The sequence below is a fragment of the Calliphora vicina genome, chromosome 2 (genome assembly GCF_958450345.1).
Source record: "Calliphora vicina chromosome 2, idCalVici1.1, whole genome shotgun sequence".
Classification (NCBI taxonomy): Eukaryota; Metazoa; Arthropoda; class Insecta; order Diptera; family Calliphoridae; genus Calliphora; species Calliphora vicina.
In genome coordinates, this window is record NC_088781.1 from 16,539,004 (window position 1) to 16,663,122 (window position 124,119).

The 124,119-nt window shown below is 30.3% G+C and overlaps 1 protein-coding gene across 1 annotated transcript; it reads right to left on the bottom strand.

The window, feature by feature from the left end:
* Positions 1-57,585: 57,585 nt before the first annotated feature.
* On the bottom strand, positions 57,586-106,902 carry LOC135951967 (227 kDa spindle- and centromere-associated protein). The gene is made up of 5 exons (XM_065501728.1): positions 105,403-106,902; positions 89,279-89,496; positions 75,168-75,312; positions 68,626-69,495; positions 57,586-60,339 (listed from the first exon to the last, which is right to left on the bottom strand). Exons 1-5 carry the CDS (start codon positions 106,384-106,386, stop codon positions 57,883-57,885), a joined length of 4,674 nt encoding a protein of 1,557 aa, XP_065357800.1. The 5' UTR covers positions 106,387-106,902; the 3' UTR covers positions 57,586-57,882.
* Positions 106,903-124,119: the final 17,217 nt, after the last annotated feature.

Below are 124,119 nucleotides of genomic sequence, written 5' to 3' on the forward strand. Positions count from 1 at the left end.
CAAAACAGACTGAATAAATGTCAGACAGATGTGGCTACAAAAATATGGTTGCTATCAACTGTGAAATTCGGAAATTGGAAGACTCTTTTAATTTTATTTGAATTTTTTTCCTTTTTTGTCAAAAAGCGAAGTAATCAAAAAATCTATAAGTATTTCCGAAGTCTATGGACTCCAATAAAACATAATTAATATATGGACAATTCCATATCATCGTACGTGACATTTGTACGCCTATAGAGTGGAATCGATTTTGCAAAAATAAGAGTATTTGAAAAATTATTTGGTCTTTATGTTCCATTTTAAAATAATAAAAAGTTCTTACGAAACATTGTTGTTCAAAATATCGATCTACATAAGGGTATATCGTACGTGACATAAAACGGAAGTCATTTTGATGAATTTATAGAAATATGTATGCGAAAATGTTCGAATCGTGAGAGGCGTTATGTTTTCTTTTAATTTCTTACACTAAACGAAATATTTTTCCTTTATAATTCATCATATTTAAATAAAAACAATCTTTGGATGATTTTATAATAAATAAAATTTAATATCGTACGTGACATACCGTACGTGACATATTTCTCTTATAATAAAACAATATATATCCTGTAAATATTAGGGTATTCATTCGACTAATGATCGTTCGATTAATCGAATAATTTCTTACGAATAATTATTCGAACAATTTAAAAATGACCACTTTCGAATAATTCGAACCATTTTATGTAGAATAATCGAATAAATGTTCATATATATTTAAATTTATTAAATTGCTTAAAATTGTTCACAATTTAAATAAGTAATAATGACTCACAAAAATTGTATTGTTTCTGAAATTCGACAAATAACTAAACACAAAGGGACTTTCGATCACTGTAGATGAGTCCTTCGATAGCTTCTTCTATAAATATATAAATATTACTGCAAGAAGTTACAATTCTAAAAACAAATCTTTCAAAATTTTTAACTTAGGACTTGAACCAATGAAAATAAAAGGTACGGAATAAAGTATTTGTTATATGAATAGAAAATATACATTCGGTTTCAATAAACAATTTTATAATAGCAAATGAACAATCAGAGCCAAATTAATTTCACACTACATACATACATATATGCTAATTGGGAGCTTAGATTTAACCGCAATTTTAGCCTAAAATACGTCAATTAAATTAAAAAATTAAATATAGTCAATTTAATTATTTTTGCCAATAAAATGTTGTAATAAGCTCTAAATACTTACATATCGCACACCCAGTTCAAAAGTGACACAATTCAAAATTTTAATTTTTCAGACATTAGTGTTTTTTTAGCAACTGTTAACAGCAACAGAATGCACTGATATTTTTTTTGTATTGATAAACAAGTGTATTGTGCACAGTTTAAGCTCAAAATTCATTTTTCGGATTTATATTACCCGAAAAATTAATTTTGAGTTGTGTCACTTTTGAACTGGGTATGCGATATTGTAATATTTTAGTGTTTTCTCCTATTCAAATCATCTTAAAAAAAAGTTTCAAGGGTTTCAAGTCGTGGTAGTCATTCTCGTGGAATTTCCCATATGATAAACTCTCCATTATTTTGGTCTAGCATAGTATTAACTTAAAAATGTGGGATTTTTAGCTTTTATTTTGAAACATTTGTACAATATAAATTTAATCAAAGTATTGGCCATTGGTCAGTGGTTTAGAAACGTTTTTTTTTTGCGAAATAATTCGTTATCTCGGGAACTATTGGAGATATTGTTACTAAATTTCACATGGTTGGAGCTGATGTGTTTTCGAATCAAGCTTTGCATTAAATATATGAAAGAAATACAAATTTTTAAAAGGGATAAAGGTTTGTGGAACTTCTGAGAAGTAAATAAAATCTTTTTATATAAATATTTGATGTTTGTGAAATCTTAGGACTTTAATATTGATATTTTAGTAAAATTAAGTAATTTTATGAATTTTTGGCACGTCATTTACCTTAAAAACTAAAAAAATTATAATATGGTGATTTTCCATGAAGAAAAATATAAAATTTGAATTAATTTAAAATGTTAATGGTTCAAGATATCATAAAAAAATTTGGAACTAATATAGACTTAAATGTCCTAAAATCAATGGCATTATAACTTTTTACATTTTTTATTTTCAAATACCGAAATTCCTAAAACGAGGAAAATGTGTTCCAAAAACTAAGTTTTTTTTAGAAAAGTGTCTACTCTGACGTTATTTATAGTGTAATAATAAAAAGTATGTAATAAAACAACTTTGTTAGTACTTAAAAAAACATACAAGTGTGGAGGTTTTTGAGGATCGCTGCTTTTCTTTTTTAGAATTTTTTACTAAAACTGAAAATTTTTCTTTAATATTGATCAAGTTTGAAAGGTCTGCGGGGTGTTATGTCCGCTTAAGTAAGCCAAATTTTACTTTACACACTTTTGCATTGAGTTCTCTTTCTTTACACACTTTTGCATTAAGATCATATAAAAAATTGTTTTAGTCCCGAAGAAAATTTTTTCTGCAAAAGAAAAAATATATGAGCTTTTTCGGGAAAAAAACTTACTACGGCCATTTTTAAATGTTCCAAATTTGGATGCGTGTAACTTTTTATAAGGGCGAGATAACTGTTAGCAAGTCTTTTCTATTTTATTTAGAATATTATCACCAATAATATTTTAAAAATAAATTTGAGCCGCCATATCTAAAAAATTAAATCAATCAATAAACCTAAATACCTCTTCAACTTGTCTTTCGTGTCGATTCGGCTGGTTGACCGGTCTTCAGATACGATCTCTCACGATTCGGGTTATCGTAATAGATCCATTTTTCATCGCATGTAATGAAAAAATCATCTTTCAAGATCTCCCGTCTTCAATTCGTATTCCTGTCTTTGGATGAATCCTGCTGCTCGCAAACGTTTTGAAATGGATGCTTGAGTAGCTCCCAATCATGTTGCAAGCTTTTTATGAACTTTTTAACTTACATACAAATTTTTTGTTATCGATAATTTTGGACAATTTTTTGCTATCAATAATTTTCTATTAACATTTTGTGAAAATTATTGTTATCGATAAATTTCGAAGAATTGCTATAGAACATATTTTGTTATCGATAACTATTGAAAGTTTTCTATACACAATTTATTGTTTTCGATAGATTTTGAAATTTTTTTATAACAAGTAAGAAAGTATGGTCGGTCAAGCCCGACCATATAATACCCTACACTAAGTAAAAGAGCAAAAACATTTTTCTTTTAAAATTTCAATAATATATATTTTTGAGTGATTTTCGGAAGTGGGCCTAATATGGGAGCTATGACCAATTATGGACCGATCACCATGAAATAAGGTCGTGTGATTTATATCTATATTAAAAGTAACTATCTTGAATTTTGTGCGTATACCAACATTTTTAAGCGATTTATCCACGTTAAAGTGATTTTCGGAAGCGGATCTATATGGGAGCTATGACTAATTATGGACCGATTGTAACAAAATTTGGTGACATGAATTTTGTATATATAAATCTTATTTGGAGCGAAATTTGTGGAGATACATATATAAATTAAACATTTATGACCGATAAAGTCCAATTTCGGAAGGACTTTGTATGGGGGCTAGGTGAAATAATGGACCGATTTCAGCCAGTTTCAATAGGCTTGGTCCTCGGGCCGAAAAAATAATATGTACCAAATTTGATCGAAATATCTTCAAAATTGCGGCCTGTACTCTGCGCACAAGGTTTACATGGACAGCCAGCCAGCCGACCAGACGGACGGACATCGTTTAATCGACTCAGAAAGTGATTCTAAGTCGATTGGTATACTTTAAGGTGGGTGTTAGACTAATATTTTTGGGCGTTACAAACATCTGCACAAACGCATAATACCCTCCCCACTATGGTGGTGTAGGGTATAAAAATGTGTGTTTCTTAATGATAACTTTAGACATCTCTCCATAATTATACCCTACACCACCATAGTGGGGAGGGTATTATGCGTTTGTGCAGATGTTTGTAACGCCCAAAAATATTAGTCTAATACCCACCTTAAAGTATACCGATCGACTTAGAATCACTTTCTGAGTCGATTAAACGATGTCCGTCCGTCCGTCTGGTCGGCTGGCTGGCTGGCTGGCTGTCCATGTAAACCTTGTGCGCAGAGTACAGGTCGCAATTTTGAAGATATTTCGATCAAATTTGGTGCAAGGCCTATTGACCAAGCCTATTGAAACTGGCTGAAATCGGTCCATTATTTCACCTAGCCCCCATACAAATATCCTTCCGAAATTGGACTTTAACGGTTATAAATGTTTAATTTATAAATGTATCTCATGTATGTCACCAAATTTTGTTACGATCGGTCCATAATTAGTCATAGCTCCCATATAGACCCGCTTCCGAAAATCACTTTAACGTGCATAAATCGCTTAAAAATGTTGGTATACTCACAAAATTCAACATAGTGACATAATCATACGACCTAATTTCATGGTGATCGGTCCATAATTGGTCATAGCCCCCATATAAGGCCCACTTCCGAAAATCACTCAAAAATATAAATTATTGAAATTTTAAAAGAAAAATGTTTTTGCTCTTTTGCTTAGTGTAGGGTATTATATGGTCGGGCTTGACCGACCATACTTTCTTACTTGTTTTTTATAGAAAATGTATTGTTATCAACAGGGAAACCGGAAATATGCTCTAAAAAAAGCGTTTTAGGCGCTTTAAATATGCAGTAAAAACTTTAAAATATGCTCTTAAAATTTAAAAAATATGCTCTTAAAAAAACAAACTTTTACATAATTTTTAACCAAAAAAATTTACTTAAATTTTCAAATAAAAATCGTTGTCTATTGGATCTGAAAACATTTTTAAATATAGAAAATGTTCTTTCGACATCAACTGATGTTACAGGAGCAAATTTAAAAGACAACATTTCTTTAACACTTAGAACGGTTAAGTTTGAATTAGAACTAAAATTTGATATTTAGATGGAGCTATTATTATAATAGTGCTTATTTTATATTAAAACAAGTAAGAGAGCTATATTCGGCTGTGCCGAATCTTATATACCCTTCACCTAATTATACTTCAAAATAAAAAATTTAAATATTTTTAGGTGAACAAAAATTTTTTTTCAGTTTTTTCATTTTTTGGATAAAAAAATTTTTCGAATTGTTATTTTAAATTTTAAAAAAAATTTCTGTTTTTAAAATTTTTTTTTTTGGTGAAAAGCCATCTATTTTTCAATTTTTAATTTTAAACAAAGGAAGTAAAAACCGGTAACACAACAGCGAAAAATAAGTAAGACAAAATTTGTTTTTGATAAACTCAAAATATGCTATTAAACAGTAAAATATGCTCTAAAAACGCAAAATATGACATAAATATGCTCTTAAAACAAATATATGCAAAAATATGTATTTAAGGGTAAAATATGCAAAAATATGCACTAACAAATCGATGCCAAAATTCTTAAATAGTTCTGAAACGTGTAAATAACTTATCCATGTGCTCATTCGACTCACCAGAAAAAACATGCATTTGCATATTTTGGTTTCCCTGGTTATCAACAACTTTCGTTAACAATTTTTATCGTTATCGATAAATATTGAACATTCAAAATTTATTGTTATCGATAAATTTCGAATATTGTCTATAGAAGGTATTTAGCTATCGATAGCAGACAAAAATTTTCAATAGACAATATTGTGTTATCGATAACTTTCTAAAATTTGTTCTGGATCATTCAATATCGATAACTTTTGAAAATTTTCTATTGAAATTTTTTTGTTGTCGATAACTTTTGAAATTTTTTTGTTGTCGATAACTTTCAATAATTTTCTATAGAAAATTTTGTGTTATTCATTTTGATTATCGATAAGTTTCCAAATTTTCCATAGAAATGCAGTTATCTATAATTTTCGAAAATTTTATATAGAAAAGTTCTTGTTATCGATAACTTCAAAGAATATTTATAGATTTCTTTAGTTATCATTACTTAAGAACTTTCTTTCATTACATGCTTTCTACTATATGTTGGTTGAATTCTTTGTTTCGGATGACATTTTTCAGCACTTCCGATTAGTAAATTCTAAGTATTTTCCGCTTATTTGGAATTTCTTTTTTTGTGCTGTAACCTCATTAAAAATTAAAAGTTAAAACATTTTAATTTAACCAAATGTTTTGTTTTTTTATTTTTACCTTATTTTCCATGAAAAGCTCAAATAAATCATCTCTTTAACATTTAGATCTTATTATTTTATCTTTAGCAGACTTTATTATTTTAATGTAGGAATTTTTTTATGCTAAATAAAACAAGAAAATATTATTATTTTTCTAACATTATACACATTCACTCTAACATATAATTTTACGCGAAACAACATTCATGTGGTTTTTAATTTACATATTTTTAACATAAAATTTGGCAAAAAAAAAACAAACAAAAACTGACTACAACATGGAATATAGCGAAATATTACTCATACGCCACGTTTCAAAAGTAAGTAAACTGCTTAAATGCAGGAATATAAATAAAATTTACAAACAAAAATAATAATTTCTTGAAATACATATTTAACAACTAAGGCTCTATAAACATGTCGCACTGGTTCCTCTAAAGAGCGTCAACTCAAAATTTGTCAATTTTCACTTTTTGCAAGAAATCGATGTGCAGTGGTCATATCTACCCACTGTGAAAATCTGCTATCAATTTCTCTACTCTTTCGCCAAAAAATACAGTTGTATCCGTACAGTTGTTTCATTGTAATGTATTGAAAATAAAATAGTTTTTTGCTTCTGCTGAAAATTTTAAAATTTTGAGTTGACGCTCTTTAGAAGAACCAGTGCGATGTATTCACTTAAAGTACAAGAGTATTTACAATTTTTTTTTATTTTTAGTTTGAACATTTCCAAAATTACATTGTTGTGGTTACCTGTTGTGAATTCAAGTAGTGTATTAAATGAAAGCAAAAGGATTCCCTAGAAGTAACAGAGAAACAAAGGCAAATGAAGTGACTTTATTTCGGTTAAATGCTAAAATAAAGTAGCGATATAAAAGCGCACAAAACCTATTTACACGGTAAAATGGTAAAATGGCAGAATGTTTGCCTTAAGAATCACAATGAATGACACAATGAAATGTTCGTGTAAATCTTTTAAAGAAAGAAGTATGGATAACTGTCACAAATATAACACCCACTCTCAGTCTGGCTTACACTTGCTTGCTTGCTACAAAATGTCTTCATCTTATTATGGGTACTTGCCACAATTTTGTGAGTCTTTTTATCAAGTCTTATTGTCATTTCTGGGTATGATAAAGTACAAACATTTGTACACTAACACTCACTCTTAATACACACAGAAAGACATACTTAAGAGCAATATCAACCTCTGAACATCACTGTCAGTCATGCTGTGTTGATTATTTATTGGCTGCATGATATAAAAAACATATAACAGAAAAAGAACAAATGTATGAAACGAAAGGATGATGTAGCTAGTTAGTTGAAATGGTATTTAAAGCACCCTATAGTGGGTAGAAGACATACAGGAATAAATTAAATGAATTATTAGCAACTCACAATTATATTGAGAGAATTGATCTCTTGATTTATAGAAAATCTTACGAAGGAAACCAACGTTTTCGACAAGGCATCAGATGTTACCCGTTCAAATGTGCTTTGAAATTAGTTTGAAAATTTCTTTCTTCTAATTTATAAATGTAATCAAACTCAACAATAAACCCAAACTACCTAACTCTTCTATAATAACGACAAACCACAACGCCAAAAAGCAGATAAACGTTTACCACTAGCTAAAAGTAGCTACATTTACACATTTTCATTTTAACTTACGCACTCTCTCTCTCTCTTTTACTTCCTCATGCCAACACACGTTCATATACCTATACACAGAAACACAAACGCTCATTGATTAAGTGAAGAATTTTATTATAATATTATGCAAAATATGGTTAAATATACCCAGCCTTGAACATACGTTTAACGTTTAATATACCTTGTCATCCTTGCAAAAATAAGTTTCTTCTTTTTAGCTTCTCTGCATTTTAATAATATAAACGGAAATCATTTATTTCAATTTAATGCCATTATTTAAGTATGTGTGTCTTTTATAAGAGTATGTGTGATGGAGTGAGAGAAAGAGAGTGATATTAAATCAACATGTATGTATTTCATTTCTTTCTTGTTGTTGTCATGGTCTGTTCATGTGTGTAAGTGAGTAAGTGTTCTATAGCTATAGTGTGTCATGAAAATGTTTTGACAATTAAAAATTAACTTACTGATCATTTCCGGTACAACATTTGTAATAGAAGAAACCTTCAAAATATTAACTTTTGAAAAACTGGTGCATCAGCGAGCCACATTTTTGAAAGGACCGTAGCGGTTATAAGTGATATCAAACAAGTAAGAGAGCTATATTCGGCTGTGCCGAATCTTATATACCCTTCACCAAATTATATTACTTCAAAATAAAAATTTTAAATATTTTTAGGTAAACAAAATTTATTTTTTTGTAGTTTTTTCATTTTAATTTTTTTTTTATTGTTTTTTAAAATTTTTTTTTTATTAAATTTTTTAAATTTTTATTTTTTTTTTTAAATTTAAAAAAAAAAATTTTGTTTTAAAAATTTCTCGAAAGCATGTCTGACAGAATTATTGAAGATTTGGAGCCCGAGGATATCAGGGGTCTTCAGAAAATTGATTTCAACAGACAGGCGGACATGGCTTAATCGACTCCGCTATCTATAAGGATCCAGAATATATGTATATACTTTATAGGGTCGGAAATGAAAAATGTAGAAATTACAAATGTACAAACGTACACGCAGAGAAAAAATATAGTTGGGCATGGTTACTGTAACCATTTCAATATTGTTACAAGTTTTTTAACTATATTATGGTCACAGTAACCATTTACATGATTGTGGTAACCATAATATGGTTAATTTAGGATTCACATGATTGTAGCAACCATATATATGGTTACAGTAAACAAATATATGTTTGTGACAACCATTCATATGATGAAGGACTTATCATATTATGTTGCTCTCGGCTTAAGGCTTATCATAATCTGAGAACAACATATTATGATAAAATTATTCATCATAAATATGGTTGCCACAAACATATATTTGTTTACTGTAACCATATATATGGTTGATACAATCATCTGAATCATAAATTAACCGTATTATGGTTACCACAATCATGTAAATGGTTACTGTGACTATAATACAGTTAAAAATCTTGTAACACTATTTAAATGGTTACAGTAACCATGCCCAATTATATTTTTTCTCTGAGTGTAGAAATCACCCGTCTCACGAAGGTGAAGGGTATAAAAAAGTTATTTTATAAGAGTTATTTTGAAACTTTAAAAATAAAAATCCATCTAAAACACTTATTTTACAACGTAAAAACAAAAGTTCGGATGAAATTGTTAAAAAAAAGAGTTTTAATTTGGCGTCACAAAAAAAACTTATTTGAAGAGTTTTATTTTTCCCGTCAGAAAATGAAACTCATTTGAGGAGTTTTATTTTTCTCATCAGAAAATAAAACTCATTTTATCTAAATTGACACCTAAAGCTTACCGCTGGTCAGATCATTACAATTTGTAAAGCACCTTGTATTGCAATTGAATAAATCGTCATTGAAATAAAAACAAGTGGGAATTTAATTTGTGATTTTTTATTTTCAATTATTAAATTGTTGTTGTTTTTTTTCTTAAACAAATAAATTACTACTTACTCATATTGAAAAAAGAAGAAAATAAACGAAATGAGTTTTATTTTCAGACGGGAAAAATAAAACTCCTCAAATGAGTTTTATTTTATGATGGGAAAAATAAAACTCCTCAAATGAGTTTTATGCTATGACGGCTAATTAACAATCTCTTTTTTAACAGTTTCATCCGAACTTTTATTTTTACGTTGAAAAATAACTGTTAACTGTGGAGTTGAGATCGCTTTTTTCAATACGAATCTATTGCTATATGACAGTATAGGTCTCCGTTGACTCTAACATGTAGATTTTTTGAGTTTAAATTTTCTGGATAACCGTTATTAACGGTCTCTGCATTTTTGTTATATAAAAAAAATATATTTTTATAACTATTGGGTGTATGACTTATAAATCTACAATAGATGTTATATCTTTTGAACATGGTATATGTTTTAATAACTTATATGTGATTTTTAAGGGTACATATCAGTCATTTATTCTCACTTAGTTATTGATCATTAAAGTGTAAACAACAAATTATTTTTAGCTTCAAAAAAGTGGAATTTTGTGCCACCAAAGCGTCTTATGCGGGAAGTTTTACTTTAATTCTTTAATATGGAAAAGAGTGCCGCTGAAGCAATACCGATTGCTAACCAAAGCTGGTGCTAACCAAAGCTTCAAGGTGCAATAGATGGTTTGTTCGGTTCAGAAGTGGTGATGTTGACTCGGAAGACAAAGATAGCCCAGGCCACCCAAAAAGGTTTGAAGACCAAAAATTGGAGGCATTACTCCATAAAGACTGTTGTAAACCTCAAAAAGAGCTTGCAAAATTATTGGGAGCTACTCAAGCAGCAATTCAAAAACATTTCCGAGCAGCAGGATTCATCCAAAGGTAGAAAAATTAGGTACCATACGAATTGAAGCCGATATACCTGAAAAGGGGATTTTGCATGCCAGAAATGATGCTTAAACGCTATAAAAGAACATAATTTTTGCACCGAATCATTACGTGCGATGACAAATGAATCAATTTCAATCAAATAAGTGTAGGAGATCGTATGTGAAGCCCGGCCAATCAGCCGAATCTAAACCAAAGCCAAATATCCATGGCCTAAGGTCCTATCTATTACGAGCTGCAGAAATCTGACCAGACCATCGCAGGGAATCTGTACAGAATGCAACTGATTCATATGAAGTAATATTCCATCATGACAACGCCCGGTCACATGTTGTTATACCTGTTAAAAAGTATGTAGTTTCAACAGAATATCCGATATTGGATTGAATCGTTCTTGGCCTTAAAAGATGAGCAGTTCTTTTGGCCCGGAATCTATTTTTTACTAGAAAGACGAGAACTGTAATATCGTCGCAATGTGGGTTGTGTTTCACTGTTCTACCTATACTACAATAGTATGTGCTCTTCTCAAATTAGGGAACTTGTTCCCGAAACCCGTAGTTTTTTACGCAACACACGTCTTTAAAAAGTGCGCCTCCTGACCAAAATGCGCATCAGACAATTCTTAGTTGTTCGTGCATTTGTTTCTCATGTATCGCATGAGGATTATCTTAGTCCCAAATTCGACAATTTTGTTTATTCAGATACAGAAGATGACTTTTTTCCGAAAAACTGGCATTGACTTCACTTTGTTCCATTACCTATTGAAGATATTGACGGAGCTTTCCTGGTCTGCTGGTTTGAGCTGCATAGTGCTTTGTGAAATATGAAGTTGTTTAGAACGATCCAATTTTCTCAAGAGACCGACCGTTACATTGACGCACAGGAGTCTTACTGTCCATAACCGACCAAGTTTCTTCAAATATGTTGACCACTCTTCGAATGTTTGTCATATTAAGTGCACTTTCTCGACTGAAAATTATTCGAAGTTTGCTAGAGGTCTCAGCATAACTTTCTTTCGTATAAATGGAGTACATATGTGACAGCTGCCAAATTTCAGAGTAGCCACTTCCACAAAAAAATAGACTAAATTTAAAAACTCTGAACTTTTACTGAGACACCCTTTATAAAGCTTTGTTAAAAAAAATATTTTTTTGAAAACTTTTTGTTTTCTGGTAACTGGTTTTGTTATAAAATCAACGTTTCCTTCTTAAAATAAGAGCTCTTATGAGAATTTAATGTGTTATGTATAAAAAGCTTTCTTCGTGATCCCCTATATCTCTACCATTTTGGATCTAATTTTTAAGACCTATAATCTATAATGTATAATTAATTAAGAAATCAGCACATATTTACATCGTTCTCATGAAACTAATGACTCAGATTCAATATATTTTTCAGATGATTGTGTTTATTTGTCTACAAACTTTCTTAAAACACTGTATGTATCATACAAGAGCATGTATAATTGGGAATGTGAGAAATCCTTCCTTTTAAAATCTTGCCAGTGATTTACCTGTTTTTTTATTTTTATTGCCATCATTGTATAAAAATTTCACGTTAATTTGGTAAATCAAATGCTTAAAATTAAATTTATATTATATAAAAAAAATTCATGATTTCAGCGTTTTTCTTTATTAAATGACTTCGTTTACAGGTATTTTATGGCAATATGTTGTTAAAGACGGCAATAATTTGAACATAAAGCCACAAAGACAAGATTTTCAGGTTAAATAGCAATATGTATGAATATCTAACAAAATTAAGTCAGAACATTGGTATAATGCAAAATACTTTTAAACACTTTTTAGTACCTAGAACCTTTTTTTGAATTATAGCTTACTTTTTTCTCTGTTTTTTTGTTTCCTTAATTATGTTAATTTCTTATTAGTTATGTATTTTTAAGCTAATTTTATCAGGTTTTTCCTTTCTTACCATACAGATTGTTGGTTACTAAATTTTTATTTTTGCCTAAAGTTAATTTTTCTTTTGCATAAAATATATATATTTTTATTATTATTAATAAATGCAAATATATATTAATGAAATATTTTTTCTTTTAAATTTGTGTAATTTGCCAAAGAACATAATAACATTATAAATTGCCACCTTAAGGCAAACCACGTTTCGTATTGAATCTTTAAGATACTCAACCATATATTGAAATTTTTTTATTAATAATAACAGCAAAAATTGTGAGTGAAATAAATATGAGATGAAGTGGCTGGAAGCGTGAAAACATAATTGGTTTGAAAACTGATATCGTATTACGATTATTATCTAAAAAATTTTAAATTTTAAAAAACCAAATAAGAAATAGCCTATTGTTTTCAATAATGTATTAAAAATTACAACATGTTTTTTTTTTGAAGATGTCTCACATTTTGGTTCTAAACTTTTTGTTTACTAAACCGATTATATTGAGTTTTAATACTAGTATGCTTATGATAATTATATTCAATCTAGTAGAATCTCACTTATTTCGGAATTGTATTCAAGTCATGAAAATGTTTTACACAGCCATTTGATTCATGAAAATAAACGGTGGCAATCTTTATATATAAAATACAAAAAATGTTTCTACCTATCCACATATGTATGTCCGTTATAGGCTGATGAGCTCCAAATCAGTGCTATTAGAAAGGCAATTTTATGAAGATGGTTTTAGGCACCTAAAACATTAAATTAGGACAATTCGGTTCACTCGCGAATTTTTCCATAAAAACGTTGCCCAATTTTGAACTGTTGAAAATGTCTTGAAATTTTGTATGTAAGGATTTTTGTAAAGGGGGTAAAAACGGCTAAAATCGGTACCTCAACATCTCCGGGACTAATAAAGCTAGCATCAAAAATCATCCTTAATCTGAATATATGCAAACAAATAAATGGAGAGGTGTATGGTACTTTTTGAGTTCCGTTCCTTTAAAGGGATAAAACGTGAGAAAACAAAGATTTGGTACTTTTTTGTATCCCATATCCCAGAAACTAAATTTAAATAGAATTGTAGTCCTTCTAAAAATCAAATAGATTTTTGATTTGTTTGAAATTTGATCGCTCTTTAATGTCCATGGCATATAAATAAATTTAAACAAAAAATAGTTAATTGGACCACGCCCACTAAATGGGAAGGTATCCAAACTGAACTCTTTTTTTATATGTTAAAGAAAATTATATATATTTGTTTTATTTGATTATTTTTGTTAACATTCAGATTTATTGATTTTTTTAAAGAACCCACTCTATTAGTACATCATATTTGCGCCCGTTAGTTGTCCAATCCGAAAGCATTTCGGTACGGGTAATCAAAAATTATGCTAAAATAAAATGACAATTGTGAGTGTTTGCTGAAAAATGCTGGCGAGATATGAATATACACTCAAAATACACACTTTGGCGAACACTTCCACATTTAAACTTCCATGCAAGTTCGTGCCCAAACACAACTTTTGGTCCACGGAACTTATAGGTTATGGCGAGACTATAAAACTACACAATCACAATATCAAGAATTACGACAAGGACTCAACAAAAATAACATTCAAAAATATGCCATAAAACTACTTAACTTGGGCTACATTTGCCATTTCTGAAATACTTTATAACTTTATTTTTTAAGGTTTGCTCGTTATACAATTTTAATACTGTTTTATAACTTATTTAAGAATACGTGTTTAAAGTTTCAACTTTGAAAGCCTAGCAGACCAGCAGTGTTGTCAACTGTTTTTTTTAAATATATTTTCTTGATTGCTTGGAGTATTGTCTTGTCTGCTAGTATTTTACATTTTTATAGTATAACAATTTATATGAAAAAACATAGATTTTTTTTTTTTTTTTTTGATATTGCCTCATATTTTGGATCTTAACATTATTTCTAGTAAACTGATTTTGATAATTTTTAATATCAATGTACTTAGTACACTTATACTCAATCCGGAAAAATATCACTGATTTTGGCATAGTATTCTGGACATGAATATGTTTTACTCACACATTTGAGCCACTAAAAAGAAACGGTGCACACTGGAAACATTTTATTTTGAAATAATTTGATAGCTTTTGCACTATTGGAGATATCTTTATACAGTTTTCAAGACGATTTGTATTTACAAGGCATAATAGCTGACCACAAAATTGGTCACCTCGGGCCTACAAAATTTTATAAAAATTAACAAAATTGTATTTATTATCCGAATGTTAAGTAATTATACCCTACACCACCATAGTGGGGAGGGTATAATGCGTTTGTGCAGTTGTTTGTAACGCCCAAAAATATTAGTCTAACACCCAGCTTAGTATATCGACTTAGAATCGCTTTCTGAGTCGATTAAACGATGTCCGTCCGTCCGTCCGTCTGGCTGGCTTGCTAGCTGTCATTGTAAGCCTTGTGCGCAGAGTACAGGTCACACTTCTGACGATATTTCGATAGAATTTGATACATATTATATTTTCAGCCCAAGGACCAGGCCTATTGAAACTGGCTGAAATCGGTCCATTATTTCACGTAGCCCCCATACAAATGTCCTTCCGAAATTGGACTTTATCGGTCATTAATGTTTAATTTATATAGGTATCTCCACAAATTTCGCACCAAATAAATTTTATATATACAAAATTCATGTCACCAAATTTTGTTACGATCGGTCCATAATTAGTCATAGCTCCCATATAGACCCTCTTCCGAAAATCACTTTAACGTGCATAAATCGCTTAAAAATGTTGGTATACACACAAAATTCAACATAGTTAATTTCATGGTGATCGGTCCATAATTGGTCATTGCTCCCATATAAGGACCACTTCCGAAAATCTCTCAAAAATATAAATTATTGAAAATTTAAAAGAAAAATGTTGTTGCTCTTTTACTTAGTGTAGGGTATTATATGGTCGGGCTTGACCGACCATACATTCTTACTTGTTTTATATTCAAATAGTACTTGAAAATATCTACCAAAAACTAGTTAATATGTATAGGTTATTTCTTTTTGTTCAAAAGATATTTAGGTGAAAAATTGTCATTTTTGAATTTTTATTTTTTTTTAAATATCAGTTATATTTCCATGACATAAAAATGTGGTATTTTTTCAAATGTTTAGCATTTATTTTGACCCAATTGTACAATATAAATTTATTCAAAGTATTGGCCAATGTTTGCCAAGCCAAAAGAACTGCTCATCTTTTGAGGCCATGAATGAATCAAGCCAAAGTGAAGCGTATCCCAGAGAGAGTGTTCTGCATCTATCGAAATAGTAGTCGAACGGGCCACGGTCTGGTCCATAAAGCGAGTGAGGCAAAACTTCCCAACCACTTCAATCCAAATACGGTTCTGGTTATGGTAGTGCATCCATTTTTCATAGCAAATAATGATTCGGTGCTAAAATGATTTTCTTTTATAGCATTCAAGCTGCATTTCTTTCTTTTCTTTCAAGGTCTCTTACCTTCAATTTGTATGGTACCCAATTTGCTTGCTTTTTATGAATCCTGCTGCTTGCAAATATTTTGAAATTGCTCCTTGAGTAGCTCCCAATGATTTTGAAAGCTCTTGTTTAGTTTGACAACAATGTTCATGGTATAATGCTTCCAATTCCTGGTCTTAAAACTTTTTTGGCTGGGCTATCTTTGTTGTGCTTCGGCGGCACTTTTTTTAAAATTAAAGAAGCAAAGCAAAACTACCCGCATTGACGCTTTGTTGGCACAAAATTCGACATTTTCGAAGCATAACAAACTTTTTTGTTTACACTATAATATTCTATAACTAAGTGAGATTAAATGACAGATGTGTACCCTTCAAAATGACATATAGGTTATTAAAAACAAAAACCGCATACAAAAGAAACGCCATCTATTGTAAATCCCGTAATACCCTCAATAAAATAGTATATGATGGTTATTTATGGTTTTGAGTTATATAGATCGGATCAATATGGATTAACATTTATTTTCCAAACAAGTTTAATAAATCCTATAAACTCTATTAAATTTTTCATCAATTTAATGTATGTATGTTGTACTTAAAACTAGTTTTTCAATACTTTCTATGAACAAAAATAAACTCAATAAGTAAAAGAGCAAAAATCTAATATTACAATTTTATCTTGAATACATTTTGTTTAAAAAAAATTCTGTCATCTATAAGCAGTTTGAGATTATGCGAATTTTTATTTTACTCTCAGTCTTATTTAATAATAAAAATGATTCGCCTCAAGACATAATTATTATTAAGTAGAATTGATAAAACAAAAATTTACATTTCAATTGTTTTTCATTATACCTTCACATAAAGATTTCTTAAAATTTATTTTTATATGCTTTCTTACAAAAAAAAAAGAAAAATTCAAATCAACTGTTTTGTATAACATTTCTTTATCAATAAATTGCATAAAATTTTTTTTATGCATTTCAGTTTTTTTTTACATTTTTTTTTGTAATACAACATTGAAATTCAATGCAGTATAAAATGAAACGTTTTATGAAGCATCTACACGTTGAGAAAAAAACATGGTGGTGGTAAACATACAATAATCTAAGAACAACATATTATGATAAGATTTATGAAACATATTATGATCAGTATTAGTGGTATATTACGATCAAATATAGTTGTAATATTCGGTCATAATATGTTATGAAGTAATCATTTTATGATTCAAAGCGATCATAATATGATGCAATGAAATTATATTATGATCTCACGTTATCAAAATAATGATCCAATAAAATCATATTATGATCCAAATAAATATATATATTGTTACAAAGAACACAATATAGTTGTTGTAACCATGCTGAACCTTAATTTTTCTCTGGGTGTACAGCAAAAAAAAAGTAAAAAGAAAGAGAAAAAAGTACAGGCAGCAGCAGCAGTAGTAGAAGTAGCAAGCTGTATTATGTATATTGCCAGCTTATTAAACACTTCAATGGATTTCAATGCTTAAAACTTTATTAGATTTCCTTTTTGGCTTTGCGGGTTTCCAGTTTCACTCTTCCTCCTGCCACCTCATTCTCATCGGCTAAATACAGTCTATAGAATAATATATATGTACTTCTATACATATATTTTTATTATTATAATTCCTTCTATACGAAAATTGTTGTAGTTGAAATGCATTTATGTTCAAGAAACGATAAAATGTCACAAAGTCAATAATGATGAATTGATCAATTGATGAATGTATAATAAATTTCTATGTGTATGGACTAAATTTAAATAATAAATGAATATTATATGAAAGAATAAAAGTAAGCCATTTTTTCCCCCAGTATGATAAATATTTTCTCTTAATACTCGTCATAATGAAATTGTTGAAATGAAACTCAATTGAATTTTATAAAAAGAAAATTATTAGTTTTTTGGTGCAAAAAATTCAATATTTTCTGGGAGATTGATAGTTTTTTTAGAGCTTTTTAAATTATTCGTTATAAGATTATTAGCATACTTATGGGATTTTAGGGCTGCAAAAATATTTATTAATGCAAAAATATGATTATGAAAGCTATGATAAAGGTAATAATGAAATGGTTTTTAATGAATTTAATACAGGCACATTTTCTAATATATTTTCGTATAAAAAAAACTGTTTTTTGCCATACTGAGGTGAGTTCATGGATATGGATTGAAAAAATCACAACAGTAGAGTTCAGTAAAAATTTAATGCAATTCTTTATTTAGTTTAAAAGCAACTGTTTTTATTAGAGAAACATTTTACCACAAAAAAAGTTTTCTATGTTTTTTCAAAGACCTTTTCACAAAAAAGAAAAATGAAATTTTATAAAATTTTGTTTAAGCTTTTTATACATTCATTTTTCTACCAGAAGATGTTTTTACTAAGTATTTTTTCCAAAAAAAATGTTCTTTCACAAACCAAATTTGTAATTTCCACTTTTTCATTTGAGACATCGTAAAATATTGGGTTCAGAGACAAAAAAAAAAAGACACGTGTATCGGCGTTTTGAAAGTTTACATCTGAATTTCATTTGAGGGCGGGTTAAAGTTTCCCAACTCTGGCACATTCTTCTTGTTAATCTTCATAAGAAACCATGTGATCCTTACATTTTAGGTATAAAATGTGTTCAGCAAAGTTATGTAAAATGTTACGGAGAATATTTTTGTAGAATATGTCATAGCTAATATGTTGTAGTTAGCCGACGAGAGCTAAAGAATTTATCTCCTCCGATTGCATCCATAAGCTGTATTTACGAATAATAAGTCATTAGCCGAACCAGAGTCGAAGCATTTATCTCGTCGGATGACACTCATTAGCTAGTCATAGCCAATAAGTTGTAGTTAGCCGACGAGAGCTGTAGAATTTAGCTCCTCGAATTGCATCCATAGACAGTATTTACAAATAATAAGTCGTTAGCCGACCGGGAGCCGAGACGTTTATCTCGTCGAATTCTCTATTAGAAGCTTCGCCCATTAACCAATATATTCCAAAGATCCAAGACAGCTCTGTGGTAAAGAGGCAGACCTTTGAAGAAACTGGACATACTAAACATACCCCGGCTGGAAACAAAAACTGCATCACATGCTTTACAATACACGGCGTATCTTTTGAACGAAGCTTTTGTTTTTTATAACTTCTATGTCATTTTGAAGGGTACATATCTATATTTTATCCTCACTCTGTTATTGAACATGTAAAGAACAAAGTTTTTTTTTGTTACATCGAAAATGTTGAATTTTGTGCCAAAGCGTCATATGCGGCAAGTTTAGCTTTTCTTCTATAATTTGAAGCCGCTGAAGCACACCAATTGCTCACCGAATGTGTTTCATCGGTTGCGAAAGATGGTTTGTTCGGTTTAGAAGTGGTAATTTTGACACGAAAGAAAAAGGTCACCCGGGCCTGACAAAAAAGTTTGAAGACCAAGAATTGGAGGCATTACTCCATGATGATTGTTGTCAAACTCAACAAGAGTTTGCAAAACCATTGGGAGCTACTCAAGCAGCAATTTCAAAACGTTTGCAAGCAGCGGGATTTATCCAAAAGCAGGCAAATTGCATACCATACGAATTAAAGCTGAGAGAACTTGCAAGACGATTTTGTAATAAAATAAAATAATTTTTGCACCGAATCATTAGTAGCGATGAAAAATGGATCCATTACGATAACCCGAAGCGTAAGAGATCGTATGTGTAGCCCGACTAACCAGCCGAATTGACACGAAAGCCAAATATCCATGGCGCTATTATGAGCTGCAGATTCATTTAAGCGAGCATTGGCCGAAAAACGCCTAGAATATGCAGCCAGACATGAAACCGTAATATTCCATCATGCTCGACTACATTGTGCAATACCTGTTAAAATATATTTAGAATGAAGTGGTTGGGAAGTTTTGCCTCACCCGCCTTGTTCTCCAGGCCTTGCCACGTCCAACTACTATTTGTTCCAATCTACATTGCTCTCTCTGGCATGCGCTTCACTTTGGAACAGGGTATCCGCTACTGGCTTGATTCGTTCTTGACCTCAGACGATGAGCAGTTATTTGACGAGGAATCCATTTGTTAACAGAAAGATGTCAAAAAGTCATAACTAACAACGGCCAATACTTTGAATAAATTTATATTGTACAAATGTTTCAAAATCAAGTCTAAAATATTTAAACAATTATAATTGTAATGGGTCTTTCATTAAATAACACAAACTTTGTGTGATATAACATCGATATTTTTTATTCGTTTAAAATTCCAATCCATGTCATTATATGTGAAATATAACATCGTACAAATGTCTGCCTCGGCCATGATGGAGAGAGCGCATCCGAAATGTCTAAATTTCCATGACTCTGGCCCACAAATCAGGCTGAATTTGACCAATGTCATGTTGGCGTTGAGGGCATCTGTGGTTCGCTGCTTATTCGCATGGACTTTTAACTTAAGAAAACCCCACAAGAAAACGTCTAATGTGGTCAAATCGCACGATCTCGGTAACGAGTTCACAACACCTCCACGTGAGATGACCATGCCCTCAAATAGCTCGTGCAGCATGTTCAATGTGGCATGAGCTGTGTGACATGTAGCACCTGCCTATTTAAATCATATGTCGGAGATTAATATCATTCATTTCAGGCCAAAACAAGATGGGAATCATCGATTTGTCGTTAACGGTAATGGCCTGACCAATGTCTTTCTCAAAAAAATATAGACCGATTACGCCGCCAACCCAAAATCCACATCAAACAGTGCATTTTATAGCATCCACTGCACGCTCTGTATCTCATGTGGATTATGATGTACCCATATATTCAGAAATGCGCTGCGAATTTGATAGCTATATCGTGTATTTGAAAGCTATGTATATCCATCCATGGTGCTTTGATGAAACAAACTTAATTAATGAGAGCCTAATCGAATGATGTATCCTCAAGAATATGGCCGCTATCAACTGTTAAAGTTCAGACATCCCTATTGGAATACCCTATACAAGTTAGAATTTGTACAAAGTGTTGCTAACCAGAAGTGGACGACTTTGACATCCTGTATCTCAAATTGTTTTCCTCTACGATTCGTTCATACATAACGATTGTCCCCACTGTGCGACGACAAACTTATCAGAAAATCAAACCGATAATGTGACAATTTCTGGAAAAATATTTTTTGTGATATATGAAATAGATGAAATTTACAATAGACCTTGACAATGAAGATTGTTGATGACGCACTTGGCAGGGTAGAAAATGCATTCCAATTTGCCAAGAGTTAAAAATAACTTCCAAATAACATTAATAACTTTCTTCTACTTTTGAACACATACAAATAAAATACGCTAAGAATTAATTCAATCACAATCCTGGACACAATCCTGGACAAATTATATTTCTCACACTATTCTATTTCGCCAACTATATTAACTTATTTTTGTATTCTTCTTTTAAATTTAATATTTCATTTTTTATACTTTTTTTCATTTTCTGCTTTTCTCAATTGAGTTGAGTTCCTTAACACACAACAAATTTATTACAAATTGCAACAAGACGATGACAAGTTCTAAGACGTCCCAAGAAAAACACCAACGACAACATATTTAACGTTGAGAACTGTCACTTACATTATAATGAAGACACACTCATACCCCTCACACATGTGTTGTGCTGATGTTGGCTGGAGTTGTTAAGAATAGTGGTAAGTGTTATACATTCTTTAGAGTCATCTAACAAATTCTCTTTACCGAAAAGAAAAACACTCCCACACATGCTATGACATGCTAAGGAGAAACTGTGTTTTGCAAAAAAAAACAAGTCAAAATCTTTGCTGAAGTTTTTCGTTTCAAAAAAGGTAGTGGAGAGACAATGCAAGCTGAAAACACTTAGAGAAAAATATAGGTTAGAATATAAAAAGATTTCAGCAAAAATTCTTCAATTTCTGTTAATATATTTCTCTTAGAGACAATTTGTTATTTCTCTCATAGTGTTTGTATTTTGCCAACAATAACAAGAAATTCACTTCAAATCCATGTTGAAAATCGTTACAAATTGTTGCAATTTAAGTTATGCCACAAACTGACTGACCAAAAAACATCAGCAATAACAAGCAAACAAAAACAACAAATACAACTACAACTTCAACATCCATGTCAACAATAAACGAATAATGCAACAGTATGAGCACAATTTTCTTCTATTATATTGTTGCAAGCACCACAAAAGAATGTTGATGAAATAATAAAAGAAAAACTTTAAGAACAATAAAAAATATCCAACATAAATATGTTCTAAGAAATGTAAACTTGAACAAAAACAATGTAATAAATTAATAACAAAAAACACACAACTTTCTTAAGATAAAATACCAAAATATTTGATTGGCCACCAAAGCAAAAAAAATATTTATTTATAAAAGAAAAATTGTAGACAAAAATGTGGTTGTAAAAGTGAATTTATCAGTTTTATAACAGAATTTTATGTTTAGGGTTACAAAATTATAGTTTGGTCAGCGATTTTTTAAAAACGTAAATTACTCTCGGAAAAGGGAGTTGGAATATTTGGGATCCAACTGTAGAACATTAGGCAATGATGAACTATGAAAAAACTATGTTTTTGTGAATTTTTTCATATAAAAATCGATATTTGGTGGGAAATATGAGTGATCACAGATTATTGCCCTTTTTTCTCTATGACCTCTTATTAAGGATCTATGAGTGATTTTAGATTTTTCAAATAAAAATCGATATTTGGTGGGAAATGTGAGTGATCACAGATTATTGCCCTTTTTCCTCTAGGACCTCTTATTAACGATCTATGAGTGATTTTAGATTTTTCAAATAAAAATCGATATTTGGTGGGAAATAACAGTGATCACAGATTTTTTCTTCTTTCCTTTAGGAACACTCATTAACGATGTATGAGTGATTTTATCGAAAAAATCGAAATATAAGTGATTTTAGATTTTTCAAATAAAAATCGATATTTGGTGGGAAATAAGAGTGATCACAGATTATTGCCCTTTTTCCTCTAGGACCTCTTATTAACGATCTATGAGTGATTTTAGATTTTTCAAATAAAAATCTATATTTGGTGGGAAATAACAGTGATCACAGATTATTGCCCTTTTTCCTCTAGGACCTCTTATTAGCGATGTATGAGTGATTTTAGATTTTTCATATAAAACTTGATATTTGGTGGGTAATATGAGTGATCACAGATTATTGCCAATTTTCCTCTAGAAAGTCTTATTAACGATCTATGAGTGATTTTAGATTTTTCATATAAAAATCGATATTTGGTGGGAAATATGAGTGATCACAGATTATTGCCCTTTTTCCTCTAGGACCTCTTATTAACGATCTATGAGTGATTTTATATTTTTCATATAAAAATCGATATTTGTTGGGAAATAAGAGTGATCACAGGTTATTGCCTTTTTCCTCTAGGACCTCTTATTAACGATCTATGAGTAATTTTAAATTTTTCATATAAAAATCGATATTTGGTGGGAAATATGAGTGATCACAGATTATTGCCCTTTTTCCTCTAGGACCTCTTATTAACGATCTATGAGTGATTTTAGATTTGTCATATAAAAATCAATATTTGGTGGGAAATAAGAGTGATCACAGATTATTGCACTTTTTCCTCTAGGACCTCTCTTCTTAACGATCTATGAGTGATTTTAGATTTTTCATATAAAAATTGATATTTGGTGGGAAATAAGAGTGATTACAGATTATTGCCCTTTTTCCTCTAGGACCCCTTATTAACGATCTATGAGTGATTTTAAATTTTTCATATAATAATCGATATTTGGTGGCAAATAAGAGTGATCACAAATTATTGCCCTTTTTCGTCTAGGACCTCTTATTAGCGATTTATGAGTGATTTAAAATTTTTCATATAAAAATCAATATTTGGTGGGAAATATGAGTGATCACAGATTTTTGCCTTTTTTCCTCTAGGACCTCTTATTAACGATCTATGAGTAATTTTAAATTTTTCATATAAAAATCGATATTTGGTGGGAAATATGAGTGATCACAGATTATTGCCCCATTTGCTATTGGACCTCTTATTAACGATCTATGAGTGATTTTAGATTTTTCATATAAAAATCGATATTTGGATGGAAATATAAGTGATCACAGATCATTGCCATTTTTCCTCTAGGACCTCTACGATATATGAGTAATTTTATATTTTTCATATAAAAATCGGTATTTGGTGGGAAATAAGAGTGATCTCAGATTATTGCCCTTTATCCTCTAGGACCTCTTATTAACGATCTATGAGAGATTTTAGATTTTTCATATAAAAATCAATATTTTTTGGGAAACATGAGTGATCACAGATTATTGCCCTTTTTCCTCTAGGACCTCTTATTAACGATCTATGAGTGATTTTAGATTTTTCATATAAAAATCGATATTTGGTAGGAAATAAAAGTCAGCACAGATTATTGCCCTTTTTGCTCTAGGACCTTTTAATAACGATCTATGAATGATTTTAGATTTTTCATATAAAAACCAATATTTGGTAGGAAATAAAAGTCAGCACAGATTATTGCCCTTTTTGCTCTAGGACCTTTTAATAACGATCTATGAATGATTTTAGATTTTTCATATAAAAACCAATATTTGGTGGGAAATATGAGTGATCACAGATTATTGCCCTTTTTACGCTAGGACCTCTTATTAACGATCTATGAGTGATTTTAGATTTTTCATATAAACATCGATATTTGGTGGGAAATAAGAGTGATCACAGATTATTGCCCTTTTTCCTCTTGGACCACTTACTAACAATCTATGAGTGATTTTAGATTTTTCATATAAACATCGATATTTGGTGGGAAATATGAGTGATCACAGATTATTGCCCTTTTTCCTCTAGGACCTCTTATTAACGATCTATGAGTGATTTTAGATTTTTCATATAAAAACCAATATTTGGTGGGAAATATGAGTGATCACAGATTATTGCCCTTTTTCCTCTAGGACCTCTTATTAACGATATATGAGTGATTTTAGATTTTTCATATAAAAATCGATATTTGGTGGGAAATATGAGTGATCACAGATTATTGCCCTTTTTCCTCTAGGACCTCTTATTAACGATCTATGAGAGATTTTAGATTTTTCGTATAAAAATCGATATTTGGTGAGAAATATGAGTCAGCACAGATTAATGCCCGTTTTCCGCTAGGACCTCTTATTAACGATCTATGAGAGATTTTAGATTTTTCATATAAAAATCGATATTTGGTGAGAAACAAGAGTGATCACAGATTATTGCCATTTTTCCTCTAGAACCTCTCTTCTTAACGATCTATGAGTAATTTTAAATTTTTCATATAAAAACCGATATTTGGTGGGAAATAAGAGTCAGCATAGAATATTGCCCTTTTTCCTCTAAGACCTCTTATTAACGATCTATGAGTGATTTTAGATTTTTCATATAAAAATCGATATTTGGTGGGAAATATGAGTGATCACAGATTATTGCCCTTTTTGCTCTAGGACTTATTTTTAACGATCTATGAGTAATTTTAAATTTTTCATATAAAAATCGATATTTGGTGGGAAATATGAGTGATCACAGATTATTGCCCTTTTTCGTCTAGGACCTCTTATTAAGGATCTATGAGTGATTTTAGATTTTTCATATGAAAATCGATATTTGGTGGGAAATATGAGTGATCACAGATTATTGCCCTTTTTCCTCTAGGACCTCTTATTAACGCTATTTGGTGGGGAAATATTAATTTTTTTTTGGTTTTATTATTTTTTAAAATTGTTCATTTCTTTTTATCAAAATTCTCTGTTGTAAGACTTTAAAACTCTTCATTAAATTCAAACATTTTTGTTTACCTTTAGTTTCATATTTTATTTAACTACCTTAGTTTCTTATTTTAATATTATTGCTACCATTAAATTGATCTATTTTGCATTTTTGCATGCTGTTAAATATTTATGTTTGTCAAACAAACAGCAGTTGGCAGTTTTTCAATCTCTTGTTACTGGCATACCTTTCTTTCTCTCTCTCTCTCTCTCTCACCACAATTTATAAGATATTATTATTTCTTTTTTAAACGTTGTTTTATTTTTCCTGAAATTTATGCTTGAACGAACATTTTCTAAACCGCATAATTTTCCTATAAAAAGAACTGAACGGACTGTAACATCGTCAGTGGCAGTAGCAAAAAAAAACTCCCCATGAAAATGTTACTTAAAACTAACCATTGGTGGCTAAATGAAGCAGACTGTAGGTTTTTTACAGCAGCAACAAAACAGTAACAAAAATCATTGTTACTGGTATTTTTTTCTCGAAATATTCCATCTTGTTTTAGTGATAGACCTCTAACACAAGGTGCAATAAAATTTTATATACATAGAAGCTTTAGAATGTAGATTTTTTCCCAGGAGAGAAAATGTAACCAACTAGATCTAACTCTAGATCATTGAAAAATAATAGCACAAGTATTCTTGAACATACTTCAATATTCCCCGTCAATAACTTGGCAATGAATTTTTCGAGCTATGTATTTGATATAACATTTTTATATTCAAATATCGATTTTTTTATAAAAAATCAAAAATCACTCATAGATCGTTATTAAGAGGTCCTAGAGGAAAAAGGGCAATAATCTGTGATCACTCATATTTCCCACCAAATATTGATTTTTATATGAAAAATCTAAAATCACTCATATATCGTTAATAAGAGGTCCTAGAGGAAAAAGGGCAATAATCTGTGATCACTCATATTTCCCACCAAATACCGATTTTTATATGAAAAATCTAAAATCACTCATAGATCATTAATAAGACTTTCTAGAGGAAAAAAAATATAAAATCACTCATAGATTTTTATTGAGAGGTCCTAGAGGAAAAAGGACAATATTCTGTGATAATTCATATTTCCCACCAAATATCGATTTTTATATGAAAAATCTAAAATCACTCATATATCGTTAATAAGAGGTCCTAGAGGAAAAAGGGCAATAATCTGTGATCACTCTTACTTCGCATCAAATATCGATTTTTATATGAAAAATCTAAAATCACTCATAGATAGTTAATAAGAGGTCCTAGAGGAAAAAGGGCAATAATCTGTGATCACTCATATTTCCCACCAAATATTGATTTTTATATAAAAATTTTAAAATCACTCATATATCGATAATAAAAGGTCCTGGAGGAAAAAGGGCAATATTCTGTGATCATTCATATTTCCCACCAAATATCGATTTTTATATAAAAATTTTAAAATCACTCATAGATCGTAAATAAGAGGTCCTAGAGGAAAAAGGGCAATAATCTGTGATCACTGGTATTTCCCACCAAATATCGATTTTTATATGAAAAATCTAAAAGTCACTCATAGATCGTTAATAAGAGGTCCAGAGGAAAAAGGACAATAATCTGTAATCACGCATATTTCCCACCAAATATTGATTTTTATATAAAAATTTTAAAATCACTCATATATCGATAATAAAAGGTCCTGGAGGAAAAAGGGCAATATTCTGTGATCATTCATATTTCCCACCAAATATCGATTTTTATATAAAAATTTTAAAATCACTCATAGATCGTAAATAAGAGGTCCTGGAGGAAAAAGGGCAATATTCTGTGATCATCCATATTTCCCACCAAATATTGATTTTTATATGAAAAATCTAAAATCACTCATATATCGTTAATAAGAGGTCCTAGAGGAAAAAGGACAATAATCTGTAATCACTCATAGTTCCCACCAATTATCGATTTTTATATGAAAAATCTAAAATCACTCATAGATAGTTAATAAGTCTTTCTAGAGGAAAAAGGAAAATATTCTGTGTAAGGACAATATTATATGAAAAATCTAAAATCACTCATAGATTGTTATTAGGAGGTCCTAGAGGAAAAAGGGCAATAATCTGTGATCACTCATATTTCCCATCAAATATCGATTTTTATATGAAAAATTTTAAATCACTCATAGATCGTTAATAAGAGGTCCTAGAGGAAAAAGGGCAATAATCTGTGATCACTCATATTTTCCACCAAATATCGATTTTTATTTGAAAAATCTAAAATCACTCATCGAACGTTATTAAGGGGTCCTAAAGGAAAAAGGACAAAAATCTGTGATCACTCATATTTCCCATCAAATATCGATTTTTATATGAAATATCTAAAATCACTCATATATTGTTAATAATAGGTCCTAGAGGAAAAAGGGAATAATCTGTGATCACTCATATTTCCCACCAAATATCGATTTTTATATGAAAAATCTAAAATCACTCATAAATCGTTAATAAGAGGTCCTAGATCGAAAAGGGCAATAATCTGTGACCACACTTATTTCCCACCAAAATATCGATTTTTATATGAAAAATCTAAAGTCGTTAATAAGAGGTTCTAAAGGAAAAAGAACGATAATCTGTGATCACTCTCGTTTCCCACCAAATATCGATTTCTATATGAAAAATTTAAGATCACTCATATATCGATAATAAGAGGTCCTAGAGGGAAAAGGGCAATAATCTGTGATCACTCATATTTCCCACCAAATATCGATTTTTATATGAAAAATCTAATATTACTCATAGATCGTTAATAAGACGTCCTAGATGAAAAAGGGCAAAAATCTGTGATCATTCGTATTTCCCACCAAATATCGATTTTTATATGAATATAATCTAAAGGAAAAAGGGTCTTTAGAAACCAACTAACCAATTTCATTATAATACTCCCGATATAGTTGGTCTCAATACCTCAACTTTACCGCATAATTGTCGATTGCTGCTGCTGCTATTGTTGTGTTGTGATGGTGGTCTATCTCTCTAAATTTCTCGGTACATTTTTTTGTATTTTATGTTACAAAATTGTTAAACGCAATTCAGTTTTTTTACATTATTTTTTTTTTGCTTTTTGTTTACAACTACAGCAACAGCACAAAAAAAAAACTAAAACTAAATATTGTAGCAGTAGTAGTATCTAGTTTTAGTTTTTTGCATAAAAAAGCAATTTATGAATTTTAAATGAGTCACTGCAACATTAAAGGTGCATTTATTCATGCTTTGTTGGCAACATACACATACTAATACATTTTGTGTAGTTGGAACGACTAGTCGTTCAACACAACAATATATTGTTGTACATATGGCAGCAGTTGGTAATAGTTAGTAGCAGCAGCAGCAGTAGTAGTACTGGTAGCAACATTTATACCCCTAGTAGTGATAGCAGTAACAGCAGCAATAACAAAATGTGGTATTTTTATTTTTTGCTTTTTTATTGTACAACAATATTGTTAAAAGCAAAATTAAGTAAATTTTCTACTTTTCTGGTTTCGTATTTTAATTTACACAAAATATGAAGGAATTCTAACATTTTGGTTTTTTTGTGCCGGTGTTTTTTTTAGCACATAATACTTTTAAATGAAAAACTAAAAAGATGCATTATTATAGATAAATTATGATAAAAAGAACCGGATTTTGTGGAAAGTTAGAAAGGTTGTTAGGAAATTTTAAAATGTTTTAAAAGTGACTTTAGGTAAATCGAAATAATATAATTTAGAAATTAAATTAGACAAAAGCAAAGACCAAACTAGGTGAGTAATGTATGGAATTTAATATACAGAGAGCACAGGAATATGAAGCTCTACAAACCCTTTAATTTCTTAATCGCCTCAATAAGACATTTACTAAAACTCATTACAAAATAACTTCCTCCATTTAAAAAGTTAATTTTTATTAACATAGAAAATTAATTCACCATGCTTTTTCCCCAAAATAAAAAGGATCTAACAATTAACCAAAAAACATCGCATTTTAATTGACCGTATGTTAAACCCGAAAAAAACCTGGCCTACAGCTTAACCAGCAACTACTACAACTACTTAACTTGTATTTCAGCTTAAAGACTTCCAGCCATAAAATCATTAAGATTATCACGTGTTTTGGCTTTTATCAAATAAATTAAATGATGACACAATGTTAGAAACCCTAATTAGTTAGACAATTATGCCCTCAAGGTCAACACTAATAAATAATAACCAGACTTAAAAGGATAAATATGAAAAAAAGACAACAAGAAGCGAGAGCAATATATTAATAAAAAAAATATTACTAATAACAAAAATGTAAGGACAAAAAAATGTAACAAAATGTGACAAAAATCCCTAAAAATAAACAAAAATTTTATTTTGAAACAAATAAAGAAAAACTTCTAGTGATATTTGCTAGCAAATGCTAGAGTTTGCAAACGAATAACAAAAACACATAAGATGTCCTGTAAACATTTTTTGGGGGGGTTTTCAAAGTGGAAAAAAATCCTCAACTTAAATAAAGTAACAAAGAAAATAAAAAAATTATAAAAATAAAAGGAGATAGAAATAAAAAAACAAGCTCATAAATAATTCTAAACACAAGCAAAACAACAGCAAATCCGGGAGATCATAATTATAAGTACAGTTCTAGTTGGAAATATAGATTAATTGTTTTTTAGCTTTCCTAGTTTGTCATGAAATTTATAGTTTCTACAATATTAATTTTCAATATATTCTGGATAAGGCAGATCATTTTGCAGTGTCTGTCGGTTAAAATTAAGCTTCAGAAACCTCAATATATCGATCGACTAGACGATAGTGTGCTCGACTATCAATCTGGGGGTTGTGGGTTCGATTCCCGAGAGGTATTTCTGTAGACAAGCAAATCACTTCGCAGTTTGTGTTTTTTAAAAAAAATAAAGGGTCTTACATTAGGCGCTTCCTATCTTTAAATTTAAATTCATTGGAAATGGGTGGCTTCGCTGGGTGGCGTACATCTGCTTTTAATTTTATAAGCAATTAAATCTTATTATTTAAACAAATATTATTCTCTCATAGGAGAATTATAAGTATTTGGCAAATTAGTCAAATCAGTCTTGTTCTAAGAATTTTGGATTGTGCCCTCTGCATGAGATCTATACTGCTATTGTTTGCTGTTCCCCATAATTGAATCCCGTATGCCCAAATTGGTTTTTAAAATGTCTTATACAGGATGACTTTGAAGTTAAGGCTTAATTTCGATTGATGCTGGATTAGCCAGTGTAAATTAGAACATTTTAGTGTAATGTGGAGCCGCTTGACTTCTATGTGCCTACGCCAAGTAATGTAATCTGATTAAACTGTGGGATGTTCACACTGTATAGGGTAACTGGTGGACAACTTTCCATAAGTTTCTAGATGCTATATTTGACTCCACTTACGTAAGAACTAAGAATTGCAGTGTCATCTGCAAAGATGGAAATGGTTAATTCTTCGAATACGGTCAAATCAGAGGTGTATAATAGTTACAACGTTGGTCCTTCAACACTTCCTTGAGAAACTTCTGATTTGATCCCATAATCGCCTGTCATATAATCGCCGCACTTTATCCTAAACAAGCGATCAGATAGCTAAAACAATAGTATTTTGTGTGTTTTAGAAGGCAGTAGGCATTTAATCTTGTGTATTAGATCTTTATGTCAAACTTTGTCAAAAGCCTGGTCAACATCTAGAAATATTGCCGAACAGTACTTTTTTAGTTCAAACGATTTTCGTATGACTCCAGTTAGGCGGATAACTTGCTCAATTGAATCCGAATTGATGATATGGGATAATGTTTTGACTATTTAAGAATTTTAAAATTTTTCTTTGGATTATTTTCTCAAATAGTTTAGACAAACAAGGCAATAAGCTAATCGGTCTGTTGGACAACGCCAATGTAAAATACTTTCCTGGCTTCAGGATCATTATAATTTAGGAGATTTTGCAATCACTTGAAAAACCTTCCAGAGACAAGATCGCATTGAATAATATTGTGAGCACAACAATTGCCAATCACGAAAGGAGGTTTCCAATCATGAAAAGTGTAATTAAATCATAATCTATAAATTTGGGTTACGATTGTCTTAAACATCTTCTAGACTAATATTGATTAGTTCAGAGTCTGTTTATATGCGAACAGGTAACTTCCCTAATACAAAATTATTTGTTGGAGGGTTTGGTTGTAACTCATTACTAAAATTTTCAGCAAAACTAAGGCATCAATCTATTGAAAGGAAGAATATTTCTTATCAAATAACTTCTTCTTTGTATATCAAAAGATCAACTTCAGCCAATGGTCCTCAGATCCAAGTGTTAGAAACTTTTAAAATAATTTTACAGAAAATACAGAATCATCCTCAATAATATGTGCATGCAAGGCATTTAAATTTAACCAGTAGTTTGGAGGACGTATGGGCATATTTACGATCAAGAACGCGACATTCATATGGCTTCAAAGTTAATCATCCTCACTAATATTTGCATACACTGCATTTTAATTGAACCCATTGTTTGGAAGACATATGGAAATATTTACGATCAAGAACTCGACATACGTATGACTTTTAAGGGTAAAGAAAATAAATATTTTAACAATTTTTATTGTTTATATATATTTTGATAGCATATTAGTAGCATTACGTTTAGTACAAAAAGTATTCTTTTTCGTTTCGTTGTTTCCAATATATGTATAAGCAACAAATACTACAAAATATAGAACTCATTTTCGACTGCATCTAGAAAAATGCAAAAATCAGCATATTGGAACACAATTGGTCAATTCACAAGGTCTCTAATCATGTCATATTGTCATAATGTTCTAATATTTCACAATGGTTTAAAATTGTTATTGTTGCTATTCAAGCAAAAAATGTCCTAAACTATTACTACTATGTAAGCTATGTTTATTGTGCTGTCGTAACCAACCAGCAGAGACCTGCGCCGAACCCCTACTAGCCACATACGCCGAGCCGTCGAGTCGCTGATAATATTCGGAAGCCGACACCAAGAATCGCAGTCAAAAAGTTCTAGTCTCGAAAAATTAAGCAAAACCGCCATATCATTTTTCACAAGCCTACGCCGCCGATAAAAGTGTTCGACACAGGTCTCTGATAATCAAATAGAAAATAATTATTATTTTAGTTTTCTCAATTGGCATTGTAACAGAAAATTTTTGTAATTGTTTTATTTTGTATCGGTCTTTTATATCAGCTGATTTAGATTTAAAATAGCAGACTTAGTAATGAGGGGTTGTTCACAACAGTCGTATTTTTTCATGTGATTATTTTAGTACTTCTGAAATTAGGACTCCTTGTGAATTAGCTTAATATTGTAAAGAGATTTTAAACTAATGTTGAATAATGTGTATTTTTGTTTGTTATTGTCAAATTGAAACATTTTATGATTTAGCATGCGACAAATCTTGCCTTCATGTTTGTAATAAGGACTGGTATAAGTAATTGCAACAAAAGTTATTATTATTTATTGGTTCATTTTAAATTGAAGCACTCAATAACTTTAATAGCCCTGACAGACATAGGATGTGTATAATAATATGAACCTATACTATAATTAAACCATCAAACACTATGGTGTAAAGCTGGTTCGTATACTATGAATATGTACGTAGTATACATATACATACTCTTTAAATAATAATCTATCTTTCTATCGGGCAATTTTTTCTCTCCTACACAATATTTTTCCATTTTCTCTTTAAGAAACTTTATACTTGGTTTTGCTAATTATGATAACATTTCACGGCGTCTTCTCAACTGCTTTATCACAATATTCTTTATACTTTAGCGGATCTCTTTCAGTTTTTCCCGAGTACAGCATTGTTGATTCATGTGCTTCTTTCGGAATAATTTTTACAAATATAAAGGCGAATTTGAAAATAATAAAAACATTTGTTTTATATGCAATTATGATGGCGAACGTGACATACTTTGAATATCAAAATGAAATATTTAGTGTGAGTATTATAAGCTGTATCTTTTTTTGGTTAAAGTAATTAAATTTTGATTTGCCTTAAAATTGTCAACAGCTTGATTAGAACAACTGATAACAAGGGATGATTTAGGTACTAGAACGCGACATTAGAACATGCTCAAAATCAAATGAAAAATTGAAATTTTTTTATTAATTTGTTGTTAATAGAAACATTTTATACTGATAGAATGATTTTGGTTTTCAGTCCAGATTTCTCATTTATAAATAAAATTTTTTCGGGGATCATCAATGCAACTGCTGTCCACTTTAAGATACATCATTGCACTGTACTTATCTTTATAAGCAGCAGTGCTCAGATGGATACAGCTTGTCTAAATACTTTCGTACAAACAAACAAGGATACAAAAGGTGGCTTTAAAATAACAACTACAAATATACAAATTACACACTAACCAAACAACAACAAAGAAAGTAAAATGACAAAAAGAATTAAACTGATACAACAGAAACAACAACAACGGCAACAACGACATATAAACTGACAATGGCAACAACAACAAAACAGCATTTAAGATTAACATGATAATACTGTTACAACAACACAGCACAACAAACATACAAATTCCCTATTACACACTTGTCATTGTCTGCGTGTTAGAAAAAAAACACTTGCCTACATACAGAGAGGGAGTGCATTAGGGTGGCTCTAAGTTTTAACAGCGGTCTTGGACATTTTTTATGCCAGATATAGAGAGATAATAATGTTATCAAAATTTAAAATAACAACATCCTAAAAAAGCCAAACTCAGAAACAATTTGAAATTAATTATTAAAAAATAGGCTAGAAATAATTTTAACAAATTTGTACAATCGGTAAAATTTGTATTTCTAATTCTCATTTAACGTTAATTAGTATCGAAAACAATCACCCTAACTATAAAAGAAAATTTAAAGTTAATTTTTGTTAAAGTCGCCTTTATTTTAAAATAGAACTTTTGTTTTTTCGTACCAAAAGAAATATTATAAACAAAAAGCTTTAAAAACTTTTTTCAACACATACATTCAAATACATAAAAAATATTTTTTTAATGAATATAAATAAAAAAAGAAATTTCAAAACATTCAAAAATTTTTTTAAATTTTTTTTTTGAAAATTTTAAAATATTAACACAACATTTTATATTCTATTTAAATTTGTTTTATGGTACGAAATTTAAAATAATAGTAAATTTTAAGTAATTAAAATCGACTTTAAGGTTTTTGTAGTTAGGCTGAATATTTTTAATTTTTCGAAATTTCGTTTTGAAAAAATTTTGAAAATGTAAAATTTGAGTTATCAATGTCATACAATTTAAATGAAATTCAAAAACTATTTTAATTGGATTTTCTATCAACATTTAATTTTTGAAAAATATTGCCACTTTTACTCAAAACTTAAAATAAAATAAGCAACATCCAAACGATATCCGATTTGGATAAAATTTTCAACATATAGTTTGAAGATACCCGAGAAAAATTTTATTTATTTTGAGCATCCAAAAATAAGGTGCACCCTACTGTGCATTCTCTTACATACACAACAGTCATGACATTTATGTCAACAACAACATTTTACTATAAATTCTAAAAGAAATTATGGCTTCAAAATGCATAACGAGACCAAGGATTAAGATTAGAAAAATATTGAGGAAAATCTAGGATTAAATAAGATTTTTGAAAGAGAAAAATTTAAGTGATTTTCCTTAATTGTTTTTCTGCTAATATTTAAGGTAAATGTTTTGTATTGCTTTGCAATTCAAAATGAAGGATACCTAGAATACTTCTTCGTTTGCCAAAATGTTTCCAAAATTGTATATAAATAGAAATTATACATTTTATGACGTATAAACCAAGCCTATAACGTATGTGAACATTTTGCAAATTTTTGTGTACAATTAGCAATGTTTAGGATCGAATAACTTTGGAACACATTATTCAAATTTAACAATGGTGGTGTCTTTTGAAAGAATTTTGTTTTACTTTACTTGGTTTTAGAAAATTGGATTTTGTATAAATTGTGTAATAACTTCCAAACGCGCGGTATGCAAAACAAGCTAGGTTTATCCAAAAAATAGATTAGTGTGACCTTTGACTTTCAATATTTCATGTAACATAAACTCGATTTATCGTAACTTTTACCATCATATTGTTACGAAATTGTACTTGAATTCAAATATAACGATTTTAACGGCTGATTTAAAAGTTGCATAATGCTTTCAAATAGCAGTGCCCAAACATTAACATATCTGTGGGCATTATTAACATTGAATAAAAGCTTTCAGTTGACCATTGATCGTAAGTATGGCAACGCTGTTTGCTGCGACCGTATATTCAAATTCGAATATTCAGTTAACGAACAATGTAGAAAGTACACCACAGATGGCGTATGTATTAGAAAGCTCTAGACAGTTAAAGAGCAATCTAGAGTGCAGATGGCAGTGTTATAAATAGTGGCAGAGGTTGCAGTCGTTACTGAGTTTATCAGAGACGCTTTTCGAATAAACATCAACTGAATGCTGTATTTTTCAAGTGAATTCGTGTACATTATAAAGTGTGTCTGTATTTCTGCGAATTTATAAATGTGTATAAAAAACATTGAGTGACTATTTAATTATGTTGTTGTACATTTTAAATAAAGAGTTGTTACAATTTTCAAACTACTAAACGGCTTTTATTTGTAATCAAAAGTATCCGGTTTATTTAAAGGAAATAAACCAACGTTTTGAAAAGGTTAAAACGTAACAATATTTGTAACAGTAAGACGAAGGTCTATACCTATATTTTATTTTATTCCGCATTAAAACCCTTTTTTAATTACATTGTAAAAGTGATATGGCTGAATGACTTAAAAATGCCAGTTTGAAGGGTATATATCTGTCATTTATTCTCACTTAATTATTGAACATTATATGCCCAATTCACAATTGATGTCGTAGTGTTGTAGCATTGTATGTCATAAATATTTTTCAAACAAAAACAAAACATTAATAAAAAAATTACGACATACAACGATACAACGCTACGACACCAATTGTGAATTGGACAATAGTTTAAACAACACAGTTTGTTTTGCTTCAAAAATGTCGAATTTTGTGCCAACAAAGCGTCATATGAGGGAAGTTTCGCTTTTCTTCTTTAATTTGGAAAAAGTGACGCTAAAAGCACACCAAAGCTTATGGTGAATATATTTCATCGTATTCAATGTGCGAAAGGTTTGTGGGGTTAAGAAGTGATGATTTTGACATTGCACAGTGGTTTCCCTTATATGAACAAGCGGTCAATAATCAATATCTTCAAAACTAAAAAAGGTAGGGTCTTCAAAATTTATCACCTCATAGCATGCCCGAAAAACTTAAAGTCCGCAAATTTTTTAGAAAAAATATTAACAACTTTAGCCACAGTAGCCCTTTGATTTTTCAAGGGTTAATTGGCTTTTAGATTTGTTTTATGAATTTTTGAAATAAAATATTTCAGTATGAAAATTCGTTTGTTTTAAACAATTTTAGTTAATTTTTATTCCATTTTAATTCATTTGAATTATACACTGAAAAAAAAAACTAAATTAAAAAGTTATACAAAGTTATATGCGCGATATTTTTCGGGTATGTTGCAATCTAAACTGTTTTATATGCTTATTTTTCGCTTCAGCATCTTCCTCCGACAATTCACCTATTGACACTACTACATGCTTGCTTGCCTCAGCTCCATGGATCAGATTTTTATGTACCGATGCAAAAATAAGACGGCGCACAGAGGGATTTTGGTGTCAAAAAGTCAATTTTTCAAACACTTAATTTCAACAATCAAATGATGCAGTTTTGTAGAGAAATGTTTAAAGATGAAATGTACACTTATAGTTTTAAGAAAAAAATTATTTTATTTTTAAAAAAGTCCATGCTAGTAAAGTCCTTGCAAGGGTGTTAAGCAAAAATTTACTTATATTTTCACGCAATTCAGTGGTTTATATACATTTACCTTTAACATATTTGAAAAATATAACATTTCCACATCAATAAAAAAAAATTATGGGGATACCATAACAGTTAAGAAGATATGCCCAAATCTATAAGTCTAATAATTATTGTATTTTTGATTTTCCTTGGAGAAAAAAAATGTAGCACCACTTTCCCCCAAGCTCTTTTTTTAATAAAATGAAAGGTGGGAGTGTCTTGTTTCGATTAATAAAAATAATTGTTTTCGGAAGTTTTCGGGACAGGATGAAAACTAAAAATTTTTTGTCGAATAATAAACGAAATATCCAAAAAATTCTAATCTATGAATGAGTTTCGTGGGCGGTGGGCGTGACCGATTTTATTGAAACTCAGCATGTTCCTTTTTGGTTTCAATAAATGTATGTACCAAATTTCTAGACTTTTGCTTGGATATAAACAATTTTATGCGAAAAAATCAATTTGGATTGTATGGGCAGTGGGCGTTGGGTGTAATGTACTCGATGGTCTTTATAGAGGGAAATTGAAAGATAAACTTTCAATAATGTTTGGCCATATGGAACCTTACGCACGTACTGGCTGACTAGCTAGATCGGGAGATATGGGCGGGGATCTTGTTCCATTGGACCTGGTTCCGTACAATCAAAAAAAATTACGTGCGATTTAGTTGCCCTTTTTGTTAATAAAAAAAAAAATAATTATGTAAGATTCTTCCTATTTTCCTAGTAACTTCCTTTTGTTAGCATTGGTGTTATTGCTAAGAGGCTCTCAACCCACCCAACCATGTTTTTCTCAGGCCTATTACTATTGTAAGAAAAACCCTACCACACATTATCTTACCTCCGTCCCTGTAGTTCTACATTAATCAAAAGATTTTTACTTTTGCATATTTTTCAATTTCAAAAGTATATTAAAAACAAAATTCTCTTCATTATACATGTTTAATAATTTCTCTTAAGTTTACGATTAGTAGAAGATCATATGCAATGATAATTTACAAGAGTTGAAGTAAAAACAAATATCATTCTCATTTAAATATCAAACAACAGAGAAAGCGTTAATAAATTCAAAACAGACTTCACTAAAAGATAACAAACTTTCTTTGTTGTTGTAATATACAATGATGAATGAGAAGAATAAAAAAAAAAAATAATAATAAGAGAGTAATTATACTAAAATATCAACATCTTTTTGCAAATAAAAATAAAACAATTTGTGACTTACAGTAGGGTCTCGATTCCAACGATGCTGAAGGCCTTCTGCTTGTTGTCTTTGGAGTCGATTTACACAGGGTTCTTTTTATCGATTATTTTAAGATATTGATTATAGTATTAATAAATAATTATAATTAATGTTTAGGTAAATATTAGTATAAAAAAAAAAATTATAATGCCATAAATAAGATATTAGTTATATAAGAGGTTTAGTTATATAAATGTATACGTTTTGAAATTACTTCTTTTGTTTTTATAGATAATTATATATATGAAATTGCATGTTCAAATTTAAACAAAATTTATTTTTTTTTTTATAGATGTTAGAATTTAGATTCTAGTATAAGTTGTTTTGATCTTTGAGAAAATAAAAATAGTTTTAAATTTGTTTTAAATTTTAAGATTAAATATTTCAACTATTTGTTATTGTTAATATTTATACTTTATCATATTATTTTCAATATTGCTGTTAAAATTTTGATTTTTAATTAGAAAAATATTAAAGGTTTGTTAATTGTTGTATATTTTTATATCAAGTTGATTAGTAGTTATTAAGATTTCAAATTGCTTTTAATATTGTGTAGTGGTTATTAATGAAAGATTTAGATAAATAGTTTTAAGTAATGTATTAGCCAAATATATAAAGTTATTAGAGTTTATATGGTGTTATTGGCTATCAGCATTTCGTTTTCGGAATGTATTTTCTGTCCTATTGAAGGTTAACATGCATCCGGGAAAGAAGTTTATTTGTTGCCTTCTCAGGTGGCTCTTTGTTGTTCATAAGGCACAGATTTCAAGCCAATAATTCGAAGAATATAGTGCCGCTTAAACAATTTCTCGTGGGACACTAAAAATTTCGCTCTCGAGTGAATATCTTGGAAATGGATCTCATGGACACAAAACTTAATCCAAGATAAATATTAATCACTCGAGAGTACGAAGCTGGAGTAAAATTACTTAATCAGTAACAGAAAACAAAATCAAAAACATCGAAAATTTGTAATTACCTTTTTCTATGCTCCCAATAAAGTGTATATTATTCTTATTTTCAGAATGGAAAATTTTAGAATTTTCTTTTTAAAACAAATCAAAATTTTTATTAATATCAGCTATATGTTTTTAATGAATCGGTGTTTATTATTTTTTTTTTTTTTGTGTTTTTTAAACTTTATAAAATGTTGAAAATGTCCACGTTTTATTTAAAAGAAAATTTATTAAATTCAAAGAATATAATACGATGTTTTCGATTTTAATGCTCGATGACAAAAAGATCGTTGTCACGCACTTTACCATGGATCAAGCCTATCCTCTTTTTTTTTAGAAAATTTTATTCATTACCATGTATGTTTAATTAAAATATGCAAATTCTAAAAAAAAAGCTTTTATTTTTTTATTATGATAAACCTTAATGTATAAAAGAAATAGCAATATAAAATTTTTATATTGTTGTCTCTCTCATATCATGTATAATCTGCTGAGAAGATATACATGATTGAAAATGCTGAATAAAGCAAAGAAGAAAAAGATAATCATAAAATAATGTGGTATAGTGTAATGAAGAACAGTACTAAGTAATCCATTGTTGCATTTAAAAAGTACTTAATATTAGTACTTTAGATGTTGGGGAAATATCCTTATAAACATAATCTAAATATGTTTATAACAATTTTTTTTTTTTTTTTTTATGAATAAAAACTGATTTAAAAACAAGAAATGTTAAAATTGTCACATTACAAAACAGGTTATGGAGAATTATTTTCAAATAATGAAACATAAGCTGAAGACAACAATTTTATACAGTAATTAAAAATGTTTTTGGACAAAAATTGTTATTAGTTATCAGAAATATTTTTATTACTATTATGGTATGCTTATCTTTATAAAAAAAAAATAGAAAACAATTTGAAAGTAAAGAAAAGAGAAAAAAAATATTTAAATAAATATTCGAATATAAATTGTAGTGGCGTAGTTAGGAACGAATGTCCTTGGCATGAAATTTCCCTAGAGGCTTGCCTTTCATGTCCTCTAATTCATAATAACACGTACCATGTTTAGCTTTAACCCTAGCTTTTTCAAATTGATTTGCTAGTTTGCTATTGTAATGTTCAGCAGCCTTAGACTGAGAAAAGTTTCGTCTGTACACAATTTGGCCGATATCAAAATTTATAGGTCGAGATCTAAGATTATAGTACTTAACGTTTTTGTCATAAGATTTTCGTATGTTGTCTCGTGCTTTTTCCCTTAAGAGCTCTAGTTTCTCATCGTGTTTTAAGTCAACAGGTGTTTCTAAAATATCAAGTTTACGCAAAAGGGAATAAGTTTTGCCGTTTGTCAGCATATTTTGACCGAATAAGAGGAAATAAGGTGAATATCCTGTGCTGATATGTACTGAACTTCGCAATGCGCAACTAATTGCGGAAAGTTTTGCGTCCCAATCTTTTTGAGAGGGTTTCACATATGCCCTTATTGCCGCTAATACTGACCTATTTACTCGCTCACTTGCGTTTGCCTGTGGCGAATAAATGGCAGTAAAATTGTGGAAAACACCATACGATTCCATAAACTCTTTGAACAAATTAGATTTAAATTGTACCCCATTGTCAGTTGTAATTGACTCCGGGACACCAAATATGTGAAAAATTCTCTTTTCAATAAATTCTATAATTACATTAGAAGTGAATTTTTTTATTGGCTCTAAGAAATGAAATTTGGATAAATGATCCAACACTATAATAATTCCAATGTTCCCAGAAGAAGACCTAGGATAAGGCCCTAGCAAATCTAAATAAAGTTTTTGAAAAATGCGAACAGATGTAGATGGTTGTCCCATAGGCGGTCGTAAACATTTATTTGAAGCTTTAGTTTGCTTACAAATATCACAGGCAGAAACGTAATCTGCAGTTTGTTTTGCCATTTTGGGCCAAAAGTAAAATGTCTTAAGGCGACGTAATGTTTTTCCAACTCCGCCATGTGAACACAACGGGTGGTCATGAGCTCTTTTAATAAGGTCATTTGTCATTGAAATAGGGACCCAAAGTTTCCAAGAAAATTCTTCCTGCAGATCATCGCCAGTTGCAAACTCACACCTTTTATATATAAAACCATCAACAATTTTGAAATCTGGTATTTTATTTATTTTGGACTTAAGTTTCTCTATCAAGGAAATATATTCTGCAGATTTGAATTCATCAGATTGCATATCAATTTCAATTGAGTTTTCGATTTCCGATACAAACTGTTGGTCTAAATTGTTAACACTAATTTCGTCGTTGTTTTCAGAATGTATCCGCGATAAAGAGTCGGGAACTATATTTTGACTACCTTTTCTGTGGCATATTGTGAAGTTAAAGCCTTGTAGCTTTAAGGCCCACCGGGCTAAACGTCCATGTAGGTCAGACTGATTCATGAGCCATTTTAGCGAAGCGTGGTCTGTTATGACTTCAAATTTGTGACCTTCTACGTAGGCTCGGAACTTTTTGATTGCCATAACAGCCGCCAGACATTCCTGTTCAGAAACTGTATAGTTTTTCTGTGCAGGTGTCAACTTATGGCTCATGAACGCAATCGGTACTTCGTCCATGTCGTCGTTTCTCTGAGCGAGAACAGCCCCTATCCCATATTGGCTCGCATCACATTGGATGGAGAACGGACGTGAAAAGTCTGGGTTGTGAAGAACAGGTGCGCAACAAAGAGAGTTTTTAAGCTCTTCGAATGAAGACTTAGCTTCGTCGGACCAGATAAATTTTCGGTTTTTCTGTAACATGTCCGTCAAGGGTGTCGTAAGAGTTGCAAAATTCCGGACAAAACGTCGGTACCAACCACAAATACCTAAAAATCGTCTAAGTTGACGTACGGATGTGGGTAATGGAAATTCTCGAATGGACTGTACTTTATCCGGGTCTGTCTTTATTGTCCCATGTCCGATGATATGACCTAAATATTTCACTTGTTTAAGAAGAAATTTACTTTTTTCGATATTAATAGTCAAATTAGCTTTTCTAATACAAACTGCGACCTCATGTAATAGTAAGACATGCTCGTCAAAAGTTTCCGTGATAAGAAGCAAATCGTCTAAATAAACGAATACTTTAGTGCGCAAATGAGCCGGAATCACTTTGTCCATAAGTCGGGACATCGTCTGTGGCGCGTTGCATAAACCGAATGGCATAGTGACGAATTGGTACAAAGGTCGACCCGGTACAGTAAAAGCTGTCTTCTCCTTTGACCTATCGTCCAATGGAATTTGCCAGAAGGCATCCTTTAAGTCAAGACTCGATATGAATCTTGCTTTTGGGAGCCGACTGAGAATTCCATCGATAAGAGGTAAAGGATAAGCATCTTTAACTGTAACGCTGTTTACCTTTCTAGCATCCAGACACATTCTGACCTTACCCGGTTTTTGCACGAGAGCCACAGGCGATGACCACGGACTTTGGGACTCCTCAATGACTCCCAATTGAATCATACGGTCAATCTCTGTAAATAGAAGCTTTTCGACAGCGGGCGAAATGGAAAAATGCCTCTGTTTAATGGGTTTATTGTCAGCCGTGTCTATACTATGAGTGACGAGATGAGTTCTGCCTAATCCTTCCTTTGAATAGGACGGAAAGGAATTAATAGCCGATTCAAGTCTTGATTTCTGTTTTTCATTTAACAAATGGAAATTTTCATCAACATTAACCTCATCAACGTTTGTAATTGGAAAATTGTTAACACAATCAACAAACAAATCTTTAGCTAGTCCAAAGGTCTTAACAAAGTCTACGCCTAAATATATGTTTTGGGTCAAATGAGGAATTATTAAAAATGTTAATGGTTTACTTTCATCTCTAAACGTAACTAATGTTGTTACACTACCAATAGCAGAATGATTCGTACCATCAGCAGTCTTTAATGTAATTTTAAATTTCTGAAAAATGTTATTTGTGTTTTCTAAAAATTTTCTAGCATAATCGCCAGCAAAACACGAAATTGTAGCACCAGTGTCTATTAAACCGACTACATTTTCATTAAAAATTTTAACAGTGGTAAATGGTCGAATGTCAAATTGATTTACATTAGATACAATAGCTGCACAAAAGTATTTCCGTTTTTTAATAATACTCTTAAAATATTCTCTAAGTCTTTTAGTATTTCGTTTCACTTTTTTAACTACATCCTTTCTTGATACTACAACTTCTTCACTAAAAATTCTCAATCTGGCTTCATTATATTCTCTAAGTCTCACATGAAATGGTTTAAAATATCTTGTAATTAGATTATCATTTAAAGGTTTGGTATTACTAGTGATTTTATAAGGATCTGTCTGACAAGCAAAAGATTTTAAATTTGGGTTGCTTTTGATTGAAACTGCTTTTGCCTGGGGTTGCTTTGGAAGTTTTTTGAAAACTTGTTACACTTGGTGCAATTAGGTTTGAATATATTAGGTGCACCACACCCATAACAAAAAATTCGTCTTTCACCTAAACAATCATCGAAACGATGGCCTTTTTCTAAGCAATTCCAGCATATCACTTCTTTTATTTCATCAATCTGAACTAAATCTTCTTCATCTCTAACAGTGGCATCAATTTCCGATATGGTCTTACGAGGAATAAAGGTTCGATTAGATCTACGACTATCCAATTCCTCATCTAGAATCTCATGTTTGCGTACAAACTCTTTCAGTTGAGAAATAGATTCAATTTCAAAATGTAACAACTCTTTGCGAACTTCAGGTTTTAAGTTACGCTTAATTATTTCGATTAGTTCGAATTCGTTAATTGGATTCTGTAAACGATCAGTTAGCTGTAAAATTGCTTCATAATACGTATCGAATTTTTCGCCTAACCTTTGTTTTCTGTTTCGTATTTGCTCTTTCAAGTCAAAATCAGTCCTGCGATCTCGAAACTGGTTTCTCAATTCAAAACACAATGTTTCCCAATCTAATCTATTTGCTGTGCGATGGAATCGCCAGAACCAATCTATGGCTTTTCCACTAAAGAGTAAATGTATATGTCTACATAAAATATCAAAATCAGAACGTAAACTTTGAACTGTAAGTGCATGCACTCTGTAGATGAAATTATCGACAGACAAGCCATCTTCTTCTTGACCGCTGAATTTTAAATGCCATCCCGACATAATGTTTGACACTTTATCTGTAGTAAGATCAAAATTTTGATGAAATGGTGTCCTTCTAATATTTTGCCTATTAGTCAAATTTCTATTCGAATTCGTATTAAAATTACGATTACCAAAACTTTGCCTAGTATTCCCCATGTTATTATTTCGATTTTGAGAATTTTGATTAGTATTAATTTGGTCAATATAGCTAGGTCTATAAGTAGGATTCTGATTTAAATTCAATGAAGACAATTGCCTCTTAACAGCTTCATTGATTAGAAATTGAAGAGTACTATCCGAAATATTGTGAGTATCCTGATTTTGTGGTACATTTTGAGAAGTTAAGTTTTGCTGAGAAATGTTAATTAAACTATCTAATGAGCTTAACTGGTTATCTCTACTAAATGCTGGTGTTTGAACCATGGCATTGTCAAGTAACTTGCGTTTAGCTTCTCTATTTTGTGTTGGAGCTTTAGGTATAGCACCTTGGTTACGGTTATTTTGAATATTTGTATGCGCTGGTGTAGCATTAGGCTGTTTTTCAGTCTCTGCTAAAATGTTAACATATTTTAATTTAGTTTGCCTACAGGCCTTGCCACATATTGGACAACCCTGAGTTTCCTTAAGTATGTCGATTATACATTCCTTGTGGAATATGTGATTACAAGGTGTAGAAACTACAATGTCGTCAATTTCATAGTCCTTTTTGCAGACAGAACATTGGCGAATATTAGTATCGTCAGTTAATGAAGCAATATTCTCATTACTGTGAATAAGGGACATTTCGAGAAAAAAAAATAAAACTATATACAATATATGATATCTGTAGAACTCATCTGGACTACGAGGTAAGGTTGTGTGTAAATATAAAATAATTAAGGTTTGATATAGGAAATTGAAGTTTTGGGATTTGAGTAATATGTTAATTACAACATACCATCAAGTAAGAATGAAAAGTGGACGACTTGGCAAATTTTAAATCTATCAAAATCGTATTTCCAAAGCTTTTATTTCTAAATTAATGTATATGTATAATTATCAAATTAAACAAACACTAAGATAAAATTTTTTTGGACAATATTTCACTAACCAAAAAGGAATGAATATAAACAGAGTTAAAGTGGACTGCAAAAGAATTAGTTAAATTTAATAATTACAATAATTCCAACTAAACACTGCCTATATTTCATTCTTGGTCTAAACCAACAAAATGACAAACACTAGGTGAAAATATCAAAAAAAAATCTATCCATGAAATCTACATATATTTATTAAAACAAAGTCATATTAGGATGTTAATGTAGGGGACTCAAAACGAATGGATATAAATTGCCAGGTGTTAAGAAACAATAAAATAAATTATGATTTTCCAATGTTCTGAGGGGGCCCCACGTTGGGCGCCATTTTTGTAATGTACTCGATGGTCTTTATAGAGGGAAATTGAAAGATAAACTTTCAATAATGTTTGGCCATATGGAACCTTACGCACGTACTGGCTGACTAGCTAGATCGGGAGATATGGGCGGGGATCTTGTTCCATTGGACCTGGTTCCGTACAATCAAAAAAAATTACGTGCGATTTAGTTGCCCTTTTTGTTAATAAAAAAAAAAATAATTATGTAAGATTCTTCCTATTTTCCTAGTAACTTCCTTTTGTTAGCATTGGTGTTATTGCTAAGAGGCTCTCAACCCACCCAACCATGTTTTTCTCAGGCCTATTACTATTGTAAGAAAAACCCTACCACACATTATCTTACCTCCGTCCCTGTAGTTCTACATTAATCAAAAGATTTTTACTTTTGCATATTTTTCAATTTCAAAAGTATATTAAAAACAAAATTCTCTTCATTATACATGTTTAATAATTTCTCTTAAGTTTACGATTAGTAGAAGATCATATGCAATGATAATTTACAAGAGTTGAAGTAAAAACAAATATCATTCTCATTTAAATATCAAACAACAGAGAAAGCGTTAATAAATTCAAAACAGACTTCACTAAAAGATAACAAACTTTCTTTGTTGTTGTAATATACAATGATGAATGAGAAGAATAAAAAAAAAAAATAATAATAAGAGAGTAATTATACTAAAATATCAACATCTTTTTGCAAATAAAAATAAAACAATTTGTGACTTACAGTAGGGTCTCGATTCCAACGATGCTGAAGGCCTTCTGCTTGTTGTCTTTGGAGTCGATTTACACAGGGTTCTTTTTATCGATTATTTTAAGATATTGATTATAGTATTAATAAATAATTATAATTAATGTTTAGGTAAATATTAGTATAAAAAAAAAAAATTATAATGCCATAAATAAGATATTAGTTATATAAGAGGTTTAGTTATATAAATGTATACGTTTTGAAATTACTTCTTTTGTTTTTATAGATAATTATATATATGAAATTGCATGTTCAAATTTAAACAAAATTTATTTTTTTTTTTATAGATGTTAGAATTTAGATTCTAGTATAAGTTGTTTTGATCTTTGAGAAAATAAAAATAGTTTTAAATTTGTTTTAAATTTTAAGATTAAATATTTCAACTATTTGTTATTGTTAATATTTATACTTTATCATATTATTTTCAATATTGCTGTTAAAATTTTGATTTTTAATTAGAAAAATATTAAAGGTTTGTTAATTGTTGTATATTTTTATATCAAGTTGATTAGTAGTTATTAAGATTTCAAATTGCTTTTAATATTGTGTAGTGGTTATTAATGAAAGATTTAGATAAATAGTTTTAAGTAATGTATTAGCCAAATATATAAAGTTATTAGAGTTTATATGGTGTTATTGGCTATCAGCATTTCGTTTTCGGAATGTATTTTCTGTCCTATTGAAGGTTAACATGCATCCGGGAAAGAAGTTTATTTGTTGCCTTCTCAGGTGGCTCTTTGTTGTTCATAAGGCACAGATTTCAAGCCAATAATTCGAAGAATATAGTGCCGCTTAAACAATTTCTCGTGGGACACTAAAAATTTCGCTCTCGAGTGAATATCTTGGAAATGGATCTCATGGACACAAAACTTAATCCAAGATAAATATTAATCACTCGAGAGTACGAAGCTGGAGTAAAATTACTTAATCAGTAACAGAAAACAAAATCAAAAACATCGAAAATTTGTAATTACCTTTTTCTATGCTCCCAATAAAGTGTATATTATTCTTATTTTCAGAATGGAAAATTTTAGAATTTTCTTTTTAAAACAAATCAAAATTTTTATTAATATCAGCTATATGTTTTTAATGAATCGGTGTTTATTATTTTTTTTTTTTTGTGTTTTTTAAACTTTATAAAATGTTGAAAATGTCCACGTTTTATTTAAAAGAAAATTTATTAAATTCAAAGAATATAATACGATGTTTTCGATTTTAATGCTCGATGACAAAAAGATCGTTGTCACGCACTTTACCATGGATCAAGCCTATCCTCTTTTTTTTTAGAAAATTTTATTCATTACCATGTATGTTTAATTAAAATATGCAAATTCTAAAAAAAAAGCTTTTATTTTTTTATTATGATAAACCTTAATGTATAAAAGAAATAGCAATATAAAATTTTTATATTGTTGTCTCTCTCATATCATGTATAATCTGCTGAGAAGATATACATGATTGAAAATGCTGAATAAAGCAAAGAAGAAAAAGATAATCATAAAATAATGTGGTATAGTGTAATGAAGAACAGTACTAAGTAATCCATTGTTGCATTTAAAAAGTACTTAATATTAGTACTTTAGATGTTGGGGAAATATCCTTATAAACATAATCTAAATATGTTTATAACAATTTTTTTTTTTTTTTTTTATGAATAAAAACTGATTTAAAAACAAGAAATGTTAAAATTGTCACATTACATGGGCGTGGACGATTTTGATAAAATTTCATTTTTTTCTTAACTTAGTCCATATAATTCTCTGTGCCAAATATCAGCGCTCTACGACCACAGCTTATAATTTTCGCAAAAAAAATGTATGAAGCCATCCCTCTGTGGGGCGAGTTAGGATATTAAAGATTACAAGCCCATCCGCAAATTTCCGCAACTAACTTCAGCACTTTTATTATCTTAAGAATCTGATAAATACAATGAAAAAAAACCCTACGGGGGAATATTGGGGGAACACATCTAAAACTTTAAGTAAACATAATGAAGTTATACAAAAAAGTAACAAATATATAGGTTAACTAAAACATTAATTTCACAAGAATTACAACACAAGTTAGTTTTATTATTTTCTAAAGATAAAATAAATACCTTTAACTTCAAAATTCATTGAAAATAATTTAATTTTGTAGACTACAGCAATTGCAAGACCGTTTTGAAGTGCACGTTTGCAAATCCAGCGTTCAGCTGCGCTTTGCAAATGAATATTTGCTCATGCTTTTAATTTTATTTTTAAAAAGTCCCGTTAGATTTCCAGCAAAAACCGGTTTGCCATTTAAAAGATTGGATATCTAAGAGACAATTTTTATGCATTTTGTCTAAATATTTTGTCATCGTTTTATTTATTTTTGGCCTATGGGCGGATCCACTGTGCATTGGTAAGGTTTCCAGGCCGCGAAGTGAAGACTGGAAAGAAGAGCAGGCAGTAGGTTCCTTTGTGTTACCTGAAAGTAAAAAGATAGAAAGAGGGACAGATAGAAACTAAAAGAGAAGACGACAGTCAGATTTGATGATAAGATTGAAAAGTGAAGAGGAAGCGGAAGAAGTTCCGAAAAAGAGAGGAGAGGAGGCTATTATTATGCACCAATCAATTGGCGGTTATTATGTCTCTGCGTGGAAATTCCCGTGTCTGAAATAATTAGCCAATTACTATTTCATTCCCAAGAGCTCAGAAAGAATATTTAAGGAACGATGTTGCTGAAACCTTAATCCTAGGTCTCCTAATGCCGGACAATGACAATGAAGATGAAAAATGCTCTCATCCTCATCTTCATTTTTATAACTTTCACAGAAGTTGTTGTAGAGCATGATTGCCAAAAGTGCAGTGACCGGTAATAGCCGCCACTACATCACTAAATTGTGAGCGTGAAGATATGTTGGCCGCCCTCGGTTTAGTCGGAGCATTATCGTCCTGATTATAGTACATGTGAGTTCACAACCCCATCTTATTTGAGCGAGCTCGTAGTAGAAGTTACTAAGACATAGTACGTGAAGCCCGACAACCAGCCAAATTGACACCAATACCAAATATCCATGGCGAATACATGAAACCCTAATATTCCATCATCACAACGCTAGGCCACATGTTGCAAAACTATTTAGAATGAAGTGGTTGGGAAGTTTTGCCCCGTCCGACTACTATTTGTTTCGATCGATACAGAACGCTTTCTCTGGGATACGCTTCACTTTGGAAAAGAGTAATCGTACGTCATAAAAGATGCATTTATGAGCAAAATAATTGTACTGGAATTTTAAGAAAATCAAACCAAAAACAAATTTAAAACTCTATTTTTGTATCAATATATATTTTGGAATTTTTTTTTTAAAGGACCCAACTTTTCCTATTTGGTCTCATTACTCCTTGCCATTGCGGTGAGATGACAGCAACAAAAAGGACTAATAAGCTCATTTGTCGCATGAGTATAAAAGTTATTATTTTTGTTAAGCTAAATGTTGAATACTAAATTAAGATACTTGTACAATACACTCACACTTCAACGCACACACACCCAAACACACCGACAACAATCAAATTTTACTCTCTCACACACACACCTACATACCTATATACCGCAGGAAACACTTACCCATACTCGTACACAAATCTACATACACAATTATTATTTTCTTTTTGAACTGCTTGGTTTTTTCACTTGATTATTCCTATTTAGCATCTGAACTCACTCTGTGTGCCAAAATTACTGTCAGTCTGTCTGTCTGTCCATCTTTATCTAAAGGCGTTTGTTTAACATTTCAAGCATTTATGAATGCGAATGTGGTTTTAACCCACTCCCCAACAAAATAAAAAACACAATACAATTCTTATCAGTAATTTGAGATTTTTTTTCTTATTGTGATTATTATAATTATTTTCCTCAAACTATTATAATTACAACAATACTGAGTTTAATTTGTTGTATTGTGTCTGAATAAGGTAAGTGTTAAAATTATAAGGTCACTTACTTTTAATACTGTTTATCCAAAAGTGGAAATAGTAATCAGGTTAAATACTTGTTGCTTAAATGTTGTTCAGATAAGAATCTTTTGCTATTTATAAACCAAAATATCAAAAATATGCACCAAAATTATAAGGTTAGTTTAAACAATGTTTTATTAGTGGAATCACTCTGAGTGGCAAACTGCCCTGCAAAAGTTGCATATGTTGCAAATCTAGGATCTAGGTTGTTTTGACAAATAGATCAGAAAGAAAATGACTTTATAATTTTGACACTCACCTTATTGTTGAAAAACAAAGAAAAAATGTATATTTATCTATGAGTTACATATACTAGTGTTACTGTCAGCTGTGGTAACCAGCGAATACGTTTGGAAATGTATTTGAAAAACCACTGACTGCTTCATTCTTTGGGGTAATTAAAATATTTAAGATAACAAATTAATGGACGACGTTACCGCCATAAATTATGTTGCCTCGTTAAAATTGCTGTAATGCCTTAAGATTTAATGAGTTAAAGTAACAAACAGAAAAAAATTCATACTTGTAAATAAAATATTATGTTTGTTGTTTAAAATCACAAAAGAAATCTTTAAAATATTCAGACTTGAAATGTTTAAGTTGTTTAAACAATTAATTTAAAGGTAAATTCATGTAATTCATTGAGATAAATATTTACATTATACTAGGTTTAAATTAACCTAAAAATTAGCCATTTTTAATAAAACAGAGGACGGCATATTAAAAAAATGTTGTTTTCCGAAAAGCTAAAAAATTCCTGAAAAGTTTCTATGATAATGTAGCTATATCTGTTGAAAACACGATAGGAGCCAACTTAAAGAACCTAGCTGGCTGAAATTTTTGACAAACACTCTATGTTGATAAAGTTTGTTTGATATTTAAAATGGGCCATGAAATATTGATAATGCAATTCTGATAAAATTTTGCAGAAATTAGTTCAAAGTACTATGAAATTATACTGTAAATCGGGCAACATTTGTCCCTTTAACATTCATAATTGTCTTATAATAATTAATATCGTAATAAAATTGGACATAAACAAGTTTTATATGAACCTAAATCTTTATACCAACTTTTGTGAGGGTCGGTCCATAAAATCATATAACCAATATATCAGAAAAATATTTTATTGTCACATATTGATAGTGGGTATAGAAGATTCGGCACTGTCGAAAATATCACTCTTACTTGTTTAAAATAAAATTTAAATTATAAAGAAGTTTTAATAATAATTTGATGATCCCTTATTTTGAGTTAAAAAAAATGCGACCCAGCATAAATTTCACCAATATTATGAGATAAGATCATTTCAGCACTTTATTTCAATGTGAAAAGCTCACATTTCGAATATCGAAGAAACCGGGTTTTTCTCCTCGAATAGCCGGTTTTTCCTAAAACTGTGGTTTTATGAATTTTAGTGTATTAAAAACTTTAAAAAATATTCAAAATCCACAAAAAAAAAATTAAAAGAAATACTTCAACTATTTTAAAGACTGTTTATATTTAGAAAATATCACAAGTGATCTGGAAAGCCTGAAAACTTACTCAATGCTTTGTTTTCTATATGTCCTACAAATATGTCTAGTTTTATAAAAACAAAAAAAAAATCGATACACTCCAAAGCATTTAACCTGTGTTTTACTTATTCCTAAGAGATTATTTCACCTTCATAAGGTCTTCAAATTTACTGACGTTCTTCGGGTCAAATTTGTCCCAAATAGAAAATAAATTTTTTTTATGACATTTGAAATTAAATTAAAGTCATAAAATATCAAAAATATCAAACACTCGCGTTTTGAATTACGATTGCGAATCAACCTGTTTACACGACAACATTCGTAATTCAGTTTGACATTTATTTATTTCTTCTTCTTGTTTTTTTTTCTTCTGTTTACATGTTTTGTTTTTTTTTTGTTTATTTTGTTTGTTTGGTGCGAATTTTAAATTTGTAATTTGGCAATGGATAAAAAAGGTAAGTAAAAACATAAAATTGTAGCATTATTAATTAAACAAATATAATTTACAAGGGCAGCGAGCGGGCTTTATTAGAGGTGTGGGCTGAAAGAATGGCAGGGTAGAAAATGCATTCCAATTTGCCAATTGTCTAAAATTTTAGTATTCAGTGATATTCTTTGAATTATTACAAATAAATTATAATATAAAAAATGAACTTAAGCCTAATTAAAAATTTACTTTCAAATTATATATATAAAGAAGTTCGAATAATTACCAAAAATCTATAAACTTTTTATTTCTTTTAATTTATTTATTTAATACAAAAATCTTTTTCATTATTTTGTTTTGTTTTGACATTTTTGTTTGGACAGCTGATTTTGATACATATATAATCGATAAAAATTAGAGATGACGACTGTCTCTCTAATAAGGTAATTCAAACTGAATTACGTACGAACAAGGTAATTCGCACTTGAAATTTTGTATGGCGAATCATGTAATTCAGTTCGTAATTGGAGGTTGAATGACGGATGAGAGCGTGAATGACGAATAATGCCGTCGTGTCAACATGGTATAAGTCCAAACAAGTTTATAGATATTTTATTTGCCAATTTGTTTTTCTAGTTGTTGACATTTGAAATGAAATAAAATATCAAAAATATCAACCACTCACTTTTAGGAAAAATTAAATATTAATTTCAAAATGGGTCATATTTGAACCGAAGACTTTGTGAAGGATAAAAGAAGTTATCAAAATTGTTTTAATCACTTATTTTAATAAATAAAACTTTTTATCTTCTTATTTCTAAAAACCGAAACCGAAACCGGTTTATATTAAATTGCAATTTTTCGAAGAAACCGAAAATCGGTTTCTAAAAAAATGTCGAAGAATCGATCACCCTAGTATTCATTTCAATTTTTTTACTGATTTTTTTACACTTTTACACAACAAAAACATGAACAAAATTCCACAAAAAAAATTCAACTTTGTTTTGAATTTTTTTTTCTTTTGTCTGTTGTGTAAAAGTGTAAAAAAAATCAGAGTGTAATTTGTGAAATATTTTAGCATTGTCTTAATCAAATATGCAATCTTTTCATTAATAAATGAGGTAAGAGCATCTGCTAAAAATTACGTTATAAATTGTACTGTTTTATTTTCAAAATAATTGAAAATAAATAGCAGTTACATTTGCATTATTCACATTAGCCATGTATGCGTATGATTAATATGAGATAATAAATATAATAAGTATACGCATGTTTATTCATGAGATACTCGTATTTGTCGTATTGAGAAAAATAAATATTCTCTAAATTTCTATGTTATTGTTAGAAGCATAGATGACAAACTTGATTGACTACTTGAAGCGAAAAACCTAAGTCTGTTGTCAAATCCCTAATTCATGAAAATAGAGTAATTTTGTTTAATGTATTTACTCTATGGTTAAATCTATATATGGGGGATTTCATGTCAAATGAACAAACTTTTGAAAGCGATGTCTTCCGATCGGGATGAAATACAAAAATAAAATTTTTTTAAATATCAACTACTTTTTTTCAAAATGGACCCTTTTCTTCCAAAGAAAGGTCTTTTCCTTGAAGATCTTTTTGGTCGCTTTATGGGTTGCGAATTGTTGAATTGTGTCTGAATTACTATCCAATAGGACTAACCTTGCTGCAAATTTCATTCCGATCGAAAGACATTGATTTCAAAAGTTGGATCACATGACATGAATATATAGATTTAATTGCGGATTCTTCCGTCCATAAAACAATCCACTAAGAATGGATTTTGGGAAATTCAAACGTTTATGTGGTAAAAAATAGTAAAAACTGGTAAATTTGGTAACATTATATCTTCAATATTAAGAAAGATATAAAAAAAAACATAAGATTGCATGTTACTCCACTTAAAAATAAAGCTTACAGATATTTGGTACTTTTTCGAAATTGGAACATTTTAGGGTAGAAAACGGGTAAAACGGGTTTTATCTTTTAAACCAGTAAACATAGAATAAAGAAACTTTACTATTCTTTACAAATGGGGGTAAAAACCGGTTAATTACTTTTTATTTGAAATTATTAAGCTAATTTTAATAATTTTTTTTTAAAATTGGTTTCTGGATTCATACAATAATTAGCTAACAGAATGTTATTTGGAACTCGAGTGCCAAGGTGTATATTGGGCAAAATCCGAGTAAACAGTTTGGTACTTTTTTTAAACATATTTTTTCTTGAGCACATTAATAAAAATTTTAATCGTTTGAGTCATGTCTGTAGCACAAAAAATGTTGGCAAAATGGAGTAGGGAAATTGGTACTTTTTCTCCCAATGGTACATTTTTAATATTCTAAATTATTTAACTTATGGACCTTAAAGTTAGCTGATATGTTGCAAACATAGAATTTTTCGGTGCTATAAACAGAAAGTCAGTTAATAGAGAAGAATTTCGGTTGAAGCAACCAAAATTTTGTTGTCACAACTGTAAAATTCGGTCACTAAGGAAGAATCATTCGATTGGCAACAAATTCGGTTGATATCACGAATCTGTTTTCTCTGTGTAGGAATAGGGGTTAATATTTAGGTACTAAAATGTGAAAACTGAACTATAGGTACATTTTCGTACTTCTAATGGTACTTTTTTTAATTTTCTTTTATAATGGACCTAGAAATATGAGTAGAGATGAGCGATATTTCCATACCTGTGATTTAATCACTGTGATTGAAAAATCACTGGTAACAACAGTTACTGAATATTGCAAGTAACAGGTACATTTAAGTCGTTCTTTTTTATTTTTCAAGACATTGTTAAATGTCGTTCTTTTGTATCTTTCAACATTCATTGGTAACGTTTTTAAAAAATCACTGGTAACAAAACAAGAAAGTAACAGGTACTTTTAATATCGTTCTTTTACATATTTCAACAAACTGTTGAATGTCGTTGTTTTTTATTTTTCAACATTCACTGGTAACAACAGCATATTTTAAAGCGCATAATTTTATTTGTATAAAATAAAATGTTAAGTACCATATCAGTTAATTCTCTTAAAATTTTGTTGCATTTGCTTAATTCTGTTATTTTCCTATTTTTAAAAACAAAAACGTTTTTAAATCAGCAAATATTAGTTTTTGGTTAACATACGAGCAGATTTAAGAATGCAAATAATACATAATATATTCTCCTGGTATAACGAACGATATGTTGTCAGGCCCATTCGTAAAATCGAAAAATTCGTTATATAGAGATTTATTTTTAAGTTTTAGGCGGTGTGACATAAGCTTGACTTGGGGCATTACCAAGGATTAATAAATCCTTCATTAAAAGGGATTTCGGTTTTAAAATTGATCCTACAATTAAAAATATTTATTATTTCAATGAAGAAAGTCAACAACAACACTTTTTTATGAAAAGATCGACGTGTATTTGCCCTTCAAAGAAAAGAAATCTTCTTTATTCCACATTCATTAAGTAAACCAAAATTGTTAGTCTATCATTCAATAACTTTGAACAAACATTTTACGTTGTATCATTTTCCAAAAGATATCAGTTTTATTCGCTTTGAGAATAACATCTTTAAAAAGTCTTACACCGTATTACACTTGCATGAAATGAAATCCACTATTATAAAGCCTTTCTCGATTTTAAAGCAATTGTTTTAACTGGAATGTGTTTTTATCTCTGGTCGACTAATTATCAATTAAGTTCTTTTTATACCAGGGGATACACATCATTCTTTATAGATCGATGATTATTTGAGCCATTCTTGATTGCTTGATATAATTGTCAATGTTAAAAATTTTATCGTTCGTTTGATTTTGATTTATTTTTCTCAACATTCGTTATATCGAGTACAAAATTGTTGAAACGTTCGTTATATAAGGTAGTTAATGTTAAAAATATAGCTGTACGTTATATCGGATTTTCGTTAAAGTGAGATTCGTTATACCGGGATTTGCCGGTAATTGTTATTTTGTTTAAAATAGACAAAACGTGATCACAGTCACTGTTTAAAAGAACAGTGATTTATAAATCACATTCACTGAGAACGACGTTCTTCAAAAATCACGGGATCGCTCATCTCTAGTTCTGACTGAATAAGAATAAGGGGGAGCCTTTACGATACTTTTTGAATACATTTATAATAATGAACCTTTAATCTTGAAACTCGACACGAATGATCCTGAATGAGTAATATTTAATAAAATTATCTGTTAAAACTTGAACAAAAATCAATTTTGTGCCTAAATAATGTGGTATTTTCTTTATTGTTCTTAATACTGTATTTAAAATTTCCGAAAGTTAAAACAAACACAAACAAAACTGTAGTAGCAAAACGAAAGAAACCTTTATTTCTTACGAGTTACAATTACTCATATAGATCGCAAAACTTTCTTTTAAAAATCATATTAAAAATATAAATATATAGTATATAAATAAATCTGAAAATATATCGTTATAATAAATAGTAATATTAACTAAACATTTCATAGTGAACAAATTCAAATGATCTCCCAACAGAAATCAAATGAACAATCAGCAATTCGTATTGTAATAGTGATTAAGATTAAAAATATAATTGAACACGAAGAATAAAGTCTTATCGTTATTAATAATAAAATTAATCTTGTTCAGAACTGGTATGGGGTGAGTTCAGCTCTTCTGATGCTGGGATTACTACAGCCACATCTTCAGCAACAGGGGAGATCACTAGCTCTTTTAATTGATTGGTATGAATTTCAGCATTAGCAGGTGTGTTTAACTGTTCCAACTTTTCAATATCTTCTTTCACGCTAGAATCTCCCAAATCATTTTCAAATTCATCTTCATCATTTTCTTCACTTTGTTCAAGCTTTTCTGATGTTTCCTTACCCGGAAATGGTAAAGATTGCAAACGTCTTACCATGTCTTCCAAAGATTCATTTGCATTATCCTTGGTTTTGTTTTCACATTTTTGCAATCTTGCGGATTTGGGGCGGGATGCCAACAACTGTAAGGTGGGTTTGGATTTGGGTATGGCACCCTGATGAGCTGCTATTTGACTGGGTATGGTTGTTATAGTAACCCGTTCGTTAAGCTCTTCGGATACGATACTGGTACAAGCCACATTTTTAGGTGTAGGTAAGAGAGCTGCAGCCACAGGAGTTTCTTCAGAGGTAGAATTGGCATTCACTACTTTAGCTGAGGTAGAACTATTATTATCTAAGGAACTGTCCCGGACAGGAGTAGAGGAAGCACGCTTTTGCCGATTCAGTTCCCTTTCAGCTATTCTGTTGATCATTTTTGTACCCTTTTCGGAGGTTTGAGAAAGTTTATTGATTAGTTGGCGGCCTTCTTCTTCTAAAAGACGCAAACGTTCTTCACGATTCGAGGAGATTTTCTCAATATTTTCAATTCTTTGTTCCACAGACATTTTGCCAGAACTGTTAGGTGTTTGTGAAGAACTGGCTGCAATTGGTTGAGGTTCATGGGAGGTTGTAGCTGTAGTCGTTTCATCCTGGGATTTATATCGTTCATGGAGAGTATCAAGTTTAATTCCAATAGTATCACCTCTTTGATTATTTTTCGAAAGTTTGGTCAACAACTGTTTGCTTTCTTCTTCTAGTCTTAGCAAACGGGCTGCTCGTCGTTGGGTGTAGGCTTCTTCTTCGGCTGTTAGAGGACTTGCTTGGCCATTTGATGATTGAGAGCTTAGATTTTCTGCTTGTGAATTTGCTTGGGAGTTTGTTTCGGTACCAGAAAGTTGTTCTTCCTCTTCGGCTGGCTTGTGGGAATCATCTTCAGTATTACTTTCAAAACTACCCTCACGACTAAGCGGAGCTCTTCTAATGCGATCCAAGGAGCAACGCAAATAATGACCTCTATCAGAGGTACGTTTAATGCGTGACAACAATTGACGACTCTCTTCTTCTAGTCTCTCCAAACGCTCTGATCGTTTGCGTGTATATTCCTCTTCACGGGGAGTCAAACTTCCCGAACCGGTTATGGGCACTGAACTGGCACGAGTCATGCGTTCAACACGTTTCTTGTTAATTATTTCTTCCAAAGGAACGGCATGTTGCACTGGAGACATTTCATCCTGGAATTGTTTCAGTTGCACCTCCAAACGCTCACGATTGTCAGAAGTTTCCAATACCTGTTTTATCAGAGTTTTACATTGCTGCTCGAGCCGTTGAATTCTACAGGCTCTGTCATCGCCGGGCAAAGTCTCTGTAGCCAAGGGTTTTTCATCGGTTTCCGATCTTTCAGCGCTGAGGCGTTTGGGACGTCTAGATGGTCTAGTTGGTGCTTTTGGTATAGCACCCCTGTCGGAGGACGAGTTAGAGGAAGAAGCTGTATCTTCCTCATAGACATCATCATCTAAGCCTCCTGAATGCCTCCAACCACAAGTAGGAGGAGCACTATTCCAACGCAACACCACTATTTCCGGCTGCAGCACATTACCAGCCCGACCAGGAGAAGTGCTTTGCATACGTTTTATTTTACGTGTATGCTCAAACATCTCCCTCAAACGTTTGCGTCTGTAATTCACACAACCACCTGCTGATGTACTGGCGGCCAAGGCACCACCTTCAACCAAGTCGTCATCATCATCCGCATCCTTAATATTCTTCACCAACTCCCCATCGACAACATCAATGCCAACTTGCGCTGGCACGGTGACTTCCTCATCCGATGCTGGGCCACCCGAATCACTATAACCACTTTCAGCCGAATTATTGGCATCTTCTAATTTACGCCTGGCAAATTCACGTCGTAAATCATTGCATTGCTCTTGACTTTCATCGTTTTTGGCACGTGCAGCCGCCCATTTGCGGCGACAATACTCCAGTTCATCCTTGAGTTCACTCAGCAAGCGACGTTTTTGTTGCAGCTGATAGCGCAAGATTTGCTCCTGTGTATGCAGTTGACGGTGTTGACGCTGCATTTTGCCAACCAAATGCCAAGTTTTTGTCAACTCCAAACTAACAGCACTCAAGCGTTTTTCTTGTTCGTTTAGGCGATAATCCAAATGGCTGTTTAAGGTTTTCAGGTGATTAGTTTCCTTAACTAAAGACTTTTTCTCCAATATAAGATCCTGCAGTTGTTGTTACATTCGTTATTGATGACAAATAAATAATTTTTTTATGTCAAAGTCAACCATCATAACCATTTGGGATGAGCAGACGAGTTGTTAGGTTTTCATATGAAAAAAGACAGAGAAGAAAAAAGTATATTGATTAGTTTTTTAGCATTGGAAAAATTTTTTGGGAAAATTATCTCTCTAACTTCCCTTAATCTTTAATTTTTGTTTTATTTTATTTTTATTATTTTTATTTATCTACTTTAAATTATTTAAACAAACTTCCTCAATAAACCTAATCAACTGATAAGTGCTACCAAAAACAACATTTTTTCCCCAACCACCAGCATTATAGAATACAAATCCAACATTTAACTAAATATTATGGTCATCAACTCTTCAAAATAATCAATTATTTAATAGTTATTCTTTGGAGAATCCAACAAGAAAGAAACACAACACACTGCAGCAAAAAGAGAGAAGAAAAAAACCTTAAGATAAATATATAACCCTAATTTTTTATTTCCTCATGGAATAACCATAAAACCTTCAATATCATAACATTAATACTAATATAACCTTCAACATAATGTGGCCAACTTCCTATACACCACTCCTTCCCACTCCTCCTGCTTACACTCTGTCAATAATATTAATCTAAATGCGTGAGAGGGAGTCTGTTGGCATATACATAGTTTTAGAACAACAGCAATACAACCAACAGCAACCGCAATATTTCGACATTATTTTACCATTCACTTCCTCAATTTTATGTTACAATAAACAGTGGGTGACAATACAATAGAAACTTCCCAAAAATTACTCCCAAGGAGTTACTCAGTAAACTAATACAGAAATTAGTTCTCGAACTGTTGCCACATAGCAAATGAGGCTGGTTTTGGTTGCAATTCTCCCGCGACAAATCCTCTTATTTCTAAAAAACCAGACCAATTTTTTTTTAAACAAACACAAAAGCAGCAGACAAAATCTGCAATTATACGCAGAGTTTTTGTCGGAAATCGAACCCGCAACCCTCAGATTGATAGTATGCACTGAGGAAAACATATATCAATTTTAGAAATTGTTCTACAACAACTTCTCTCTCTTCTTCCATACAAGTAGTATGCGAATTCAACACACTTGAGAAAGAGAGTTAACTTCAAAACTTTTTCTTGAGCATTTTTTTTTAAATTTTTTGAGATTTAATTTTTGGGGATTGAAATTAAAAGTGAAAAAAACACATTTATAAAATTTGGTATTGAAAATTAACAAAAAAAATTCAAATAAATTTAATTACACTGTGTTTTATTTTTTAAGTCATGGAAATATAACCATATAAGGACACCAGCACGTAATAAAAATCCAAAAAAAAAGACCCGTGTCTCCCAGTTTTAACCCAAGTCATGCACTTTTTTATGGACCCCAAAGATTTGGGGCCTCCGTGTCATTATTTTTGCAAAAAAAGTGATAATTTTCACAGGCTCATATTTTGCAAACAGTTCAGAATATTGATTTACTCTCTTAGGCAAAGTTGTAGCCCTTGTCATAAAGAACAAAAATTGTGAACATATAAAATCAAAAAAACCTCATCTTCAAGATCAAAATCGCAAAAAACTTCGAAATAAATTTTTTTAAATCTGCCTAAAAGTATTCTTTAGTTTATAATAATTTAATAGTTTATGTCCCAAAACACTTAATTCCTTTAGTTTTTTCTTACTAACTTATATTGACCTAGGAAGTTCATATGTTCTAGGAAGTTGTTTACTGAGATCTTGGGTACATTTTTGTAGTTGATTGTTTCCTTGAATTTAGAACGGTTTGCTACCTATGGACCTGAACATCCTGACAGTGGACCTGAATAAAATCGATTTTTTTAAAGTTTTTTGCGAATTTGATCTTGAAGATGAATTATTTTTTTGGTTTTATATGTTCACAATTTTTGTTCTTTATAACAAGGGCTACAACTTTGCCTCAGAGAGTAAATCAAAATTCAGAACGGTTTGCAAGATATGAGCCTGAGAAAATGATCACTTTTAGCAAAAATTACACCAAGGCCCAAATCTTTGGGGACCTATAAAAAAATTTGCATGACTTTGGGCAAAACTGGGAGACATGGGTCTTTTTTTATCTTCTAATTTTTCGTGTTGCACTGTGTTATTGCAGAAATTATGGAATAAAAAGTAGAATAATCTATTTACTGGTCAAATATACATTAAATAATTTGAGAATTATTTGTATTTTTAAATTAAATTGTAATAAAATTTTGTTATAATTTTTAAGTTCGGTTTTTACAGCTATGCGTGTTTGAGAAGTGTTGTGAAAGTGGTTAGAACAACATAATTTTGTCTATATTCCAAAAATTGTTACGTTTTAACCTTTTCAAAACGTTAGTTTATTTCCTTGAAGTAAACCGGATACTTTTGATTGCAAATAAAAGCCGTTTAGTAGTTTGAAAATGGTAACAATTCTTTATTTATTCAAATGTACAACAACAGAATTAAATAGTCACTCAATGTTTTTTTATACACGTTTTTAAATTCGCAGAAATACAGACACAATTTGTAATGTACACGAATTTACTTGAAAAACACAACACACTTTAAGGCACTCAGTTGATGTTTATTCGAAAAGCGTCTCTGATAAACTGACTAACGACAGCAACCTCTGCCACTATTTATAACACTGCCATCTGCACTCTAGATTGTTCTTTAACTGTCAAAATTCGAATATTCTAGATCTTACTAATACATACGCCATCTGTGGTGTACTTTCTACAATGTTCTTTAACTTAATATTCGAATTCGAATACAGCATTGCCAACTTACGATCAAATCAACTGAAAGCTTTTATTTAATAATGCCCACAGATATGTTACAGTTTGCTATTACAGCACTGTTATTTGAAAGCATTATGCTACTTTTAATTCTGCCCTTAAAATCGTTATATTTGAATTCAAGTACAATTTCGTAACAATATTCTAAATATTAGATATCTGAATGCTTCATTGAAGATTTAATTCAAGTTTATTTATCAAAGTTCAAAGGTTATTATCACATAATGTCGAATTTAATAACATATATCTCAAAAAATGTTTACTTTAAAATTTATAAAACATATAAACAAAGTGATTCCAATACATTATTAGAGATAGGTTTTTTTTGACACCGTTTCACTTCTTGTTATTCTTTGGTCAATACCATAATAATGAATATTTTTTAGTTTGATTTTTATTTTCAGAATTTAATTGAGTTGTTATTTTTCTGTTAATATAAGTAAAAAAATTATATATTAATGAAGACTAAAAAATAAAAAAAAATCTTAAGGAACTTTTTTTGGATTTTTACCTATTTATAGAATTTTTTGAAAAGTATCCATTATATTGTCACTCACTGCTTATATACGATTACTTGTGTTTGAACATTATCTTTCTTTTTTTTTCTATTTTATTTTACTCTATACAAATATAAATATTCTTGTCAGGAGGTGGTGAAAACCCAACGGAGATAGACAATAAATTCAATTACCAGCCAGAGTCAAGCAAGAATAGAAACAGCAGCTAAAATACAACGAAAAATACTCCTTGAATTTTGTTACTTATAAGGAGCATACTAGCAACTTGCAACAAGAAAAAAAAACAAAACTTTACAGTTTCATACTTAAAGTACTTAAGAAATTTACAATAACCGGATAAGGGCAACAAACATGCTGCAACACCAAACTGGAAAACGAAAAGAACCACATTAAAAAAATGTTCTTGCTCAAACTGTAAGGATCCTTCTTTAAAAAAATAACAAAAAAAAAAGAGCAGCCATAATACTGGCAAAATAATAAAGTTAATATGAGCTGCTTGTTAGGGAGGGCACAGGAATACACAAAAAAACCAACATACTTCAAGTCTTTATACTTAAGCAGGAAAATGATGAGTTAATATGTGAAGTTTAGTTTTTTGTTTGTTACTTTTTTATTACTTCTTGTAAGTTTTAAAAAAAAAATTAAATAAATAATGTGAAGAAACTCACAAACTGTATGGAATACTTTGATATGATATGTTTTTTTTTATTAGCAAAGATAATTTTTTAAAACAATACACCCATAAAAATTAGATTGGTTGTGACGAATTTTCTATATTCTTGAGCTTGGTATTCGCTAAGGTCTTGCACAGGACAATAATCTGAATCAAACATCCCTGACAGGAGTAGAGGAGCCACGATTGTGCCTCTTAAGTTTTTTTTGCAGCAATTCCATTGATAACACTGTGCTAGTTGAAAAAACTGAAAAACCCGGTGGGTTAAACTAATTCGAGTACGCTGAATTCAGTGGTGCTAACCGTTTTTATAGGTTAGCTCGTATTTTCGAAATATACCGTTATTTCGAAAATGGAGGAGGTTGCATAAAATATATTCGCGTAACTCAAAAACGGTTTATTTTATTGAACAAACTAAAAAATTCCGCAACAAAATTACCTTTAAGTAAGACTTGACATGTCTTTAATCTTTGCAGTCATTTTAGAAATATACATTTTTTTTAGAAAAATTTTGAAATTGTTGGTTTTTAAAACGGCATTAAAAATTGGAAAATGCATATACACTCTTGATTTTTAAATTCAAATGCATATAACTTTGGAGTCAGTCACGATTTGTAAACAATTCTTTTTTTGTTTGACATAAACATTTGTAGTTAGTCCAATAAATGAAAAAATGAGCAAATCGGGATATATTTGGACCCGCTGTTATCAAAATACTGGAGTATGGTGGGTAAAAATGTTGATAATTTAATTTTAAAATGCGAATATCTCCTATAAGAGATAGTTGATAGCCATGATGAGGTTTTTTGTAGTGATCGATGAGGAGATTCTATGTGTGTAAGTTTTTTAAAATCGAAACACAAACGAAGAAAGAGGACCGTTTTAAAAATGTATCATACCCGAGTCCTACTTTGGGCACCCTTGGCCGCACCTTTGGTAGACTCATGCTGTCAAAATTTAAATCTTAAACTCGTCAACATTTCTTCTTTTCTCGTGTCAAATTTCATTCAAATCGGACTAGGGGTTTAGATTTATTTCCCTCTTTTTTTGTCTATACCTCTGTGCACTGCACGATGTAGCAAATTACTACGAGTTATGTATCGGGTGTAAATATTAGGGGATATTTGTATTATTTTTTGTGAATAGAATGAAAAGTTGTGGACAGATTTTAATTATTTAGAGCTTGTTTTATTTGGAACTTCGTTTCCTACATGTGTAAATGCATTTTTCAATTTTTAATGCCAAAAAAAATTTATATTTCTAAAACGACTGCGAAGATTATAAACATGTTAAGCTTTACTTGAAGGTAATTTCGTTGCGGAATTTCGTTTTTTTCAGCTTATTCAATAAACTAAACTGTTTTTGAGTTACGCGAATATATGTTGTGCAACCTCCTCCATTTTCGAAATAACGGTACATCTCGAAAATACGAGCTAACCTAAAAAGCGTACCTAAGCGTACCCGAATTAGTTTAAGCCGCTGTGTGCCCCTCTTGACAGAAAAAAAAGTGTAAATTTCGTGCATAGTGTAATTTTTGAAGCCTTTCGGAATTCTGTGAAAGCCTATTTATTATCTGGCGGCCTTCTTATTTTAAAATGCTCAAACGTTCCTCAATAATTGAAGCGATTTTTTCAATATATTAAATTCTTTGTACCACCAAAATATAGCGCTTCCAAAACTCCCAAATATATATTCAAAAATGTTCTACATATTAAATATCCAAATGCTTCATTGAAGATTTTATAACGTGGATAAGTATCTACCTACTTCCCCGTTCATAATATAAAATAATAAAAGCATTTAAATCATAATTAAATGACCACCTAGTAATTCTCATTTAGTTTATAATAATTTGTATATAAGTAACGAAAGTTTACACACTGAAGGCGCGGTTCATAAGAGACAGAATTTGATATTAATTTATCAAAGTAGACTGACATAAATCGGTTAACCCGAACATAATTCGAGTACCGATAATACATTTTACCAGCGACTTCGGTCGACTGTTCAATACAGGGGCTTCGGCCAACTGTTCAATACAGAGACTTCGGTCGTCTGTTCAGTACAGAGGCTTCGACCAACTGTTCAAGATAGGGGCTTCGGACAACTGTTCAATACAGAGACTTCAGTGGTCTGTTCCATACAGAAGCTTCGGCCGACTGTTCAAGACAGAGGCTTCGGCCAACTGTTCAATATAGGGACTTCGGTCGTCTGTTCAGGTCAGGGGCTTCGGCCAACTGTTCAAAACAGAGGCTTTGGCCAACTGTTCTTTTGAAAAGAAAAGATATACATATTATATATCAACGTGTAGGAAATTATGTCCTCTTTTCAAAAATGTACAAAATTTTTAAGAATTAAAAAAATTATAAAAGACTTTTTTCAAAAATATGGGAATAAAAAATTATAGCTGATTTTTTTGGAAAATTTGAATTTTTAAAATGCAATAAAAGTTTTTTTTATGAATCGTTTTTAATGAAATTTTACACTTATATAGAAACTTTCGATTCAAATCCAAAAGTAGAAAAGATATTTGGGAATTATTAATGCCAATCCCACAATTCACAAAAAACTTTCCAAAAATCCTAAAATGCGGATTTTTTAGATTTTTTGATTTATTGAAGACACCAAGCTCGGGGCTATGAAATTCCTTTGCACTATATTGAAGAACATATTGGGACATACAAAACTGGTCTTAATATTTTGAAAACAGCTATGCGATTTGAGCAAATATTGTCTAAAGTTTAAATTTATATAAAAAAATAGGTCTACTTCGGAAGGCTCTGGACCACGCAATAATATGAATTTTGATATTATTTTTCTTTTATAATATTTCCCGAAGTGTTGTCTTTCAGAAAAATATAAATACACTTTTTATTTTTTTCTTATTTTCTGTATAATTTAAAATTAATGTAAGTACTTTTTCGAAAAAAAATGGCGAAAAAACGACTTTTTTTATTTTTTTAAGTTTGACTCAGTAGAGGTTTTCAAACAATTCTTTCTTACTTATATTATCACATGTCTTGTTAATTTAAAAAATTATATTATAAGAAAATCGAAAGAATTACATCCGTTATTAGCAAAAAAGTAGACCAAGGTGGGTAAATAAAATAAAATTTTACTTTTCAAATGAGAATAACTCGTAAACTATAAGAGGCTAAAGAGGCTAATGTTTTTTGTAGATCTCGTCTAGTAGATTCCATATATATATAAATCTTGGCATCATTTTTAATGATATAGCCGAAGTGTCTCATTTTGGGGCATTGTGGCTCGGACCCCCTTGGTGTTATAAGCCCAAATTCAAAACTAAAACTTATCAACACCTCCTCTATAGCCATGGGAAATTTTATTAAAATCGGGCTATTCGTTTAGAAGTTACAGATTTATTTCCACTTTTTTCAGATCCCCACTGTGCGCTGGTGGCATCGTCGAACCTTATTTCTTCTGAAATTAAGCTGGAGCTAGGAATCGTTTCCGCACCGTGATCAATCACTTCTTGTCTGAAAATATGGATGACATTGATTCGGGCGACATTGAATATGGCGATAACTTTATTTCGAGAAATGAATCTGTCAATTGGCCTACAAGGTCGTGGGATTTGACACATCTCCATTATTTCCTGTAATTGCCATGTCACTGGTTGCGTTCGGTACTGGTTCCTTGTGATGGTTTGGTCAGATTTCAGCAGCTTTTTGGTCCCACCAAATACAGAACCTTAGCGCCATGAATATTTGACTGTAGTGTCGATTCGGCTAGTTGACCGGACTTCACATATGATGTCTTACGCTTCGGGTTATAAAAAAGATCCATTTTTCATTGCAAGTAATGATTCGGTGAAAAAAATTATTGATTTTCCATAAGTTACTTTCTTTTAAAGTTAAGAATCAACAAAAATTTTGATTTCAAAATCAATTCTAAACATAGTCAAATACTTCTCTGAAGTTTCATAAAAAACTCCTAAATTCATAACTTTTCTATGGAACATTTCTGATATTAAAAATAAGAATATTTTAAAAATTCTCGATACTCAACTTCCTATTCTATTTATTAGGTGACTCTAAATTAGGAGAGGTATTGTTCTAATTTCTTTCTATATCCTTAATAAAATCACAAATATTAATCCAGAAATTTGTGTAACTTATTTAACAACATTTAAACATCAATATCACCCAAATAACATTCGTTATATTAGCAATTGTCAGCGAAAATTTTTCCTTTAAGTGTTTTTATGCCCCTTACCAAAAAAAGGAAATCACATATATTTTTGTGATAAAACTTACCTTCAATTTAATATACGTCTTGCTAACACTCAATTCGGCTTTAGGACCATTTGGTGTCTCAACGGATTTGTAGCAGTCTTCACCTTTGCCATTTTCCTCAAATTGCACCGGATCAATTTTGTGATGACTTAAGAGCTCCATTAAGACACGCCAGACCTTTGGTAAGTTACCAGCAATTTCCTGGGCCGATGTCACTTTGCCAATAACTTCGGCAGCCTGAAGTTGTTGCATTGTCGAGTGGGCAGCAGCTGAGCCAGAGGCTGACATTGACGTTGAAGACTTTCTATTGTTTGTTGCTGTTTTACGATGATGTTTTTTGATTTTATTCTGTATCGTAACAATAACTTTTCCATCAGTGTTATTTGTTGCAACATCATCCACTACATCGTTGCCATGACTTTGAGCCAATGCCTGTGTATGAGCAGCAGGTGTTGCTGTGTTGTTGCCATTGCATGAAGTTGAGGCATCATCTTGTTGTTCTGGCGATGGCATTTCATCTTGTTGCAATTGTTTAACATTTGATGTTAATGCAGCCATATTTTCATTATCATTCTCATTTTCCTCTGTAACACTATCGCCATCCTCATCCTCGTCGTCCTCCATTACTTCTCCCTGGAGTTTATCGCCCAGTGTAGTGGCGTCTGTTAAGGCTGCTTCATGGCTGGTTGTTGGCGTAGATGGCTTTTTGTTGCCATCTTGTGTTGCCTGCTCTACTAATTCGAATAATAATTTTGGCAAAGTTGCACCATCCGTACACTCCTTGGTTGCCATGTCATTTAACAATGTACGATTTTCCTCCAGCATGGTTGTCAGTCTATCGATATCTAAATTGTTTTTACCATTAAAACCCATCACCATTTGACTGAAGAGCTAAAAAGGGTTCAAATAAAAAACAAAATGAAGAGGGAAAAAAGAAAGAAAAAAAAACGTATTTGATGAAGAAAATTCAAAATAAAAAATATGTATGTATGTATATGTATATCAGGGAAAAAGTGTAAATATGTGTAAGTAGGAAGGAGGGCAGGAAAATTTCTGTTTCAATGTAGTTTTTCGTAAATGTAACTTAAGAGTAGAATGGTTAGCAGGGATTCTTTTTTTTTTTGTTAGTTTTTAATCTATGTAGTGGTAGTTTGTAGTGTTTTGTAGTTTACTTTATGTTTTGTGTTTATTCATGCAACCAAAACGTCCATCTATTCACTCATTCAGTCACTTATCCATCCATCCATTGAAACTCTCTATGCTTGATTAGCTTTTCTGGATAGACGAGTTTGGTTTAAAAAAAAAATTTAATGATTTTTATTTTTTTTTTTCAGTAGTCTAGTAATTAATTTAAGCATTAATCGAAGTTTTTGATAATTAACAGAAAATGGATGTGAGAGAAATATCAAGAAAATTCAATGTATTTTTAATGGATCCATAAAGTTCTTTCCAAACTAGTTTGAGTTCTATAGAATTAGTCTGGAACCAAAGTGTAACTAGTTGGAAATAACTAGTTCCTATTGAATTCTCTTGAATTTTCTAAAGTAATTATGGTTCTAGCACTAGTGATTTTAGAATTACTACAAAAAAAGAAAGTCCTCTTTCTGCCGAACACTTTCAAAATTTGTTTTTTATACCCTTCACCATGAGTGGCAAGTTTGTCATTCCATTTGTAATTTCTACCTATATTCATTTGCGACCCCACAAAGTATATATATTCTAGATCGTTATAGATAGCGGAGTCGATATAGTCATGTCCGTCTGTATGTTGAAATCAACTTTCCGAAGCCCCCAAATAATTTACATACATGATTCATACATAAATATATTGGCTAATTAAAATCTGTTGCTATTTAAAATCGAGAAAATCGGCCCACAAATGGCTGAGTATAAGACTTGATAAGTCTTAGTATAAGACTTGATAAGTCTTAGTATAAGACTTGATAAGTCTTAGTATAAGACTTGATAAGTCTTAGTATAAGACTTGATAAGTCTTAGTATCTTGATAAGTCTTAGTATAAGACTTGATAAGTCTTAGTATCTTGATAAGTCTTAGTATCTTGATAAGTCTTAGTATAAGACTTCATAAGTCTTAGTATAAGACTTCATAAGTCTTAGTATAAGACTTCATAAGTCTTAGTATAAGACTTCATAAGTCTTAGTATAAGACTTCATAAGTCTAAGACTTCATATAAGACTTCATAAGTCTTAGTATAAGACTTAATAAGTCTTAGCATAAGACTTCATAAGTCTTAGCATAAGACTTCATAAGTCTTAGTATAAGCATAAGACTTCATAAGTCTTAGTATAAGCATAAGACTTCATAAGTCTTAGTATAAGACTTTATAAGTCTTAGTATAAGACTTCATAAGTCTTAGTATAAGACTTCATAAGTCTTAGTATAAGACTTCATAAGTCTTAGTATAAGACTTCAAAAGTCTTAGTATAAGACTTCATAAGTCTTAGTATAAGACTTCATAAGTCTTAGTATAAGACTTCATAAGTCTTAGTATAAGACTTCATATGTCTTAGTATAAGACTTCATAAGTCTTAGTATAAGACTTCATAAGTCTTAGTATAAGACTTCATAAGTCTTAGTATAAGACTTCATAAGTCTTAGTATAAGACTTCATAAGTCTTAGTATAAGACTTAGTATAAGATTTCATATGTCTTAGTATAAGACTTAATAAGTCTTAGTATAAGAATTAATAAGTCTTAGTATAAGACTTAATAAATCTTAGTATAAGACTTAATAAATCTTAGTATAAGACTTAATAAGTCTTAGTATAAGACTTAATAAGTCTTAGTATAAGACTTAATAAATCTTAGTATAAGACTTAATAAGTCTTAGTATAAGACTTAATAAGTCTTAGTATAAGACTTAATAAGTCTTAGTATAAGACTTAATAAATCTTAGTATAAGACTTCATAAGTCTTAGTATAAGACTTCATAAGTCTTAGTATAAGACTTGATAAGTCTTAGTATAAGACTAGATAAGTCTTAGTATAAGACTTGATGAGTCTTAGTATAAGACTTGATGAGTCTTAGTATAAGACTTGATAAGTTTTAGTATAAGACTTGATGAGTCTTAGTATAAGACTTGATAAGTCTTAGTATAAGACTTGATAAGTCTTAGTATAAGACTTGATAAGTCTTAGTATAAGACTTGATAAGTCTTAGTATAAGACTTGATAAATCTTAGTATAAGACTTGATAAGTCTTAGTATAAGACTTGATAAGTCTTAGTATAAGACTAGTATAAGACTTTATAAGTCTTAGTATAAGACTTTATAAGTCTTAGTATAAAACTTGATAAGTCTTAGTATAAAACATGATAATCTTAGTATAAGACTTGATAAGTCTTAGTATAAGACTTTTTATCTATATCTGGATTATCAAGATATTAAAAAAAGAACTTTGTAAAAAATATTTTTTTTTTACCTAAAAAATATTTATTTACCTTTTCCATATTTTCATTTATGTTAAAATTTCATTTGGAATTTTGAAATTTACTCTTATATTATAACTTTATTAATTCCTCTTATACTTTTTCAATTACTACTTTAAAATTTATTAGAAAAGTCCTTTCCCCCCTTTAAAAGGTATTAGTTTAACAATAACAGACTACAATAATACACATACTCAACATTCAATAGAAAATGAACACTTCACCAAATACAACAGAAGCAATATACTTTAACAAATAATAATATTGTAATAAACGCATTCAAGAAAATAAAAGAAAAGAAATGTAACAGAAATATTGAATTCAATTCACATAAAATATTATAACAAACACAAATACAAATACTCTAATACATACTCATTTATAAATTTTCGTAGGAAAAAACCGAAATAAAATTAAGTAAATTTTGACAAGAGCTTGTAAAATTTGCAAATAAAAACCGAATCAATCAACTCAAGTATTCAGCAAATAATTTCGACACAGTTTTTACAATTTTTACACACAGGCACATATAATGTATATAAATGGCAAACAATTGCAACCCTGCAGTATAGAGAACTAGTTAAGAGTTTATTCGTTAACCACTGGATACTTTAAAGGATACCAGTAGAATCAAAAGTAAATAGTGTGATATTTAAGTAGTCAAAATTCCAATTGTATTACAGAAGTTTCTAATTGAATTTCAGAAATTTCTAATTATATTTCAGAATTTTCAAATTGTATTTCAGAATATTCCAATTATATTTCAGAAGTTTCCATTTATATTTCAGAACTTTTTAATTGCATTTCAGAATTTTCCAATAATTGTATTTCAGAAATTTCCATTTGAATTTCAGAAGTTTTAATTTATACTCAAAAATTTTCTAATTGTCATTCAGAATTTTCAAATTGTATTTCAGAAATTCCTATTTGTATTTCAGAATTTTCTATATGTATTTCAGAAATTTCCATTGGTATTGCTACTAGAATTTCTGAAATAAAAATGGAAATTTCTGAATGACAATTAGAAAATTCTGAAATACAATTTGAAAATTCTGAATGACAATTAGAAAATTTTTGAGTATAAATTAAAACTTCTGAAATTCAAATGGAAATTTTTTGAGTATAAATTAAAACTTCTGAAATTCAAATGGAAATGTCTGAAATACAATTGGAAAATTCTGAAATGCAATTAAAAAGTTCTGAAATATAATTGGAAATTTCTGAAATTGAAATACAATTAGATATTTCTGAAATTCAATTAGAAACTTCGGAAATACAATTGGAAATTACGGAAATGAATCAGAAAATTCTGAAATATGATTGGAAATTTCTGAAATTCAATTGGAAACATCTGAAATACAATTTTAAATGGGGTAGTTTTTAAAGGGAGAGGAAAACCAATCAAATATATTGGTTTTGAAAAGTAAACTGTCAATACACTACTTTTACATATACCAGTGGACAGAAAGGTAACTAGTACATTGTTTAAGTTGTATAAACTTGAAAATTGTTATAGTATTTCAGAAGTTTTAATTTATACTCAAAAATTTTCTAATTGTAATTCCTAATTTTCGAATTGTATTTCAGAAATTCTTATTTGTGTTTCAGAATTTTCTATTTGCGTTTCAGAAATTTCCATTGGCATTGCTATTAGAATTTTCTGAAATACAAATGGAAAATTTTGAAATATAATTGGAAATTTCTGAAATTGAATTAGAAACTTCTGAAATACAATTGGAAATTTCGGAAATGAATTAGGAAATTCTGAAATACAAATGAAAAATTCTGAAATTCTGTTAGAAAATTCTGAAATACAATTGGAAATTTCTGAAATATAATTGGAAATGGTGAAGTTTTTAAGTAGAGAGGATAACCAATAAATTATATTGATTTTAAAAAGAAATCAGTGAATACACTACTTTTATAAATACCAGTAGACACAAAGGTAACTAGTATATTGTTTAAGTTAAATAAACTTGAAAATTATTATTTTTAAAACAGCCGGGCTTTTTTTAGAATAAAAAAAATTCATATTACGGTGACTATCTGTGTGTTTTTGTGAATGAATGTGAGTTTTTGAAGCCCATTCAGAAAAAACTGTTGGTTGGTTAGAAAACAGGAATATTTCATATAGAGAAAAACTTTTGATTCCTTTTATTTTTTATTTTTTGCTGTTTATATGTGCAGGAGTATGGAAATATTATTAGAATTAGGAGGATGTTCGTAAAGTGTTTGTATAAGACAAAGTTTAGTAAATATGTTTGGTTTTCAATTCACTTTTTTTTCAACTTTTTCTTTTTCTCTATTTGTTGGAGTGTATGAGTTTGGCTGTTTGCATAAAGGAAGGGAGTGAGCATGTGTTTCTGTGCATAAAAGGCAAAAGGACTTGATAAACAAATTCATAAGTTTATTTATTTTGCCACAAAGTTGGCAGTACCTATAGATAAATTCGAGAGGTGGTTCGAGGCATATGTAACATTTCAAAAAATTTTAAAATTTTTCTTAGAAAATTTAATTTTGAACCAAAATTATTGAGAGGATCGAAAGTCATACCGGAAAAAGGAAATGGATTTGCATACTAAATAAATCATATTAAAATCTTGAAGTTTGATTTAGGAAAAAAATTATATTCAAAGCTGCTATTTATAGATCTGAGATTTGAAATAATTTTTCAACATACAATAAAATTATTTCAAATTTTTAAAAATTTTATTACAAAAATATTAAAACTGCCATGAAATGTTACGAAAATGGATTATTTTTCTTTCCAAAATACAAAAGATGATCTTAACGGTTCTTTATAGAGGCATGACTTAAAAGAGTTTTAGTATTAAAAACTTTTGATTTGAAAGATATCATTATTACCAAGATTTCTGAATGTAGCTCTGACAAAATTCGTCATCACCACTTACTAAAACTAACTTTTATTTAATTTTTCCTTTTGGTAGATGTAGCTGACACAAGTGTTAAATTTTTTGCCCAATTCCCAAAAAAACTCACTGTCATTTATGTAGAAAAGATTTAATTTTCTCTGTGGTTGTAAGTGTTTTTTTATATGTTTATAATGTATGTTAAACTTTTTATTTTGCAACAATTTCTGTATTCATTCTTACCGTATTAACAGCTCCTATTTCTTCCTTCAAAGCGGCCTTTTCAAACTTGTGCTCTTTACATTCATCACGCAGACACGCCAATTCATTGTTGGCTGTCTCAATTTCTTGCATCAAATTTTGATTACGTTCTTCCAGGTTTTTCGATCTGGAAATAGAAGGAAATCATTTTGTTTATTATTAAGAAGGAAAAGTATTTTTTTCAAGGAAGAAAAGGTCAGCTGAAATTTGGAAAATAATAAAAATTGTTAATAAAATATAAGAAGACTAAAAACTAATATTAATACTTCATTAAATTCTGTATACTGGCAAATTTCAAAATATAAAAAACTACAATTATGTAAAGGTTTAAACTCTAGTTTTGCACAACTAATTTCGTTAACACAGAGTTTTGTAGCAGTAAATGTTGAAATGTCGTTTAACAGAGCGACAATTGTCACACTAAACATTGTCAAGTCATGCCGTGCTCTTCAAATATGCCCGGTATATCATATATGATGGCAATGCTGGATACAACTCAATTAAATTCTCCATTTTAACAATATCCAAGGAACATAACCAAATTGGTAGCACATAATTTTGAGCCTGCTAAAATTGAACTGTGTAAAATGGTGATTAATGTCGCACCAAACATTGTCACATCATGCCATTTGCCTCAGAAGACAAAGATCGCACACGACAGCCAAAAAAGTTGGAAGACCAAGAATTGAAGATTGTTGTAAAACTCAACAAGAGCTTGTAAAATCATTGTGAGCTACTCAAGCAGCAATTTCAAAATGTTTTCGAGCAGCAGAATTCATCCAAAAGCAGGGAAATTGGGTAACATACGAATTGAAGAAGAGAGATCTTGATGGACGATTTTACATGTACGAAATGATGATTTAACGCTATAAAAGAAAATCGTTTTTGCACCTAATCATTACTTGAAATGAAAAATGGATCCATTACGATAATGGAAGAGATCGTGAGATCGTGTAATCGATAGCAAAGTCAAATAGCCATGACGCTAAGGTAATGCTCTGTATTTTGTGGGACGAAAAGGGTCCTATCTATTATGAGCTGCTGAAAACTGACTAGACCATCACAGGGAACCAGTATCGAACGCAACTGATTTATTTGAAGCAAGCATTGGCCGAAAAATGGCCAGACATGAAACCGTAATATTCCATCATAACAACGCTCGGCCACATATTGCAATACCTGTTAAAAAGTATTTAGAATGAAGTGGTTGGGAAGTTTTTCCTCACCCGCTTTATAGTCTAGACCGTGCCCAGTCCGACTCTATTTGTTTCGATCGATACAGAACCCTATCTCTTTGATACGCTTCACTTTGGAATAGAGTAGCTATTCGATTCGATCTTGGCCTCAAAAGATATGCAGTTCTTTTGGCTCGGAATCCATATGTTTCCAGAAAGATGAGAAAAGGTCATAGCAAACAATGGCCAATATTTTGAATAAATTTATTTTATACAAATGTTTCAAAATAAAAGCTAAAAATTTTTAAAAGATCCCGTATTTTTAAGTCATACACCGAATAGAATTTGACCTACAGAATTAAAAATATTTTTGGAATTCTCCTACCTAACTTTAGTTTTAGTTAGATAAGAGAATTACAAAAATATTTTTAAATGTTTTAGAGTCATACAAAAGTAAATTTTCCATTTGAACATGTTCTAATGTCGCGTTCATTTATCTAAATCGTCGTTTGTTTTTAGTAATCCGCTTTTGCTCTAATCAGGTGACTGAACAATTTAATTCTGTGGCTTTATCTAAAATAATAATAATCATTTTATTTTGATTTTCATGGTATGTCGCGTTCACTATCGTAAGTGTATTTTTTTTAAAAAGACAAATGTTTTTATTATTTAGATGATATATAAAAAGTATGTGTGTTGTTTTTTTTTTTGCTGAAAAATATGTCGCGTGCTAAATCTTATTAAATATTATACAAAATGCAAATATTTCCACATGAAACTATCGATAGACAGCCACACTAATTTTTATTGATGCAGCCTAAAACTAATCCTTATTTTAAACGTAATGGAAAAATATGTCGCGTGCTAAATCTTATTAACAGTTATAAAACAACAAATAGAAATATCTTCACGTGACAACTATTGACTGAAGGTCACAAAGATTTGTATATATGTAGCCGAAAACGAGTTCTACATTTGTGTCGCGTTCTTGATCCCATTTTTGTGCTATTAAAATGTTATGTAACAATGGAAACAAAAATAATTAAGATTTCTTTATTATTCACTTGCAAAGCCTGCAAATGTCGCGTTCTTGATTGTAAAAATATAACCATATAAAGAAATAAATAACTTTTTTTAACACCATAAAGAAACTAATTCAATTTTGTAATTGAAAATTAGAACAGCAGCTAGTAATCTTCATTCTACACAACTAGAAATACACAAAATCTCGTTGGAGTCGTTACAAAATAGCAGAGGAATATTTGAGTATCGAATTTTGTGTTTTAAAAATTTAAGTGGAATACAAGATAGTTTACTGATTAAAAATTATGTAAAGCACTGTCAATCTAAAACTTCAATTTAGCTTTAAAATTAACTTGATGTTTTGTGTTAAACCAAACCTTAACTTTTTTCATTGTTTTATTTTTTTTTGTTTTAATAAATTTCAAATCTTTGTTATTTTTTATATTTTAATCATATTTAGTTACTTTCAAATTACTTTTATTATATTTTAATCTAATTTGTTTATTTTTGTTTCCCCCTTTTTACACTTTACTGCCGAATTTCTTTTATATATATTGAGTACTTTGAAGCCCCACCATCATCATAAAGTTTTTTTTAATCAATTTTGTTGATAATTTAAATTTACGCAAAATTGTTTGCTATAAAATTACAAACACTTTAAAATGTTTTTGTATGATTTTTATTTGTTGATGGTGATCATCAGCATTGATGAGTTTGAGTTTTATTATTTTTTTTTTTGGGGGTGGGGATATAAAGTACTGTGGAGCAGAAGAAAGTTTAAACAAAATGTTTTAAGTGTTCATAATATATATTTAGTTTTAGGTTAATTTTCCTCTGACAGCCTTATGTTATAAACCTTTTGCAATGCCTTGCCTTTGATCAAAATGTACAAGGCGGGTCAATAACTCCTTGACTTTCTGAATTTCCCACATTTTAACTGTCAACAGGCATCTGTCAGTTGACACTTGCTATAATTATTTTTGGCGGAAAAGAAACATCGTTCAAACCAAGATTAAGCTTGAAATGCCTTGTCTTTGATCGAAATGTACAAGGGCGGGTCAATAAGTCTTTGACTTTTTGAATTTCCCGCCTCTTAAATGTCAACAGGCATCTGTAAGCTGACTCCTGTTATAACTATTATTTGCGGAAAAAAAAACATCACTCAAACCAAGACTAAGCTTGATAAATACCATGGGAACTCTGCACCATCAATTTCAATGGTAAGAATTTGTTTACTGAATTTCGTTGTGGACGAACAAGCACGAAAGATACCGAATGATCTGAACGCCCAGTTGAGGTCTCTACACCCGAAACTTTTTTTTTTCAATTTAACAATTTTTCTATAATCACTGTGCGTTGGAACAATCATTGATTAGATTTGTGGTCGATTTTTTGCTAAAATGTTTCTAAATTTGTGTATGCAATGTTTGCATTAGAATACATACAAACAAATTCCAGTCTGGCTGTATATATCCCAACAGTTCTGGTTGACTGTCCGGAACTAGTAATTTTGACCAATTTCAGAATTGACTAGATGGAATAAATAACTACTTCCAAAAAAATTAAAGTGACTACACCCTTGATTACTTGGGGACAGTTGAGTGACAATTTACTCCACGCCAGTTTAAAGTGACAACACTCGTGAATACTAGGAGACACTATAGTGACAATAGACTCTACGCTAGTTTAAATTGACTACATTCTAGATTACTTAGAGACATTAAAGTGACAATAGACTCCACGTTAGTTTAAAGTGATTACAGTTTAGATTACTAAGAGACACTAAAGAGACAATTGACTCCACGCTAGTTTAAATTAACTACACTCCAGATTACTTAGAGACACTAAAGTGACAATTGACTACACGCTAGATTACCAGGGATATATAGAGTAACCATTTCACTGATTGCCAAAAATTATAAATTGAAGTCAGCCAAATAATGAGACATTAGTAAAGATGACTGTCTAAATGGGTTATATTGAATACTTGTAAAACTGCTGGGATGTGTCTCCATGTGTTTGTGTAAAAATATATCTATAGATTCAATCTATTATTTTTTAACCAAAATTAATTTAGCTCCCTTTTTAACAACTACTCGTACTAACTTTGTTACTGTTCTTAAGTGTTTAATTTGATTTAGATTGATTTTCAATCGTGCTTTTGTCTACACACACACACAGCAATACATACATAATTTTTTTTACAACTGCATAAGTATTATTTTAAATGTCTGTGTAGTAGTTTGGAAATTCCCAAAAATTACAACTAAAAACTCTAGAGCAAGACAATTTCGTACGACAAACTTAAAATTTACACAAATCTGTTAGTTATTTCTCGTTTCAATAATAGTTAGTTGCTATTTCTTTTACTTTTACATGTTTTGCTGCTACAAAATTTTATTTCTCCAAGTTGATTTTAGTTACACATTTACGACTCAACCAGTAAAATGAAAACAAAACATACAAAAAAAACGAACAAATTCTTGTAATAAAATTAAATGTAATTTTAGCAAAGAAAATTTCTACAGGACACCAAAAGGGTGTATGTATATGAAAAGTAAGTATAATTAAATTAAACTAATACAAAGGCTATAAAATTGAATTGATTGAGAGAAAATTGATTTGGAAACTATAGCATTTTCTATAGTTTAAATTAAATACATACAGAGCCACACTCAAACACAAAACTACCACAATAAACCAAATAAAAAGCATTAAAATAAGGTCAATATATATTGTCATTTAAATAGAGCAACAATAGCAGGAGTGAACTGCAAAAAAAATATAAACTCTGCTATTGAAATTGGAACGGAATGACAGATGTTCATCAGTTATTTGAAAAAAAAAAAATTTTTCATGAAGTATTTTTATAGGGTTTGTTGTATATAATAAAAATAATAATGGCAAAAGCGATTTTAGGGTTTGCCCCATAGTGATCATGGAATTATTGGCAATTTCAACTTTTCCACAAAATTTGTAAAACAATTTTAAATTCTTTATTTTGATGAGGCAAATCTTAGGTTTTTCATGTAAAACTCGATTTATGACGGAAAATAAATAAAGATTTTTTGTGGAAAATAGAGGGATCACAGATTTTCATAATTTTTACGATTGGGCCACTATTTAAGAATCTACAATCGATTTTAGGTTTTTTATATATAAATCGATTTTTGGTGGAAATTCAAGGTGATCACTGATTATCATTATTTTTACGATTGGGCCACTATTTAAGGATCTACAGCCGATTTTAGGTTTTTTATATAAAACTCGAGTGGAAATTCGAGGTGATCACTGATTATCATTATGTTTACGATTGCGCCACTATTTAAGGATCTACAATCGATTTGAGGTTTTTCATATAAAAATCGATTTTTGGTGGAAATTCGATGTGATCATTATTTTTACGATTGTGCCACTATTTAACAATCTATGGCCGATTTTATTTTTTTATACCCTTCACCTTCGTGAGAAGGTTTGTTAGTTTGTCATTCCGTTTGTAATTTCTACATTTTTCGTTTCCGACCCTATAAAGTATATATATTCTGGATCCTTATAGATAGCGGAGTCGATTAAGCCATATCCGTCTGTCTGTTGAAATCAATTTTCTGAAGACCCCAGATATCTTCGGGATCCAAATCTTCAATAATTCTGTCAGACATGCTTTCGAGAAGTTTGCTATTTAAAATCAGCAAAACCGGTCCATAAATAACGGAGATATGAACAAAAAACCGGGACAACCTCGATGTTTGACCTATTTTTGATCTATATATGGATTACTAAGTCATTAATATAGACAATATGGATATCTAATGAAAGATATTTCAAAGTCCATTGCAACGATGTAGATAAGGCTATAGTAAGTTGGACCAAAATCGGGAAAAATATTTTTAAACCCGAATTTTTTACATCAAAAAATTTTTTTTGTCATACATTTTTTTTCCAAAAAAAAAAATAAAAAAAAATTTGGAAACAACTTTTTTTAAAAACAATTTAAAAAAAAAATTTTGAAAAACAATTAAAAAAAATTAAATTTTGTTTACACAAAAATATTTAAAAAAATGTATTTTAAAGTATAATTTGGTGAAGGGTATATAAGATGCGGCACAGAATATAGCTCTCTTACTTGTTCATATAAAAATCGATTTTTGGTGGAAATTAGAGGTGATCACAGATTATCATTATTTTCATGATTGGGCCTCTATTAAAGAATCAACAGTCGATTTTAGGTTTTTCATATAAAAATCGAATTTTTGTGGAAAATGGAGGTGATCACAGCTTATCATTATTTTGTCGATGGAGCCACTATTTAAGGATAAACAGCCGATTTTAAGTTGTTTATATAAAAGTCGATTTTTAGTGGACAATTTTGGTGATCACAGATTATCAATATTTTTACGATTAAGCCACTATTTAAGGATCTACAGTCGATTTTAAGTTTTTCATATAAAACTCAATTTTTGACGAAAAATAGAGGTGATCACAGATTATAATTATTTTAACGATTGGGCCACTATTTAAGGATCTACAGTCAATTTTAGGTTATTCATATAAAACTCGATTTTTGACAGAAAATAGAGGATCTAACGCCGATTTTAGGTTTTTCATATAAAAATCGATTTTGGTGGAAAATAGAGGTGATCACAGATTATCATACGATTGGGCCACTGTTTAAGGATCTACGGTCGATTTTAGGTTTTTCATATAAAAATCGATTTTTAGCGGAAAATAGAGGTGATCACAGATTATCAATATTTTTCCGATTGGGCCACTATTTAAGGATCTACATCCAATTTTAGGTTTTTCATATACAACTCGATTTTTGGTGTAAAATAGAGGTGATCACAGATTATCATTATTTTTTCAATATTGAAACCAGAAATTTGTGTTTAAATTGAATATTGAAGACTTTTTAGTTCCGAGGTTTAATCATTATAACTTTACCTAAAGTTTATGCAAATTGTTAGCACTTGGAACCCCTAATCTTTATTACATGTGTGAGTTAAAATATAAAAGCTGGAGTAGTAAAAGAGAGCAAGTGTAAAAATAACAAAAATTAAAACTTTTAGTTTTAAAAACACCACATGTTTTGTTTATTTATTTGTTATTGTTGTTTTTATTTTCCTTCCACAAAAAACCAACAACAACAATTTCCAACAATAACAATAAGAAAAAAATGAACAAATTTACACCAGGCTGCAATAAGTGAAAGTTTTTTACGAAAATCAAACAACAGAAACAAAAATTTCCGCATGTGTGTTTTTCTTTTAATAGAAAAAAACAAGTAAAAGTGTTATATTGGGCTGTGGCGAATCTTATATACCCACCTTCCAATATAATACTGATATTTATTTTTAACAGATTTCATTCCCTCTCCCCTGTAGGCGCTATCGTGACTTTAACAGACAGACATAAGGACGGGCATAGCTAGACCGTCTTAGAATTTTATAAAGACCCACAAACGTATATATTTTTACGTTTTTACCTTTTAAAAACGGTTCTTTTAATTGAAAATAAAAGCGATAAGTAGTTTACAAATTGTTACAACTCTTTATTTATTTAAACTTACACAACAATTTCAATAGTCACTCTCTTTTAATACATACATTTTATAATTCTCAACAGCTCAACAACTATAACAGCGCCTACGATATGTTAACTGACACACAAAACTCGATGCTACTATTTATATACACAGCATAATCTTCTAGAAGTCTCATGAATAATCCAACACAATAATCATCTAAAGCTTTTAAAGCTAAGTAGAAGTTTTTACTGATGGACATGTTTAAAAATATGATGAATGTTGCAATCAACCGTTACAGACCGTTAAATTCAAACTGTTGTAATTTTGTATCAATATACTTTTGTAGATCTGCGATAAATATTTTGTTGTGTTACAAATAGATGGACAAAATCAATATGCTCACATATTTTTGTTGGTTGATATAAAAAACACCAACAAAATGTTATTTACGCGAAAAAAAATAAACATGAGAAAAATTCTTTATATGTATGTGATCCATTCTCCTGCCCACGATTTCCCGCTTTTATGCTTGACATACTGTTAAAATCCAAAAATGTTTCGACTGGGTATTTTTTTTTTATTTTAAACAATTTTCTCTTGTTTTTGTCTACAATATTTGATATTCATGTTGTATTCTATGCCATTTTATTCTAAACTGATTTTGTTGTTTTTCTTTATTTTTTTTTGGTTTTATTTTTTCTACCAAAAAAAAATCGTTTAGGCCATTATATGAATGTTGTATTTACATACACAAACCCCCTCACAGCATGTGCATGTGTAATTTCACACATTTTTTTTAAAAAAAACATCAAAAATATTTTTTACATAATTTTTAGGAAAAAAAATGTAAAAAAAACATTCAAATATAAAACAATTTCCAAGTGAAACAAAAATGAGGGAATATAGAGCTTTAAAATTATATAAATTTTTTTTCTTGTAGATAAAGTCGCGTGAGGCATGAATTTGATTATTGTTTTAAAAATAGATTAGATTTTTAGGAGAATTTTTGTATAAAATATTTTTGAAGAACATGACATTTTGTAATTAGAGCATTTTGAAAAGAGCTTTAGAATCTTAATGAAACTAAAAGATTAATTAGAAGAACAATTTTCTAAAAGAAAAGTACTCTACTTGCACAGTGGTTAAGAAATATTATATTTTGAAAATAATTTGGTAGTACACAGAGAAAACAGATTCGTAATAGCAACCGAATTTGTTGCCAATCGAATGATTCTGCCTTAGTGACCGAATTTCACAGTTGTGGCTACACAATTTTAGAAGGGGTAACAAAAGTTTGGTTGCTTCAACCGAAATTCTTCTTTATACACTGATTATCTGTAGCTAGAACCGAAAAATTCTATGTGTGCAACCGAATCATTCGTTTGGCAACAAATTCGGTTGCTATTACGAATCTGTTTTCTCTGTGTAGATATCTGTAATGAAATTTAACACAATCAGAGTAGAGGTGTTTCTGAGGTCATGTCCTGGAAAACTTTTCCTGTGTTCTTTAAATTTTTTTCCACATGCCGAAGTTCTGGAAAGTTGGGTGGATTTGCCTGCCGTGGTACAAAATTGACATTATTGTTTGAATACCACTAAAGTACATTTTTTCCATAGTGACATGATGCCAAATCGGGCCAGAAATATGAAGGGACTCTGTGTTGTTTTAAGGAAGGTAAAACCCGTTTTTGTATACACTCCGTGTATACAAAACGGGAGTTTTGTATACACCTGTATCGTGCCTGATTTCACAAATGATTGACTTCTGTTGGCACAACTGCAAGAATCTTAATGGGGAATTTTGTTTGTTTTTCTGTTCGGTATTATTCTTGATCATTGACCCGGAAGTTGTGAAAAGTCTGCAAATAATAAGTTTTTTATAAAATTTTACCTAAATTTTTTTGCTCGTTCGTTTGCTTATAAGCTCTTTAAAGCATTGTGATCTGGAACTTTCTGAACTTTACACGATTACAAGTCAGTATTAGCATTGGCTCTGCGTACAAAAGAATCACAGCATTTAACGTTACGTACTGATTTTCTCACAAAACTGTTTGGTGCTCTTCGAAAGAGTTGTTCGACTTCTTTTGCCTTACCAATATCTGTTAGACCTTGAGCTACTCAATTAGCAATTTCAAAATGTTTGCGAGCAGCAGAATTCATCCAAAATCTAATAAATTGGGTATCATACGAATTGAAGCCGAGAGACCTTGAAAAACGATTTTGAATATCCAAAATGATGCTTGAACGCTGTAAAATATAATCATTTTTGCACCGAATCATTACTTGAGATGAAAAATGGATCCATTACAATAACCCGAAGCGTAAGGGATCATATGTGAAGCCCGGCCAACTAGCCGAATCGACACCAAAGCCAAATATCCATGGTGCTGAGATAATGCTCTGTATTAGGCGGGAGAAAAAGAGTCATATCTATTATGTCTAGATCATCTCAGGGAACCTGTCCCAAATGTAACTGATTCGTTTGAATCGAGTATTGGCCGAAAAATGTCCCATATTCGGCCAGACATGAAACCGTAATATTCCATCATGACAACGCTAGGCCACATGTGGCAATACCTATTAAAAAGTATATAGAATGAAGTAGATGGGAAGTTTTGCCTCACCCGCTTTATAGTCCAGACCCTGCCCCGCCCAATTACTATTTGTTTCGATCGATGCAGAGCTACTCAAGCAGAAATTTCAAAACATTTGCGAGCAGCAGGATTCCTCCAAAAGCAGGGAAATTAGGTACCATACGAATTGAAGCCTAGATACCATGAAAGACGATTTTGCATGTCCGAAATTATGCTTGAACGGTATAAAATAAAATAATGTTTGCACCGAATCATTACACCGATCCATTACAATAACCCGAAGCGTAACAGACCGTAAGTGTAGCCCGGCCAATCAGCCGAATTGACACCAAGGCGCTAAGGCAATTCTCTGAATTTGGTGGGAGCTATATAAGCTGCTGAAATCTGACTAGACCATCGCAGGGAACCTGTACCGAACGCAACCGATTCCTTTGAAGCGAGCATTAGCAAAAGAACAACCAGATCGTGCCCCATTGAACTACTATTTGTTTCAATCGATGCAGAACGCTCTCTCTGTTATACGCACCACTTTGGAACAGAGTATCCGAAATTGACCTCATTCGTTCTTGGCCTCTCAAAAGATGAGCAGATCTTTAGGCGCAGAATCCATATGTTGCCAGAAAGATGGGAAAAGGTCATAGCTAAGTTTCAAAATATACACTCATTTCATTCAGCAGAATTCAACCCAGCAGTTAACCTTCGCTTTACCAAAGGTTTTTTATGTACATGGTTTACCAATACCCACCCGGGTGAAACTACACTTAAATATATAAATATATGCGACGAACGAAATTTTAAAAAATTGAAAAAACCTTATAAAAAGTTTGAAATGGTTCTATTAAATTCTATAGAACTCTAGAATTTGTTCAGTGAGTACAAATTTCATTTAAATCGAAACAAAATTAAAAAAAATGTTAAACCAATAAAATCGATGTGGTATTGGTAAAGCGAAGGTTAAGCAAGTAGTCAATGTATCCCTTATAGACAGTAACTGTGACTAATATCTAATCAATTGGCTAACTCCAATTTATATATTTCGAGTCATTTGACACGTACGTTTGTAGTACAGAGAAAAGTCAATTAGTTTTTTATATATCCCAGGTAATCTAGCGTGAAGTCAATTGTCACTAAAGTATCTCTAGGTAATTCGTACAAACTGGTTTTATAAAAAATTGTGGTTGATATATATAATTCTCAATCAGTTTATTTTCTTTTTGCTTAAATATATTGACATCCCAGATAATCTAGCGTGAAATAAGAGATCGTCACTTAGTAAATTATAGTGTAGTCACTTTAAACGTTTATTTTGCATTGTAGTTACATATTTTATCCACCAAAAGTAGTCTATTTAAGAGTAGTCGGAGAAAGATTTGTTTACAAGCAAACTCTTTCAGCCACGTTTTTTGTGTATAAATTTCAAATCAAAACAATTGCATTTTTACTTTAATTAATCTAAACATGGAAAAACCACCCCATTCCAAGGTTTTTTGTGGAGTGAAGTGGTTAGCTTACGACCACTCCTTATAATTTGTGCAAAAATTATAAGGAGTGGTCGTAGAGCATTGAAATTTGCCACCGAGAATTATATGGACTGAATTAAGAAAAACATGAAATTTTATCAAAATCGTCCACGCCCACTGCCCATACAATCCAAACCGATTTTTTGGCATAGAATTTGTCCTACCAAAGCAAAAGTCTATAAATTTTGCACATACATTTTCTGAAACAATAAAAGCACGCATGCTAAGTTTTATTAAAATCGTCCATGCCCACCGCATACCGCCCATACAAACCGAATCGATTTTTTCGCATAAAATTTTTCCTATCAAAGCGAAAGTCTAGAAATTTGACACATATATTTGCTGAAATAAAAGAAGAATGCATGCCGAATTTCCCACCGCCCATGAAACCCATACATAGATAAGATTTTTTTGATATTTCGTCTATCATTCGACAAAGAATGTTAAGTTTTCATCCTGTTCCGAAAACTTCCGAGAATTAATTTTTTTTAATCGAAAGAAGACTCCTCCACCTTTCATTTTATTAAAACATTAGCTGGGGGAAAGTGGGGCCACAGAATTTTTGCTCCATGGAAAATCAAAAAGAAAATAATTTTTAGAGGCTTTTTGATTTGGGCATATCTTCTTAACGGTTTATGATATCTCCATATTTTTATTTAAGGAGAAATGCTATATTTTTCAAATATGTTAAAGGTAAATGCTATTATCAGGAAAATTATACATATATAAATTTTTGCTTAACACTCTTGCATGGACTTTACTTAAATTTTTTAAAAAATAAAATACAATTTTTCTTAAAACTATAAGTGCGCATTTCATCTTTAAACATTTCACTACAATACTGCATCATTTGATTTTTGAAATTGAGTGGTAGAAAAATAGGGTTTTTGATACCAAAATCCCTCTGAGTGGCGGTTGGCATTAAAAATAACTATGATAACAATTTTTGTTTCGTATAAATTTTTTTGAAATTGAAAATTTTCTGATCAATCAATCGAAATATCAAAGTAACACTGAATTCGATGAACAATAAACACTCTGTGATTTTTTTATTGAATGCGTGAAAGTCTCTTTAAAAAACTGATTTTTACAATATTTTCAAATTAATATATTTATCTTATATATTTACGCCCTGACGGCAAAGTTTTGCAAAAAATCATAAACGATGACTTCAAAAAATATAATTGTTTAGAAAAATGGCAATAGATGACAATATATATATTTTAAAGACCATAGAAAATGTGGTTAGTAAACTGACCAACCAACCGCAAAGAGTTAAAATAACTAGTTATGTAGCTGGTCAAAAAAACATTTAGATAGCTAGTAAGGTAAATGACTCTGTGTAACCGGTATGTGAATCCAATGTGTTGACTACTTCGCACCAACTATCAGACAGTATCATTGTAATCCAAAAGGATCACTTGGCCCTCTGCTTAGGACATGGACGTGTTAAAATAATTACTAACGTAGCTAGTTATGTAACTTGTCGTCACCCTAAATGATAGGTAAATCACTAGTTCGGGACAATTTCATAGAACTGCTGGGAAAGCTTTCAATAAAGCAGTTACCCAGCGGGAAAAAGATGCAGTAAAGAGGCCTTCCTAAATGCCTCATTTTGCAGACACAAGGACTTGCAAAATCATTTTGCCGCATTGCAAAATCATTTAAATTTTACACGGCGTGTCATTGCGAGCCAAGGCCTTGCATACTCGCTGCTGTTAGAGGGCTGAGAGAAGGCCTACTTATGATGGGCTGTTGGCAGCCAACAAGCTCACTTGTTATTAGAAGGGGATTCAGCCCTATGAATCTTGAACACCTTCTAAGAGCAGGCAGGGTGGAATGAGTATCGGATCTTTTAGAATGTGTAAGTATGCCTTTTAGAAGGCCTACAAATTGAAGTCCTATCATTTTTTCCCGCTGGGTAATAAAGAGACACCAATACATTATCATTTGAGGCATTTCTCTTATTGGTCTCCTCTTCGAGTCCCTTAAACTTGAATGTTCAAAATATCCCATATGTATTATCCTTAAATCTGTTTTCATTTGATTAACAAAAAATTTTAAAAATATTTTTAATTTTATTTCATTTGTTTTAATATTAACAACAGTCATTAACCTATACTTAAATTCTTAAATTTATATTACCTTATTAACCCATATTTCTTAACTATCATTTATATTTAATCATTGCAATATGCTATTTTTATTATTATTTAAAAATGTTTGATATTTTTTTAAATTTTTTTCATTCACTTACTTTTCCTGTTCCTGTGCCAGTTCATCTCTTTTAATCGATATTAAACGTTGTAAATTTTCATATTCCGCTGCAGCCACACGTTGTCTTTCCTCATACAATTGCCTCAGTTGACGGATATTAACCAATTGTCTTTCATATTCCTCGCGTAAATTATCAGACATGATTTTCATTTCATGCTCAGCAAATGATTTTTCAATTTCGGTAAGTCTTTGTTTTAACTGCAATACAATGAAATGAAATAAAAATTAAAAACAAAAAAACAAAAATGAGCAAAGAAAGTAAGTTAAACAATAACAGCAAATAAAAATAAGAATAATAAATATGTAATAATGAACAAAATGAAAATTGCAAATATATTTAACAGAGAGAGAGAGGCAGAAAGAAGTAGGAAGTCAAAATTAATTGGCCATATTGAGCAAAACACAAATGAAAAGTAGGCAACGAAATTAAATCGAATGAAAAACGTGCATATAAAATTCTGCACACAGCTGCACATTTTCAAATGAATAATAAATTTGGGAATTTTTTTTTTGTTCTCAGTTCAAAAAGATTATTTAATAATTTTTCATTTCAATTTGCAATTTTTAATAAAATAGATGAATTTCTTTTTTTGCTCTTTTTGTTTGTTTAACAGTGTCATTGTCAAGTTTTTTTCTTTCGTTTGAACATTTGTTTCTTGATCTTTTTTTTTGTTTAATTATAAACAATATGATGAACGTTTTTTTTTTGTTTGTATGTTAATTTTAAAATTTATAATTAATTTGTAAGAGTAGAGCTGTCGAAAATGTATTTTTTTTTTACTTTTTTGGCTAATGCCAAAAAAATTAACCCTCTACTGTGAGAGAGAGACATTTCATGATCACGTTGAGAGATTCATTAAAGACAAATTTGGCTTTTTACGCATCTAAGACACAGGTGACACATGCCATACATCCCGTGATTTTGGTGATCATGGTTTGATCCCTAGATCGTGCAGTGGAGGAACTTCCAAAAAAGTGAAAATCAATTTTTTTTCATTTGATATTTTTATTTATTGTTTATGTAACATGAAAGGAAATTGGTAAAAAATATTGTGACCGGGCTAAGGTAGGGTGAGATTTTAATTTTTTTTTTTTTTTAATTATTAAATGCGTATAACTAACTATAAGATATACATAAATAGCACACGTTGTAACGTGTTTTATAGGCCTAATCGATGGATTTAATAGATATATCTAAGATATATCCAAACATAAAATTATACTGTACAACACCAAAAAAAATTACAAGGACCGACCAATAATTTTTGATAGAGGAGACAAAAAAAAGACACGTGTATCCGCGTTTTGAAAGTTTACATCTGATTTAAAGTTTCTTCTTTTAAAAAAGACCAAAAAACACCATTAAAACAGGAATTTAAGAGGTTAAAATTTTCCGCAAAAATATTATCCGTGAAATTTTACTATAAGTCCCTGAATACGCCAAAATGGAAAATTTGGTAAATTTGTGCCATTTAAAAACGCAATAAATTAAAAAGAATTCATTCGCTTATCGCTGACATATGATGGGCATTGTACGGCAATGAAATGGAATTGCCTAGAGCTAAAAAAGTGTAATTAATGAATACTTCCTATCCAAATTTGCTATCGAAGGTAAAATTATAGAGATATTAGTGATTTTTAGTTAAATTTTAACTATTTTTTTTTTCTAAATTTTTGGGGTACCTTAAAATAAAATTCTTAATAAATGCGAAATTAACCTTAGGCTCTCTTTTGTTGTGTCTTATTTCCATTAGGTGTATTAATACTTTTTTAAAAAAAAAATGTAAAAATTAAACAAGAACATATTTAGGGGGCTACAAATTTGTTTATTAAATTAGTTAAGACTTGACTTAAAATATTGTTTACAAAAAAAATTCATTTGTACTTAATTTATTTAACAGCCATTTTTAGGGGTATTTTCCTATAAACGCACTTTAATTTATGGGCCACTGTAGCATTATTAATAATGTGTGGATGATCCTTTGTTATGGATTGTTTCTGGAGTTGATTCCACTAATTTTTTAAGCAGATCGGAATCAATTTCCTCCCAGACTTGTTTAATTCTTAGTTTCAGCTCTGTCACAGTCAGTATGATTTCATTCTGGGCATTATTTGCATAAACTTTACGGTCTCCATTGGGTTTAAGTTCGGACTACAAGCCGGCCAGTCCAACAGAGGAATGCCATTTTCATTAAATCAAGATTTTGATTGCTTAGAAACCTGGATTGCAGCATTATCTTGTTGGAATATGCAATCTTCATCCATTTTTTTATCCATAAATGAGAAAAGAGCATCTTCCAACAGTTTCGTTATAAATCGCACTATTCATTTTTTTTGGAACAAAACATATTTTCGACTTGCCAACTGCAGAAAACGTCAGAGAAAATTACTTTTTTCCACTCATCTGTCCATTTCATATATTTTCTTGCGAATTTTAGACGATTTTCTTTATGGCGCTTTTTTAGCATTGGTTTACATTTCGGCATTTTCCATTTTATGTTTTCATCGTTTCGTAATATGTGTGCAACGTGTTTGGAAGTCACTGGAAGATTCAATTTATTCTTTATTTGTGTGGAATTCAATTTGTTGCGAGTTGCTTCTTGTTGTATTAGATTAAGTTGTCTTTTTGTTAGTTTTGTATTTCCCTTTGTAGGTTTGCGAACTCCATAATTTTGATCTTTCTTCAAGAAATTTCGCACCACACTTTCCGAACGATTGATTTTACGTCCAATTTCTCTATTGGAACATTCTTGATCTTTGCAGTAAATTGAGATGGTAGAAAAAAAATAAAATTGATAATATTTTATTTTTGGTAACTTTTTTAAAACTAAATTTCACGTCTGCGTTTATTCGAATCTTCCACTTAAAATAGCACCAAGAAAATTTGATCGCATAATTAAGGCAAACAACAAGAATAAGAAAAAAAACTTGTTTACTTTCAAAAAGTACCGTTATGTTGTCTCTCATTAAAAAAGTTAAATTTAGCTTTTGGATGAGAACAACAAAGATCTAACAAAAATACAGAAAAAAATTAAGTGCGTTTATAGGAATATGCACCAGTTTAGTAAAATTTCACGGATAATATTTTTACGGAACATTTTAACCCCTAAATCCATGTTTTAATGGTATTTTTGTTCATTAAAAAAAAGGACAAAAAAGACCCATGCCTTGAGGATTTAGAGGGTTAACATATTCTACAAAAATCTTCTCCGTAAAATTGTATATATATTTGCTGAACACACTTTATACCTAAAATGTAAGGATCACATGGTTTCTTATGCCGATTAACAATAAGAATTTGCCAGAGTTGGGAAACTTTAACCCCCCCTCAAATGAAATTCAGATGTAAACTTTTAAAACACCGATATGCATGTCTGGTTTTTGTCTCCTCTATCAAAAGTTATTGGTCGAACATTGTAATTTTGGAAAAAAAAATTGATTTTGTTGTATAGTGTTATTTAATTCCAACATAAAACCTACTCTGTTGTACATGGAACATTTTAAAGATTTTCTGGCCTACAACAATAGCCAACAACCAACTTTGGAGGAAAACCAGCAGCCTATTAAAACAAAAATAAGAAAGTGGAAATGGAGTTAGATATGTCACAACCTCCGAAAACTAGACATTGACAAAAAATGCATAGGCTGGAACCCGCAGGGAAGCACAAGCATTTACCCTACTTTGGGACTCAACAGCGACTTTTCTGAGGGGACTGTTGGGTATGTCTTAAGTTTTAACTTAAACTACAATACTCCTCTGCTTTGTCTATATAAAATTTCATGTCAGTCGGATCAGCCAATTAAAAATGACAGATTTATTTTCAAAATATTTCGATTTTGCCCCAGTAGGGTTTCCAATTGGGAAAGATTTCCCGAGAATATTTTTTTTTTTAAATTTTCAAGAATTTCTTTATAAGTTATCTTCTTAAAGTCACATTATATTGGTTGTATGACTTAAAAATGCGGGATTTTTTTCAAAGTTTTAGCTTTTATTTTGAAATATTTGTACAATAAAAATTTATTCAAAGTATTGGCTTTTATTAGTTATGACCAGGGAAACCGGACATATGCTCTAAAAAAAGCGTTTTAGGCGCTTTAAATATGCAGTAAAAACTTTAAAATATGCTCTTAAAATTTAAAAAATATGCTCTTAAAAAAACAAACTTTTACATAATTTTTAACCAAAAAAAATTTACTTAAATTTTCAAATAAAAATCGTTGTCTATTGATCTGAAAACATTTTTATACATAGAAAATGTTCTTTCGACATCAACTGATGTTACAGGAGCAAATTTAAAATACAATATTTCTTTAACACTTAGAACGGTTAAGTTTGAATTCATAGGGTAACATAGAGACGAGACGGAATTGTCAAAAACCTAAGTCAGTTGTCAAAAACCTATCTCTTGCAACAACAAAATACACGCTAGGCAATGTATTTTGTTCTTGTATCAGAAATATTATTTGTTGTATTTTTGTTTGACAAATCGGAGTGTCTCGTCTCTATGTATAATTCTCTATGTTTGAATTAGAACTAAAATTTGATATTTAGATGGAGCTATAAAATAGTGCTTATTTTATATTAAAACAAGTAAGAGAGCTATATTCGGCTGTGCCGAATCTTATATACCCTTCACCTAATTATACTTCAAAATAAAAAATTTAAATATTTTTAGGTGAAAATTTTTTTCCAGTTTTTTCATTTCTTGGATTAAAATTTTTTTCGAATTGTTATTTTAAATTTTAAAAAAAATTTCAGTTTTTTAATTTTTTTTTTTTTTTGGTGAAAAGCCATCTATTTTTCAATTTTGAATTTTAAAGAAAGGAAGTAAAAACCTGCAACACAACAGCGAAAAATAAGTAAGACAAAATTTGTTTTTGATAAACTCAAAATATGCTATTAAACAGTAAAATATGCTCTAAAAACGCAAAATATGACATAAATATGCTCTTAAAACAAATATATGCAAAAATATGTATTTAAGGGTAAAATATGCAAAAATATGCACTAACAAATCGATGCCAAAATTCTTAAATAGTTCTGAAACGTGTAAATATCTTATCCATGTGCTCATTAGACTCACCAGGAAAAACATGCATTTGCATATTTTGGTTTCCCTGGTTATGACCTTTTCCCATTATTCTGGCAACATTTTGATTCCGAGCCAAATGAACTGCTCATCTTTTGAGGCCAAGTATGAATCAAGCCAATATCGGATACTCTGTTCTAAAGTGAAGCGTACCCCGAAGAGAGCGTTCTGCAGCGATCGAAAGTAATAGTAGTCGGACGGATCAAGGCCCGGACTATAAAGCTGGTAAAGCAAAACTTCCCAACAACTTCATGCTGAATAGTTTTTAACAGGTATTGAAACATGTGGCCTAGGGTTGTCATGATGTAATATTACGGTTTCATGTCTGGACGCATATTCTGGGCGTTTTTCGGCCAATGCTCGCTTCAACAAATCTGTTGCGTTGGGTACAGGTTCTTTGTGATGATCTGGCCAGATTTTAATATCTCATAATAGCTAGGACCCTTTTGCTCCCACCAAATTCAGAGCATTACCTAAGCGCCATGTATATTTGGATTTGGTGTCGATTTGGCTGGTTGTCCGTGCCTCCCTGGATCCATTTTTCATTACAAGTAATGATTCGGTTTAAAATTGTTTATGCAAAATCGTCTTTTTGAACCGCATCACAACTTTTGAACCGCACACAACTTTTGAACCGCACAAACAATTTCTTTCATGTTGAAAACGATGAAACCCATTCAGCATAAGCTTCTGTGAGTAATTGTTGTGCTTCAGCGGCACTTTTTTCAAACTAAAAAAACTTCCCATTAAATAAAATTTGACATTTTCGAAGCATTTTTACACCCAATATATTATTTATTTCTAACAGATTATTTTATTAATTCTAACAGATTTTTAGCATAATTTAGTATTAAAAAATTCCCACACAGATTCGTGATAGCAACAAATTGCCAATCGAATGATTCGGTTGCACACATAGAATTAGTCAGTTCTAACAACAGAAAGTCAATTGATAAAGAAGAATTTCAGTTGAAGCAACCAAACTTTTGTTACCCCTTCGAAAATATTGTAGCCACAACTGTAAAATTCGGTCACTAAGATAGAACCATTCGATTGGCAACAAATTCGGTTGCTAGCACGAATCTGTTTTCTCTGTGCAGGAATAGACAGATTTTTTTTAATATTTCCCGGAAATGGAAAAAGTCGGGTATATTAGGAACCCTATGCCCCAGTTGAGCAATATATGCTTATTTTTATCTATTTTAATTAGAGTTGCCAATCGGGACTGATTTTTGAAAATCCCGGGCGGTGGGGATTGAGCTTAACGACTTTCCTGAACATCACTTTGCTATAGTCGGGCATGTAGAATGTCAAAACGCATGAAGAAGGCACAAAATGACAATTTACCCTATTTATTTATGAAAAACGATATTTGGAATATCCAGGGATTCTTCGTTTGGCATCTCTAATTTTAAAATACATAAAATATCTGAATCTTTTGAAACCTTCCGAAATTCATTCTCTAATCAAACTATGAACACAAAAGAGTTTGTAAAATGTTCTTACAATTAGAAAACTTTATTAGCATTTAAAGGTTTAATAAATATTCAAAATTATACTCATAAACAAACATTTCTGATTAGTTTCTGCACAAGTGCATCCTCCATCATCAGCAGTATTATTGCATCATAATGTCATGGTTAATCTACTATACGATATCTACGTACGAGTGCATATTTACAATACCATTGTAATGAACATTATTAACATGATAAATGACAAGTTCTTTCAATTTTCTGCACAAAAAATTCTGCTGTTTTTAGTCATGCTAGACAAATTCTTTTTATTAATAATATTTTTACTTGAAAATTAAAAAAATATGTATTTAAAAGCAATTACATCACTTATTCTAGTAAATATATGTTAATGACCAACAGATTACTTAAAAACCACTTTCAATGGAATTTATTATGGTAACGATATCGTGACATAAATACTAGTTTATTCTCGTATAGTTTTATAGACACAATTTCTCTATTAAATATTTAAATTTCAGTTTTATTTATTTGTATATTTTATTTTTTTTATAGTTTTTGTGCAACATTTTCACCACAACAATTTTTCTTCAATTACTTATTGCTTTTTGCGGTTTAACTGAAAACTGTTTGGTTGGTTAAAGTCGTTTTTTCGCCTCAATTTTATTTTATTTTGATTTTTTTTTTTGTAAATACAATATCACAATAAATAAATTTATTAAAAAAAAAAAAAACAACAACCTATATACATATTAATATTTATATAATAATAGTTTCATAAATCTGTTGTATATTTATGCTTTAAATTTATATGAATTTATGGTTATTTTATTTATTTGGAAAAAAAATATTATAAATTCCAAAAATAAGTTTTTTATAACCACTATCCAATATATTGAATTTGTTATTCTGTTTGTAACACATCAAAATATTTGTCGCAAACCTACATTAGTATATATGTATATTCTAAGTCCTCATAAGATTCTAAGACGATTTAGCTCTGTCCGTCCGTCCGTCTGTCCGTCTGTCCGTCTGTCCGTCTGTCTGTCTGTATGTCTGTCTGTTGAAAACACCATAGGTCCCAAAAAAAGGTGCTAGCTGGCTGAAATTGTTCACAAGTACTCTCTGTTTATATGGTTTGTTTGGGATAATATTGGTCCATGATTTCACTAGCCCTCATACAAATGTACTCTGGAATACTATTTGATCAGGATAATTTTCTGAGTCGATTAAGCGATGTCCGTCCATCCGTCTGTCCGTACATGTAAACCTTGTCATCAAACATGTAAACCTTGTCATCAAACTGGTTGCAATTTTAAAGATAATTCGACGAAAATTGGTACAAGCTTTTCTATTTCGTTAAGAACAAAGCCTATTGAATTTGGTTAGAATCGGTTCATTATTTCTCCTAGCCCCCATACGATTACCCTATCTGAAAATAGTTAAGCCCTCATAAATATCTTAGTTACATAGATATCCAAACCAAATTCAGCACAAATAAGTTTTATATAAGCCCACCCACTCGCACCACCAAATTTTGTGACAATCGGTCCATAATTAATCATTTCTCCCATATAAGGCCAACTTCCGAAATTCACTTTAACTAGCATAAATCTCTAAAAAATGTTGGTTTTCGAATAAAATTCAATACAAATTAATTATATATATACAAAAGTCATGTCACCAAATTTTGTAGCGATCGGTCCACAATTGCTCATAGATCCGATATAAATTTTAAAAGAAAATTGTTTAAAATAATATACTCGGTGTAGGGTATCATATGGTCTGGCTTGACCGACTATACTTTCTTACTTATTTTTATTGCTTTATTACAGGTATAGTTGTGAGTGTGTAGTGTTGTTTTAGTTCCACAAAAAAATTCATATTTATAAATGTGTCGGTAATGAGGTCTACGACAATTAGGTCAGTCACTTATTAGAGTAGTTTTTTGTTTTTTTTGTTTTTGTGCTAGTAAATTTAAATACTCATAAATCTATTTTAATTTTTTTGTTCATGTGAATTTTTAAATTACTTATTTTTGGTTTTCACAGAGAGATTTTTAGTTTGAGTTAGTTTTTAGCAAATATTTTCACAAAATATTTACATATGTATGCATAAACTAGAGCAATTTAGCAGAAAATAGTCAAAATCAATATTATTTAAGCAAACATGAAATTGTTGGTGCAAAATATGATAGGTTGATTTTAAAGTGTTCGGAGGAAATTTTTTTTAAACATTTGTTTTATAAACTTCATGGGAAAAACATTCCTCATTAAACAAGTAGCATTAAAAATGAGACCTAAAACATTAGACCACCGCAAACTGATTTGAAAAATTTTGTGGAGAAAGTATGTTCAAGAAAAAGCTTGAAACTGGATGATGATCATAGTAAAAGATAATGAATAGATTGATTGTTATTACCATAAAGCAGGAGCGGTTCCAGGGGGCTGAAAAGGGGAAAATTCCCCCCCAAAACCAAAAAGTTTTAATATAAAAATTGAAAAAAAGAAAAATTTAAAATAAATTTTATTTTTTACAAAATGGTTGACCTGGATCCGTACCTGCCATAGAGAAATATACATAGAGTATAAACTAGAAAAATCGCAAACCAAATAAATTACTCAAAATGATTACATGGATTTGTTATCGCATAGTTTTTTGTTACTAATACATTATCACCATTTTTGTTTTTGAAAACTGAGTTAGGTTTTTGACAGGAGAGTTTCCTATCTAGTATATGTATTTATCTTTGGTTGTAGCAAAAATATAAGTAAAACAAAGTTTTGTGGATAGGTTTTATTGTGGTTGGCGATTAGTGATTTCGGGGTCAATGAACTATTTTATATTAATATAGTCTAAGAATCACTTTCTGAGTCGATTAAACGATGTCCTTGTAACCTTGTACGAAATGGTCGTCATTTTAAAGATATTATGATTAATAATTTCTTTTCGGCCCAAGAACGAACCTTATTGACACTTAAAAAAACAACTGAAATCGTTCATATCACGTCATATGCTGGAAGTTTTGTATTACTTCTTTAATTCGAACAAGTAAGAGAGCTAAATTCGGCAGTGCCGCATCTTATATACCCTTCACCAAATTATACTTTAAAATAAATTTTTTTAAATATTTTTAGGTAAACAAAATTTAATTTTTTTTTAATTGTTTTTCAAATTTTTTTTTTTTAAAATTGTTTTTAAAAAAAGTTTTTTCAAAATTTTTTTAAAAAGTTTTTTTTTAATTTTTTTTTTTGGCAAAAAAAATGTATGACAAAAAATATTTTTTGATGAAAAAAAAATCGGGTTAAAAAATATTTTTCCTGATTTTGACCCATTGTAGGTCCAACTTACTGTAGCCTTATCTACATCGTTGCAATGGACTTTGAAATATCTATCATTAGATATCCATATTGTCTATATTAATGACTTGTAATCCAGATATAGATAAAAAAAATAGGTCAAAAATAGAGGTTGTCCCGGTTTTTTGCTCATATCTCCGTTATTTATGGACCGATTTTGCTGATTTTAAATAGCAAACTTCTAGAAAGCATGTCTGACAGAATTATTGAAGATTTGGAACCCGAAGATATCTGGGGTCTTCAGAAAATAGATTTCAACAGACAGACAGACGGACATGACTTAATCGACTCCGCTATCTATAAGGATCCAGAATATATGTATATACTTTATAGGGTCGGAAATTAAAAATGTAGAAATTACAAACGGAATGACAAACTTATATATATACAATTCTCACGAAGGTGAAGGGTATAAAAAGTGCAGCTGAAGCACACCGATTGCTCACCAAAGCTTATGGTGAATGCGTTCGTACGAGAGATGGTTTGTTCGACTCTTGAAGTCCAAGAATTGGAGGTATTATACCATGAAGATGGTTGTAAAACTCAACAATAGCTTGCAAAATCATTGGAAGCTACTCAAGCAGCAATTTCAAAACGTTTTCAAGCAGCAGGATTCATTCGAAAGCAGGGACATTGGGTAGACGATTTTGCATGTCCTAAAAGATGCTTGAAAGGTATAAACGAAAATCATTTTTGCACCGTGTCATAGCTTACGATGAAAAATGGATTCATTACGATAACCCGAAGCGTAAGAGATCGTATGTGAAGGCCGGCCAACCAGCCGAATCGACACAAAAGCCAAATATCCATGGCGCTAAGGAAATTCTCTGTATTTGGTGGGAGAAAATGGGTCCTATATATTATGAGCAGCTGAAATCTGACCAGATCATCACAGGGAACCTGTATCGAACCCAACTGATTCGTTTGAAGCAATCATTGGCCGAAAAACGCCCAGAATATGCATCCAGATATGAAACCGTAATATTAAATCATTGCAACTCTAGGCTACATGTTGCAATACCAGTTAAAAAGCATTTAAAATTATGTGGTTGGGAAGTTTTGCCTCACCCGCTTTATAGTACAGACCATTCCCCGTTTGACTACTATTTGCTTCGCTCAATACAGAACGCACTCTATGGCATACGCTTCACTAAGGAACAGAGTATCCATTATTGGCTTGATTCCTTCTTGGACTCAAAACATAATCAATTCTCTTTCGGCTTGAAATCCATATGTTGCCAGAAAGAGGGGAAAATGTCATAGCTAACAATGGCCAATACTTTGTATTGTACAAAGTTTTCAAAATAAGAGCTGAACATTTGGAAAAAACTCGCATTTTTAAGTCATATGCCCAATAGAAACAAGGAAATAACAAAAATAGTTTTAACAGCTTCTTGAATTTTGTTCTAAACGTGATAATATTGGCAATAAAAGTAACAATTTAAGAAAACTTACGTAGAAGTAATTCAAAAAGTGAAAGTTTCAAAAATCATTAAACAAAGAACTAGTTCGGAACCGTTCATTCATTGGCTACGTAACGTTTCAATAAAATGTATTCCAAAATAACAAGTTTTTTAGCTTGATAAATTCTATTTTAACTTGAAACTTTTGTTATCAATCCTTCAAATAACTTGACATTCAAGCTCATTCAAGGCCGTATAGCAGACCTAGTTGTATCATATGTCGGGCTGGATTGCCAGGCAGGGCGCGGTTGATTTCATAATTCTCCTGGACTTTGCTGATTGATTAGCTATGGATGACAGAAATAAGATAGACCGAGCACCCTAGCAAGGTGCTTGTGCAATACGGCAGTTATCATTTTAATCTTAATTTTAATATGTCTACATTAAATGCACATTATTCAAAGTGCGTCGAAAAACACCAAAATATTTCTTAAATATCGTATATCTTCTAACTCAAATTGAAAACTTTTTACCTTTTAAATATGGTTATTATACATTTTTCTTATTTTATTGATTTTTAATAATAGATATTTTACAAAAATTTATTTACATAACATTTATTGTTGTTATCATCCATCAATTATTTTCTTGTATATGCAAAATAATATATATAAAAAATAGTTGTTAAATTATAGTTTTTTTTTGTTTAGTTTAGTTATAGTTTCGTTTGGAATATTTCAACGTTGGTTGGACTTTGCTCAGTTACGCTGATTCCATAATACAAATTTGTGTGTTGGCGGCATCGACGATTTACATATTACGAATTTTCACATTTCCTCACCATTAACAATTGTTTCCCCTCTGGCTGTGTTTGTTTGTTTTTGTGTTTGTTTTTTGTGCGGACTTGAGAAGCTCAAAGTACGAGTATCTTCGAATAATGAGAAATTCCTAGATAAATGTTTGTTTTTGGAAATTTTTATTTGGTTTTCTCTCCATACAATTTTCGAGTTCCTTTATCGAAAAATCTATACGTGGAATGGTGGAAAATGAAAAATTAATAAGTTTGTTTATTTAAGACAATAAGTACAAACATAAAATGTGTAAAACACAAATGCTAGAGATTTTGTATAAATTTTTTTTAGGGATAGCCAATGAAATGATTGTGTTAAAGTATTAAGGTAGGGGTCACAAATGTCAAATATTTACTCAAAAAAGCGTAACCACTTTTTTTTAGCAAAAATTTTGATTGACGTGTTTACTCTTACAAGTATTTTGTAAGATCAAACAGCGTCAAATAAAATAAAACTAAATGTTTTGTTTTGAATCGTCCTAAGTAAAAAAGTTTTTAGAAATAAATAAATGAATTCAAATATATTTTATTTAGTGGTTACGTCTTTTTCATCAAATATTTGCCATGTGTGACCCTACCTTTAGTTTAGTTATATCTAAGAAGTAAATTTGTACAAGTTACGAAAAGTTTTTCCGTAGCAAAATGATTAACTTTGGTTTATTGTAATTAATTTTATTTGTTTAAAGTAGTTGAAATTGGTTTATATTTGTAAAATTTACAAGTCTCGAAAAGTTGTTCATACCAAAACAGCTTATATTTGATAGACAATATATACATAAATGCTTAACTCCTCCTCTATAGATATTTAATAGTTTTGTTCAGATCGAACCAATTGTTAGGAAATTCTATATTTATTATAATTCATTTTAATTTAGGAAATAAATCTCGCATTGCTAAATGACATATTCGATTGACATGAAATTTCATATAGTCGCAGCAGAGCTGCATTTACGATAAAGTATTAATGATAAACCCCACAGACCAATCTGGAGTACCACTGTAGGCTATCAAAGAAGGGCACCTAAAAACATGCAAACTTTTTGAAACGCTTGCAAATTGGTTTGTTTGTTGGATATATTCCTAAAACACTCAATTCTTACATGTGCTATTTATCTCTTATAGTTAACGAGTTATACGCATTTGAAAATTCAAATTTAAAAATTTCACCGCACACGTCGCACATAATTCATGACCGATTTCATTCAATGTCGATTACCAACCCAACCCAAATGTGGACTTTATGGACATAATTCCTAAAAAAAACTAAAATTGAGATTTTTGTTTGTTTTTTGAGAATTGCGGAATTTTATTTTCATAAATCCTGTATTTGTATTCAGCTTTATATTTGCTATTTAAAAATGTACAGAAGTAACAAATTTCATTGCGATATGTTAAAAAGCCAACCTTTGTAGGAATTATTCTACAATTTCTTTAATTTCTTACACTCTGTCTAAATATTTTTATATTCAATAAAATTAACTCTTTTCTTTAGAAAAAGCTCTTTCCAATTTTACGATAAAAAATTTCAAATAAATTGTTTGTACGAGTTTAAAAATAATAATTACTATATAGAAAATTCTAACATAAAAAATGTGCCCAATTTTTAGTAAGCCTCTTTCACAGGTTGTTTCAAACATAGATAATTATACATAGAGACGAGACACTCCGATTTGTCAAACAAAAATACAACATATCATATGTCTGATACAACAATAAAATACATTTGCCCAATTCACAATCGGTGTCGGAGTATTGTAACATAGTATGTCGAAATTTTTTTATTAATATTTTGTTTTTGTTTCAAAAAATTTTTTTTGAAAAATATTTATGGCAAACAACTTACAACGCTACGACTCCGATTGTGAATTGAGCAATTGACTAGCATTTATTTTGTTGTTGCAAGAGTTAGGTTTTTAACAACACACTTAGGTTTCAAATTTATCCCATTTTAAATCGAAATTTACAATTTACACTATTTGTTTCAAAATTCGCTCAATAAGTTTCAATATTTCGTTTGTTACAACTATAACTGTTCTCTTTCCATAATTACCCAAATTTATATCGAAATTTCGGATTTTATCTATTTGTTCCAAAATTCATTAACAGAACTTTGCTCAATAATTTTTAATATTTTGGTCATATTATATCAAAAATTGGAATTTTTTCCTATTTGTTCTAAAATTCATGAATAGAATTTCTTAAAGATTGAATATTTCGATTGTCACAGCGAAACTATTATTTCTGTATAATTTCCCAATATTTAAATAGAACGCTTTAAACATTGCGACCCTAACTGGAATTTTTGAGGTTTTGGCAAACAAATCGAAATTTTAATAAAACACAAATAATTTTGTCCACTTTTAAATTTAGTGATTCTAATTGATTCAATAACGGAAATTTGTTTGTGCCGAATCTTATAATTACTTTACCAAAGTATACTTTAAGAAATTGAAAAGAAACAAAAAAAAAATTTAGTGAACAAAAATTCGGATTAAAAATTATTTTACCCGATTTTGAACCACTTTAGGTCCGAATTTCTATAGCGTTATTTACTTTGTTGGAAAGGTATTTGTCATACCATTCATTTGATACCAATATTTTCTATATTCATGACTTAGTAATCGAGATATTGGTAAAAAAAACTCCGTATTCGTAATTTTTGTTTATATCTCAGCCATTTATGGGCCGATTTGAATTAGCAACCGAATCAGAGCTATACCCGATATATTGATGTTTCAATTAATACTTTAAGTTTTTTCGGGGCTTCATTTCAGACAAAAATGAGTTTCAAAAAGTAAATAATTCATCAAACACCAAATTAAAAAAATACAAGTAAGAGAGCTATATTCATAGCATAATAAAACTTTAAACTTTAAAACATAAGTTTTTAAATTTAAACAAAATTTTAAATTTTTCAAATTAATTTTAATTTAAATTTTTTTTTTAAATTTTTTGAAAAAAAAAATATGACAAAAACATTTTTTGGTGAAAAAAAAAATCAGGTTAAAAAATATTTTTTTTCCAATTTTGACCCATTGTAGGTCCAACTTACTATAGCATTATATACATCGTTGCAATAGACTTTGAAAAATCTATCATTAGATATCCATATTGTCTATATTAATGACTTAGTAATCCAGATATAGATAAAAAAATGTCCTGGTTTTTTTGCCTATGTCTCAGCCATTTGTCCGAACCGGGTCTATAGCGAATATATTGATGTATAAATCATGTATGTATGTTATTTGGGGGCTATGGAAAGATGAGTTCAACATACAGACAGACGGACATGGCTACATCGAATCCGCTATCTATAACGATCCAGAATATACATCCTTGTGGGGACGTAAATTAAAAATATAAAAATAAAAATTACAAACGGAATAACAAACTTTAATATACCCTTGCCACTAATGATGAAAATCGAAAATATATTTAAAATTCAAAAAGACTTTCTCTTTAAAATATTAAATGCATAAAGAAATACACATAGAGCAGAAACTAAGAAAAAACTCAAACAACAAAAATACTCAAAATCATCACACATTCGAGTGTTGTTTTTGTTTTCACATAATTTTTTTTACAACTGAGTTAGGTGTTTGAAGGAAGAGTTTCCGATCTATGTGTATTTATCTATGGCTAAATGCTTCAAAAATGCTTTGTTTATACACATGCATTATGTTCTACAATTATTATCTACAAAGAATACTATTTGTTCTTTGTTCTGTAATTTCACCATCAATGATTAATACCAATTTGCCAGCCAGCCATAAAAACGTAAACAAAATTTATAACACAAGAATAGTTTTATGATTGTTTATAATTCTTAGGAATTTAAAAATTTGTTTACCCAATAATGTTTCAACAAAGTATTGAAAAGAAAAAGAAAAAACGAATATTTACATTAAAATTCCCCTTTCAACTCACCTCATTGCATTGTTCTTCTTTGACAGCCAACATTTGTTTGCAGCAAGCAATGACCTCTTTCAAAGTAACGACTTGTTTCTGCACCACCGCCAATTCGCCACGCAGCGAAATGTTCTCCGAGTTGGCCATTTGCAAAGCCAATTGGGCATTGGCCAATTCAATGTTGGCATGACGGCTGCGGCTTAAAGGATCCTCATCGTCACTCAAACTATTGCTTACAGCGGCACAGGCACCTTCAGTTAAAGCCATAGAATCTGGGATAAGTGAACTTTCTTCTATATGTTCGCCACTACGTAAACGTTTATTAACCTCACGCTCCAAATCCAATTGACGTCGTAGCGTGGCAATTTCATCACGCAAATCTTGTACTGCGTTCTGGCGTTGCAAACGTTTAGAGCGCAATTCCTCTTTGAATTCCTCCAAAGATAATTCTTTGCTGATGCTGCTGCTGCCTTCGGTTTCGCCGTAACCGGTTTTGCTTTCTTTATCACTAGTTTCACTCAATTTGCGTTCTCTTTCGGCCTGTTCTTCTATTTCTTTATTTTTGGCATGTTCGTTCAATGTCATTTTAATTTTATCAGCTATTTTATGCAAACGATCGAAATTTTCCTCTCCCTTGAAAACACTTTCACTTTCCGCCAACGAAATGCTCTTCTCCAGTATAGCTTCTGGAGAGGGTGTAAATACCGAGGTCACATTGGGCACTTGATCCAATAACAAATCGTTATTTTCCACCTCAGACCACCAAGAATCATCGACTTCTGGCTGCTCATCCTCGGCATCAGTTTCGGATAAACGTACACCCCGATAAGAGGCTGATCTTTGTGGAATTTCGGCTTGGTTTGAATTTACGATGTCCTTTTGCGTTTCCATTTCCAATTCGTTTTGCATGTGTTGAGTTGGGGAACTTTCTAAAGGCATAATTGCTGTATTCGTCGTTGTTGAGGTTGGTTCTTCAAAGCTATTTGATTCACTACTGGCCATTGTAGCAACAATGACTTTGTTATTTATGTAAAAATTTTACTCTTTCACTGCCCCCGGGGTAAAGGCTACTACAATTTAATAGATTTTCTTTTTCTTTCTTTTAAACAACAACAATTGTTCTAATTTTTATTTTATTTTTCTTTTTTTTCGCTTAAACAAAAACAACAAAATGTACAATATATGAATAAATGTGCAAGAGAAGCAACAAAAAACAAAGGATTTCTTATGGTAAATTGCGTTTCAAAATCGTTTTAGGGTTTATTCGCTTTAATTATCTGTATTTCGGTATCTTTGTTTTTGCCTCTATCACACCAGCATCATTATCGTCACGATTTTTATTTGAAATTATTTTCAAATTTCAACACAATTCTAGTATAGATAAATTATTTTGAATTTCATTTTCTTTTGCTTTTCAAATCACCAACACAATACAAAGGTTAAATATATTTTTTTTTTGCTTTCGGGCTATTAAATAATTTCAAATTCTCTAATTATTTTCTTCACAAATTTAATATAAAAACTTTAATATTTTTATAATTTATTTTTTAATTTAAGTTTTTTTAAAAAATTAAACACTTTTTCTTTAATACCTCGTTTTTATTTGAAATTTTTTAATTTTAATATTTGTGTATTTTTTCTCTAAAAATTTCCATCTTATCGCCAGCACTACTCGTGAAAAACTGACGGTTGAGGCTATTTTTAAAAATAGTATTTTCGAAAAATGAATTTCAAAATTTGTTTTTGTTATTTGTGTGTTTGTTTAATTTTTTTTAGTTTTTTTTTTGGCTTTTCATTTTCTTTTATATATATATCTTTACTTGTTTGTATAGCTATCTACAGCAATCTGTCTGTGTTATTCGAATATACACACTTTTTCGATCTTGGCATCAGCTGAAATTTTGAAAAAAACATTGTATTTTCGTTGTTTTGTGTATTGAGTGTGTGTGTTTCAAAATTTCGTTTGAAAAAAACATGATTTTATAACATATGATTTCAATTTTCAAAAGCAACAAAATATAAACCAAATAAATAAATGCTAAATACCTGCACACTTACATATATTTTACTGGCTATTAAAAAAAGAATCATAAGAATTACTTCTGAAAATATTTGCTTAAATTTTCCATTCATTGGGATTAAATATGGAAATTCTTCTTTTTTCTAATATTTTAAAATAATTATTTGGGATTTATATGCTTAAAATGATTTTAAATATATTAAGTAATTTTCATTAGTAATTGTTTTTTTGCTTATTTAGTATATTAGAAAACATTAAAATCGGTATGTGAGAGAAATCGGGTTTGAAAATAAAACGATTTGAGGGAAAAAAAGGATATGGTGTATTTATTATTTTCGTTTTAATTTTTGACCATTTTAAATATGGTGTTGTAATCCAAGTCAAGTGAACCAACTTTTGAACTGTCTTCCGATCGGAAGGAAATTTGCACCAAGGTTAGTCCTATTGAATAGTAATTCAATAGGAATAGTAATTCAATAGGACCACATTATTTTAAATTATTAGAAATTTGACAGCTGGTCGTCTACCCATAGCACTTCTCTTGTGGGAATCTCAAAGTAGGGCTCCTAACACATGAATAATTTTCAATGCTTGAGAACTTTTTACGATTTTTTCACACTAAAATATATATGGGCGATTTCATGTCAAACTTTTTAAAACGATGTCTTTCGATCGGGATGAAATTTGCACCGAAATTAGTTCAGAGATAATTGTCCAACAAAATCTGAAGAGAACTCTCTGATTTATAATTTGACATTTTGACCAAGCAGGTGTTTTTTCTCATCCATGTATCTTATTACCTATTGCTCTTATCAAAATGTCTACCAAATAGTTTAGATAACTATTTCTTCAATCTTTCAAAATCGGCCCTTTACTCTTCCAATTTTACACATTTTACATGTGTTTTGTTTTTGTAAAAATGTTTGTTACAATAACAAAACAAATGTAAAATTTGCACATACAATTTTCTGAAAATAAGCGAATTCACTTAATTCTGAATAAAGTCGAAAATAATCCGTCGATTTTTATGATTGATATCTAATTTTGTTGCTATTACATGTGGCTTTGCGATAAAGCCATAAATCTAAACAATTTCTGCCGTTTTCAATTTTTCATGATTTTTTTAAAATAAAAAATTGGATATTTTTGTATAAAAAATATATTTTTTGCTTCAATATTCAATTATAACTCAGAAACTACTCAGCCGATTAAAACGCAATATATATGTAAAAATTTGTACATATCATGGGGAAAATGCTTTCAATATTCAATCAATCGAAAGAAGAACAATAACTACTCAATTTTTTGTATATAAAACATAAAAGTTAAATTTTGTGAAAATTATCGAATTCACTTAATTGTGAATAAATTCGAAAAGAATCAATCGAGTTTTATCTTCGATATCTCATTATGTTGGTATTATATGCGCCTTTGCGAAAAAGTAATAAGCCTGAACAAGTTCTGCCGTTTTAAATTTTTCATGATACAAAAATTTGCTATTTTCACGTAAAAAATATATTTTTTGCTTCAATTTGTTATTATAACTCCGAAACTACTGAGCCGATTAAAACGCAATATATAAACAGATTAAAGATTATGTAAATTTTAACTTTTTTACGTTTACTTCAATAATATCGGAATAACCCTTTTTGAGTTATCATAAATTATGCGGAGAAACATCTAAAAAAATTCACAATTTTAGAAACAAATTTTTTTTAAAAAAAATCTATCAATAGAATTTAAAAATTTTACCATTTTTGTAATTAGGTAACCATGATGCCTCAAATCTATATAGTGGTTAGTGAAGCCTTTTTTTCCTGTTGACCTGTGTTATTATTGGTCAGCCAAATTACATAAAATTGTAACAGACAAAGTTTGAAGAATCTCGCAATTTTAGTTATCCAGATATTCAAAATTGACTATGTACCTTCTATGGGAGGTATCACGCCCACTAATCCAATCCCAAAAATTTTCAGCCAAACCATGTGAATTGATAAAAGAGCTAGTCGGACAAAGTTTGAAAAAACTTGTCCTATACTTTGAATACACGCAGAGAAAAAATATAGTTGGGCATGGTTACTGTAACCATTTCAATATTGTTACAAGTTTTTTAACTATATTATGGTCACAGTAATCATTTACATGATTGTGGTAACCATAATATGATTAATTTACGATTCACATGATTGTAGCAACCATATATATGGTTACAGTAAACAAATATATGTTTGTGACAACCATTCATATGATGAAGGTATCATATTATGTTGCTCTCGGCTTAAGGCTTATCATAATCTGAGAACAACATATTATGATAAAACTATTCATCATAAATATGGTTGCCACAAACATATATTTGTTTACTGTAACCATATATATGGTTGATACAATCATGTGAATCATAAATTAACCATATTATGGTTACCACAATCATGTAAATGGTTACTGTGACTATAATATAGTTAAAAATCTTGTAACACTATTTAAATGGTTACAGTAACCATACCCAATTATATTTTTTCTCTGCGTGTAGGAGGTGACTCACCACCTGTTCCGACCCTCCCATTTTTGGTTAAACCAAATTTAATTATTTAAATTTTGAAAACTTTCACAATTATAGTTTCCAGATATTCGAAATTACTTCTTTCTTTGTATGGGAGGTGCCACGCCCACTAATCAAATTTCACTTATTTTCAGCTAAATTCCGTACAGTAATAAGAAATTTATTCGTAAAAAGTTGAAATACTTTTACAATTATAGTCCTCTAGTTATTCGAAATTAATTATTTACTTTGTATGGGTGCTGTCACTCCCATTACCACCAATTTTCAGTCAAACTATGTAAAATGTAAAGGGTGTTATTTGGGATAATTAACTTTGTATGGGTGATGCCGCGCCCATTTATCCACTTTCAGCCAAGCTGCACCTAAAATATATTTTTAGATCAACTACTATTACCAACCTTTTATTGAATACTATACATTTATGAATTCTTCGATCTCACAATTTATGTCTAAAAATGTAGTATTTTACAAAAACTAAAATTAACGCTTTTGTTTAGAAAACGCCGTTTCCGATCACACGACCAAAATTTCATATCAATATTTTATACGAGTCCAAAAATAGGTGACTTTAAAGTTGAATATTACAGTAATATGTACAATATTTTTATTATTTTCTTAAAGATTTATTTTAAAAAGATTATTTCAACACAAAAGTGTGCAAAATTTTTAATAGGGATCCTTCAAATCCTTCCTAATTTATTCCTATTTATGTCGCAATTTCGAATATAGACTATTTGTTTTAAAATTACAAAGCAGCGAATTCCCAGCGGAATATAGATTTATATACCGTAATATGTATTTAATTCTCTTATCAGCCTCAGATCAAATAGTGAAAAATCCTGTAATTAACATTTTGTAATTTTTTTCTAGAATACATTAATTATTTCGATAAAAAATAGGTTAAATTCGGATGGGACGGGTAAAACCCATATTAGTACATTATAGTTTCAAACTATCCCTGTTGTGATACCTTTCAAATTAAAGGAAGTAAAGAGTAATAACAGTTTTTAGGCCAACAAAATACAAAAATTCAACATTTCTCAATTTTCAAATTTCAAATTCAAAATAATTTTTTTTTAAACTCGTGAAAGATATACATATGTATGTATATGATTTTATTTAACTAATAGAGACAATTTTAATGATATCGGTTATAAATTGTGTCCGATATTGTGAAAAAAGGTATAGTGTAATTTTCAAATGTATATTAGACTCTAACTAGAAGAGATAAATATTCCACATGTTTTCTATAGGTATAATCGAAAGCTTTAAGAATATAATCTTGGATTTTGGACGACCCACAAAACATCGCAAGCGATTTTGCATGTCTGAGGTGCCTTATTTTGAGATCTCACAGCGACGCTCCTCAGGGATCGACAATGTGTTCGACATAGCAACTCTGGAAATATTTGGGTTTAAAATTTTTTACAGCATGAGAGTATTCTTGTATTTAGATTTTTTTTTATTGAACCAACAAAGTAATTTATTTTGTGTCAAATTTTATGACAACCACACATGATGGAAATAAACCATTTATTTTCCAATTTTACATGTGTGAAGCATAAAAAGTAATATAAAATAAAATTTCTTTGTAGTTATTTTAAAATATGTCTATCATTCAAAATTAATATCATCTAATAATCTATTTTTAATTCTAATTTTTCTGTATCAAAATATTAACCTGAAAAATTCCAAAAAGTAAATAAAACCTCCAGCCCCTTACCGACCTCTCTCAAACAAGAAAACCACAATTCCCTTTCAACACAAAAGAGAGCTAATAAGAGCAGGAGATTTATAAAACATTTCGAATATTGTTTTAAAATAATTTCGAATTTATTAGAGAAATAAAAAAAAAACGGGAGAAAATAATGAAAATGAGATGAGAGCTACAAAATTAATATGCAATAAAGTCACGTTTTTGGCAATTAAGTATAGAAAAAAAGCAAAGAAAATAAACAATATAAATCATTTTTTTTTGAACAAACTTTTGTATTTTATTTGTAAATACACCTGATGTAATTACGAAACTAAACAGAAGAATATTTATTTTGTTTGAGATTTTTTTTTAAACATGACGCATTGGTCAAGCAATATAGGAATAGTATGAGTTTTTTCCCTCAGTTTTATAAAACTAAATAAAAAATGCAATAAATGTTTTTTTTTCAATTGCTGCATTTAACAAAGTGAATCAAATAAAGCTATTTTTTATGTTGTTATATACTTATTTTTATTAACTCTTTAAAGACACTCGACTAGAATAGTTTTGACTAGACTTGAGTAACAATATATAGAGTATATTGTTTAATTTAGTTGGGTAACAAGAACTAGCTTAATATCTAGTAAGTAACTCTTTCGAATATCTATCACAGACTTTGCTTTACCGATTAAGCTAATATCTGTGTGTAAATCACGCTCACGTCTATAGCACCAATGAGAAATTATTGGAATTAACATAAAATATTCATCATTATCCTAAGCAGTTTGGTATTGAAAATCAGCAAAATTGGTTGAGTACATAAAATGTTATGAACTCAAATATGAGACACCTTCAATAAAGTGTGATGTTTCTAAAGAATCAAGTGCTAAATCATTACTTTATAAAAAAATACATTTTATTTTTTCCCTTATACCCAATGGGTTAATTTTTAATAATGCTGAGAAGAAAAAAACGAGAAATAAAGTGAAAATAAGATGTTTTTACTTTATAAAATTTTTGCATTTTTTTTTTTCACTTTTTTACTGCAGTTGCTGCACTTAACATTTCTGTTCAGCTTCTTTACTTTTTTATGAATTCTTTCTTTACACCAACACAAATAAACATTATGAAGCATCAACAATTTGCACATTTTCATTCATTCATTTACTTCTTTCAGTTTTATTACAGCCGTCACCCGAAAAAATCACTGGTGTATTAAGTTAATCATGGGGTTTGAAACACATGCAAATTTTGTTCTTGAAAGTCAATGAAGATGCTTCATTATTATTATTTTTGATATATCTATATATATATAAATGAAATGGTCCATGTATGTAATTTCATCAAGTGAGAACGGCTGGAGCGATTTAGCTGATTTGTTTTTATTCGATTCGAAATTTTAAGGAGATGGTTTGTAAAGAAAACAAATTCAAAAATTCCGGGTAAAACTTGGAGTTTTTTTTTGAGTCCAGTCAACTGTAATAAAAAGCTCCCTAAAGTATGCAGTACAAATTTAAATATTTTATTTGCAAATAAATAAGAACAGGCAGGTGTATGTGGGTAGGAGAAACTTGACGAACTAACATTAGTAAATGCTTCCGGGCTACGCCGGGGCGGTCAACTAGTTTTTAATAAATACCAATTAAAGGGATTATTCATACAAAGACTTTTACCGAAATGACATTTGTTTGGGCTCTAGGTGAAATCTTGAAGCGAATCAATAAGATTCTTAAAAATCAAGCTTTTTATTGAAATATCTTCAATTAAGGACTACAATGAGTTCATTGGTATATTTAAAGATGGATATGGAATAGTGTTGTTATTCGAATAATCCAGGAAACAAATATGTTCCCCAAATTAATACAAATTTTCAATTTGGAATAAAAAAAGAGCATTCGCTCAATATAACAAACAAATTAAATTAATTTGTTTAAATTATTTGAATAAAAAATTTTACTATTTGTTCAATAATCCAGAAATTTTATAAATATAATAAATATAAACTTTTATTCTATCGAAAATTGACATCACTATTATTATAAAACATTTGTCATGAACGCCTACTTCTAAAACTGGGCGTGGCTAACTTATGTTTTATTAACTTCTCAAAATTCTTTGCTCTTACTTCTCTGGTGGTCAGACAGTATTCGACTCTGCCACTTACAGTTTTTCTGCCATATTTTTTATATTTCTTGCGATTTATGTACAATGGACGTCAAAGAACAAAGTGATTTTTGTCTTTCGTTCTTTTTTTCTTTGCTGTCTTTTTTGGTATTTTTTTATTTTCTCGTTTCGCGTACTTCTTGCAATTTTTACTATTTTCTGCGACGTAATTTAATGATGTACAAATTTTTATGCAGTTTACTGTAAAATTCATTCTTCTCTTTTTTTTGTTGGTGGGAAGCAGAAAATCGAACATTAATGGGAGACTAGATGGACGGCCGGTTGAAAAAATTTCAAAATTTTGTAAATATTAATGATGCAGCTTGAAATGTTTTGAATTTAAGGTATTTATATAGAAGTAAAGTAAAAAAATACTAGTACTTTTCAATGAGAGTACTATTGAATAAAAGTACTTTTGAAAAAAAGTACTTTAAAACAAAAGAACTTTGATATAAAAGTTCCTTTTAAAGATAGTACCTACTTTAAAATCAAAGCAGACATTTAAATAAAAGTTCTTTTGAATGAAAGGTATTTTTTAATAAAAGTACTTTTAAATAAAAGTACTTTTGAAATAAAAGTACATTTGAAGTAAATAATGTTTCTACCTACCAATGTCCGCTATAGACTGAAATCAACTGAGCTCCAAATCTGTTTCATTAGCAGAGTTGTAAATTAATAATTAATTTTTGAATTAATTCGCGAATCATTCACACTAAAAAATGAATTGAATGAAATTTGAGTCAATTCAAATGTTTCGTTTCTAATTCAAATGAATTTGAAGAATTCGTTTCTAATTCAAAGTGAATTTCAATTCATTTCCAACTCATTTGAATTTAATTGATTTTGAATTAATTCAATTGAATTAGAAACAATTCAGCTGTGCCGAATTTTATATACCCTTCACCAAAATATACTTTAAAATAAAAATTTTAAATATTTTTAGGTAAACAAAATTTAATTTTTTTTCCAGTTGTTTTTTCGAAATTGTTTTCTAAAATTTTTTAATTTTTTTTTTAAATTCAATATTTTTTTTTTTAATTTTAAAAAAATTTTTTTTTTAATTTAAAAAAATTTTTTTTTTTAATATTAAAAAAATTTTTTTTTGTTTTTAAATTTTTTTTTAATATTTAGCCAAAAAAAAATATTGGTGAAAATAAAAAATTCGGGTTTAAAAATATTTTTTCCGATTTTGACGCATTGTAGGTCCAACTTACTACGGTCTTATATACGTCGTTGCACAGGTCTTTGAAATATCTATCATTAGATATCCATAATGTCTATATTAATGATTTAGTAATCCAGATATGGGTCAAAAATAGGTCAAAAATCGAGGTTGTCCTGGTTTTTTCCTTATATCTCAGCCATTTGTGGACCCATTTTCTCGATTTTAACACATTGACTGCCACGTCGGACACATATGTGTGACACTTCACTATGCGGTTTACGCCACGTCGGACACATATGTCCGACACGACTTTTATTCTCTCTAGCCATGTCGGACAATAGTGCTGGATTTTAAGAATTTTTTCGATGTTGTCTGGAAGTTCCTCATCAAAACTGTAATCTTCACATTCTTCATCACTTTCTGAACTTGTACTGAGTATTTTTTCTAACTCAGTATTCCATAAAAAAATCCTTTTCGACATTTCGTAAGACCCTCTTATTTATAAACAAAAAAACTGTTTCTAAACTGAAAATATTACTGACAGTATCCTAAATTCCAATATTGACGTTTACGAAGAGATTACACAAAGAAAATGCTGTGGCCCCCATCATCTTATTTGCTGAAAGTGCCTTGGCAGTCAATGTGTTAAATAGCAACCGAGCCGGAAGAATTTCGGAGATATTGATGTATCATTCGTGTATGTAGGTTATTTGGGGGCTTCAGAAAGTTGATTTCAACACACAGACGGACAGACGGACATGGCTATATCGACTCCGCTATCTATAACGATTCAGAATATATATACTTTGTGGGGTCGCAAATGAAAAATGTAGAAATTACAAACGGAATGACAAACTTATATATACCGTTGCCACTCATGGTGAAGGGTATAAAAAGAGTTAGCTATTCATTTCCAACTCATTTGAATTGACGAAAAAAATGATTTAACAATTTCTATAAATTAGATGCAACTGTCAAAACAGCAATTGTGGCATCTCTTCTTTGTCCACCAATTAAGTATCTGTGTTTAAAAGCTTTGAACCCAAAATTTTGATATTGTCACTAAAGCAGACATTATTCAAATGGCAAAGGATGCTGTTCAACAAATGTCACAAAATTTCAAAAATTGTTAATGGATTCTTGAATATTAAATGTGTTTTGATGTTCAGCGTATTTCAAAATTAAAATCAGTTCTTCTTGAAGAAATAAACTCCGAACACCATGTTTTCTTTGATCAGGAGCGCATCCAGGACAAGGCTTTTCAATTTTTGTACTGAATATTTTCATTTTAGTAGGAGAAATTTAAATTTTTCATTCCGCCTAGAGATCTGCGCTTGAATTTGATTGATTGCAATTCATTTTTGATTTCATTCATTTGAATTGCAATTCATTGTTCTAATTCATTTGAATGAATTCAAAATCAATTCAATTCAAACGAATTGGAAATGAATTTCAGTTCACTTTGACAAATTTATTTGAATTAGAAACGAATTGCAACTGATTTTTACAATTAATTTGAATTGAAATTCATATCTGCTTAATTCGTTTGAATTGATTCTAATTTCATTGAATTCTTTTTTGTTGTGAAATGAATTAATTCAAAATTTAGCTAATTCGTAACGAATTAAAATCAAAAAAGAATGATTCATTTACAGCTCTGTTCATTAGAAATGAAATTTGATGAAGATGGTTTTAGACACCTAAAACACTACAATAGATCCATTTGATCCATTTTCGAATTTTCCCCAATATTTTTACCAATTTCGAACTTATGAAAATGTTTATGTCTTGAAATTTTGTATAGAAGCACCACTCCCGATGTAGATAACAGAACTATTCGGAGAAAGTTTGCAGAATCTTGCAATTATAGCTCTGAAGTTATTCAGAAATTAATATTTTCTTTGTATGGTAGGTGACTCACGCCTTGTTCCGACTCCTCCAATTTTTGGTTAAACCTCATGCAGTGATAAGAAATTAAATCGTGTAATGTTTGAAGATAATTACAATTATAGTACTCCAGATATTTGAAAATAACTATTTACTTTATATGATAGATGACACGCCCACTAATGCAATCCCGCCCATTTTCAGCCAAACTCCGTATAGTGATAAGAAAGTGATTCATACAATGTTTAGATACTTTTGCGATTATAGTTCTCCAGATATTCGAAAATAATTATTTACATTGTATGGGAGGTGGCACGCCTATATATCAAATTCCGCCCATTTTCAGTCAAGATGCGCACAATGGTACCGAAGTTAATTCCTCGAAGTTTTGCAGCTTTCACAGTTATTGTTCACCAGATATTCTATAATAACTATTTACTGTGTATGGGAAGTGCCACGCCCACTTGAAATTTCAAAATAAATAGTAGCCTATTGTTTCAGATAAAGAGAAACATAGCAACTTCATATTCAGGAACCTGTGTACCAAGTTTTAAAAAATTTGGAATCGCTAACGTACGATGACTTGTCGAAATTTTAATAGAAGTACTTCTGAATATGTTAGGAAAAATATAATATTTAAATATACCCGTATTTCGAGGTCGTAATGTTATTGTGTAAATTTCCACATTAACAGACTCTTTATAGCCAAAGTGCCATAAGATTCTTATTTAATTTAAAAGGTTTATTAAAAACATTAAACCAAACAGTTTCTTTTTCCTTCTTTATTTTCCTTTGTTGCGTATTTTTATCTAGCAAATGTTTTAAACTTTGTTTCTTTTTGTATTTGCGCAAAAACACCGAAGATATCAGCCACCAAGACAAAATAAATTAGTTAAAATAACAATAAATTATGAATTTAAATGAGACGAAAGCAAAATGCAACAAAAACTACAATGATAAATTATTGTTAGACACATTACACAGTACAACACATGATTTTGGGACTCAATTCTGACAATTGCATGTGAAAGTAGCCCCAAAAATATGAACTTCTGCATCATTAGTTTTGTCAAGTTGGCTGCCGTAATAATTTAATGGCCATTCGAACTTTTTTTGCTCAAGGTGGATTTTTATCAATTTTTCTATATTTTAACACGGTTATATCTCGGTATACTGTACGGAATATCTCTTTTGTGTCTGAAGCAAAGTTGTAGATATTGAATAGGAGAAAAAAAAGCGGAACATACCTACCCGAAAAAAGTGCATCCAGTGCCTTAAAAATCGCAAAAATGACCATTTTTTACAATTTTTTCCCCATTTTTCACCTTTTTTGCTCAATAACTGGATTACAAATCCTCAAGTACGCTATTCTTTATCAGTCAATTGGTTTGACTATTTTGTGTGTGGAAAAAACAAACCTTTTCTTCTGAGTGAATTGCGTTTTAAAACCAGTAGAACATTGAAAATTTCAATATGGAAAATAACAAGTGCCCAAAATTGGATAATTTTTGTTACGTTTGTGGTCATATCGTTCCAAAAGTAGCCAAACACGTTCGAAAAAACTTGTTTACTGAGGAATTCAAAACAGCGTATTGTCATTATTTTGATGAAACAGATTTGAGTGGTGCAAATTTTACGCCGAACACAGTGTGTAAAAGTTGTTATAATACCCTTATAACCTGGGTACATGGAAAAGGTGTACAGTTTTCTTTTATTAAGCCAGTAATTTGGGTGCAAGACGTAACTGGACATAATGAATCCAGGTGCTACGCATGTATAAATTCCGGGTATGGATTGAACAGAACAAAATTGAAAACAAAAGTATACATTCCCGCTTTTACTGCGACACTTCCAGTACATCGCGCTGCTGCTGCCGATCCACCTAAACCCCCGATTGTGGATACTGTGTCCGTGCAAGCCGAAACCGTTTTCACCAATCCGACCAATGTGAATGATGCAGATTGGACACCCGATATTGAAAATAATGCACCACAACCGCTAACACAAATCGAAATGGATTACATTGTGGCTAAGATGGGACTATCACAAACAAATTCAGAATTTTTGACATCATTTTTGAAGCGTAAAAAACTCACAGAGCAAAATGTCAGCGCAACATCATACCGAAAACGCCAAGCTGAATTTCAGAAATTTTATTCCGTTGACGAAGCAAATACGTTCACTTACTGCCATGATATCCCAGGTTTAGTGAACAAAATGGGAATGGATTATATCGCTGGCGACTGGCGTTTATTCATCGACGGTTCAGTTTCAAGTTTGAAGGCTGTGCTGTTGCACAAAACAAACAAAAAACCATCCATTCCATTGGGATTCAGCACAACTATGAAGGAAACGTATGAAACATTGGGCGAAATTTTGAAGAAAATCAAATACAATGTACACAAATGGAAGATTTGTTGTGATCTAAAGGTTGTCAACATAATACAAGGTATTATATTAAAGGGCGGTTTTCCAAAATACTTCTGCTTCCTTTGTAATTGGGATTCGCGATACGCAGGGAATCAATATCAATGTAAAGATTGGAAAGCAAGAACTCCCGAGCTCGAGAAACAATTAAAATTACGTAATGAACCTTTGATAAAGGATGTAGATGATATTTTGTTGCCATCGCTCCACATGAAATTAGGAATAGCTGGGAAATTCGTTGAAGTGGTAGTCAATAATATTGAGGACGCCTATGGCTGTTTGAAATCCATCTTTCCAAAACTCAGTGAAGCTAAAATTAGAAAAGGTACGTATCGTTGTCTGTATTTAAATATTGTCATATCTAAATTTTTTTATTTCAAACAGGTATTTTGAATGGACCGGATATACGAAAATTAATGAAAAGCGAATCTTTTACAAATATCCTTTCGAACCATTATAACTACCTATGTGCATGGGAGACATTGAAACAAGTCATCGAAGGAGTTTTAGGAAAGAACCGTGTACAGCGAGATGACATACAGACACGAGTGGACAAGTTGCTGTATTATTTTGAAAAAATCAATGCATCCATGACGCTAAAATTACATTTCATGCATTTCCACCTTGATACGTTTTTGGCACAATTACCTCAGGAATCGGACGAACAAGGAGAGAGGTTCCACCAGGTGACCATGCCAATGGAAAAGCGATTCAAAGGCAAAAAATTAGATGCATTGCTTGCGGAGGTTTGTTGGTGGAGTTCTAAAGTTATGCTGTTTAAAGATGAAAGCAAAGAAGATGAAGATGACACTGAAATTGGTGGACACACTGAAGAAAACATGCCCTTGAACATCATGTCTAACTCGGATGATAATGCAGATAACTCAGAACATGAATATGAACAACCTACGAAGAAAACAAGATCATCAGAACCACAAGCGTCCACTTCAACAAGGATGGATATTGAAAATAATTGAAAATATTTTAAATTTTGTTTACATGCATAGATAACTAATAAAAATCTTATATTTTCTGTGTAAGAATAGCTGCAATATGAATCGGAATTTTTATTTTCATGCAATATAAAGTTTATAAAGAAAAAAACAGCATATTTGTGGATTTGTAATCCAGTTATTGAGCAAAAAAGGTGCAAAATGGGGAAAAAATTGTAAAAAATGGTCATTTTTGCGATTTTTAAGGCACTGGATGCACTTTTTTCGGGTAGGTATGTTCCGCTTTTTTTTTCTCCTGTTCAATATCTACAACTTTTCTTCAGACACAAAAGAGATATTCCGTACGGTATACCGAGATATAACCGTGTTAAAATATAGAAAAAGTGATAAAAATCCACCTTGAGCAAAAAAAGTTCGTATGGCCATTAAATTATTACGGCAGCCAACTTGACAAAACTAATGATGCAGAAGTTCTTATTTTTGGGGCTACTTTCACGTGCAGTTGTCAGAATTGAGTCCCAAAGCAATGAGCTGCAAAATGTTGTACTGTGTTATTTATGTTAGAATTCTATTGTACACAAAGAAAATTTGTCTCATATTTTTTTCATAACAGAGAAGAAAATCAGGTGTATTTTTAATAATAAAGTTAAATAGAATAAAATAATAGAACACAATTTGTTTATCGATTTACTTATACATACCTAACATACACATCTATCTAAAGTGTTTTTAATTTGCAAAAAAAAATTATCACACGTTTTATTTATTTTTATCAACATTAGTCATCATTATTTAAAATTTTTCCTCGAAATGACTTTGTATTAAATACATGTTTGCACTCATAATACTAAGTATTAAATAAGTATGTGTAGAATTGATATGATCTTGAACTATTTCGCAATTTTATATAAAATTTTCAACGTCCGCCATTAAATTTTAAACGTTTAAGAGAAATTTTATTCGGATAAATCTTTTTTACTACAACGCATTTTATTTGATAAATGAGTCATTATCATTTTATATCTTATTGAGCTTATATTGCGTTTTTATGATTTTGGGTTATAAAATTGAATATGTGTGCTGGCATTTATTTAATGGAATTTCAGGAAGGAATTCCATTAAAATTCCAGCTGATGTTGAATTTTATTGATTCAATAATGTATTTAATATAATAAAATAAAAAATAAACACTAATAATAATTTAATTTATTTAGAAACATTTTATAATTCGGTAGTCCGTGATCGATTTGAGATATCTTAATGAAATGTTTATGTGTTTTTGAGATGACCATTTCAAAATGTTTACAAGTTTTTTTAACAATATTATAGTCACAACCATTATTTATATGATTGTGGTAACCATAATATGGTTAACTTACGATTCATATGATATGTCAAACATATATATGGATGCAGTAAACATGTATATGTTTGTCACAACCATTTTTATGATAAAGGATTTACCATATTATGCTGTTCTCTTGTTATGTATATCATAATCTGAGAATAACATATTATGATATTATGATTCATCATAAACATGATTGTCACAAACATATACTTGTTTACTGCAACCATAAATATATGATTGACATTTGATAAACTTTTCTGGTTTATTTTTATGTCTAGAATCTACCTACGGTATATTTCTGATAACATTATAAAAGAAATAGATTCAAGTTTCGCACAGTTAAATGGTCCATATAAAAATTTACAGGCATTGAAATTCGTGTAACTTGAAAAACAGTATTTTTTCCCAAAAAGTTCTATTATGAGAAGACATTATACATTTTGTATATTTTTCTGATAGAAAAACTTAACATGAATACGTGTAAAATAAAGGCTGGCATATTTAAAGGAACCGAGCCCTCCTGAACCCTAGCCAAACTTAGCCAATTTTCAGATTTATCTAAAAACGTCTAGTAAGGCAAAGCCTCGATTATAAAAAAGTTTTATTTTTTATTTTTTTCAAAAAACTCCCCCTTGATGGGGGAGGGGGGTAATTGTTTTTGTCATTCCGTTTGTAACACATCGAAATATTCATCGCAGACCCACAAAAATCCTTATGAAATTCTAAGATGATCTAGCTATTTCCCCCCAAATGTCGGTCTGTCTGTATGTTAAAAATACGAAAGAAGCTAGCTAGCTAGCTGAAATACAAGGTCCCCCTCAGAAAATGATTTGAACATTCATAATTGTCTTATAATAATTAATATCGTGATGAAATTGATATGAACCTTATTCTTTCTACCAACTTTTGTGAGGATCGGTCCATAATTGACCCTACACCCAATTTAACCCATATACCAGATTTTTTTCACAATTGTTTTAATTTTTTTTTTAAAAAAATTTTAGAATTGCTTTTTTAATTTTTTTATAATTTTTTTTCTTCATAATTTTGTATAAAATTTTTAATGGAAAAAAAATTTTTTTTTTCAAAATTTTGTATAAAATTTTTAATGGAAAAAAAATTATGACAAAAAAAATTTTTGGTGAAAAAAATTCGGATTAAATAATATTTTTCCGGATTTTGACACATTGTAGGTTAAACTTAAACTTAAGAAACGTCGTTGCAAAGGTCTTTGAAATATCTACCATTAGATATCCATATTGTCTATATTAATGACTTAGTAATCCAGATATAGATCAAAAATAGTAAAAAAATCGAAGTTGGCCAGGAGTTTTCCTTATATATCAGGCATTTGTGGCTCGAATTTCTCGATTTTAAATAGAAACCGAGCCGGGAGAATTCACCATATATATTGATGTATGAATTATGTATGTTAGTAATTGTGGGCTACAGAAAATTTACTTCAACATATGCAAACGTGGGAGTAGTAGCCATAGTGGGCGTGGCACCTCCCACATACAATATCTCAGAAACTATAATAGCTAGAGTCCTCAAATTTTTAACAAACATCTCTGCCGTTTTTATAAATATTTGAGGGTAGCGAATCACACTGAATTCTAGTCAAAACATGACAGCTCAATTCTTGACATTTCATCATTTGACAGCCATTTCACATTCTAACCTCAAAATTGCCCTCATTTATATAAACGGATGTCAACTAAGGGCGGGTTTTTTACTTGAAGATCAAATGCCAATTAATAATCAAGTTAAATCCAAATCTTCGAATTATTTAAAATTAATTCAATTTGAGCTTAATTTTCTAATATCTTAATTCGAAATTTAAAAAAAGAAATGTCAGCCATTCATTCCATAAACCATATAACAGAATTCATTCAACCTTTGAATGATTAAATTTTTGTTAATTCAAATCAAATACATATTTAATTAAAACAATATTTCTTCATTCAGTTTTGTTTTTGTGTAGCTTTTAATCATTTACAAAAAAAATTAAAAAAAAAAAATAACTTAAGCCTTTTTGTAATAGATTTGAATTGAAGACCAATTTAATCATTTAATATATGTATGTTTAAAGCTATTTTTTATAGGATTTGAATTTATAAAAATTTAAATGATTCAATAAGGAATTACTTTTATAAAGAATGAATTCTCAAAGGAATGAATTCAATACATTTGAAGTTTAAATGAATTAAGCCTATGAATTAATTCATAATGAATTCATTAACGGAATGATTAAGAGGTGAAATTTATTTTGATTTCGAAAATTTAATTAAGAATTAATTCTTTCGAACCTTTGATTAAATCTTCCGCTGGAGTGATCCATTTTTTATGTTTTTCTACAGAAATATTTTTTCATCAGCTGATTTTACTTATTGCAGGGGATAACTCCCCAATATTGGCAGCTGAAACAAAATAATGGACGAGCCGAAAACATCATTCGTAGATTAAACTTAATTTAATCTTCAAGTCAAAACCGCACCATACGTAGCTGG

Excerpts from the sequence above, each read along its gene's own strand:
- LOC135951967 (XM_065501728.1), bottom strand. The coding sequence starts at position 106,386 with ATGGCCAGTAGTGAATCAAATAGCTTTGAAGAACCAACCTCAACAACG. Across the intron at positions 75,313-89,278 it reads CTGGCACAGGAACAGGAAAA|ATCGAAAAACCTGGAAGAAC; the intron begins GTAAGTGAATGA and ends TTCTATTTCCAG. Across the intron at positions 60,340-68,625 it reads AGACGTATATTAAATTGAAG|GATCTTATATTGGAGAAAAA; the intron begins GTAAGTTTTATC and ends CAACAACTGCAG.